Source organism: Ictidomys tridecemlineatus, chromosome X (genome assembly GCF_052094955.1).
Source record: "Ictidomys tridecemlineatus isolate mIctTri1 chromosome X, mIctTri1.hap1, whole genome shotgun sequence".
In the NCBI taxonomy this organism is placed as follows: domain Eukaryota; kingdom Metazoa; phylum Chordata; class Mammalia; order Rodentia; family Sciuridae; genus Ictidomys; species Ictidomys tridecemlineatus.
This window is the reverse complement of record NC_135493.1, coordinates 16,530,470-16,674,648: the sequence shown is the minus strand read 5'-3', so window position 1 is coordinate 16,674,648 and position 144,179 is coordinate 16,530,470. Positions and strand designations below refer to the sequence as shown.

Genomic DNA, 144,179 nt, shown 5'->3' with positions numbered 1-144,179 from the left:
GGATTAAAGATTTGTTCCCAGGATGTAGGCTCCCTATTTATCTCTCTTATTGTTTCTTTTGCTGAGAAAAAACTTTTTAGTTTGAGTAAGTCCCATTTGTTGATTCTAGTTGTTAACTCTTGCGCTATGGGTGTCCTATTGAGGAATTTGGGGCCCGATCCTACCGTATGTAGATCGTAGCCAACTTTTTCTTCTATCAGATGCCGTGTCTCTGATTTAATATCAAGCTCCTTGATCCATTTTGAGTTAACTTTTGTGCATGGCGAGAGATAGGGATTCAGATTCATTTTGATGCAAATGGATTTCCAGTTTTCCCAGCACCATTTGTTGAAGATGCTATCCTTCCTCCATTGCATACTTTTAGCCCCTTTATCAAATATAAGGTAGTTGTAGTTTTGTGGATTGGTTACTGTATCCTCTATTCTGTACCATTGGTCCACCCGCCTGTTTTGATACCAGTACCATGCTGTTTTTGTTACTATTGCTCTGTAGTATAATTTGAAGTCTGGTATCGCTATACCACCTGATTCACACTTCCTGCCTAGCATTGTTTTTGCTATTCTGGGTCTTTTATTATTCCATATGAATTTCATGATTCTTTTATCTATTTCTACAAGAAATGCCATTGGGATTTTGATTGGTATTGCATTGAACTTAAAGAGAACTTTTGGTAATATCGCCATTTTGATGATGTTAGTTCTGCCTATCCATGAGCAGGGTATATTTCTCCATCTTCTAAGGTCTTCTTCTATGTCTTTCTTTAGGGTTCTGTAATTTTCATTATATAAATCTTTCACCTCTCTTGTTAGGTTGATTCCAAAGTATTTTATTTTTTGGGGGGATATTGTGAATGGAGTAGTTGTCCTCATTTCCGTTTCAGAGGATTTGTCGCTGATATACAGGAACGCCTTTGATTTATGCGTATTGATCTTATATCCTGCCACTTTGCTGAATTCATTTATTAGCTCTAGTAGCTTCTTTGTAGACCCTTTTGGGTCTGCTAGGTATAGGATCATATCATCTGCAAATAGTGATAGTTTAAGTTCTTCTTTTCCTATTTTTATGCCTTTAATTTCTTTCGTCTGTCTAATTGCTCTGGCCAGTGTTTCAAGGACTATGTTGAACAGAAGTGGTGAGAGAGGGCATCCCTGTCTTGTACCAGATCTTAGAGGGAATGCCTTCAATTTTTCTCCATTCAGAATGATGCTGGCCTGTGGCTTATCATAGATTGCTTTTACAATGTTGAGGTATGTTCCGGTTATCCCTAATTTTTCTAGAGTTTTGAACATAAAGGGATGCTGAACTTTGTCGAATGCTTTTTCTGCATCCATCGAGATGATCATATGGTTCTTATTTTTAAGTCTATTGATGTGGTGAATAACATTTATTGATTTCCGTATATTGAACCAGCCTTGCATCCCAGGGATGAATCCTACTTGATCATGGTGTATAATTTTTTTGATATGTATTTGAATCCGATTCGCCAGAATTTTATTGAGGATTTTTGCGTCAAGGTTCATTAGAGATATTGGTCTGTAGTTTTCTTTCTTTGAAGTGTCTTTGTCTGGTTTCGGAATCAGGGTGATGTTGGCCTCGTAGAATGAATTTGGAAGTTCTCCCTCTTTTTCTATTTCCTGAAATAGCTTGAAAAGTATTGGTGTTAGTTCCTCTTTAAAGGTTTTGTAAAACTCTGCTGTATACCCATCCGGTCCTGGGCTTTTCTTAGTTGGTAATCTTTTGATGGTTTCTTCTATTTCCTCTATTGTTATTGGTCTGTTTAGGTTGTCTATATCCTCCTGACTCAATCTGGGCAGATCATAAGACTTAAGAAATTTATCTATGCCTTCACTATCTTCTATTTTATTGGAGTATAAGGATTCAAAATAATTTCTGATTATCTTCTGTATTTCTGAAGTATCTGTTGTGATATTGCCTTTTTCATCCCGTATGTTAGTAATTTGAGTTCTCTCTCTTCTTCTCTTCGTTAGCCTGGCTAAGGGCCTGTCGATTTTATTTATTTTTTCAAAGAACCAACTTTTGGTTTTGTCAATTTTTTCAATTGTTTCTTTTGTTTCAATTTCATTAATTTCAGCTCTGATTTTAATTATTTCTTGCCTTCTACTTCTTTTGCTGTTGTTTTGCTCTTCTTTTTCTAGGATTTTGAGATGAAGTAAGAGATCATTTACTTGTTGGTTTTTTCTTTTTTTGAGGAATGAATTCCAAGCGATAAATTTTCCTCTTAGAACTGCTTTCAATGTGTCCCATAGATTCCGATATGTTGTGTCTGTGTTTTCATTTAACTCTAGGAAGTTTTTAATTTCCTCCTTGATGTCTTCTTTTTTTTTTTTTTTTATTGGTTGTTCACAACATTACAAAGCTCTTGACATATCATACTTCGAACAATAGTTTCAAGTGAGATGTCTTCTGAAACCCATTGATCATTCAGCATCCTATTGTTCATTCTCCAAGTGATGCTTGATGATTCCTTCCTTGTTTTATCATTGATTTTCAGTTTCATTCCATTATGATCAGATAAGATGCATGGTATTATCTCTACCCCTTTATATTGTCTAAGAGTTGCCCTGTGACATAATATGTGGTCTATTTTTGAGAAGGTTCCATGTGCTGCTGAGAAAAAGTGTAACTACTTGATTTGGGGTGGTATAGTCTATATATGTCAATTAAGTCTAGGTTGTTAATTGTGTTATTGAGTTCTATAGTTTCTTTATTTAACTTTTGTTTGTAAGATCTGTCCAGTGGTGAGAGAGGTGTGTTGAAGTCTCCCATGATTATTGTATGGTGGTCTATTAGACTCTTGAACTTGAGAAGAGTTTGCTTGATGAACACAGCTGCACCATTATTTGGGGCATATATATTTATGATTGTTATGTCTTGTTGGTGTATGGTTCCCTTGAGCAGTATGAAGTGTCCTTCTTTATCCCTTTTAATTAACTTTGGCTTGAAATCTATTTTATTAGAAATGAGTATGGACACTCCTGCTTGTTTCCGCAGTCCATATGAGTGGTATGATTTTTCCCAACCTTTCACCTTCAGTCTATGAATATCTTTTTCTATCAGATGCGTCTCCTGTAGGCAGCATATTGTTGGGTCTTGTTTTGTGATCCATTCTACTAGCCTGTGTCTCTTAATTGGTGAGTTTAAGCCATTAACATTTAGGGTTATTATTGAGATCTGGTTTGTTCTTCTAGCCATATTTGTTTATTGATGTTACTAAACCTGATTTGTTATTCTCTTTGACTACTTTCCTCCCTTTACTGTCCTACCTCCCATTGTTGGTTTTCAATGTTATTGTCCATTTCCTCTTCCTGTAATGTTTTGCAAAGGATTTTTTGAAGAGATGGTTTTCTAGCTGCGAATTCTTTTAACTTTTGTTTATCGTGGAAGGTTTTAATTTCATCTTCTATCCTGAAGCTTAATTTCGCCGGATACACGATTCTTGGTTGGAACCCATTTTCTTTCAGTGTTTGAAATATGTTTTTCCAGGATCTTCTAGCTTTCAGAGTCTGTGTTGAGAGATCAGCTGTTATCCTGATTGGTTTGCCCCTAAATGTAATCTGCTTTATTTCTCTTGCAGCTTTTAAAATTCTCTCCTTATTCTGTATGTTGGACATCTTCATTATAATGTGTCTAGGTGTGGATCTCTTATGATTTTGCACATTCGGCGTCCTGTAGGCTTCTAGGATTTGGGATTCTGTCTCATTCTTCAAGTCTGGGAAGTTTTCTCGTATTATTTCACTGAATAGACTGTTTATTCCTTTGGTATGGAGCTCTGTGCCTTCTTGTATCCCAATGACTCTTAAATTTGGTCTTTTGATATTGTCCCATAATTCTTGGATGTTCTGCTCATGGTTTCTTAGCAGACTTGTTGAGCTGTCTATGTTCTTTTCCAGTTGAAATACTTTGTCTTCATTGTCTGATGTTCTCTCTTCTAAGTGATCCACTCTGCTGGTAGTATTCTCAATTGAGTTTTTAAGTTGGTTTATTGTTTCCTGCATTTCTAGGATTTCTATTTGTTTGTTTTTTATTACCTCTATCTCCCTGTGAAATTGATCTTTTACTTCCTGGATTTGTTTGTCAATGTGATCTTTCATTGTCTGATTTTGCTGTCTCATGTCTTCCTTGAGACTCCAGATCATCTGAAGCATATATATCCTGAACTCTTTATCTGACATTCCATCTGTTGCAGCTATTACCTCTTCGAAAGTTGAGTTGACCTGCATTGCTTGTGGTCCTTTCTTTCCTTGTCTTTTCATGCTGCTCACGTTTCTTTCTGCTTGGTGAAACTGTTGTGATTATGAGTTTTTCCCCCTAATTATTTATATTGCTCTTGTATAGTTGAAAAATCTCCCTTGCAGGGCGGGTAGTGGCTGTGCTCCTTCTCTAGTTGGGGTGATCTCAATACCGCGCTGGCAGGCCGCTAGGCCTGCTCTGCCGGTTGTTCGCAGGTCTGCCCACCCTGCGGGAGCGGGTGGCGGCTCTGCTCTGCCCCCCCCTCCAATTGTGGCGATATGACTATCACCCCCTCGGGTCGTTGGGCCTGATCCGGATGCGGGCGGCTGCTCTGCTCTGCCCCCCTACTCCAAATGGAGTGGCGTATCTACCATGCTGGCAGGCCTCTAGGCTTGTTACGTTGGTGGGTCTCAGGTCTGCCTGACTCTGGCAGTAAGGGGAGTTGGGTGTCGAGAGTCCTTTGGTCCTTGCGGTCACGCCCACAGAGAGATTTTGAAGTTTCCCGGTTGTTCGCCAGGTGTGCGGGGCTATTAGCAGAGCCCGGAGGGCATGGCCATGTACGGGGCCATGCGGGGACCCTTCTAGCTGAGTCGGGCCACCGGGAGCCACGTGAAGAGCGGGGTAGCTGTGTCTGCGTGGTTAAGATCCCAGCGGGTGGTTTGGCTGTTCGCCGAGCGAGAGCAGGGCCTCCCGGGAGAGCCGATATGGCGGAGGCGTCTGCCGGTTTGGGCTGCCACTCCGCTCCGGGCCGCCGCCGCTTTCAGAAGCTGCTTGTGTTTGCGGGATTGGACCTCTGCGCCCGCCGGAGGGGCCACCTGTAGAGCCGGGAAGCTGCAACCGCGTGGTAGGGACCGGGTGGGTGATGCGGCTGCTCCCAGAGCGAGCACTAGGCCTCCCAGGGGAGCCCGGATGGTGGAGGCCGAATTCCGGGTCGGGCGGGGCGGGCCAAGTGGCTCCGGGTGTCCGCCGCTTGCAAAAACGGCTGCTGTTTACAGAAGATGATTTCTGCACCCGCCGCGGGGCCACCTGTCTAGCCGGGTAGCTGTGGCCGCGTAGTTAGGGACCGGGTGTGTGATGCGGCTGCTCCCAGAGTGAGCCCTAGGCCTTCCAGGGGGAGCCCGGATGGCGGAGGCTGAATTCCGGTTCGGGCGGGGCGGGCCAAGCCGCTTCGGGTGACCGCCGCTTGCAAAAACGGCTGCTGTTTACAGAAGATGATTTCTGCACCCGCTGCGGGTCCACCTGTCTAGTTGGGTAGCTGTGGCCGCGTGGTTAGGAACCGGGCGGGTGATGCGGCTCCTCCCAGAGCGAGAGCTAAACCTCCCGGTGGGGCCGCTTGCGGGAGCGGCTGGTGTCTGTGGGACTAGATTTCTGTGCCCGCGTGGCCGTCCAAGATCCACTTCTCTGGGACAAACTGTCACTTCCAATAAACCTACCAGTTCACGGCAGCTCTCTTCTTCAGGGAATTATGCTAGAAGTTCCTCCGTAGGTAGGCTGCGGCTGTTCCGATGGGTCTTTCTTATCCGGTTAAAGTGGAGATGTTAGAATCGCTGCTTCCTCGCCGGCCGCCATGTTGGATCCCCCCTATCGATTGTTTTTTGTTGTTGTTGTTGTTGTTAAGCTTTTTCAGTTATTTATATATTCTGGAAACTAACGTCAAGGTCCTCTTCTAAACTCACTGATTGTTGACAGAATTCATTTCCTTGTGGTTTTAGGAGTGAAGTCCCTGTTTTCTTGCTAGCTGTCAACCAGGGTTCACTCTCAGTTCCTAGAGGCCACCCACAGTTTTTGGCCACATGTGTCCCATAGGTATTACAGCAGGGCTGTGTCCTTTCTTCTAGATTAGTGGGGGCAAGTCTCTCTGAGCTTCTCCTTCTCTTAATGATGACTCTGACTAGAATTAACTAGAGTGAGCAAGCATGGATCCTCTGTCTTCAGAAACATTCAATTATAAGCATCTATGGGTATATACACCTCTACACCACCACTTTAACATCCTCAGTAATCTCTTAAAGAAAATATTCAGAAAGACATTTGTTCTCTTTTTTAAAAAAAAATATTTTTAGTTGTAGATAGACAAAATACCTTTGTTTTATTTATTTTTATGTGGTACTGAGGATCAAACCCAGCACCTCACACATGCTATGCAAGCACTTTACCACTGAGCCACAACCCCAGCCCCAGAAAGACATTTGTTCTTTATAGGAGTGGAAAGCCCTGGGGTCTTCTTGTTATTGTGGCAGTCTACATGTATATAATATAAAATTTACCACTTTAACTATTTGGAGGAGGCGGGTTACTGGGGATTGAACTCAGGGGCACTTGACCACTGAGCCACATCTCCAGCCCTATTTTGTATTTTATTTAGAGACATGGTCTCACTAAGTTGCTTAGGGCTTCACTAAGTTGCTGAGGCTGGCTTTGAACTAGCAATCCTCCTGTCTTAGCCTCCCAAGGCACTGGGATTACAGGTGTGTGCTACTGTGCCCAGTCCATTTTAACTATTTTAAAGTGTCATGCAATGGCACAAAGTACATTCCCAATGTGGTACAAACATCACTAGTTCCAGAAATATTTTCTTCACTCTGTGTCCATTAAGCACTCATTTCACTTCCCCCTTTCTATCCCTGACAACCAATAATCTGTTTTTCTTCTCTATGAATTTGCCTGTTCTGGATATTTCATAAAAATGGAAGCATGAAATATGTAGTATTTCGTGTCTGGATTTTTTCACTTAGGATTATATTCTCAAGGATCATCCACATCATAACGTGTCAGTATTCCATTCCTTTTCATGACAGAATAATATTCCATTGAATGGATACAATGTTTATTTAGGTATCTGTTAATTTGTTTATAGACATTAGAATTGTTTCTACCTTTTGTCTGTGGTAAACAGTATTGCTATGTATTATGTATTTAAAAACGCACATATATCTGATGCCAATTTCTAATTCTTCTGGGTCTATGCTAATGAGTGGAAATGCTGGACCATATGGTAATTCTATACATGGCTGAAGAAATACCAGTTTTCCACAGCAGCTTCAAAATTTTATACTTCCACCCATGAGTGTTCTAATTTTTTCCAGATGTTCTACAATGCTTGTTATTTTCCTTTTTTTTTGTTAAACCCAGTGAATGTGATATCTCCTTTTCTTTTTGATTCACATTTCCTTAATAACTAATGACATTAATCATATTTTCATATGCTGTTGGCTATTTACATATTGTCTTCGGAGAAATGTCTATTCGAGTTGTTCACCCATCTTTTAATAAATTGTTTTTTAGTCCTTTACATATTCTGGATACTAGACCCTTCTCAAATATACATTTTACAAATATTTTGCCTTATTCTGTGAACCTGCTTATTCATACTAGCAGGTTTACAATTTCTTCAAATAGAGATATAATATTTTAAAAGATTTTTGTAGTAAAAAAAAGACATTTATCATCTTAATTGTACAAATCAGTAGTGTTAAGTATATTCACATTGTGAAACAGATCTCCAAAACTTTTTCATGTTGAAAATCTGAAACTTTATGCTCATTAAACAACTCTCCTTTTCCCCAAGCCCATGGTAACTACCTGTGTTATTGAGCTTTTTATCACTTTGAAGAAAATGCGTGACAAGAACAACTTGGAGAAAAAGTTCATTTTGATCTCTCAGTTTCAGAGGTCTCAATCACTGGTTGGCTGACTCCATTGCTCTGGGCCTAAGGTGAGGCAGAACATCATAGCAGAAGGGCATGGTGGAAGAAAGTTGCTCATCTCATGGCCACTAGGAAGAAGGTGGGGGGAGAGGGCGAGAACTGAGAGCCAGAGACAAAATACAATCCTAGGAGCACCCCCTAGTTACCTACTTCCTCCAGCCATGCCACATCTGCTTATAGTAATCACCCAGTACTCCATTCAAATTATTCATTCATCAACTGAATTAATCCACTGAAGAGGTTATAGCACTCATTATTGCCTTAAAGCCTTAAGTCTGAACCTTCCTGCATTAGAAGTCATGCTTTCAAACCATGAGCTTTTCAGGGACATTTCTAAATCCAAACAATAACTCTACCATTCTATTTTCTGTTTCTATGAATTTAACTAAACACCTCATGCAGATGGACTCATATAGCATTATCTTTTGAGAATGATTTATTTTACTTAGATTAGTGTCAGGAAGGTTTATGAATGTTGTAGCATATGACAATATTTCCTTCCTTTTTTTAATTTATTTTCCCTTCCCTTTTAAAGCTGTGTAGCATTCCATTGCATGTAGTCATGGACTGCATAATGACATTTTGGTCAATGATGAACTGTGTATACAATGGTGATTCCATAAGATTATAATGGGTCTGAAAAGTTCCTATTGCCTAGTGACATTATAGCTGTGTCATGACATAATAGCACATTACTCACATCTATGGTAATGCTGGTGTAAACACACCTACTGTGCATCCAGTCAGACAAAAGCATAGCACATGCAATTATGGACAATATATAATACTTGATAATGATAATAAATGTTACCATTTAATGTATTTACTATACTATGTTTTCATCATTACTTTAGAGTATACTCCTACTTATGAAGAAAGATTTATTGTAAAACATGCCATATTACACTGGCAGAAGCCTCATACCTCTCACATTTACTATGTATCTTGATTGCATCAAGAGGTCACATTAAGTGACTGATCTATATTATATAGGTTTGTGTAAGTAAACCGTATGATGTTCCCACAAGATCACCTAAAAATGTATTTATCAGAACATATCCACATTGTTAAGTGACACATGACTGTATATACCACATTTTGTTTATCCATTCATCTGTCCATGTAGATGTAGGTTCCTTTCATGTCTTGTGGAAGGACATGAGAGAATTTATTGTCATTTCAAGGCTGCATATTATTCCTTTGCATGTACAGTCATATGCTGCATGACTGAAACCTAGAGTAATATAATTATTTATCAAATATTATACACTGTACACAATTGTGTGCATTATTCTTTTATGTGTGACAATTGTGAATAGCGCTGCTATGAACATGGGACTACAAATATATATTGGAGGTCTTGTTCCATGGTAAAATGTATCCCCCCAAATTCATATGTTCAAACTTAATCACCAAAATGAGAATTTAAGAGATGGGACCTGTAAGATGTGATTAAATGATTAAGGTGGAACCCACATGGGCATACAGTCTTTATACAAAGGATTCAAGAGAGTGGGTTCCCCCCTTCCATACCTTCTGCCACCCAATGACTCAGCATTTGTTGACCTCAGGCTTTAATCAGACACCAAATATTGTCACATTGTTGATTTTGGAGTTCCCAACCTCAACAACTGTGAGAAATAAATTTCTATTTCTTATAAAATTACTCCATTTCGAGTATTTGATACAGCAGCCAAATGAACTGAGACATCCTGCTTTCAATTATTTTGGATATATATCCAGAAGTGGGATTGCTGGATCATATGATAATTCTATTTTTAAGTTTTTGAGGAACTTCCATAATGTTTTCCATAGTGCTTGCTCTATTTTTCAATCCCAGAAACAGTGCATAAATGTTCCAATATTTCCACATCCTTGCCAACACTGGTTATTTTCCATTTTTTAGTATCCGTCTTAGTATGAGTCTAGTAATTCATTTTTTAAGTTGTTTGCAAAACTATTTGTTCAGACTGGTTTGAAAAATTAAAAGCCTGACTTTTTACCACAGGTAGTTTGTGGAAGAGCATTGCTATTGAAGTCTGGTACTAAGGAATCTAGGAAGGGACACTGTTATTTTAGGCATGGAAGGACTTAAGCAAAAGCAGAACTCAGTCTTTGAATCCCAACACTTTAGTGTTCTTTTCCATCCTAGTAAATACTGTATTACCACTTTTTAATGGCTACATTTCTTGAAATGATGACTTTGGAATCCATTGTACATTCATGTGCTTCCCTAAGCCCAAACCTCAGGTTCTTGATCTTAACTGGATATCAGAATTGTTCAGGTTGTCATTCCACCATCTTTGAGGGTTTATGAATCCTTGTAACTCAATCACTGAGACTCCTCACCATGACTTTTCTATGCATGCCAACACTATCCTCTCCCTTTCTGTCCCAGACAGGAAATCCCAAGGAAATTTTAAAAGACAACAAGAACTTTCTAATCTAAAATACTTTTTACATTTGGACTTTTAAGTTTGAGATCATTAATAGAATTAGATAATGGTATTTGATTCTTCAGCTAATGGGACAGTGTTAGTGACCTCTGTAGTTGTGGGAGCCTGTGTCCTTTACACAATCTCTGGTATATTCTCAATACTGGGTGATGGTAGTAGTGAAACTGGAGTTTTGAGATAAAACTTGATTCTCTGCTTCTGTTTGCACGTGAGATCTGGGCAAGGCCTGCACCTTGCACAGACCTCTGCAGCTGACAAGTGTTCTAGCTCTAAATGGCAGGCTATGCTCTCCAGTGTTGAAGCAGACCCCAGCAGCTCATCTTCAATTTCTAGGTTTGTTTTTTTTTTTGGAGGAGGGGGGTACTGGGATTGAACCAAGAGGCACTCAACCACTGAGCTACATCCCCAGCCCTTTTTTGTATTTTATTTAGAGACAGGGTCTCACTGAGTTGCTTAGGGCCTCACTAAGTTGTTGAGGCTGACTTTGAACTCGCAATCCTCCTGCATCAACTTCCCAAGCCACTGGGATTATAGGTGTGTGCCATAGCACTTGGCATTCTTTCTAGGTTCTTTTTTCACAGATTCAAAGAATGAAATCCACAGATCAGAATGAATGAATAAAAGGGTAGGATTTATCGAGAAATAAAGACAGGAACAGAACTCTTGCAGCATAACAGGGGACTCAGCAGGTTTTCTCCATCTATGAGTGCTAGCCTAGGGGTTTATTTAGTACTTGGTTCAATGCTATTGTTCCAAACTTATGCTAATTAGGGTTTGAAAACTTACTAGCTCCTTTGCTCCACATTTATGCTAATTAGGGTGTACTTACTAGCTGTAGGTCAATTCTTGAGTCCCAACTCTCAGATCTACCCCATTTCCATTTTCTCTTAGAAGGTCAGGAAGTGGGAGGCTGTGGTCATGGGATGGGGCTGCAGGGCTTCTTGGAGCAGGCTTCTGCAGCAGATGTCCATACTTTGCCCAGGCTGAGCCACCAAAGGCTGACAGGCCAGCAGGCCTGGGCTCCCCTTAGTGCTGACTTGCCAAGCCTTAGACCAGCTGCACCTGTATGGTGGGCTCCACTCAGTCTTGGGCCATCCGTGTTTGCCACCAGGCATTCCAAACCACCCAGGCTGCCACTTGCCAGCTCTATCATTCCACTGTGGGGTGGACAGCTTGGCAGCTGGGGAGCCATGTCAGTAGCAGCAGTAGTTGTCAACACCAGGAGATATGGATGACCATAGGGAGTGGGAACTGAAGCTGAGGAGGAAAACTCTTCTTGAAAGCACACGTGAGAAGTCCTTGAGGTATACCAAAAGCACTTAGAGGGGCTAGGAATATGGCTCAGTGGTAGAGCACATGCCAGCATGTGTGAGGTCCCAAGTTCCATCCCCAGAACTGCAAAAAAAAAAAATAAAAGAGTACTTAGGGGGGCTCTGAGGAGGGGATCTAGGGCATCAAAGTGGGTGGCAGTTCAGATAGAAAATTACTTCATTGAGTTTATTATTACAATGACCCTATTTTTATCTCTATGCTGGTGTCCTGAGGAATGCAGGTTACAATTTAGGAGCCTAACTGGGTTGAAGTATTTTAAGAACATCGTGTTTCTTTCCATGCTTGCTCAACTGCTAAATTACCAGAATGGTGCCCTGAGAAACATATTTACATCTCACAAATTTGAAGGCATTTGAGGCATTATGAAGAAGAAAGTTTGAGATGACTTTGCTATTAATACTTAGCCCTTTGACTGGTGCCTTGTTTATGCACTGAATGTATATGAAAAGGAAATCAGGGCATGTGCTTGTTGCTCCTAGGAGAACATATCAAAAGTTCTGGGGGACACATTTTGGGGGGGAAAACACAGCCAAGAATGATATGCCAGGCAAAATAATACCTCCTTCAAAGATATCCATGTCCTCCTAGTCTCTGGAACCTGTGAATAATGTCATGTTCTGAGGAAAGAGGGAAATAAGATTAGAGGTGGAATTATGCTAATAAGCTTACCTTAAAATAGGGAGATCATTTTTGATAACCTGGGAAAGTCTAATGAAATCACAAGCTTCCTTAAAAGTGAATGAAAAAAGTAGAAAAATCAATGCCAGAGTTATGTAAGAAAAAATTTCACTGGTCATTGCTAACTTTGCTGATGGAAGTAAGCAATGAACCAAGGAATGCAAGAACCCTGTAGAAGCTGGGAAAGGAAAGAACATGAATTCTTCTCAACAGCCTTCAGAAAGGAACAAGGCACAGTCAACACATTGATTTCAGACTTGCATCAGACTATGTTACAGAACTGAAAGATAATAAATTTGTGGGTTTTTGAGCCACCAAGTTTGTGATAGTTTGTTACAAAACCCATAGAAAACTAATATAAAGGGCAATTCTCTTGACTTGGATTAGTGAATTGGTTTGTTTTTCCTAATACTTATTTTGTAATTTCAAATAGCACTAAATAAGTGCATGGAGTCTTTTGATTTTCAAAAATTTATATCTAGGTAGATAAACCAATTTCTATATAGGTATAGATACTTAAAGGACACTACCCAGTTTTGAATGATTTGCCTGAGGTGTGACTACATCATTTCTTGAGAAACATCAGGAAAGGAATTTTCAGGAGCCAGTCTGCAAGTTAGGACATAGAAATATTGAATTCTGAAGAAAAAAAATAGACCTTTCTTTGAGCTAGAATGGAAGTCCATAGAAGACTATATGGACCAATTAAGAACTTCTGCTTGGTCCCACAAACCTGGGACAAATCTCTGAGAAATTTGACTCATGTTATTTACAGTTGGCTTTCCAATGTGTCAGTTTGACTAGGCTACAGTTTCCAGATATTTAATCAAACACTAATTTAGGTGTTACTACAAAGGGAATTTGTAAATAAATTAATCAATTGACTCTAGGTAAGGGAGATTATCTTGGTTAATCTGGGTTGATCTGATTCATTCTGTTGAAGGTCTCAAAAGCAGGGCTGACACTTCTGAATCTGTACACAAAACGAATGAAATAAGCTACCAAAGAAATACCTGCATGCCCATGTTTATCACAACACTGTTCACAATAGTTGATACATAGAATCAGCCTAAGTGCCCATCAACAGATGAATATATAAAGGAAATGTGGTATATATATATACAAAGGAGTGTCTTTCAACCATAAAGAATGAAATCCTGTCACTTACAACACAATAGATGAAACTGGAGAACATTGTGTTAAATGAAATAAGCTAGAAACTAAAAGTGCCAGATGTTATCTCCCATATGTGTAAACTAAAAAATGTTGACCTGAATGTAGAATAGTGATTAATAAAGATTGAGAATGGTAGGAAGGGGGAGGCTGGGTAAAGGGGGGTTGGATTTGATCAGCACATATTATATGCATGTGTGAAAATATCACACAAAGACTCATTATTATGTATTATTAACCAGGCATGGTTTCATACATCCGTACTTCCAGCTACTCAGGAAACCAAGTTAGGAGGACACCACAAGTTGGATGCCAACCTCAGGAACCTAACAAGACTTTTCAAAATAAATTTAAAAGGACTGGGGATATAGCTTGCTGGCAGAGCACTTACCTCTCTCTTTTTTTTAACCATATGATTTTTTTTTTAGTCATACATGACAGCAGAATGTATTTTGACATATAATACATACATGGAATGTACATATATCAATCATATTGTCTATTCTATTCTGCTGCCCTTCCTATCCCCCCTACTCCTCCCCTCCTCTCCCATCCTTTCTCTCTATCCAATCTAATGTGACACACTTTTTTTTCTTTTTCTCATCACAACATCATATATGTATTCTGTATAACGATGAGGTTTTCCTTCCATCTTCTGTGCAACTCCCCTTCTCCCTCTTTTTCCCTCCACCTCTCTTCCCTATTTAGTGGTAGTCTTCTTCTCATGCTCTTTCTCCCTATCCCATTTTGAGTCACCCCCTTATATCAGAGAAGACATTCAGCATTTGTTTTTTAGAGATTGACTAACTTCACTTAGCATAATCTGCTCTAATGCCATCCATTTCCCTGCAAATGCCATGATCTTGTTATTTTTTAGTGCTGAGTAATATTCCATTGTATGTAAATGCCATATTTTTTAAATCCATTCATCTATTGAAGGGCATCTAGGTTGGTTCCATATTCTAGCTATTGTGAATTGTGCTGCTATAAACATTGATGTGGCTGTGTCCCTGTAGTATGCTCCTTTTAGATCTTTTGGGTATAGTCCGAGAAGGGGAATAGCTGGGTCAAATGGTGGTTCCATTCCCAGCTTTCCAAGGAATCTCCATACTGCTTTCCATATTGGCTGCACCAATTTGCAGTCCCACCAGCAATGTATGAGTGTACCTTCTCCGCCCCCCTGCATCCTCACCAGCACTTATTGTTGTTTGACTCCATAATGGCTGCTATTCTTATTGTAGTGAGATGGTATCTTATAGTTTTGATTTGCATTTCTGTGATTGCTAGAGATGGTGAGCATTTTTTCATGTATTTGTTGATTGATCGTATATCTTCTTCTGAGAAGTTTCAAGTCCTTGGCCCATTTGTTGATTGGGTTATTTGTTATCTTATTGTCTAATTTTTTGGGTTCTTTGTATACTCTAGAGATTAGAGCTCCATCTGATGTTTGAGGGGTAAAAATTTGTTCCCAGGATGTAGGCTCCCTATTCACCTCACATATTTCTCTTGCTGAGAAAAAACTTCTTAGTTTGAATTCGTCCCGTTTGTTGACTCTTGGTTTTAACTCTTGTACTATAGGTGTCTTATTAAGAAATTTGTGGCTTGCTCCCACGTGATGAAGATTAGGGCCAACTTTATCTTCTATTAGATGCAGAGTCTCTGGTATGATTCCTAGCTCCTTGATCCATTTTGAGTTGACTTTTGAGAGCACTTACCTCTCTTGTGTGAGGTCCTGGGTTCATTTCCCAGAACTGTCAAAAAATGCATAATTAATACATGTTAATAAAAATATTTTTAAAAATTTAAAATGCAGGGCTGATGTTTCTGTAAGAGAAGTAATTCCACCTATGACTTCGGCTTCAGTCCATGCCTATTAATTCTAGCATGCTATGATCCCGATTGCCAGCCATATGCACTTGAAACATATATACATGGGACTGGTAATTGGGAAACCAGGCTTCACGATTGCCAGTTCCATATAATAATTTATGAGTAGATAGATATATCTTGTTGATTCTGCTTCTCTGGAGAGTCCTAATTGATATACTCTGAAAGGCAATTGAACTAGGGAATTTTCTAGAAGAGATATGCTAGGTGTACAAGGGAGAATTAGGGATTGTGTCTAGGCAAACTACAAGTGGCAGCATCACCTTAGTTGTGGTTGACCACTTAAAGGAAATCAAATGTATGTTTGAGAAAATAGAAACTAGCAGCGATCTACTAGCTCTTAAAATTTTTTTTAGGGGTGTACCAGGGATTGAACTTAGGGCATTCAACCACTGAGCCACATCCCCAGCCCAATTTTATATTTTATTAGAGACAGGGTCTCACTGAGTTGCTTAGCGCCTTACCGTTACTGAGGCTGGCTTTGAACTCACGATCCTCCTCTCTCAGCCTCCTGAGTTACTGGGATTACAGGCGTGTTCCACTGTGCCCCATGCTTTTTGAATTGTTGAACCACTGGAAAGCAGAAGAAAAGAAAGCTTTATATAATATGATGTAGATGTCACAGGAGTAGGTTTTGGCAAATGGAATGGAGATAAGCACATCTGACTTGCTTAGGAACCTTCCAAAGCAGAATAGTTCTTTGGAAATGTAGACAATATCAGGATTCTGAAGTAACATAGAATATCACTGTATCAGAATTAGGTTGGGAGAAGGAAGAGATACAGGATGAGAGGCTTGCAGTAGTGGAGATGGCTAAGCTTTATCCCATGAGCAAAACATTTAGGGAAAACTCAGGAGCCAAGGGAGGTACTATTTTTTGCCAATTACTGAGGTAAGGAAGATAGACAAATGGGTCATAGGTAGTCACTGAGAAAACCACCTTTTAGCCCTTACAAAGCTACTATGAATAGAGGTATCAGAAAATGGCCACAGAAGGTTCTGTAAATGAGGAAGTTTGGCTGGAGAATGATGAACTCCACACAGGATGGGCTAACTGTATGTTTCACCATGGAAGTCAAGATAGAATAAAGTCTGATTTATGGTGTTGGACAGTGGGTAGTAATGACTATAAATGTCTAATATCTCCTGTGAATATCCCTTGGCCATATGATTAACTCATTGTGTATTTTCCCCATCAGTAAAGTGGGGATTATGCTACCTGTTTGCTAGGCAAGTTGTGATGATTTGACATGAGAGTGCATGCAAAATGCTTCAGCTAAACTACTTTCCTTTTACAGAGCATATAAGATGTTTCAGACTTCCAAGTTTCACTGGGTGTTCCTTCTACATAGTAGGAGGGACTTCCCACATCTGGCTTCAACCTACTCAGGCTCAAAAAGAAAACTATTCAGCATTTTTTAAATTGATTATGCATTGATATGGATTGAACCTGGGGCCTTGTGCATGTTAGGCAAGCACTCTACCAACTGAGCCACATCCTTACATCCTTAGCCCTCTTTAGCATGTTTTAAGACTGAACTAGGCTGTGGATATGTCTCAGGGGTTAAAAGCCCCTGGGTTCAATCCCTGGTACAAAAAAAAGTGAACTCAAGGGTCTTCTCTCCATGAGGCTGTCCTTGATGATCCCTGTTATTTTGTGACCTTCTATCAACATCTTGTGGGCATGGGGGAGAAGAATTCTTTGAAGAGCATAAAATGTTTGCATCAATCCAGGTTTGGGATTCTTCATTTCCTATCCTTGGTGCTCCAGTTCCCAACTGCTGCTATTCTTGAACCTAGAGTTAAATGGCTTATTTAAAGCCATACCCAGTTGCAGAATCAAATACATGTATCATTGACCTGTAGGTAAGAAAACCCCACATGACCCCTAAGGAATCAACTCAGAGGCTTGCTTCTGTTTTGCCTGTCTTGGAACATCTGCAGGGCTTCAGAAGTCTCCCGAGCAGCAATTGCTGAATGAATTTAAAGGCAAATATACTTTATTTGCCTGGGGCAAGGGGTACCAGCAAGCAAACAGTTGATGGACCCAAACCCTGGGAAGTCAGATGTTGCAGAAGGAGATGCATGGGGAATAAGGGCTTTGTAAAGCTCCTCAATATGTCAAAGACTCTAGAAAGCCATGTACCCAGGGATAGATGGATGCTCAGAGAAGACCTGAGGAAACACTAGGTTTTCATTTAGTTGATCTTTGTGCCCTACACAAGCAGACAGTACAGAGTAAAAAACATCATGGCCTGCCTGGAGATGCAGTCTGCAAGATGAGGGGAGCATTTTTATTTTTGTCTCCAAGCATGTAAGGAAATCTGTCCAGTTATTAGTGAGCCACCACCATGAAGCTAACAGTACAAAGATCCAGTGAATGGACACAGCCAAGAATATTGTCTTTACAAAACTAGTTTCCAAAAGCTAACAAAAAAATCTGAAACCTACAAAAAGCAGCAACAACCCTAGGGAATGGGAGAATCTGATTTCCAGTTATCACATTGTAATTTTAAATGTCCAGTTTTCAACAACAGCGAAGAAACAAGAAAGTATGGTCTATGTACAGAAAAAAATAGAAACTTTCCCCAATGAAGTCTAGACATTTTATTTCCTAGAGAAAGACATCAATCAACTGTGACTCACCTAGTGCTTCTAAGGACTTTGTATCCCCACTAGTTAGAATTGATTTGAGGCTTCTTTCCTTTAAGAATACTTTCTGCTTTCTATTCCTTATTGGAAGCTTCATCTGCCCTTTATAGGTCTCATTCAAAGTTGATTGGCAGTCTTGTTTGTAGATCAGTTTCTGGTAGGTTTGGCTCATGTCTTGGTTCTTAAAAATGTGTTCACAATTCTGAAAAGCTGAAGGCCAGGCATTAGACACGGCAAACAGGCATGTCCTGATCCTATACCTAATTGCTATGGCATCCCCAAATCCTTGGACTTAAAATGTTGCAAGTTGAGGCCAGGCATGGTGGTGCATGGTTGTAATCCCATTGACTCATGAGGCTGAGGCAGGAGGATCAAGAGTTCAAGGCCAGCCTTAGTAACTTAGTGAGGCCCTAGGTGACTTAACAAGATCCTATCTCAAAATAAATAAAAGAATTAAGGATGTACTTCCCTGGCTAAGTGCCCTAGGTTAAATCTCCAGTACCAAAAACAAACAAAATGTTGCAGGTTGAACTTGTCTTTTCTTTAAAAAAAATAATAATCAACTCCCTCTCCTTCCTTGATTTTCTCATTGTGAATGTTGTCCCCATAATCTACCTAGAAAGTAAGCAGGTATGCCTGAATCAGTCTTCCTGAACCACGTATCTAGTTAGTAAGACTCTACTTTCTATGGTTTCAGAAACCCACCCCTGCAAAGCAGTATAGAGATACCTCAGAAAACTTGGAATGGAACCACCGTTTGACCCAGCTATCCCTCTCCTTGGTATATACCCAAAGGACTTAAAAATCAGAATACAGTGATGCAACCACATCAATATTTATAGCAGCTCAACTCATAACAGCTAAACTACCTAGGTTCCCTTCAACAGATGAATGGATAAAGAAAATGTGGTATATATACACAATGGAATATTACCCAGTCATAGAGAAGAATGAAATTATGGCATTTGCTGGTAAAAGATGGAACTTGAAATTATCATGCTAAGTGAAATAAGCCAATCCCCCCAAACCAAAGGCCCAATGTTCTTTCTGATGTGCGGATACTAACACACAATGCAATATGGGAATAGAAGTTCATTGAATTAGACAAAGGGGAATGAAGGGAAGGGAGGGGGATGGGAATAGGAAAGACAGTGGAATGAATCAGATATAACTTTCCTGTGTTCATATATGAGTACACAACCAGTATAATTCCACATCATGGACAACCACAAGAATTGGAAGTTATATTCCATGTATGTATGATATGTCAAAATACATTCTACTGTCATGTATATCTAAAAAGGACAAAAAGAAGAAATCCATCCCTGATCTGTAACTCCAGTGACCTTGCCTCGGTTTAGATACAAATTATTTTTCCCTTAAGTCACTCCAAGGTTTCTTTTACTGTCTCTGTTTTCAGGTTTTCACCCTTACCCCCACCAATGCTAAATTCATTATCATCCCAGATAAGATGATCTATGGAGAACAAATATAACCACACCATTCCCTTTTTCCAACACTCTTCAGCAAAAATCCCTTTTTTATGATAAAGTTTGCATTCTGGGGCCCTTTGAAATCTATGTGTTGTCTTTGTCCCACTTCTCCCCCTCTTCCACCCAAGGATCTCACAAAGTGAGCAAGTCATTAATGCAAGTCAGTGGGGCAAGAAAAGAATATGGAGAACTGCAATCCACAGACTTCCCAGAACTGCAAAAAACAAACAAACAAACAAACAACAACAACAAAAAAAAAACGCTTCCATCTGCTATAAATCTGCTAACAGGTGCTAAAGTAATTAAACTACAATGAGAAGCAGAAAAGTTATCAGAACCACATAGCAAAAGAATGAGCCATGATGATCACATACATGACCATAAAAGCATAATACATTGAAGTCAATGATATAAAAATAATAATTAGTAGGAATTATTATATATTGCATTAGTATAAATAAGTACTAGTAATAGCATAAATAATCATGAGGAAGAACCTCAGTCGTCAAGAAAAAAAGTACACTGCTGGATGTAGTAGTGCACCCCTGTAATACCAGTGACTCAGGAGGCCAAGGCAGGAGGATCACAGGTTTGAAGCCAGCCTCAACAACTCGGTGAAGGTTTAAGCAACTTAGTGAGATCTTGTCTCAAAAAATAATAATAATAATAAAGAAATAAAAAGGGCTGGGGATGTGGCTTGATGATTAAGCACCCTTGGGTTCAATACATAGTACCATTTTTTAAAGAAAAAGTACATCAATTTCTGGGTACATAGTTTAAGAAGCAAAGGTTATATGTAATATTCTAAATTCCCATGAAAGTAGTATTACAGTTTTAGTCATAAAGCTGACACTGACATGTAAGGTGTACTGATGCATTAAAACTCAGTCCCCAAAGATGGTGGGCACAAACAACTAAGAGATAAAGTATTCAGTGAACATTTGCTATCTGCCAGGCCCTGTACCAGAAGCTTCCTTTCAATTGAAAGAAAAATGGCACAGAACTAATTAGACACTCATACCTGGGATAAGAAGTAGGTTTATTGTCAGGAGCCTGATAAGGCTACTCTGCACAAAGAGAGGGAGAGCAGCAGCAACTCCCCCTTGAATGTTACCTTTTATAGGCTAGAATCATGGCCATGTGCTAGGCGTGGGTTTAGTCTTGACTGATATAGTAAGCATCCCCTGATCTTGTGGAAGGAAAGTTTGTTTCTTAGGTACAGATACAGGCAGTTTTCCCATCTCTCAGAGGGGAAACAGGAAAACCAGTGTGTCCCTTTATCTTCAAGGAAAGAACAGGAAAACCAGTATGTCCCCATTTCAGGGACTGGTAAATTTTCTCCTATCTCTCAGTGAGAGAACAGGGAGAGATGGGCACGTTTCCAGACCAGTAGGTTTTATCTTGGGCTACTTTCTATTTCTTGAGAATAAGAACAGTATTCATAAAGTGGGAGTGGGGGAGAAGGAAGATGGCTGCAATTATGCTAACGTTCATGATATCCTTTGATCTTCACAAAGACAAGATGAGGTGATTATTATCACTACTATTTTAAAAATGAGAAAAGATTGTTTATCTGCCCATGATCACAACTTGAGTGAATGGTGAAGAAAAGGATTCACATCTAGGTCATTCTAACTCCAAAATTATGGCTCCCTCATGTCTTTTTCACAATCTCTCCCTTCTCTTGCACGGCAGACAGGCCATCAATTGGCAGAAGTCTATATAGAACATATTTTAAATTTATATATATATATATATATATATATATATATATATATATAGAGAGAGAGAGAGAGAGAGAGAGAGAGAGGCTGGGGATATAGCTCAGTTTGTAGAGTCCTTGCCTCACATGCACAACACCACCCTGAGTTCAATCCCCAGCACCACACACAAAAAAATAAGAAATATAAGAGGCTTGGATGGTGGTGGGCAGTATGGCATGGCAGGGTGAGATTTTTTATAAACCTTGTCCTCCTTAAAAGCAATGAAACTATTGGCACAAATTGTTAAAGTCAACTTTTAAAGAACTATGGAAATTAAAAGCAAAAGCTTTTAGCTAATTGAGAAGCTTTTATTTTTACAAACAGTTGCTGAAACTAAGGACTGTTGAGAGCCACAGCTGAAGGGGCCCCAGCAAACTTCCAGCTGCCAGCAAACTTCCAGCTGCCAGCTGATGATTGGCTCACAGCGGCCCCACCAAACTTCTAGCTGTCAACTGATTGGCTCCTCTGCGGTGATGCTCATTGGGCTGTTCCCCTGTCCTTTCAGACCACGGAGCTGCTCATTGGGGGACTTTTTTGGCTCCGCCAACGCCACCAAGCCAATTGTCCTCAAGAGCAGGAGGAGTGGGGGAGGGGGAGAGGCTTGTGGGAAGCCGGTGGTGGCAGTTGGGCTCTGAAGGTTTTTCCTGAGGAGCTGTGTGGTTTGGCGTGTGTGGTTCTAAAAATAAAGTTCGTTTCTTTTGACAAGTGCCTCCTGAATTGTGCCCAGCCAGACTGCAGCATTTGGTGACCCATACAGGGAACGAACCCATGACCTTGGCGTTATCAGCACCAATGATTCGCTTGCTCATAAGCCAGTTGTTTTAGTAATGGCATTGCTTGTTCTGTATTCCCAAAAACTCTGGTAGCCTTTTGAATAAGCCTATCTACAAATTCAGCATAAGGTTCATTAGCTCCTTGTATTACCTTAGATAATTGACCTTGTAAACCTCCATGTCCTTGTAAAGTCTTCCATGCCTTAACTGCATCTTAACGGGCCACCAAATGCCGCAGTCTGGCTGGGCACAATTCAGGAGCCACTTGTCAAAAGAAACAAACTTTATTTTTAGAACCACACATGCCAAAAACACAGCTCCTCAGGAAAAACCTTCAGAGCCCAACTGCCACCACCAGCTTCCCACAAACCTCTCCCCAACTCCTCCTGCTCTTGAGGCCGATTGGCTGGGTCGTGTGGGCAGAGCCAAAAAAGTCCCCCAATGAGCAGCTCCGTGGTCTGAAAGGGCAGGGAATCAGCCCAATGAGCATCACCGCAGAGGAGCCAATCAGTTGGCAGCTAGAAGTTGCTGGGGCCGCTGTGAGCCAATCATCAGCTGGCAGCTGGAAGTTTGCTGGCAGCTGGAAGTTTGCTGGGGCCCCTTCAGCTGTGGCTCTCAACAAAGGACAGCAGGGTTGATAGCTTTTTAAGTTGTAGTATTCCCCCTAGCTTTGTGGGAGCTTTATCGTTCAGCAACCTCAAAATCACAATAACTGTGAAAACCATTGTTCTGGAAAATGAAGCTCCCTTGACTTTGTATACAATCAGAGATATGAAAATTTGTGCTCTATATTTGTAATATGAATTGTAATGCATTCTACTGTCATATATTAAAAAAATTAAAAAGTCAAAAAGTAAAAGGCCCAGGGGCTGGGGTTGTGGCTCAGTGGTAGAGCACTTGCCTGGCAAGTGTGAAGTGCTGGGTTCAATCCTCAGCCACATGTAAATGAATGAATAAAATGAAGGTATCTACAAGTAAAAAAAAATATTTAAAAAGTGAAAGGCCGAAGTGTCCTTCCATTAATAGATTTGAAACTTGTGCTTTTTACTTTATATCACTTATATGCAATTAAGTTATGAGAGTGTTATTAATGGTTATTTTCAGTGCTGGGGATCAAACCCAGGGCCTCATGCATGCTAGGCAAGCACTCTACCACTGAGCATATCCCCACCCAATAGTATTTCTTTTAAGATAAATAACATCTTTATCAATAAAGATAAAACAGGAAGAAAGACTTCTTGAAAATGCTGTAATGACTAAGGGATGGCAGATGGATATTGTACAGAACTATTAAGGACCATTTCTTAAAAATATATAAAGTATTGGGCTGGAGCTGGAGCTCAGTGGCAGAGTGCTTGACTAGCATGTGCGAGGCACTGGATTTGATCTTTAGCACTGCATAAAAAAACTAAACAAATAAAGCCATGCTGTCCATCTACAAGTATAAAGAATATGAAGTATTGATGTTTCTCTTATTTGATGCGCAACCTTTAACGTTTCTTTTTGGTGAATGAAAAAAAAAACAGTTTCTAAGAGCTTTTATAGACTCATAGTTTGATCTTTGATTCCTGGTTCCACATTACCTGTAACATTCTAAGTTCATTTCTAAAATCAGCTTTGCATCACTGTGACCAAAATATGTGCCAAGAGGATATTAGAGATGGGAAAGTTTATTTTGGGCTCAAAGTTTAAGTGGCATCAGTCCATAGACAGCTCCGTTCATTGTTCTGGACTCAGAACAAGGCAGAGAATCATGACAGAAAGGCTCAGCAGAGAAGCGGCTACTCAGCTCATGATGGGGTCAGGAAGCAGAGAGAAACAGGGAAGTGTTACAGGGAAAACATCTCCTTCTAGGGCATATCCCCACTGACCTACCTCCTCCAGCCATACCCTACCTGCCTGCAGTTACTACCTAGTTTATCCATTCAAACCAGGATGTACTGATTAGGTTACAGCTCTCACAATCCAATCATTTAACCTCTGAATATCCCTGATTAATACAGGGTCTTTTGGGGGACAGCTTATGTTAAAATCAAAACATTGCACCCCTGGCCCCTAAAAGTTCATTTCCATCTCACAATGCATTATTCTTTTAGTCCATCTCCAAGAGTCCTCATAGTTTTAACAGTTTCAGCATTGCCCTAAAAGTCCAAGTCGTCCTGTGAGTCTCAAGTCAAACTCTTGATTGTAAGCCCCTATGAAAAAAATCAAAGCAAGTTGTATATATTCAATAAACAATGGCTCATTCCAAAACCAGAGTAAGAGAGGGATAGAAAGAAGCCAAAGGAAGAACTAAACCTAGAAGGGCAAACATTTTCTGTAGCTCCACCTCCAGAACCTGAGCAAACGGTGGTGAGATATGATTTCCAAAGGATTTGAACAGCCCCGCCCCTTTGGCCTTACCGGTTACAGCACACAAGGGCTCTCTTTTAGCCTGGGTCTCTCTGCAGCCAGCAGCCAGCCCATATTATTACTGGCTTCTTTCCCTAGAGGTTTCCACTGTAACTTTGGGGTCCTTCTTACAGCTTCGCTCCTTACCTTTTCAGGGCTACTTAGAGGGACTACAAACCTGCTACACTCTGCTTACGCTTTCTAGGCATTTCTTTCAAATATTAATAGAAGCCTCCATGATCTCCTAACTCCAGAATTCTGCATTACTGAAGAACCAGATGAATGTGGATGATGCCAAGGTCTGCTGCCAGTTCATGCAGTAGCTGCACTCTGGGAGCACAGTTGCAGCAGCCTCTGAATGTTTGGGTGGCCTCCCTGGGCAAGCGGAGTGCTCCTGTGATCTCTTCAAGCAAATATTCTCTTCTACACCATTGAGCCTGCAGTGGGTTTGGTCTTGCAAATTCCTGAGAAGCTCTAGGCAATCTTTTCTATGTTTTCCATGGGAAATACTTTGCATCTTTTTAGTGAATATAATCTCTTTTTTTAAAACCCATTAAACACTTTATTTCAAAGTTTTAAATATGAAAAATGTTGTAAACAAAGATTATTACATGTACTACCAAAATATTGGAAAATATTTATGCCAATGAGAAATGAGTTAATAATTTATGCTATATACAAACAAATATCACACTATTGTGGTAAGTAGTGAGGATCTATATATACACGAAAGCTATGGAAATTTTGTGAAACTTTACAGAAAAATCTCCAAAATGAGAAAATAGTTAAAAAGCAGTAAAAATGTGATATTATAGCTATTAAATATGGATATATGTAATCTAGACTTGTTGAGTTTGAATATAATCTCTTTAACAAGCACACCTTCCTGGGATCCAATTTTACATGTGCTTCTTCTCTGGCCAAAGTACAAGTTTTTAAACTACTTCAGTTCTGCTTTATGCTCCTAATTCTTATAGTAGACTAAAAGATGCCAGCTATCTCCATATCACTTCTTAAATGCTGTGCTGCCTTAAAATTTCCTTCACCAGATTAATTAGTCAATAACTTTTAAATTTAGTCTTGTACAAAAACTGAGAACATGAGCAAAATATTCTTTGTAGGGCTGGGGCTGTGGCTCAGTGGCAGAGCTCTTGCCTAGCACATAGGAGGCACTGGGTTTGATCCTCAGCACCATATAAAAATGAATAAAATAAAGGTATAAAAATATTCTTTGCCAGATAACATGAATGGCTTCCAGTCAAATTCCCCCAAAGAATCCTCATTTCCCTCTGAAACATCATGAACATAGTGTGCATTTTTATAGGGAGTCTGATCTTTTGAGCTCCCACCAGCATTGCCCATTAAGGTCTATTCATCTTTTAAAGTTTTTGCAGCTTTCTTGTGCAAACTTTTCCAAATTCATCTCACAAATCATTTCTACAGGCTTCCAAACTACATGATCAGGTTAATCATGGTAATGAGCACACTCTTGGTAGCAATCTGTTTTAGTTAGGCATTTTGATCATAGTGATATAAACCTAAGAAGACTTAAAGGAAAGAAGGTTTATTTTGGCTCACAGTTTCAGGAGCTGCGGTCCATGGATGTCTAAGTCCAGTGCTCTGGGCCCAAGGTGAGGTACAGTGTCATGGTTAAAGTGCATGGAGGAGGAAAACTTCTCACCCAAGAAGGGCAAAGGGGCCACAGGGAAGTATAACCCTTCTAGGGCATTTTGCTTTGCTCCTGGGGATTGAACCCAGGGGCATTTTACCACTGAGCTATATCCCTAGCCTTTTTATTTTTTATTTTGAGACAGAGTCCCACTAAGATGCTGAAGCTGGCCTTGAATTTGTAATCCTCCTGCCTCAGCCTCTTGAGTCACTGGGATTACAGGCATGTGCCATCATGCTCAGCTTGACTGAATTTAAATGCCTGTTCTCAAATAAATGTTCCCATTCCAAACAATATTCTAGGGCTTTTAGGCAGACGTTCTGTTTTAGTCAGCTTTTGTGTCACTGTGAACAAAATATCCAACAAGAACAACTTAGAGGAGGAAAAGTTTATTTGGGGCTCCCAGTTTCAGAGGTCTCTGTCCATAGTTGGCCAACTCCATTGCTCTGGGCTCAAGGGCCAAGTAGAGGAAAGTCACTTCCCTTATGGCAGCCATGAAGGAAAGGGAGGGCGAGGGAAAAGGACAAAGGCCACAGGGAAGATGAACACTTTTGGGATGTATCTCCAGTGACCCATTTCCTCCAGCCATGCCCCACCTTCCAGCAATTACCATCCAGTCAATCCATTCAAATTAGGCTTGACTCACTAGGTTATAACTCTCACAATCCAATCATTTTACCTCTGAACATCCCTTATATAAAACAGGAGCTTTGGGGGGATACTTCATATTCAAACAATAATATTCTTCAACCATAAATTCTCTTACCATGATGCTTTTCTGGGTCTCAACCATACTAAGTGGAGAGACTATAGAGTAGGGCTTTGTTTAGCAAGCTTGCCCTGCTACCCTTGGTAAAATAACTGCAAATTAATTCAGCTATACACTTAAAAGCTAACTACAAGCCATCATAAATAGTTTTTTTTCCCAAATAGCTAAATATGAAGCCTGAAACTAACTGTAAAAAATATGCCATGTGCCCATGAGTATATTAGCAGGAAGCTTTTAGGCACCTGCCTACTATAACATTCCCAGTTACTCAGAAAACCCAGAAATTATGAACAAACCTAGGAATAAACCTGCCATGGGAAAAAAAATCCCCCTTCTCCCACTCCAGATGTCACAAATTACCCATGGTTTGTTTGAGACAAGGAAGTAACCAGCATCAAATTGCCCCCCAAATTATTGGAAAGTATTTGTTTTAAAGCCAAGAAGTAACCACTGATCAAACTCCCCAAAATCATCAGTTGATCATGGCTAGGACTCAGTCTCTGGAGAACCTAAAACTGTAGGTTTAATTTTGTGGGAATGTGAATTTGGGAGTGTCCACTGCTTTCATCAGTTTAAGGTAGCCAAGGGTTGCCCAGATTGAGAACAGGAAGTAACAGAATGGTAAAAGACACTCCTTCACCTTAATCTCTGGATTCTCCAAGGCCTTGAATCTGGACTCATCCCTTGAACTGCAGTTTCTTTGTTCCTATACCCAGGCAGAGAATGAAAGTAGCAAGGGGCAGCTGGGGGAAGGAAGACAGGATAAAAAAGAAAGGGTGTTTCCAAGTTCCTGACCTGATTTAGGGAGGAGAAGGATCTGTCCTGGTTTTGAGAGTAACTGTTGTCAGGCCAGGCACATAGTGCCTGCTTGTAATTCCAGTGGCTCAGGAAGCTGAGGCAGGAGGATTCCAAGTTAAAAACCAGCCTCAACAATGTAGCAGGGCCCTAAGCAACTCATTAAGACCCTGTCTCATAATAAAAAAATATAAAGGACTGTGGATGTGGTTCCGTGGTTAAGTGCCCCTGGGTTCAACACCCAATACCAAAAAAAAAAAAAAAAAAAAAAAAAGAAAAGATCCACTTTAGTCTTAAGATATGGGGTATAAAGAAGGAAGCTGAATGAATGTTTCTGGATGTAAGGACCAGGTAATGAGCAACTGTCATGTTAGGAGCCACCATAAATCTGGTTTCTATTTAGATTCAGAGAAATTGTCACTGGAGCCCAGTCAAGTTAGACCAAGAGATAATCTACCCAGCCTAAAGTAGAATAGGCTTGAACAAAGCAGCCTCATAATATATAGGGAGAACTGAACAGCATCATGAGTCCCCAAGTCTTGGTTTTAGTCTCAGCTCTTGGCTAGCTATGTGTAACTTGTGGAAAATCCTTAACCTTTTAGGATCTCATTTCCTTCAGTGTAGACTGTGAGGTTCAGACTAATGAGAAGCATAAGGATATAGCATTTAGAGTTTCAGGTCTCAAGCTTATGTTTATGTTTCTAAAACTCCTGAATTAGGAGCTCATTTTAGACACATAAGGTGCCATTTATTTTATTTTAAAATAAAAATTGTATATATTTATGGTGTGTGCATGTTATGAAATATGTATACATGGTGGAATGACTAAGTTGAGCTAACATACTTTATGCATTACCACACAATCTTATTTGTGTGTGTGTGTGTGTGTGTGTGTGTGTGTGTGTGTGCGTGCATGTGTATACAGGACACTTAATGACTACTCTTAGCAATTTCTACGTATAAAACACAATGTTAATTGAGATTCTGAAATGCCTCACACTATAGCACAGTACATTTAAATGTCTTGGTTGTTATCTCAGGATGTTCAGATTTGAATGAAAAGCTAGGGCAAAAAGAGATGAAGTGAAATGATGTTCAGGGTTGTAGCCAGGAAAATGAGAACAAAATGTATTAATCCCTCTGGTGGAAGCAATAGAATTGATTAGCAGGAAACTGGGAGATGATCTACTTTGAGGTATAGCTTTATATCATGGATCAAAAAACTTTGGGGGGAGGGCTATAGTGTTGTAGAGCACTTTCCCAGAAAACACAAGGCCCAGGGTTCTATTATTAAGTCAATCTATATAGAAGATCACCACAGAGCGTCACCTATACCTTCAAATCTGAAAGATACATTGTGGAGCATTAAACTGCAGAAGTATTTAATAAAATATATAGGAATAATCTATATCAGTGGTAGGAATGTCAATAGCTCTAGCCCATTTGGGAAGCAGTTTTTAAATATTTATTAAGACTCATAAGCTGGGTACAGTGGTACATGCCTGTAATCCCAGTGACTCAGGAGGCTGAGGCAGGAGGATTGCAAGTTCAAAGCCAGCCTCAGCAATTTAGCAATGCCCTATGAAACTTAGCAAGACCCTGTCTCAAAACAAAAAAATTAAGGGTTGGGGATGTGGCTTAGTGGTAAAAATCTCCCTGGGTTCAATCCCTGTTACCCCCTGCACCCCCCAAAATGACTCATGAAATAGCTTGTACCATCTGACCCAGACATTCTCATTTTGGGGAGTGTGTTTCAGAGGAGTGACCTTTCTGCTGCCCATGGTCCATGGTTTCTGCCCTTGGGGAAGATCTGCCTTGTCAATTTTCTTCATGTCCACATCTGAGGAGAACACCAGAAAACAGAGCCCTTCTGGGTCTAGCAGCGCATTTCTTGGTAGTACGCAAAGTGCAAAGTTGGGGAAGAACTCACAGGTCTTCATTGCTAAGATCAGAAATTCCTCCAGGACAATTCCTTTATCAGCTTAGAGGACTGGAGATCATATTGCTCTGGTCAAATCTATAGACTGATAATTAAAGTAAAGAGTTACCAAAAATTAGATTTAAAATTAAGTAGGTCTGTCTTTTAGCATTAGTATTTGTTGCTAAGACCATTCTCCTAGCCCTGGGCTTAATGGCTTCCTTGGTTTTTGCTTTGGAATAATTCAAAATAATAGCCTGGGATGGAGAGATGCCATAGGGATAATTGGTATCTTTCTCTGGTGCTCAAGAGATATTGGGAGGTTCAGCCTCTGGCTTATCTTAGATCCAACTTCACTGGCCTTACTTTCATCTTGGGGCAGATACTTGGAATTTGTCACCCTTGCACAGTTGTCCGACTCAGCCATCTTGAAGTGTAGGTTGCAGTGCCTCTATTTATAGAGGCTATATTTTTATTTCCCCCTCTTTAAGATGTGTCAGCTTCACCAATACTTGTGTCTTACTTATAAAATCTTTCTGAATGCCACAAGGAACAATCAAAGCAACACCTCTATCTCAATTCTCTACAAAATTATGTAAGGCCCTAGACTTAATAGACACAGTTTATTTAAAAACACTTTACAAGCTATTTTGAAGCCATAACTAGATTTTACCATATTCCAACTCAATTGGATATCACTGATATCCACTCAACCTTGTCTTATGCTATTGTTTAGATTGGAAAGATGAGCTTTTAAAAATTGCTGATGAGCTGGACGAGGGCACATACCTGTAATTGCAGTGACTCCAGAGGCTGAGGCAGGAGGTTCGAAAGTTGATACTAACTTTAGCAACTTAGTGAGGCCCTAAGCAATTTAGCAAGACCCTGTCTCAAAATAAAAAGGACTGGGGATGTGATTCAGTGGTTAACCACCCCTGGGTCCAATTTCTGGTACTAAAACAAAACAAAACAAAAAAACCCAACAACAACAAAAAACGCTGATGAGAAACATTCAACATTAAGAGGTGAAGAGCAATTGAAAACAAAGGGAAAGGGGGTCTGGGGATGTAGCTCAGTTGGTAGAGTGCTTGCCTCACATGCATAAATCCCCGAGTTCAAACCCCAGAACAGTGAAATGCAGTGATAATCAAAACTCAATGAGTCCAGGTAGAAAAAACTAGCTCAGAAGAAGCAAATGTTCTTCCTCCATGACAGGAAGGAGGGAGGCATGGATGCCTGCAGATGTGGGTGGTATTTTAATGGCATGAAGGTCAAAAGATATGGGACTTCCTGCTGAAAAATGTCTATTTTCCCTACAGACTAGGAAGCAACTTTAAATTTTTATTTTACTATGACTGGGGGTTAAAACGACGGGAAAAGATTTTAAATAGGTCTTGTGGAGCCAAAGAGAATGTGATGGCTAATTTTATGTATCAGTTTCTTTCAGTTCTTCCCAGAGTCTTTAGCCTGAAGAATTTTAAGTTTCCAGCCCCCATAATCTCTTGAGCCAATTCCTTAAATTTTTCCCTCCCCCCCCCAACATTCTTTCTCTCCACACACCCTATTGATTCTGCTTCTCTGGAAGACCCTGGTCAACATCATAGAATGGGTTGAGGTCAGAGACCATGAATTCGTAATGTCTAACACCTATCCACATGGTGGCAGGATTTCATCTTGCAGTACTCAACAGTTATAGAGTAAGACAGTGCAGCTGGATTGACATGGGATTGGATTATTCTACAAAGTGGAATAAAAGTATAAATCTAAGGGGGATGGAGTTGTTGAATGCTGTGCCACAGGTCTAGTCCAGATTGGGAAGGAACTGAAGACAGAACAGGATTAAGTGACTAGGATAACATGGAAGGGTCAGGGAACTACAGCCTACTAAAATGTCAAAGCAAAACCAAAAACAGGTATGTTATAGATTGGATTGTACACATCCCCCCAAAAGTATATATTAAAGCCCTTACGCTTAGGATCTCAGAATGTGACATTACTTGGAAATAGTCTTTACAAAGGTAGTCCAATTAAAACGAGGTCATTAGTATGAGCTCTAATCCAATATGACTTTAAATGTCCTTTAAAAAAAAGAAAAGAAAAAGAAAAACCTGGGACACAGACACAAAAAAGGAAGACAATGTGAAGACACACAGGGAAAATGCCAAGTGAAGACAAGATTGCATTAAACACCAAAAGCTAGAAGAGAGACATGGATTCCCCTACAGGTGTTAGGGGAAGTACAACTCAGCTACACTTTAATTTCAGACTTCTAGTCTCCAGAATGGTGAGACAATAAATTTCTGCTGTTTTAAGACCCCCAGCTTGTGGTTCTTTGTTACAATAGCCCTAGGAAACGAATTCAAGTTATATGGAGAATAATAGAATCCCAAAGCCTGAAGGATAAGAGTTGATGAGAGTGTAGGCTCTAATTGACTCCAGACTCCTAACACAGATGGGAAATCTTGAGGGGTATACAGAATAAACACTTCCCTCAGAGTTCCTGAAGAATGTACATTTCTAGAGAGTGATGTAAGTAACTAGAGAATGATGTAAGTAAGAGGTTTCCTTGGAGATACTGGATCTCTTCTCCCCAAATCTTGCCATTGGTCCTAGGGCACCCCACAGCAAACCATAGGTTCAGAATATAGGATGTCTTCAAGGAAACTATTTTGAGATTAAATGAGCACTGTATTACTGTCACTAAACATTGCTACAAGGCCAATTTTGCGAACCTATAATGGCAAACAGATTTGTGGTTCACCATAGAGTGACTTCCTTTGGCTGTCACTAGGCAACAAATCAAGATGGATCCATCTGTAGCCAATTACATGCTCTCTAGAAAAAGACATTTTAGAAAGTGAACCTAGAAGTCCTTTTCAATACCATGTCCATGGCAGAAATTTTTTATATTGCTGAAAATCATTTTAACTTGGTAGGAGCCCTTAAAAACAAGGATCAAAACTTCATGCCACACATTGGGTTATAAATGTAGTTCAAACACTCATTGTGAGTGGTGTCTAGTTTTGTTTCATTATATTAGAGTGGCAGGTAACTCCTTTTGGTGACCTACTTTTAGACTAAATGGAAAGTATCAATTAAAACCCATTTCATGCCATTTTTTTCAAAAATCAACATATTAAATAAACTTGAAGCAATATTTTTCCTTAACAATATATTTTAATTAGACATTGACTACAAAGATAAATAAGACACAGTTCCTGCCTTAAGGAAATGTTGTACAATCTACTTAGGAAGATGGAAAAACATGTATGGAAAAACAATGCATTGTATCATAAGGATCATCTCATTTAATCCTCCTAACAGTTCTATAGGAAGTACTACCTTTTGGCCATTGACAGATGAGGAAACCAATAAATTGCCTTTGACTACAGCTACCAGACAGTATTCAAGTCCATGTAGTGTGGTTCCAGAGGGCATAATTTTTTTTGTGGGAGGGGGGCATGATTGAGTCCAGGGATGTTTAATCACTGAGCCACATCCCCAGCCCTTTTTTTAAAAAATTTGAGGCAGGTTCTCACTACATTGCTTAGGTCCTCACTAAGTTGCTGAGGTTGACCTTGAATTTGCAATCCTCCTACCTCAGCCTCCTGAGCTGCTGAGATTAAAGATGTGTGTTGCTATGCCCAGGTCCAGAGGGTATAATCTTAATACAATACAGTAAAAATGTATGACTCTGAACAGCAACTTCCCAAATGTTCTATGTCTTGAAGTATGGCTAGAAGAGGAACATTTTAGAGAGAAATGTTTGGACATAATTTCACATCAGGTCCATAGTAGCTATATAATATGGATAGCTTTTTCAAAGTATACTAGGTTATTATAGGTCAACCAGTACCAATCAATTTTTATAAAAATCCCTAGATCAGTTATGCATGATGAAAGTTCTCACTCATTGATACTTCAGGGGAGATTCTGTCTCTCTGGTTTTTGTCTTAATCATCTTCATCATCTTCTGACTCCTCTGTTGTGTTCTTCCTCCATCAGACCTAACTATGGCAGATGGAGTACAGGGAGCTATGGGAACCCAGAGGACAGGCACATCACCCAGACTTGGGAGACCAGGGAAGGATTATGACACCACTTCTTGAATCTAAGACATAAAGGATGAGTAAGAGTTAGCCAGGCAAAGAGTTGGAGAAGGGAAGTGACAAAGGCCTGGAGAGTGACCCTGACTGGTTCATAGACCTGTCAGTAGTCTGGCCTGACTGAAATATTGAAAGGGAAAGGATGGGTGAAATTTTTATGAGTGAACAAGAGGACACATTTAGTTTTTCTCATTAGAAGGACTATATCAAAGAAAGTAACAGACACAGTGAGAGTAGGGATGAGTTTCAGACATCTTTGCATTGTGTGTGCATCTAGCTCTCCCCGGGGCACATGACAATTGCTCAGGAATTGATTCTTAGTTTGTCATTCTGTCCCTTTACCTGCTAGGTCACTTAACAGATTCATTTTGGCCAAGGTGACAATCTGCCAAAAATCTGACTACAATAGAATTTCTTGTTCTCAAATATCTATTGTGGATCTAGTTGACACTTTGGAGTGGCTTTTTCCCATGTGATGACTCAATGATACCTGCTGCTTTGATTTCATGGCATCTGCATCTCCATAGGTATTTCTACAATCACTGTGACAGTGGGAAGAGACACCAGACATCTCACTCAAATGCTCTAAACTGTCAGTTCATTATACTATTCACTGGCCAAGACAGGTCACATGGCTTGTCCCAGCAGCAAAGTAGAATGGGAAATAGAATCGTCACATATGCTCTGGAAGAGAAGACAATCAGCTAACATCAGCCAGGTGGGTGTGAGATTTCACTTAAGCAGATTTACTTATGCTATGGACTAAATGTCTGTATCTTCCTGAAATTCATGTGTTGAAACCTGATCACCAAGGTGATGATATTAGAAGACCTTTGAGAGGTGATTAGGTCACAAGGGCTCCACCCTTATAAATGACATCACTGCCCTGATGAAAGGGGCCCAGAGATCTGTCTGCCCCTTCCACCCAGTGAATACATATAGAAGGCACCATATATGAGGAATAGACCATTACTAGACACCAAATATGCTGTTACCTATTATACCTCTCAACGTCCAGAACTGTAAGCAATACATTTGTCATTTATAAATTGCCCAGTCTAAACTACTTTGTTATGGCAGCTCAAATGAACTAAGACAATTTATGATTGTTGTGTTCTAAGTTGATCTGTTGGCGATTATATTCAGACAGGAAACTATTCAAATGTTTGGGCTTAGATGGATTTGTTACAGTTGCTGCTTTCTTGACTGGAAACTATGCTATCATCTGCTCTTGGGTTTGAGCCAAGAATAATAAATTATCAGGCAAGACGATTACATTACTTGAGCCACTGTATTAGCCATGCTGTTCTCACCATTTGGAAAATGTGGCCTGTATATGTGTGAATGAAATTAGACAAACAACCAAGTGGCAGACCCAGGATACATCCACTGTATTCTGGAAGATTGTCTGACAAATATTTTCTTTCTTTATGTCTTTTGATGGGTGATTCAGCTATTTCATTGAATCAGGTTAGATTGAAACTAAGTCATAATCATTATCCATTTCTATCTATATTTCCTATACACAAACTGCAAAGTTACACTCCAGATGTATTTCCTGGTGTGTGTTCCCAGAGTGGGTATGTAATATGCCTGGCCCTGAGAAACAACCCTAGAAAATTTGAAGGTATGTGCACAGTACATGAAAGAATAATAGGGGCTGCTTAACATTAGCATACTCCAAATATGGATGATTTATATTACTTATTGGAATAATATGATGCATTTTTTTGTCCATCATGATATAAAGAGTTCAAAAGTTTGACAATATTAAAAAGGGTGTGCACAAGCCAGAGCACTCTCATTTAAAGTATAAATGGATATAACTCTTTAACAGGCTATTTTGTAGTGTCTTTTTTTTTGAGAGAGAGAGAGAGAGAGAGAGAATTTTATTTTTTAGTTTTTCGGCAGACACAACATCTTTGTTTATATGTGGTGCTGAGGATCGAACCTGGGCCACATGCATGCCAGGTGAGCGTGCTACTGCTTGAGCCACATCCTCAGACCTGTAGTATCTATTAAAGATAACTTTTCAGACCCTTTGATCCAAAATTTTTAGTGTTCAAAATTTATCATATAGGAAAATTTCTAAAATATGCAACAATTTAAGTATGGGTGTATTTATGGGTGTATTTATTGTTTGTAACAGGAAAAAAATGAAAATGACCCAAATATTTATCCATAGAGGAACTGAGAAAATATACTATAGTATACTATTTTTTAAATTAGCATATCTGCATGTATTGTACAGAAAGATGACTCATGCTATACAGGTCAGAGAAGAAGGCAACATTTCAAAACAGCATGAATAATTTGTTAAAAATTGATTTATCTTGGGCCCTGGGTATAGCTCAGTGGTAGAGCACTTGTTTAGCATGTATGACCCTGGGTTCCATTCCTAGCACCACACAAAGAAAGAAAATTTTATCTTAATAAATGCTGTTATTTATTTCAGAGGAAACAAATATTTAGAATAGATGCATTTTATAAGCAGTTACATCTATAGAGCTGGAAATATGTGATACTTTCATTTTCTAAAATACATGTCTTAGTTTGTTCCTACTGCTATAACAAAATTCCTTAAATGGAATAATTTTCTAATAAGAAGTTTGGGAATTCCAAGATCGAGGAACTAGCGGATTCAGAGGCTCATTAAAGTGAGACTTCCCAACAATACCTAGCATATTGCTTGTACAAGTCAGGCTGTCAGTAAATATTTGAATAGAGTGAATAAGTGAATGAATAAATTTCCATTATAACAACTGCTTTGCCAATATATAGATGCTGCCAGTAAACGGGCAAAAGTCTTCTTTGACTCTTCTATCCAGTTCACTGCTCTTATAAGAGCCTAAATTTGGCAAGTAGAGCACTGTTAGTTCAAGGTAGTTTGACAAAGCAGAAAGTGCTGAAGTCAGAGTCAGGTAACCTGGGCTTTTAGCCCCAGGTCTACCATTAACTATTTATGTGTGATTTCTAAGCCAGTTCTTCATTTTCTGGAGAGAGAGAGAGAGAGAGAGAGAGAGAGAGAGAGAGAGAGAGAGAGAGAGAGAGAGAGAGAGAGAAGTGAAGGAGCAAGATTGGATGATTATCCAGAGTCTGACACTCTATGATCATTATCCTTGGAAAACTCAGGATATAGTGCTATGAGATCCAGGACTAGTTTCCACCATTGTTTCTCATTACTTTTATAATGTACTTAATCCTTTTTCCTCCAAACCTTCTTGCATTGTCTACATGTAAGCTTTTTTGGGGACACCTCACCTCCAAAACATAACATTCCGCCCCTGGTCCCAACAAGGGCACATTCACTTGCCAAGGCAAAATACATTTAGTTCATTCCCAAGAGTCCCCATTGTCTTAACAATTCTGAAATTGCTCAATTGTAGAGTCCAAATCTTCTCTGAGACTCAAGGCAATCTCATTGTGACCTCCTGTAAAATTAAAAGCAATTAACAACAACTATCCAATATACAATTGTACCCAGTAAATATTTCCATTCACCAAATTAGGGGCATAGAAAGAAGGGATAGAATCAAAGCAAGACAAAAAAATCAAAGCAAGACAATTAACTCCCAGAGCTCCAAGTCTGGCATCTGGGGCATGTGTGCACCATGAAGTTCTCTCCAAAGGGTTTGTGTGGCTCTGCCCCAGTGGTCTCCTATTGGCTTGCCTCTGCTCAAGTCCTGCAATTTTCCTAACACCACTGCCGTAGTCTGGCTGGGCACAATTCGCCAGCCACTTATCACCACCACAGCACCACACGAGCTCTTCAGGAATTCCCTCAGAGCCCAACTGCCACCACCAGCTTCCCACAAGCCTCTCAACCTCCCCCACTTCTCCTGCTCTTGAGGCCGATTGGCTGGGTGGCATGGGTGGAGCCAAAAGAGTCCTCCAATGAGCAGCTCCGTGGTCTGAAAGGGCGGGGAAACAGCCCAATGAGCATCACCACAGAGGAGCCAATCAGCTAGATGTTGCTGGGGCCGCTGTGAGCCAATCATCAGCTGGCAGCTGGAAGTTTGCTGGGGCTCTCAATACACAACGTCCCACGTTACTGGAATTTCTTAATCTCCTGGGTCTCCACTGCAGCTTTGGGTTCCCGCTCATGTCTCCACACCTTGCCTTCTCAGGGTGTGCCCACAGGCACTCTGACCCTGCTGCACTTTGCCTGGCCTCCAAGGCCTTCCTTTGAAATCTGGATGGAGGGCTCCATGAACTCCTGACTCCAGCATCCTGCATTCCTGCAGAATCAGCACCACCTGGTTGAACTCTGCTGTTTGCTGCCATCTCCAGCAGTACTCAAACCTCTAGAGACCCTGGCTGCAGCAGCCTCTGAGTGTCTGGGTGGCTGAGCACTTTGTACAAACTGCATAGGCCCCTTTGTGCAAGAACAGTACCCCACTGGTCTCTTCAGGAGAATTTTCATCTATTCCCTTGAGCCCGAGACGGATGTGGTCTTGCCAGCTCCAGAGATACCGTCAGGCCTTCCTTGGTGTCTGAGAAAAGTCCTTCCCTTTTTGTGTGTGTGTGTATGAGGAAAAAGTCCTTGACAACTGCAAGCTTCCTGAGCCCCAGCTTTGTTCCTACATTCATGTCTAAGTTTTCCAAATCTTTCTGCTCCTTCTCTTTCTCACATAAATTTGGCTAAATGCCACCAGCAATATCTCTACCACTTCCTAAATGCTATACTGCCTAGACATTTCTTCCACCATATTCACAAGCCCATTGCTTTTTAAATATATCTTATTTATTTATTTAGAGAGAGAAGTTTTGTATATTTATTTTTTAGTTTTCGGTGGACACAATCTTTATTTTTATGTGGTGCTGAGGTTCCAACCCAGTACCTCACCTCTGCGAGGCAAGTGGTCTACCGCTGAGCCCCATCCTCAGCCCCAAGCCCATTGCTTTTAAAAAATCAGTTGCATAGAAGTGCTTATGACACAGGCAAAGTGCAGAGTAGTCCTTGTCAAGAATATGACATCAGTGGCCTCTACTCCAAATTCTAGTAGGTCTCTCTTCTGAGACCTGTTGAGCCCTGTCTCCACTAGACAGAGTCCTATTGGGATTTTGATCGTGTGTGTGTGTGTGTGTGTGTGTGTGTGTGTGTGTGTGTGTGGTGCTGGGGATGGAACCTAGGGCCTTGGGCATGTAAGGCAAGCACTCTACCAACTGAGCTATGTCCCCAGTCTGGCATTCTGGTCTTCTGAGCTCCCGCCACAATTGGCCATTCATCCCCGAGTATAGCAATCTAAAACATTTCCAGTTTGCACTGCTAACCACCTCAAAATTCTACCAACCAGTTTGAAAATGTTCCGAAAACTTATGAACCACATGGTCAGGTCAATCACAGGAAAGACCTCAGTTCTTGGTCCCAATCTCTGTTTTAATCAGCCTTTTTTTTTTTTTTTTTTTGGTGCTGGTACTAAAAGACCCAACCAGAACAATCACAGACAAGGAAAAGGTTGAGGGCTCACAGTTTTAGAGGTCTTAGTGCATAGCAGGCCAGCTCCATTCCTCAGGTCTCAAGATGAGGCAGAACATCCTGGTGGAAGAGTGTGGTGGTAGAAGGCAGCTCATGATAAGAAAGCAGAACTAGAGACTCTGGGAGTGAGCGCTCCAGTCAGGAAATATATACCCCATGGCCATGCCCCCAATGACACTTCCCCAAGACACAGCCCACCTGTCTGCAGCTATCACCCAGTTAATCCCATCAGGAATTAATTCACTGATTAACTTAAGGCTATAACCCAATCATTTCTCCTCCAAACCTTCTTGCATTGTCTACATGTAAGCTTTTATGGGACACCTCACATGCAAACCATAATATCCAATTTACAAGGAGCAACTGATTTAACTTTAGCTTAACCAATGATATTAATACATCTAACTTGCACAAGGAGAGAATGAGAGAGGCCATGTGACTGATTTTTATCTATGCACATGCAGCACTAAGGGAAAGAAGGTGAATATCACAATATACTGCTATATTAATAAGCAAGTTTAAGTTTCTCTAAACTGTACAATCCATTCTCTTTCATTATAATGTATACATATAGAAAGATGTATGGAAAAAATATACAAAATATAGTCCCTGTTTATGATAGTTAAGGCAATAAACAATTTTTATTTTTTATATGTAATTCTGCCTTTTCCCAATTCTTTATGGAACTGGCAGAATTTTTATAATGTAAAAATTAAAATGAATATCAAGGCCTATTGTGTTACTAATGAAAACATACGGTTAAGTTTCTCTTGATCATTAAACCCCATTTTGTTGCCCAACCTCCGCCCATCTGACAAATTCCCAAGAGTAGGATATAATTACAAAGGTGCCCCAGAAAGCAGCCTACTGACTTTTTTTAGTTGTAAATTAAAAAGACACAATATCTTTTTATATATTTATTTTTATGTGGTGCTGAGGATCGAATAGCGGTGGCTCACATCTGTGAGGCAAGAACTCTACCACTGAGCTACAGCCCCAGCCCCCAGCCTACTTGTTATTGAATCACTAAGTACTTAGTATCCTGGTAAAGTGGCCTGAACTGTGTGTGGGATGGCCCATTCTTTTTCTCTTGGCTCATCTTGGTTCCTCTTAGGAAACGTCAAGGGACCCTGGGCTGTCTTGTCACAGTAGCCACATGAGATTAAGGAGCTCAAGGAGAACCTAGAGAAGTTGCCCCACACTGAAGAGATTAACCCCAGTCCTGTTCTGACTCAAATCTCTTGAATCTTCCCAGAGAATATTCTAACACCTAGTAGGGAAGAAGAAGGGAACAAGCCTGATATTCTCTTAAGGCAGGGGCTCTCCAACTTTGACAACTCCAGTAAACACACACCACATACTCTGGCACACATCTGAAACAAAAGTTCCACAAACAATACCCTATTATCAGGGCCTCTTTCCTAGGTTTGTGACCCATAGATAGCACAGGGCTCTGTGCTCAGAAGAGCCTATTCTTGATTTAAAGTTCTGTTCTTGCTGTATAGAAATTGTTAACGTTTTTTTTTTACTTTCCAATTAAGAAATGCCAAGTACCTTTTATTCCTAAAGATATTATGAAGAAATAAAATCATTTATTAAGTATTGAAGTATTCTGTTCTGATACTTGCAAATTAGATTCTCTATAGAGAAAACCAGTGCTTCTCAACCCTGGCTGTCAATTAGAACCACCTGATGTTAAAAACAATTTTGAACTCACATTTTTAAAGTGGAGTTAGAAGCAGTAGTTGAGCATGTACACTTGCATGCATGTGTGTATGTGTTAGTGTGTACTGCCTGTTCTTACTTTCATGTTTGCATGTGTTTGTGATGCCCCAGGAGTGCTGAGCTCCAGTGCCCCCATGCTTGTCAGTTCATCAACACTTGAAAGGAATATAAGCTACCACTGAGTATAAATAGAGGGGACAGGGGGCAGTAGTGAAAGTGACACACCAGAGACCACACTTCACTTTTGAACTTGAACTTGTTTCCAACACAGAAAGAATGCAATGCAGTTCTGAGAAACATGAAAACCAAACAATCAAACTAGTGTCCCTTTATCCATGGTTTCACTTACCATGGTTTCAGTTACCCACTATTAGCAGTAACCACAAAATATTAAGTAGAAATTTCCAGAAGTAAGCAATTCACATTTCAAATCATGTGGCATTCTGAGTAGTGTGATAAAATCCTTTATCATTCTGCTTGGTCCTCCTGGAATGTTAATCATCACTTTGTCCAGGTGCTCACCCATTAGTCACTTAGGAATCTTCTAGGATATCAGGTGGACTGTCATAGTATTGTAGTGCTTGTGTTCATTCGAGTCACCCTTATTTTACTTAATCATAACCCCAAAACACAAAAGCAATGATGCTGGCAACTTTACTATATGTAGTATGTTGTTATAATTGTTTTACTTTATTATTGTTAATCTCTTACTATGCCTAGTTTATAAATAAATTTTGTAATAGGTAAGTGTGAACAAGAAAACACACACACACACACACACACACTACACATGCACATACATATGGTTTGGTAGTATTCTGAGTTTCAGACTTCCACTGGGGTCTTGAAGCATATCCCCTGGGGATAAGGGGAGACTATAGTATGCTGGAAACAATGACATAGAAGGAAATGGAAAAGATACAGCAAGTCTTTTCCTTTTGTCCTTCCTTACTAGCAAACTGAAAGCAGAAAATATTTGTGGAATGTGTATCCATAGTGAAATTAAAAACAAATTAGTTTTGTGCATCATTCCATTGTTCTAGTAAGAGCTACAAAATACTAATTGTGTAATGGGCAATTCCACAGGTTAATTAAATGATTTTGCATTTGCCTTTAAACTACCCTTGCAAAACATATAAATGAATGGTAAGATTCATGTTAACAATTATAAATGTCAATACTTTTTTTAAATTAACATGAAAATAAATAGCAAATAAAAAATACCATGACAAATAGAGAGAAACTGCAGGAGGGGAAAAAAGGGAAAAGGTATTTGAGTACCTTTGGCAACACTCTTCCTGCTTTTTGGTCAAGTACTCTCACATTTCCATTTTGCACTGGACCTGCAAATTATGTAGCAAGTCCTGCTTATAATGTGTGAGATCCTTGATACTTTCTACTCTGGTCTTCTCTGTTTTTAAATGTTGTTCATGATCCACCAAATTGATTTCATGACCCCTAATGAGCTGTGACAAGCAGTTGGGAGAACAGTGCCCTAGAGGTTAGAATGCATGGTTAACATTCCCCCAAATGATTTTCTCCTCTATTAAACCAAAGGGCTTAACAGTGAGGCATGGGGTCAATCAAAGGTGGTATTGTTCCCCCTCCAGAAAGATAATCAGAGGTATCAGCCAAACCCTTCACAAGGCTGCTTGACTAATTATTGCCATGGCTTCTAGAACCAATGAGATGGATAATTTGGTCCTTCGAGGCCTATGCAAATATCTCTTTGATGTTGCCTCAGAAGTCTCTGTAATCCATCAAAGCAATACTTCAATTAAGTTTATCCCAAAATCTACCCAGGTAGTAGATCAAGAAGTCACCCCCCTATACTATTTCTCATATAAAATTATGCATAACTAAGTTATCCAAATAGGGTCACAAGACAGGATTATACAATGTGTTCCAGATATTAATATCCCATGGAGGAAACTGCATTTTGAACAACAATAAAACTGTGTTGGTTCAGAGCATGAGCTTGGGAGTCAATTAGATCAGATATTAATCCTAGCTCTGTTCCTCTCTTGGGCATGTCATTTGGCCTTTCTGAGTATTGTTTTTCTCATAAAAAATAGGATTATTAATACTTACCTCATAGTGTTGCTGTGAGGATTCATGCTTGCAAAATACTAACAACACTTAGCAAATGATAGCTTTTATTGTTGTACTTTCCAACACAGACATTTAATTAAAATTACCTACAATATATCTTCCTTATACAACTCTGTTCCTATACTATTCAGTCCACCCAGAAGGATCTTTTCTGATTGCCTGGTTCAGCCACTGTCAATTTGGAGCAACCTTGCTTATTAGGCAGTATTTGACTATGTCTGGAAACATTTTTGGTTGTCATTCCCAGGGGAAGAACACTACAAGCATCTGGTGGGTAGAGACCAAGGAACGATTCTACACACCCTACAATGTATAGTACACATACACATCAAAGAATCATATAGGCAGGGTGCAGTGACACATGCCTGTAATCTGAGTGTCTTGGGAGACTGAGGCAGGAGGATTGTGAGTTCAAAACCAGCCTCAGCAAAAGCGAAGCACTAAGCAACACAGTGAGATCCTGTCTCTAAATAAAATACAAAATAGGACTGGGGATGTGGCTCAGTGGCCGAGTACCCCCAAGTTCAATTCCTGGTACCACAAAACAACAACAATAACAACAAAAAGAATCATACAATTTGAAATATCAATAAAGTCAACACTAAGCACACCTGTCTTGGTTGAATCCTGGCTCAGAATTTCTTGGAAAGTATACAGCTCCTTTAACATCTCCCAAATTGGATTATCTAACCACACAGTTCTTATTTTCCAAAGTTCTCAGAGCTATAAGAATATATGACAAGGGCAAAGTAATTTTGATCCTTCATACTACAAAATACAATGCAGCCATAAAGGGAATGAAATGGACCATTAGCATAATAGCTAACATCTGTTCATCATTCTTGTGCTTTATATTGAGTATTACATTTGTTTCTTATAGCATTGTGAAGTAGTTCTTATTATGATCACCTGCCCCCCCCCCGTTTTATAGATAAGGAAAATGGAAGTCAAAGAAATCAGGTAGCATACAAGTACTCAAGATCTTGAAACTTTAGAGTTTATTTTTGCCAACCAAAGGAAAATAACTGTTATATGGTATAATTCAATTGGGAGAGACAGATTTGAATGGTTTAGTATAATTTCAAAGGGCTGTGTTTCTCTAGTTGTGATTTACTTGTTTTAAGATCTTATTTTGGGTAAAGAGAAACTCTTCTTGAATTTCTCATTATTTTTATATTTCTATATATTCACTTGAGAGGCATGAGTGCAGGCACCATGGAATGGAATTAGGATATTAAATCATTTGAATTAAACATTTGAATGCTTCATACTAAAATGCAGTGGTTCTCAAAGAGTGACCTGTGGACCCCTAAGATTCCCTGAGATGCTTTCAGGAAGTCCATAAAGTTAAAACTAATATGGTAATATCAAATATTATCTTCCTTTTTAATTATATTGAAGTTTGCACTAATAGCACAAAGCAATGGTAAGTAAAACCGCTGCCACGTAAAAATCAAGGCAGTGAAATCACTAGTATCCTTCATGCCACATGCTCAGAGCAAAAGAAAAAAGCAGTATCATTTAAGAATGCCTTTGGTCAGGAGAAGATGGCCACCCCAGCAGCATCCCAGCTCCCGATCCAGGTGCAATGCTTCAGTAGATCTGTGGTCAGACCGTTTACCAAGCTTGTGAGGTCATCTGTTCAGATATATGGCATTGAAGGTCGATATGCTCTTTATTCTGCTGCATCTAAACAGAATAAGCTGGAACAAGTAGAAAAGGAGTTGTTGATTGTAGCACAACTACTGAAGGAACCCAAGGTGGCTGCTTCTATTCTGAATCCCTAAAGTAAGCATACCATCAAAATGAAAAGCCTTGGGCTGGGCCTGGGGCTCAGTGGTAGAGCGCTTGCCTAGCATGTGTGAGGCCTTGGGTTCGATTCTCAGCACCACATAAAATAAATAAATAAAATAAAGATATTGTGTCCAAAAACAACTAAAAAATAAATATTAAAAAAATGAAAAGCCTAATCAGAGATATGAAAATTGTACTCTATATGTGTAATATGAATTGTAATGCATTCTGCTGTCATACACAAATTTTAAAAAATTAATTTAAAAAAATTTTTAAATAAATAAAACTTCATCCATATAAAACAAAATGAAAAGCATAAATGACATGACAGCAAAAGAGAGGTTTTCCCCCAAATCTAACTTGATCAACTTGCTTGCTGAAAACTGTTTCCTAGACAATGCCCTTAACATCATTTCTGCCTTTTCTACCATTATGAGTGTGAACCGTGGAGAAGTACCATGCACAGTGATCACCAGTTCTCCTTTACATGAAGCTTCCCCTTCTGAGTAAAGACAGTCCTAAAGAGCTTCCTAAGTCAAGGCCAAGTATTGAAATTAGATGTTAAGACTGATCCAGCAATCATGGGTGGAATGATTATCTGTATTGGAGAGAAATATGTTGATATGTCTGCAAAAACCAAGATTCAGAAGCTGAGCTGGGCTATGTGGGAGAGTATCTAAAAGTGTTGATTTTCTATCATCAGTGAAAATTCTTAAACATGGAGCAACAATAAAATGCTTCCTGAAAAGACAAAAAAAAAAAAAGGAATGGCTTTGGTAAAAGAGCAAAAATTGTTGGCTATATTAAATCCTAATCCTTTTTATATTCTGCATTGATAAAATGAAAAGTTTATAAAGTACTTACACTTCATACTGAAGTCTGAAGTTTGTTTCAATGGAAAGCTCTTGTCCAGTTGTTTGAGTTGAAATCTGAATATGAAAAAATTCATTGATAAGCTTTTGCATTTCACAATGCAACTTACCTTTAAGAAATTATCAAGTCATGGGGCTGGGTTGTAGCTCAGTAGTTGAGCACTTGCCTCACATGCGTGAGGCACTGGGTTCAATCCTCAGCACCACATAAAAAATAAATAAATAAATAATAAAGATATTGTGTCCATCTACAACTAAAAAAAGAAGTTAAAAAGAAATAAATTACCAAGTCAGGCTGGGGTTGTAGCTCAGTGGTAGAGTCCTTGCCTACCGTGTGTGAGGCACTGGGTTCGATCCTTACAACCATATAAAAATAAAATAAAGGTATTGTGTTCATGTACAACAACAACAAAAAATATTTTAAACAAAATAATCTACCAAGTCACATGACTTCACTGGTATATTCTGCCACTCAGTTAAAGATTAATAATACAGCTGGGCATGGCAGAGCATGCCTATAATCCCAGCAGCTGGGGAGGCTGAGGCAGGAGGAGTCCAAGTTTGAAGCCAGTTTCAGCAAATTAGTGAGAATAGCTAATATGAAAAGGACGGCCATTCCAAGTGTTGGTGAAGATGTAAGATAATTACAGTTGTCAAACACTGCTGGTGAGAATTTAAAATTTAAAAATAACTATTTTGGAGAACAGTTTTGTAGTTAAAAAGTTTAACACGGGGTAGAGGGAGAGGAAGAATAGAAGTTCATTGGATTAGACAAAGGAGAATAAAGGGAAGGGAGGGGGATGAGAATAGGAAAGACAGTGGAATGAATCAGATATAACTTTCCTGTGTTCACATATGAATACACAACAGAGTAACTCCACATCATGTACAACTACAAGAATGGGAAGTTATACTCCATGTATGCATGATATGTCAAAATACATTCTACTGTCATGTGTAATTAAAAAGAAGAAAAAATGGGCTGGGGTCGTGGCTCAGTGGTAGAGCACTCACCTGGCACATGGAAGGCCCTGGGTTTGAGCCTTAGCACCACATTAAAAAATAAATAAAATAAAGGTATTGTGTCCAACTACAACTAAAAAATGAGCATTTTTTTTAAAAAAAGAACAATAAAAAAAACTTCACCACACACCTACCATATGATTTAACCATTTCACTTTTAGGTATTTGCTTGAGAAGGATAGTCTATGTCCACACAAAAACTTGCAGATGCAGTTCTTTTTTGTAACTTTATTTGCAAGATACTCAAATAGAAAACCACACAATTATCTAGCAATAGGTGACAGAATAAGCAAAACATTGTTTATCTTCACAATTGACTACTACTCAGAATAAAAAGGAATTAACTTTTAAGACATGAAACCATAGATGAATCTCAAAAGAAATATGCTGAGTGGAAAAAGACAAAAGGAGTTCAGACATTATTTAATTTATAGAACATTCAATAAAATGCAAATGATTCTATAGTAACAGGATTTCAGTGGTTGCCTGGCCCAGGTGGGGAACTCGCAGGGGCAAGAGTTAGTGAATACAGAGGGGTATATGGAAACTTTGGTGTATGATAGACATATTCATTATCTTGATTGTGGAAACTATTTCATGGATATATAATCAGTACTTGCCTCCCATCCATGGGATCTGTATGGTAGATTCTATTATTCACAGATAGAATTTATTTAAAAATTGTATCTGTTTAAATACATATAGACTTTTTTTTAATGTGTGATGTTCGGGATTTGACCCAGGGGCTTATACACACTATGCAGCTGCTCTACCACTAAGCCACATCCCCAATCCAAGACTGTTTTTCTTGTCTTTATTCCCTAAAAAATATAGTGTAACATCTACTTACATGGCATTTACATTATATTAAGTATTATGAGTAATCTAGAGATGATTTAAAGTACATAGGAGGATTTGAATAATTTATATGCAAATACTACCCCATTTCATATAACAGACTTGAGTATCCTCTGTTTTTAAAAAAATATTAACTGATATATAAAACAAAAACCAAAACAAATAAATATAAGAATATAAAAAATATAAAAATAAAAATTGTACATATTAATAGGGCATCAGGTGATTTTTATTAATTTATTTTAATTAGGTATACATGACAGCAGAATGCATTTTGATTCATTGTACACAATTGCAGCACAACTTTTCATTTCTCTGTATATGATGTACTGTTGCACCATATGTGCAGTCATACATGTACCTAGGGTAATGATGTCCATCTCATTCCACCATCTTTCCTTCCCCCATATACCCTCTCCTCCCCTCCCTCCTCTTTACCCAATCAAAGTTCCTCCATTTTTCCCATGCCTCCCTCATCCCATTATGGATCAGCATCCACTTATCAGAGAGAACATTCAGCATTTGTTTTATGGGGATTGGAGTACTTTGCTTGGCATGATATTCTCCAACTCCACCCATTTACCTGCAAATGCCATGATTTTATTCTCTTTTAATGCTGAGTAATATTCCATTGTGTATATATACCACAGTTTCTTTATCCTCTCATCTACTGAAGGGCATCTAGGTTGCTTCCACAGTTTAGCTATTGTGAATTGTGTTATATGATGTGGCTGTGTCCCTGTACTATGCTGTTTTTAAGTCCTTTGGGTATAGACTGAAGAGTTGGATAACTGGGTCAAATTGGTGGTTCCATTCCCAGTTTTCCAAGGAATCTCCATACTGTTTTCCATATTGGTTGCACCAATTTGCATTCTCACCATCAATGTGTGAGTGTGCCTTTCCCCACATCCTCACCAACACTTATTGTTGTTTGTATTCTTAATAGCTGCCATTCTGACTGGAGTGAGATGAAATCTTAGAGTAGTTTTGATTTGCATTTCTCTAATTGCTAGAGATGTTGAACATTGTTTCATATATTTGTTGATTGAATATACATCTTCTTCTGAGAAATGTCTGTTTAGCTCCTTAGTCCATGTTGGGTTGTTTGTTTTTTTGTGTGTGTGTTAAGTTTTTTAAGTCCTTTATATATGCTAGAGATTAGTGCTCTATCTGATGTGCATGTGGCAAAAAATTGCTCCAAAATGTATGCTCTCCATTAACCTCATTGATTTTTTTTTTTTTTTGCTGGAGAAGAAGCTTTTTAGTTTGAGTCCATCCTATTTATTAATTCTTGATTTTATTTCGTGAGCTATAGGAGTCTTTGTTAAGGAAGTTGGGGCCTAATCCTACATGATGGAGATTTGGGCCTACTTTTTCCTTTATTAGGCATAGGGTCTCTGAACTAACTCCTAGGTCCTTGATCCACTTTGAGTTGAGTTTTGTGCATGTTGAGAGATAGGGGTTTATTTTCATTTTGCTACATAGGACCTGACTTCCTTAACAAGACGTTAATGGAGTGTGTTTTGGTCTATTTGGTTCTTGTATTTGAGAAGGGTTTGTTTGACATACATGCCCCATTGTTTAGGGTATAGGTATTTATGATTGTTATGTTTTGTTGATGTATGAATCCCTTAAGCAGTATGTAATGTCCATCTTTATCCTTTTTGATTAACTCTGACTTGAAGTCTACTTTAGTTGATATGAGGATGGAAACCATTGCTTATATCTGCAGTCCATGTGAGTGGTACGTTTTTTCTTACCCTTTCACCTTCACTCTGTGGATGTTTTTTCCTGTGAGATGAGTCTCTTGAAGGCAACATATTGTTCGGTCTCTTTTTTTACTCCAATCTGTCAGTCTGTGTCTTTTAAATGATGAATTTAGACCATTCACATTCAGAATTGTTATTGAAATATGATTTGTATTCCCGAACATTTTGGTTTATTCTTGCTTTTTAACTTAACTTGGATTCTCCTTTGATTGGCCTTTCCTTTAGTGTAGTTCCTCCCTTTTCATTGTTGTTTTTCATTTACTCCTCATGGACTATTTTGTTGAGGATGCTCTGTAGTGCAGGCTTCCTCACTGTAAATTCTTTTAACTTTTGTTTATCATGAAAGGTTTTTATTTTTTCATCAAATCTGAAACTTCATTTTGCTGGATGTAAGATTCTTGATTGGTGTCCACTTTCTTTCAGAGTTTGGTATATGTTGTTCCACAATCTCCTGGCTTTGAGGGTCTGGGTTAAAAAATCTGCTGAGATACAAATTAGTCTCCCCCTATATGTGATTTGATTCCTCTCTCCTGTGGCCTTTAAGATTCTGTCCTTATTCTGTATGCTAGGCATTTATGATTGTTATGTTTTGTTGATATATGAATCCCTTAAGCAGTACAAAATATCTTTATCCCTTTTGATTAACGCTGGCTTGAAGTCTACTTTATTTGATATGAGGATGGAAACCCTTGCTTATAACTGCAGTCTATGTGAGTGGTATATTATAATGTGCCTTGCTGTGGGTCTGTTGTGATTTTGTACATTTAGTGTCCTGTAAGCCTCTTTATTTGATTTTCCAGGTCATTATTTATGTTCAAAAAATTTTCCAATATTATTTCATTGAAGAGATTGTTCATTCCTTTGCTTTGAATCTCTGTGCCTTCCTCTATCAGAATAACTCTTAGATTTGGTTTTTTGATGCTGTCCCATAATTCTTAGAAATTCTGTTCATGGTTTCTTACCATCTTCATTGTGTGATCAACTTTATTTTCCAGATTGTATACTGTCTTTATTATGTGACGTTCTGTCTTCCAAGCGATCTAGTCTGTTGGTGATACTTTCTATTGAGTTTTTTAAATTTGATTTATTGTATCCATCATTTCAAGGATTTCTGATTGGTTTTCTTCAGAATCTCTCTTTCTTGAAGTAGTCTTTTGCTACCTGTATTTGCTCGCTTATTGCCTTGTTGGTGTGATAAATGTTTGCCTGTATTTGCTCCTGTATCTGTTTAATGTTGTAATCAATGGTTGCCTGTATTTGCTCTCTTATCGCTTTGTTGGAGTGATCAATTTTTGCCTGTATTTGCTCATTTAGGTCATTCTTTATTCCACAGATCATTTTAATTATGAACCTTCTGAACTCCTTCTCTGACATTTCATCAACTTCGCTGTCCATGGGTTATGTTATTATAGTGTCCTGGTTTGTTTGGGGCACTTTCCTCCCTTGTTTCTTCATGTTGCCTGTGTCTTCCTTTCTTGCAGTGTGGATCTGAGCTATTACAGTTTCTACCCTATAATCTTGTACTACCCGTGCAGATTATCTGTACCTCACCTTGGTGTTGGGCTTCCATACCCCACCCGTGTCCCACCACGGATGCTACTGAAACTAAAGGTGGTGGCAGCAATAGTGGAGGTAACTTGTGATAGCAGTGGAAGTGCCCCAAGATGGATGAAACCTCTTTCAGAGATGGGGTTGGAATGGTGGGCCTTACACTGGTTTTGGGATGCCTGTTTGAAGATGCAGGTGCTTTTAGGCCCTGTCTGTTGTTGCAAGGTGGAGGATATGGCATCGGGAGGGATATGATGATAGCCACATCTGGGCTCTGGTGTGGGTCTGTCTGTTGGTAAAGGCGGTCCTGGGCCTAAACTAGGCCTGGACTCCCACACAGGTGGCAGGGCCAGTCCAAGTGATGTTTTGATACATGTATACATTGTATAATCAGGTAATAATATCTTTCCTCATTTATCATTTTATGATGGAAACATTAAAAAATTCTTCTAGCTTTTTAAAATATACAGTAAATTATAGTTATCTATAATTACACTATGGTGCAATCACACACCAGAATTTCTTACTTCTATCTAACTGTAACATAGTACCCATGGATCAACTTCTTTCCCACCTGCTTCTCCCCTCTACTCTTCCTAGCCTTTGATAATCATCATTCTATTTTCAACTTCTATAATATCAATTTTTTAGACTCCACATGTAAGTGAGATCATTCCATACTTGTTTTTCTCTGCTGGCTTATTTTACTTAACATAAAGATCTCCAGTTCCATCACGGTTGCAGTAGTGCATGCCTGTAATCCTAGCAACTCAGGAGGCTGAGTCAGGAGAATCATGAGTTCAAAGCCAGCCTCAGCAATGGTGAGGCGCTTAGCAACTCAGTGACACCTGTCTCTAAATAAAATACAAAATAGGGGTTGTGGCTCAGTGATGAGTGCCCTGAGTTCAATACCTGTTATCAAAAAGAAAAAAAAAAAGACAAAAGATCTCCAGTTCTATCCATGTTGTTGCAAATGACAGAACTTTATTCTTTTTTATGGTTAAATAATGTTCTGTTATGTATATGTACCACATTTTATTTATCTATTTATCACTTGATAGACATTATTTCTTGGCTATTGAAAACAGAGCTGCAATAAACATAGGAGTATAGATGTCCCTTCAACATACTGATTTCATTTGTTTTGGATATATACCTAGTAGTGGAGTTGATGGATCATATGGTAGTTCTATTTTGTATTTTTGAGGAATCTCTATATGTTTTATATGATGACTGAGTTTGTTTATATTATCAAAATTTATGTCTATATAAATTTTTTAAATAGTCTCTTTACATGCAGTTTATCATACATCAGTTATATTTCAATAAATTATAAGGAATATATCTGCAAAAGTTATTAAAATACTCCTTTTTTCCAACTACAAATCTATGTGAGCCCTGATTGTCTTTCACAAACTCTAACCAGAATAACATATGGCAACTGATTGAACACAGAAGCAGATATGAGGATCCAGCTGTCTTTTATTATACCAGGCATTAAAGAGATTTGCAAAAATGCAGAACAATGCCACTTTTCTCATTAATTTATTTGCTTGGGAAACATAAGGTTTTAAAATTTTATTTTGCCAATTTGGGGAAATACCTGAAATCAATATGGAATTAAAATTCTAAATGGGACACAGCCCTCATCATCTATCTGGCTTTCTATCACACCTATGAATCACCATTCTGAAAGAAAATATACTTTAAGTAAGAATCTAGCTGACTTTTTTTCATCTTTTTTTTTCTAGAGATAAACACAACAAGAGTACAAATATGAGGACCCTGAAAAATGTATAAATGGATTTGTTTGGAATAAAAACAAAAGAGTTCCCATAGACAAGAATAAAACAATTTAAGGAATGAAATTGGTGGATAGAAGGGTAAATATGTAAGAATGGGTGGAAATTCGGAGTTGAAAATGCCATGAGATATGGTTAAAAAGTGAAAAGTAACTTGAAACTATATCTTAGTCTATTAATGAAATGAGTCAGACTGAAAGTTAACCAGTGGAAGGTTATTCAAATGTCCATTAACAGAAAGCTGGACAAACAAATTCTGGGGTATTTTTACTATGGAGTGCTATCCAATAATAGAAAGGAATGGATTGTTGATAATACACAGCTGTAGATGAATCTCGGCAACACTATGGGAAATGAAAAAAGTCAGACTCAAAAGAATATATATAATACGGTTCCACTGGGGCTGGGGATGTAACTCAGTGATACAGCACTTATTTAGCATGTACAAAGGCCTAGGTTCAATCCCCAGCACTGCCAAAAATTAAAGGAAAAAAAAGAGAAAGAAAAGAAAAAAAACTGATTCCATTTATACCAAGTTCAAACACAGACAAAAATAACCAATGGTGATGTAATTCAGAACAGAATTGGAGCCTATGAGGGTGTGGAAGGAGGCACAAGGAGACCTTTAACTCAATTAAATCATACCTCAAAAAAGTGAATGAACCAATGGATTAATTTTACTTTTAATCTACTTGTCATTGATTTAACCTAACATGCCTGTTTCCTTCCAACTGAAATCTCTGAAATGAGGCTTTCACTGCTGTCATAAAAAAGAGTCATTTCTTCAGCAAAAACATCCTGAATCCATACAATATTTCACACCTCCAGTACTTACTTTACTTATAACCTCCTATGTGGACACCCTGCTTCCAATCCTGCCCCACTGCAATCTTTTCTCTGTGCAGGAGTTATTTTAATCAGATCAGGATGCACTCCTGCTTAAGCCTTCTAATGCTTTCCCAGCACATTTAGAAAGAAATTGAAGATTTTTTTTTCTCTCTCCTACAAAGTCCTGCAAAGACATGTCCTGCCCTCCTAGCCTCCAGCCACTCTGCCACTTATTCCTGTTCTGTAGCTTCTCTGGCCTTCTTTCAGTTCAAAACACCAAACTCTTTCATGGCTCTGGACTCCAACTGCTTTTCTTCCCAGAGAACTCTTCCCTGCCCCTTTTTTACTGATAAACTCGCACACATTTTGTAAATATATTGGAATGCTATTTCTGTAAGAGTCCTTCCCAACTTCTTCAGTCTGTTAGAGTTTCCCACACATCATTCTTATGGTGCATCTTGTTATATCTTTCATGGAATATAGCACAATTTGTAGTCTTATATTAGTTGGTGATTTCATTTGTTTATTGCATGTGTTCCCTGCTAACATACAGCATCTCCAGTGTTTAGCACTTGTCAATAAATATTTGGCAAGTGAATGAATGAATTGCTTATCTTGCTAATTAGCTTGAAAAGGATTGCATAATGGAATATTTTGGAGGATGTTGTAGACTGGCCTGATGAAAAAGAAAAGGGAACATTAGTGGAACTGGACAGAGAATAAAGAAGAGCAATATTGCAAAAGTGAAGGGCATCTGCTGTTTGAGAATCCTAAGTGATTTCATGGTACATGGTTCCAAAATGGGACTCTTTTTTTGGTTCAAGCCACAAGTGCTTAATTAGTGCTGGATGCTAGCAGAGAGCAGGGAACAAGAGAGGGAGTTCCTTTCCTCAGAGAATTCATATTCTAGTGGAAGGCAAGAAAAAATAACCAAAAGTACTGTATCTAATAGTTTTAAATTTGTAATGATAATCTAAGGCTCGATCTGTAGAAGTGGCTCTACTTACTCTATGTCCATTTCCACATTTAAACACCCAGCAAGTACCAAGAAGTACCACCCTGACCTGCTCACTTTTCTTCTTTTTGCTTTTTCACTATTTTAGACGGAATTCTCACCCTACCATTTCTGTTTTCACTGTGGTTCCTGACCATGGCTGTACAGTGAAATTTCTCAGGGAACTTATAAGAACACCAGTACCATGCTAGGCCAGGTTCAATCCCTAATCCTGTCAAAAAAAAAATACTGATATTCAGGGCTTTCTCCTCCCCCAAGAGATTCTGATTTAATTGCTCTGGCATGTGGTCTAGGCATATGGATTTTTTTAAGCTTTCAAGGTGATTCTCATATGTAACCAAGGTTTAGATGCTGCATTACAAAGAATACTAAAAGACCCAATAAGGCTTTGGACATTTGTGATTTTGAACAAGACCTTATATTTAGCTGGAACACTTCACATCAAACCATAACATTCTGCCCCGGCCCCCAAAAGCTTACATTCATCTGATAATGCAAAATACATTTAGTTTTTTCCCAAAAGTCCCCATTGTCTCAACAGTTCTGAGATTGCCCAGAGTTAGAATCCAAGATTTCTCTGAGGCTGAAGGCAATCTCACATTGTGAGCTCCTGTAAAATTAAAAATAATTTACAAGTATCCAATATATAATTGTACACTTTTAATGCTGAGTAATATTCCATTGTGTGTGTGTGTGTATATGTATATATATATCACATTTTCTTTATCTATTCATCTGTTGCAGGGCACCTAGGTTGATCCCATAATTTAGCTATTGTGAATTGAGCTGCTATAAACATTGATGTGGCTGCATCACTGTAGTATACTGATTTTAAGTCCTTTGGGTATATAGTGAGGAGTGAGATAACTAGGTCAAATGATGGTTCCATTCCAAATTTTCTGAGGAATCTCCATACTGCTTTCCATATTGGCTGCACCAATTTGCAGTCCCACCAGCAGTGTATGTGTATACATTTTCCACCAAATTCTCGCCAACACTTATTATTGTTTGTATTCTTGATAATTCCCATTCTTACTAGAGTGTGATGAAATCTCAGTGTAGTTTTAATTTGCATTTCTCTTATTGCTAGAGATGTTGAACTTTTTTTCATATATTTGTTGATCAATTGTATTTCTTTTTCTGTCTGAAATGTTTCTTCAGTTCCTTTGCCCATTTATTGATTGGGTTATATTTTTTCTGGTGTTAGATGTTTTGAGTTCTTGATACATTCTGGAGATTAATGCTCTATCTGAGGTGCAGGTGGCAAAGATTTTGGTGAGCTTAATTTAAAAAGGGGGGGATGCCCAGGCATCCCTACTTCTGCTCTACAGATATTTTGATTCTATTGGTTTGGAACTAGACCTGGAAATTGAATAGTTTTGAAAGTTTCCCAAAGAAAAAGGTGCACTCATACATTCTTGGTGGGATTTTAAATTATTATTAAATTAGTACAATCACTATGGAAATCCATATGGAGGTTCCTCAAAAGACCAAGAATGGAACCACCATATGACCTATTTATACTACTTCTTGGTATTTATCCTAAAGAATTATAGCCATTATACTATAGCAATACATTCATTCCCAATTTATAGCAATGCAATTGACAGTATCCACATTATGGAACCAGCCTAGGTATTTTTCAACAGATGAATGACAAGAGAATATACAAAATATACTCATACAATAGAGTTTTATTTAGCAATAAAGAATGAAATTATGGAATTTTAAGGAAAATGAATGGGACTTGAGAGCATTATGTTAAGCAAAATAAGCTAAACTCAGAAAGTCAACAGTCATATGTTTCCTCTCCTATGTGGAAGCTAGAGAGAAAAAGGGGGATGAAAGGGGGGCATCTCATTAAAATAGAAGAGAGACTAGTAGAGGACAGGGACCAGAGGAAGAGAGAGGAGGAGGGAAAGGGGAAGTACTGAGGAATAAAATTGACCAAATTATGCAGTGTGCATGTATGGGTATGTACAAATGAAACCAACTATTATGTATAATTTGAATGCACCCATAAAAATAAGACAATAGGGTTGAAGAAAAAAAGTTTCCCAGATATGAATGTTCATAGCAGCATTATTCATAATAACCCCAAAGTGGAAGTAAACTAAATATATATAAATGAATACACGATCAAATTCATACAATCAAATATCAAATATACCATCAAACAAAATATAGAAATACAAATAAAATATCCATAAAATGTGATAATATTCATCCAATAAAAGAAGTGAAATATTGATACCAGCTACAATATGAATAAACCTTATAAATATTACATAAAATGAAAGAAGTCAATTACAAAAGGCCACATTATATGGTTGTACTCATTGAAATGTCTAGAAATGGAAAATCTATATAGTTAAAACTCAGTGGTTGTCAGAGTTGGTGAGATTGGAAGAAATCTAATTGCTGTAGAATTTTTTTTTGGAATGATGAAATGTTCTGGAATTAGATAGTTGTGAGGGTTGTATAACCTTCTGAATATACTAAACACCACTAAATTATATTCTTTAAAAGGGTGAATATTCTGGTATGGGAACTTTATAGCAATAAAAAATTCTTGCCAAATGACATCCAATATGTTCCAATAACTACAACAATATAACATAATACTTCACAAGAAGTCACAAGTGCTAACTAATATCCAGGTAAAGGGTCTGTTTCTATTTATGTAGGTCAGAATTTTCTAAACTTATCTGATTAAAAGAATAAACTGAGGGCTGGGGTTGTGACTCAGTGGTAGAGTGCTTGCCTAGCATGTGTGAGGCACTGGGTTCCATTCTCAGCATGACATATAAATAAATGAATAAAATAAAGGTCTATCAATATCTAAAAACATTTTAAAAGAAAAGAAGAATAAACTGAGATCTTGTTGAAAATACAGAGTCTTAAACTCCTTCAGTAATGTTTTAGATTTTTGGGTTATAATCAGATTTAGGTCTATAATGGTACTTGTAATTTGTTCTTTTAACATTTACCTGGAGTAATTTTGATTTTTCAAGCAAGTTTTAAAAAGCCCTTCAAAAGATGAATGGATAAAGAAAATATGGTGTGTATATATATATATATATATATATATATATATATATATATATACACACAATGGAATATTACTCAGCCTTAAAGAAGAATGAAATTATGGTATCTGAAGATAAATGGATGCAGCTGGAGAATATCATGCTATGTGACATAAGCCAAACCCAAAAAACCAAAGACCAAATGTTTTCTCTGATAAGCAGATGGTAATCCATAATGGGAGTGGGTGGGTGGGGAAGAATACAGGAGCATTGTATTGTGCAGAGGAGAGTGAGGGGAGAGGAGGGGTTGTCGGGATTAAAAGGACAGTTGTTGAGAGCCACAGTTTAGTCGGAATGACTGAATGACGTCTGGCATTTTGCTAGAGAGAATGGTTGAAAGGTGACCCTGCTCTGGGATTAGGGCGGATCTTGCTGGGATTAGGGCGGATCCTGGTGCCCACTACTTTGGAGTTCCAGCGGGAGTTCAGGGAGAATTGGCACGCAGAGCCCGGTGGAGGTAGTGTGTTCCCGGGAAGTGTGTGTAGAGTGCCGGTGAGAGATGGGGAATAAAGAGTTGCTGTTTGAACTTACAAGGCTTTGTGGTGGCTCGGTTATTTTGTGCCCAGCCAGACTGCAGCAGACAGTGGAATGAGATGGACATTATCACCCTATATACATGTATGATTATACTACTGGTGTGACTTTACACCATGTTCAGCCACAGGAATGAGAAGTTGTGCTCCATTTTCGTACACTGTGTCAAAATGCATTCTGCTGTAATGTATAACTAAAAAAATAGACTTAGGTAATGGGGAGCCATCAAAAGCTTTTTCTCTTGCAATTGAAGATTATATTAAGCCTGGTGCAGTGACTAGGGAATTGAGGCAGGAAGAAGGATCACAAGTTCCAGGTCAGCCTCAGCAACTTAGTGAGGCCCTAAGCAACTCAGTGAGACCCTGTCTCTAAATAAAACACAAAATAGGGCTGGGGATGTGGCTCAGTGGTAAAGCACCCCTGGGTTAGAACCCCAGTACCAAATAAAAGAAAAGAAAATTATGTTGTTTTCTAAAATGTCTCATTGTTTTGGTAGAAGTCACTTAATTTAATCAGAATTTTAATTTACCACGTTTGTCCAAGAGAAATTAAGTCTTCATAATTGAGCTGTTTTAAACAATGAGAAATGTTCTCTGTGTTTGTAAAGTTTATTTGATGTTAAGTCTAATTATGTCTCCATAGTTTGTTCCCACAGTTAACAGATGTTAAATTTGTGTCAACTGTAGATTTCTATATACTTTCTCATAGTTTGCCCTGTCTTGTTCCTTTTTCCTTCAACTCATATGTAGCACATTCTAAAAATTACATCATTTATACAATGTTTTTCAAAATGAAAAATTTCTTTCCTTTCTGACAGTACTTTTTAAAAATATTCAAGCAATAAAGTAAAAAGTTAAGGTTTCTGTATATGTGTCTACTTCCCAGAAATAACTTATGTTAACACTGTAGTATATTTACTTTCAGACATCTGATGTGTATATACAAAAGTGGAATTATAATATAACTTCTATTTTTTCACTTAATGTGGTGAAAACTTTTTATTTCAATATTTTAATTTTTTTTCTTATCCACCAACTAAAAAACAACAAATAAATAGAAGGAAGACCACTAGAGTAGGGGAAGGGGTACGGGGGAGGGAGGAGAGGAGGGACAATGGAAGTATTAGGTATTGAAATGTATCAAATTATATTCCACACATGTAAGAATAGGTCAAAATGAACCCTGCTATTATGTATAACTATAAAGCACTAAGAAAACTAAGAAAAACATTTTTAAAAGCTTATCTTTCTTAATAACAGTGTGCCATTTCATTACTTGTGGATATGTGTGTCTTGTATGTGTGTGTGTATAGTAACTTATGTCATCAGTATACTTAAAAACTATTGCAATCCATTTTGTTGCTACTGTGTTCTTTGACTTTGAAATAAAGATTTAAACATTTAAAAATAAAACAATAAATATACTAGGTGAAAAAGTACAATATACTTATCACCATGAATTAGGAAGAGCTTCTTAAACCATGGCAAAACCCCCCAGAAACTATAAAGAATATGCCAATCAACCCTGATGGCAGAATGCTTAAAAAATTTTAACTGATACATTTAACAAAGTTAAAACATGTATTAACAGATTGGATTAAATTGTCACAACACATGACAGAAGTCTCAGTGTTGCTGTGCAACAAGCTCAGCTCACAGAAAGTAGTAAGAAAAGTTCAAAATTAAGTAGGAACATGGGATAAGTGATATTAGTCAATTCATATTAAGTGAAATACAAGTGGCCCATAATCTTGTGAAATGCTGTTCAATTGCACTAATTAAATAAAAATTAAAACAACAATGCAATAGTACTTTTGCCTATTAGCTTTGAGTATGGGAAAGCAGAGCTTCCTTCACTGTTACGAGTGCGAAAATTGGCACAACCACATCAAAAGGACAATTTTGCATTCCATTTTAATATTTAAAATATCTATAACCTATGATACAATGGTTGCATTTCTAGGACTCTAACCTATAGAAATGAATGAGTGCATAAAGAAATATGAACAATTCCACATATTGCAGCAATATTTGAGAGCAAAATGTGGAACCAACCAGTAATTTTCCAATAGGGAAATGGTTAAATAAATGATGATGCAATACTCTGAAACTTTCTAATGAATGAAGTAAATATTCATGTATTATCATGAAAAAATATACAGGAAGTAATTTTAGGTAAAAAAAACCACCTAAATTGCACAATAATATCCATGCTATTATCCTATTTAAAAAAAGTTTCTTAACTGTATCTACAGTATATGTATTTTTATATGCATTTCTGTGTATTTGTGACACAAGCACATGCACATACACATGTATATACTTAGAATAGGCACATACTCACATAGAAAAATGTCTGGACCATAACACCACATGTTAATAGTAACTACCTCTGGTGATAAGACATTTCTATCTTTATTTTAACAAATATGATTTGTTACAATGAAAAATCCAAGTGTTATTTTTGTAAAGATATATATAAAAGATAATTATTTAGAATATACATTTAGGATAATATGTATATGTGTGTGTGTGTGTGTGTGTGTGTGTGTGTGTGTGAATTTCCATCTAGAAGTTGTTTCTGTGAAAATTGACAGTTTTAGAGCAGGAATAAATATGAACAATTACAGCTTGGCTTTAGTTTAATGGGCAGAAAGGCAAGTGCCAAAGGATAGATAGCAGAGCCACTGTGGAAAGGAAAATCTATATGACCTGACAATGAATTATATGTAAATGGAGAGATGGGGGTGAGTTAAGACACTGAAAGAAATTTGGAGATAGCATTAACCTGTGTGGTGAAGCTAGAGGAGCTGATTTTGAGGGGGAAATCACGACTTCAGAGTCTAGACATATGTATTAGTTTATTGCTACCAAATAAATTTCTCCTAAACTTAGTGGCTAAAAAACTTGTTTCTACCCATGATCTCTGTGCCTAAGTTGGAAGATCCAAAAACTGGGGGCTAGAATCTCTGATGATCCTTTTACTTGCACGTCTAATGATTGATGCAACTGGTGATTAGTGTCAGTTGGGAGCCTGGAAGGGACTATTGACCAATACACCAATAAGTGGCCTCTTCATGTGGCCTGGCTTCCATACAACATGGTGGCTGGGTTCTAATTCAGAGAGTATTCTGATGAGGGTAATACAGAGAGAGATCCAGGTGGCAATCATATTGCTTTTTAGGACCTTGCCTTGGCCATCACAACACACTGCTCTGCTGTATGCCACTGGCCACAGCAGTCACAAGCCCTCTTCTTCAGATTCGAGGGTGAGAAAACTAGACTCCACCTCCCAGATTGGAGAGTGTTATATTTTAAGAGCATGTGGGTTGAAATAAATGCATAGTTGTGTCCATCTTTGGAAAACAAATCTGTCATACTTCATCAGGCCTTAAGGTGAATTAGACTATTAATGGCTTCATGGATTATCACTTTGAGATAGATTTGCATTGATTTTAGTCAGTTTTTTCATTTCTGTGACCAAAATACCTAAAAAATCAACTTAGAGGGGAAAAAGTTCATTTGGGGTTCATGGTTTCAGAGGTCTTAATCCATAGATGGCTGACTCCATTTCTTTGGACCCAAGGTGAGGCAGCATATCATGGTCCAGTGGAGGAAAGACATCAAGGAAGCAGAAAGAGAAGGGGAAAGGGGCCACAGGGAAGATGCACCCTTCAAGGGCATGCCCTCAGTGACCTACTCCTCCAGCCATGACCACCTCCCTACAGTTACCACCTAGTCAGTTCATTCTAAGTAGGATGAACTGATTAGGTTACAGTTCTCATAACCTAATAATTTTACCTCTAAATAACACAAGCTTTTGGGAGACACTTCATATCCAAGCCATAACATGCATATAGCCTAAGGACCCCAATGACATTCAATGTCTTAATCTAAACAAATATGTCACCATAAAGTTGGGGAGGCAACATCATTAATAGTAGGAAGCATGATTGGAATATGGGAGTTTTAATCTTTGATTTAAAAGACTTAATATAAAAACTTTAAAAATACTTAAAAGTCTTTCACATGGCTGTATTAGCTTTCTGTTGCTATGGCAAAATACCTCAGAATAACATTTTATGAAGGAAATATTTATTTTGGTTCATAGTTTCAGAGGTTTCAGTCCATGGCCACTTGGCTCCTTGGTTTCTTGGCTGTGGTGAGGCAGAACATCATGGCAGAAGGAGATGGTGGAGCAAAGCTGCTCAACTTATGGTGGTTGGAAAGTAAAGAAAGAAAGGAAGGGGATTGGGCAAGATATATCCTTCAAAGACACACTCCCAATGATCCACCTCTTCCAACTAGGCCTCACCTCCTGAAGCTTACATCAACTCCTAATAGTGCCATTAGCTGGGGGCCAAACATATGAGCCTTTGAGAGACATTTAAGATCCAAATCATAATAATGACATTCAAAGTTCCCTGTGATCTGGCTCTTGCCTAATTCTTGTGAGTAATCTTCCATCTATTCCTTAATTTACATCTTAACTTCAATGCACGCCAAATGCCTAGAAGCTTATCAAATAAACTCTCTTAAGTCAGCTTCTATAAAAGCAGAGTGTGAGGCAGGGATTTGGGCCCTTGTAATTTACTGATGGAGACCACTCAGGAAGAAGGGAGTGATAGAAGCAGGATGGGGCAGGGGACAGAGCAAAGCAAGAATGTGGGCTGATTTACAGTCGAGCGTAGGTCGGGAGGGACACCACAAAGGTAATGCCATTCTGAGGCAAGTGTCAGGCAGTCATTGGCTGCAGGTTGGGGAAGGGGTCATGGCAGGCTGCTGATATGATAGGGCCTGCTCATCATCCAAGGTGGCTTCCACTCCTAAGGGCTGTATTCTGGAGAAATGGGAGTAGTCTTCAAATGAGGCAGCTGTAGGATTGGAACTCTGGCCAGTAAAGGGAACCTGGGAACTTGGGAACCTGGGAAGGCCACCTGTGGGGGCATCACACAAATGAACCAGTTTCAAGGCTTCAGCCTATGGTTCCTATTATTTCCTTATTCTGGGAGATAATTGCCTCTCTTATCACTAGCTCTTCTTCATCTCAGGTGAAGTTCAGGTGCACCTCTTCCAGGAGGCTTTCCATGGTAACTCTTCAGCTACATCCTCTTCATCTATATTCATGTAGAACCTTGTTTAACTCTGTGAGCATTTACTGCACCATATTAAAAACATCTGTCTCTATATCAGGCTTTTACAGTGGAGTAGCAGCTTACCAAGGCAGGAACCATGTCCTGTTTGTCTTTCGACCTCAGGCATGTAGCAAAAGGGCCAAGCAGAACCTAAGTAAATATCTGATGAACTGAACACCAAGTAAATGGCTTCTGTGGCCACGTAAGTCCAGCTGTGCTGCCAAGAACTCTTCCATGTGGGATGAGGGAAAATCAGAGACTAGCAATATTCTTAGGATGAATTGATTTATGATATAAAAACTAAGGGTTCTCACTATATGAAAATAAAAGTATGATTCTACTATCCCTTTTTTTTTCTTTGCAGTACTATGGATGGAACCCAGGGCTCCAGCATGATAGGTAAGCTCTCTACCAGGGAACTACACTCAGCCCTATGGATACATTTTAAAGGACACATTCTAACATTGATTCCATGTTGTCAATTTTTAAAAATAGCCTTGGAAGTGGGGAGAGAAGAACAAAGAAGCCTATACTTTAGTAGGAATCAAAATGTTTGTTTTTTTAATTAGTGGAAATGGTTTGTGTAAAAGCTGGTTTAGAATTCTTCACATCACAGATCCTCCTAAGAACTTAAGAGGAAAACTAAAATATATTGGCACTATGGGCTAAATAAGATGCAAAGGGCCTAAACCAAAAGAAAGGCAGCAGGGAGGGGGATTCAAGTGATATCCAAAAAGTAATAACTCCACAGTACTTGATGGCCTGGTGGATGTAATGGAAACAAGAGATGGAAAAAGATTCTAGGTTTCTAGAGACAGGAGAGGATAAGACTGGCTGTGACAGGCCTCCCTCGACACTGTGCTTAGAATCACTCTGTGTGTCATGTGCACCCCTGGGGCTTCACAAACAGAATAATGATTCTCTTGCCTGGTGAGTTCCTATCATTCCATACTACAGCAGAGTATGGGGTGGTGGCCTCAGGGAAGTAAAGTAGAAGGAGGAGGGCTCCACAGAACTTATGAAGAGGAAAGATGGAGATTCTGAGGCCTCAGTGAAGAGACTCATGCACCCTGACTTGTGGCAGGAAGTTACTCAAGTGGCATAACCCGCTGGGGATCTTTGTGGGGACTGCCCTGGGCCTAGTTTCTTCACCAGCTATTTTATTTTTAGCCTACATCACCTCTCAGAGCAACCAGGTCTATAAACATCCATACAGTTAGCTGTGCCTGGAACTTGGCAGAAGGGAACAGCTAATAAAAAAGAATTGTATTTGGCCTTCTGCTGGGCACTTGGCTGCCTTTGATTGACAGATGCCTGGATTTCACTTTGATTTTCTGGATGTCTCACTATCATCACCATCCCTCAGCACCTCTCCTCCCATTGGGTTTCAGAAAGAGGGTTCCCTGAGCACAAGGGTTTTTTTTTTTAAATATTTTATTAGTTATTCATGAATCTTTATTTATTTATTTGCTTATTTGTGGTGCTGAGACTCGAACCCACTGCCTCACACATGCTAGGCAAGTGCTCTACCACTGAGCCACAACCCCAGACCCCCCCCAGCACAAGTTGATCAGAAGTTATCAGTAGGTAGATCACAGCAAATTGAGGCTCCATACAGTCCCACAAGATGGATTACCCAAGGCCAGTCTCTTGGGGAATGCAGGAAGGCAGTCTCCAGACTGTGTTGCTGCTTGAAGCTGGTTGACTTCTGCCCTCCTCTCTGTGGCCCATCTGCATCCTGCTGTCCTGGCTCCCTGGGCTTCTCTGTTGGCAACCTGGTTCCATGCTGGATTGCTCTCATATATCTGGGCTCTCAGGCACCCAGCACACACTCTTTCATTGTGATATTATTTCTGCACAGTGGGGAAGGTGAGCTTGGACTTAGGGTCAGGCAACTGACCAGCAGAGGGACCTAGGTTTCCTCACCTTCTCTTGGAAGAATAGTCCCTATCTCACTGGACTATGGCCCCAAGATAAGGTGTGCAAAGTGCAAGGTCCTTGCCTTGCACATAGTAAAATGTAAGCAATGAAGCATTGAAAACTCTAGTATATTAAAAAAAAAGCTGCCTGTGCAGCTTCTCCTCCTTCTGAGGTTTATGTTTATACTTCACCACACCAGATTGCTCCCTGGTTATTTCTACTTGGGTGGCCCACAGGCAATTCAAACTCACCTTGTCCCCCTGCACACAGAATTACCTTTTGGCTGCAGCCAGCGCAGACAGTGTGAATGGTTTGGCTACGTGGGAAAATCCTAAGGGAGTTTAAATTAAAGACACAGCTCTCATATTTTCACCTCTGAACATTTTTGCATTCTCTCACACATGAATTTTTGAAGGACACTTCAGATCAAGATTATAATAGACAGTTACAAAGTCAGATCCTTCAGGAAACCTCTGTATGCATCCCTAAATTCTCTACTCCTTTTAGAATATGTCCTCATTCTTGTTGTTTCCATAACTTCCTGTATTTCCTGTCTGACAGCATTTAATATGTTATCGCATCTGCTCTTTTGCTTATTTTCCTTCTAGAATATAAACTTTATGAGGGTATGAACTATAACTTTTTTTGCAGTGATGGATATTAAACCCAGGACCTTGTGTATGCTAGGCAAGTGTTCTACCAGTGAGCTACAGCTTCAACTATTTTTAAATTTATTTTGAGATGAGGTCTTACTGAATTGCCCAGGCTAGCCTTGAATTTGTGATCCTCATGCCTCAGCCTCCCAAGTAGCTGGGATTATAGAAATGCACCACCATGCCCAGTATATTTTAAAAATATAAATTTTTAAAATTTTCTAGTTGTTGATGGACCTTTATTTTATTTATTTATAAGTGGTGCTGAGAATTGAACCCAGTGCCTCACACATGCTAGGCAAGCGCTCTACAACTGAGCCACAGCCTCAGTCCTGGACTATGTCTATTATTGCTTTTATTTAATACACATGAAAAGCTTACTCTCTACTAAGCACTTCTATAGGAGCTTTATAAGTATTAATTCATATAATCTTCAAAATGATCCTGAGATGCTATTATTATTACTGTTATTTAGATGATAAAGCTGGGACAGGGAGAGATTAAATAACTTGCCTAAGGTCACAATCTGGTAAATGGCACAGCTGGAATTCAACCCCCCCAAATCCAAGGACTTAATCACTAAAGTGTGCTGGTTCCCTTATTCCCCTATGTATTGCCATTGCCTGTCATCTGCAAGGCCTACCCAAGAAATATTTGGAAAAAAAAAAAAAAACAAAGAAAGGATGACTAAATGAACAGACTGTGGAAATAACACAGTCCTTTGTGAGGGCAGAGGGAAGAAATAAGTAGCTACAGAATGGGAAAGAGATTAAGCTAGGAATTAGCAAATGTTGTGGAAAAAAGTGCAAGGGGTCAAAAGACTCCAGGAGAAATGGCAGGTGATGAAAAGCAAGGTAGATGGGGGTGGAGGGAGCTCAGGAAGGCAAGTGACAAACAACTCTGCAATCAACAAAGGAAAATATAGAACAGACCATTGGACTTGGTCAGGGGCAGGCCACTGGGGACCTCTGAGCCGTTTCCATGGAGTGCTGGGGAGAGAAACCAGATTGTGCGTGGTTGAGGAGTGAGTGGGTGGTGGAGAATGCAGGCGGGAGGTTGAACTCCCCTCTGAGCCATGAAAGGCACGTTTGGGGAGGAGGTTAAGTAAGGTGTTTTTGTCAAGATGTGGTGATTAGGAGCTGCTTGAAGCCAAGAGAGAAGAAATCTTCGGAGGGAGAAGTCAAAGAGGCCTTCACCAAAGCAAAGTGTCGATCTCCTACATGGTGGTGGACCACATGGTGGCCAGCCATATGAAGGGTAAACAAGGGGAAGGTCTGCTAACATCTGTGTGAAGGGAATAGAAGCCAGGAGAGTAGTACTTTGTAGAAAATTCCTTCCCAAGAAGCAAAAGGGGCCTCAGACATGAGGTAGAGAGTTAGAAAAGCAAATTGATTTAGGGGCTCCTAGTGAATGAAAAGCAGATAAAGACTAGAGACATACAAAAGAAAGAGGAAACTATTTTCAAGAGCCCACAACTTCAAAAAACATGAGATGAATAGAAGGAAGACAGGATGGTTAGAGCTACAATGAAAAAAAAAAAAAAAAGAATCCATTTACTGGCCAGAGGACTGACAGTGAAAAATGAGCCTGAAGTTAGGTAACAGTTGGGAAGAAGATTTGACTGAGGGTGACAGTGAGCATGCCCCCGCTAAAGAGTCACTTTATAAAGTAGGATGATTGGAACATAATGGATGCTGCTAGAGTTGGGAGGGGAAGGATGTCAATTCAAGGTCTTATCTGAAGGGGCCTACTGGCGCCCCAAATTAAAAGGCTGTTGATCCCTAGGGACAAGGACTTGGTCCTACAAGCCAACTCTGATAGGGGCTGGCAGGCAGGAGCAACACAGCAGGGCTGAGTAGCCCCAGGAAAAGAGCCACAGGATAATACCCAAGTAGGAAAACACGGAAAGAATGAGAACCACAGCATAGTTGACAATTTCTTTCTGCAGCCATGTATTTTTGTTTTATTGTGTATTTATTTATTTTTGAAGTACTTGGAATTGAACCTGTGGCCTCAAACAAGCTAGATGAGGGCCCTACCACTAAGCTACAACTCCAGCCCAACAAACATTTATTAAACAAGTATTTTGTACCACACATTTGTTACAGGTACTGACTGAGTTCAAGGAGTTTACATTCTGGTGGGACAGATAAGTCAATTCAAGGCACAAATAACCTCAATACAAGGGGGTTGATATTCTGTAGCAAAAAATATGTCAAAAGAGCTCTGGAGGTCTATATACCCTCTACTATAATAGAGAGTTTATTTTCCTTCAGAAAAGAAAGAGTGGTTGCACACTGAGGGCTTGGGTTTTGGTTTAATGTGAATAAATAATACATTCAGTAAATTGTTATTTTTTGTATATTGTCACCATTTTTGTATTTTATGAGACGTGTTATTTTTCAGATTCTATGTTTTCATTATTTCAATTACATTTGAGCTCATGTCACAAAGAATAAATAACATGCCTTGTTAGAAAAAAAAAAACAACACACAAATATATTAAAAGGCATTTGCCTGCCTGGAAAGAATACCTTTTTTCAAAGGTCCACACTGTGGGAGCTGCATGTCCTCAGCCACTGCAGAATTGTGTAAATGAAACTATTTGTCCTTCACTAATGCTGGTAAATCATGTGTTGAGAGCCACAGTTTAGTCGGAATGACGCCTGACATTTTGCTAGATGGAATGGTTGAAAGGTGACCCTGCTCTGGGATTAGGGAGGCTCCCGGATTAGGGCGGATCCTGCTGGGATTAGGGCGGATCCTGCTGCCTTGGGCGACTGCTACTTTGGAGTTCCCAGTTGAGTTCTCCAAGGGTTCCGGGAAAATTGGCGCATGGAGCCCCGTGGAGGGAATGTGTTCCTGGGAAGTGTGTGTAGAGTGCCAGTGAAAGTTTGGGAATAAAGAGTTGCTGTTTGAACCTACAAGGCTTTGTGGTGGCTCTGTTATTTTGTGCCCAGCCAGACTGGGGCAATCATGTTTGAAAAGAGTTTCCATATTATTCACCTGGGAGGGACTTTTTCAAGTTCTTTGTACGTGATTTTTAGCATAGCCTCTTTTCTGATTATTTTTTTTTAAAGAGAGAGTGAGAGAGGAGAGAGAGAGAGAGAGAGAGAGAGAGAGAGAGAGAGAGAGAGAGAGAGAGAGAATTTTTAATATTTATTTTTTAGTTCTCGGCGGACACAACATCTTTGTTGGTATGTGGTGCTGAGGATAGAACCCGGGCCGCACGCATGCCAGGCGAGCGAGCTACCGCTTGAGCCACATCCCCAGCCCTCTTTCTGATTATTAAAGTAAGGCACGCTAGTTGGAAAAAAGTTGAGAGACAGTGTAGAGGAGTTTTTTTAAATGTCATCTTAAAATGCCACTTGTGAACTGGGGCATATCATGACTTAGCAGTCTTTTCATACATATATATATATGTGTGTGTGTGTGTATATATATACATATATGTATATAAATATATGTATATATGTATATGTATGTATATATGTATATACATACATATATATCCATCACAACAAAATATAAATTTATAATAAGAAATTCTATAATTCTTCAACAAAAAGATAGTCTAAGCAATCAACTAACCCAATGCATGTATTTTGGCAGGCTGAACATGTCATATTATTACTCAGAATTGACTTTAACAAAAACTGAGCTAGGTGTTTCCAGGTAATGATCTTCTCCCTACCTAATGATAGGCTGAATTCTTAGATGGTTCCCATGATCTACATCTACTGGTATTATTACATCCAATGTAATCTCCTGCAGGACCTGTGGCTTTCTTCTAGTGAATAGAACATGGCAAAGGTAATGATTATATTATATGAGGTTCCACATTAGCAGATCAGAGTGGGATATTTCCCTGACGTCCCTGAAGAAGAGGCCATGCCCTCATGGCTGGGAACTGCAATAGCAGGTGGGCCTGAGGGAGGCATCTAGCCTGCATACATACAGCCTCAAGGAAATGAGTTCTGCCAAGAGTCTGCATGAGCTCAGAAAATGATTCTTTTTCCAGTTGAGTTCCAGAAGAAAGTAGCCTGACCAGGCCTTCACTATAGCCTTGTGAGACTGAGTAGAGAATCAGCTAGGTAAACCCAGACCCCTGACTTCTTGAAACCATGAGATAGGTAATAGATGCATGTGCCATTTTAAGCTGCTGAATTTGTGCTAACTTGTTACAAAGAAATACAAAACTAATACACAGGCCCCCATCATTCCTATACTTTTAGTACCCTAGCCCATAAAGCTATTGTCCTCCATAATATTTGTATCAGCAGGATACAAATATTGTATCTTTTTCATCTTTATTTCTCCATCAGTTTCCTAACATTCCACCACACTGGCCTGAAATACACCATGCATAGTACAGTCTCTGACTGAATTTTCGTTCATACCATTCCTTCCAACCTAGAGTTCCTCCGTTCCCTCTTTGTGCCTTGACCTTGAAACTTTCTGAACTTCTAGAACACTGGACCATTGCTTCCATTGCACTTTTTATTTGCATCACTGTTTGTCCCTGATTCATACACTGCCACATGACTTCTTTTGAAATCTTATTTTCCTGAAAATCCTATTGAATATGTATATAGAATATATATAACACATAGAATAAATACATAGGATGTCTACATAGAACATTTAAAAGATTATACATGTGTGTGTGAGAGAGATCATCTCTACTCACCAAAAGTGCAAACTCATTGAGGCTCAGGATTCTACATCATGTGTGCATAGCATGTTGCTAGAAATACTCTGTATTTAAAAATTGTGTCACATGGTCACCACCACGTCTAGTTGACCACTTACTCACTGAGCCCTTCCACAGAGACAGACCTGACTGCATCCCCATTGTTACCCTAATCTCAGGAGCTGCAATTTCCTATTCTGAAAATTGAGTATGATGTCACCTGCCATAATTATTTCAAAGATTAAATAAGTCTACCATGGGTGCCTGGCACTTCATGGGTGCTCAATTGTGAATTGAAGCTGAATTTAGGTTGGCAAATCTCCCATGTATAAAGGCTGTGCAGACACACAGTGGTGGAATTATCACAGGCTTGCCAATGCTTCAAAGAGCTGAATAAAACTGAAGAAGTCTATGTATACAAAACGCCAGTTTCCGTATCTGTTAAAGATTTAGTTTCTAACTACATATATATGGACTACAAGGTCGGCAAATAATGCACAAATACCGATCAAGCCAGTGCTGAATCCAAAGGAATGCGAGTAATTCTGACCAGGAAACTTTGCCGCTTCTGAAATGTTTTGGTCTTAGGCACTGGCAGGATTGATGGATTGCAGTTAGTAAAGCATTTTCTGTGCGGCCCGTCCAAGCATCTGCTTCTGTACTTCTGTACAACTGTTGCCCAATTCACTATTCCTTTCGAATTACCATCTTTGAGGAGCAAGAGAAAATCTATCGAAGCCACCCGCACGAATCATCCTAAAGGCTTCCAAGTCCTTTAACAGAGAATCTGAGCCTACCAAGGGTCCTTTACATTTCCCTTTACCCCCTGCCTTGGTTCTAATTTCAACACCCTGGGTTCGCCCAAGTCCCTCCCCGTGAGCTGTCATCTGATGAATATGCAAATCCAGGATAATTGGCAGCCAATGGCGTGGATTGTGGTCACGTGGTACTGATGGTAGGTGAGCAGACAGAAGTTGTGTGTCGGTGAACAGAGAGAGCTCTCAGTCTGGGGCGAGCACTCTAGTCAGTGCAGACGGATGCTTAGGCAGTAGTCCTGGCAGCGGCAGCGGCGGCAGTTGTGGTGGCAGGAGGAGAGGGGAGGGGGGAGGTCCCCAAGGGCTACACACGCTCACACTTTCAAGTTCCCGTGCAGGTTAAGGAGGTGGGGCTGCTAAAAGAGGACTCCAGGAGCTGTCCCATCTGTCCCGTCCCGTCTCCCCCTCTTCCTCTTTCTCCCTGCCCCCTGGCTCTGCGAGAGTTCAGGGTTCGGGTGGCCATACGTGGCAGTGAGGGCAAGAGGGCCAGGAGAGTGGGAAGTAGAGACAGGGGTGCGGGGCAAGATGCCCATCCTGCTGTTCCTCATAGACACGTCCGCCTCCATGAACCAGCGCACTGACCTGGGCACCTCCTATTTGGACATTGCCAAAGGCGCTGTGGAGTTATTTCTGAAGGTAATGGGAGGGGAGGGGAGTGATGGGTCTCGTTCCTGAGGGATTGGGAGGTGGATTTAGGTGCTTCTGTAATGCTCGTGTCATTCCCGTCCTTTTCTATGCGATCTCCTCCGTCATCCCTCGTTCCGCAGCTGCGCGCCCGGGACCCGGCCAGCCGCGGAGACAGGTACATGCTGGTCACCTACGATGAGCCCCCGTACTGCATCAAGGTAAGCGGGCCATCCTGGGAGTGGTGGGTGAGAAGCAGCAGCAAGTCGGCTGGGGCTGCTGGCGCCTCGGCCCCCTCCCGCCACGGTCCTGCGTCCCCAGGCGGGCGTGCGGGCGTGGGTGGGGGACGCAGAGGGCGGGCGGAACGGTGCAGTCAGCCACTTCCGAGGAGCCAAGGCGCCCGGGATCCGAGATAGGGGAGTCTCCCCGCGCTCTCCCCCCCGAGAAACAGCGGGAGGGCAGAGGTCTTGGCGCGACGACGGCAGCCGCCTCGGAAGATGGCGGACATTTTGCTTTTGTATGAGGCAGAGAGAGAGAGTCTGAGGGCGCTGCGGAGATGGAAAGGAGGAGGGGAGGGAGGAGAAGAAGGAGGAAGGAGGGCCAAGCCCGGGAGGGAGGCTGTAAGGCGGGCCCGCCCCTTCGGAGAGCTCCGCGCGCGGCCCCGGCCCGGGCGGGCGGGCGGAGCCTGAAACTCCACCGGGAGGTGCTGCGGGCTGGGCGCGCGGGCTTTCCTGGAGCCCCAGCACCTCCTCAGGTTCCTTCTTCCTCCCCTCCGCCGGCCTGCCCAGTCTCCCCCCCGCCCCTCCTCAGACTTTTCGCTGCTTCTCCTTCTCCTCCTCTTCCTCTCGCTCCCCTCCCCTTCCTGCCAAATCTTGGCAGCGCCAGCCGCTGGCCTTCAAAGGCCACACACTGCTTTTGCACTCTGCAGCCTCAAACCTACCCCCGCCCAATCGGAAATCTGTCCGCCCAGCCAGCTCCCAACCCCCAGGCCCAGAGACTCAGTTTCTGCTGGGGACTAGATCAGGTTCAGCCCCATTCTGTTACCTTAGCTACTGTTAGTGTTTCATCTGAGATTCCAGCGAAGCAACGACGTGGGAGAGATGCCCATGCACAACCCGCAAGGGGCAGAACTTTTTAGGGACCTGGCCTACCTATTTGCATCAGAAATTAGGTTTCTGCCAGCCGCGTAGGGATTTGTCCAGGGACAAGCAAGAAAGGAAGGGAAGACTAAAATGTGAGCAGTTATACCCACCCAATTCGATGAGTAGATTCTCAGGGTTCTGATCCACCGGAGGAAAGTAGGGAGGACTTAGCCTATGTGGGATAGTTTATTTATGCTCTCATGGTGAGAAGATAAAGAACTTCGCCTGAAGTTGCCAGATAAAATAGAATGCAAACTGGTAAATCAACCTGTGTAAGAGACATGCTTGAATATATTGTCAATTTAAAGTTATTACCATAATCCTTGACGTCTTTCACTAGACTTTTTCCCCCTCGGAATTATCTCCATAGTGCTGCAGAGGTGTGGTCTGCATGTGTTGTAATCCGTTTCAGCAGAGTGAGGTGTTTTAATGACTGGAATCTACCAGACTGAATAGTTGGTCAAAGAGTTCCCTTCGGACATAAGAAAACCAAAGGGAAGCTAATTTGGTAACCTGTAGCTTCCGTTAACAATTTCATGAATAGGTCCCTCTTGACACTGTTCTGGTTTCATTGCTTTGTTTTCAGTTTTTTAATATATCTTTTTACAAAGTATATATCTTTCAAAATGCCATTAGCTTTTTGAAAAATGTCAGTTTTCTGACAATTTTTTTTTTACACCTACTAAAGCACATGTTTGTACATCCTGGGTTTAAATGGCCACACCTTTTTGACTACTAATACAGATGAGAACACATCATTTGTAGTGTGAAAGTTTGAAGGCATGCTCCTCAATGTAGAAAAGTAAAAAGGATAAACTACAAAGTAGTGTGCCTGTGTTTTTCCTTTAAAGGAACAACTTACTTACATTTAAAAAAATGCTAAGACTTACTTAGCAAATGAATATATATATATATATATAGAGAGAGAGAGAGATGTACACACACATATAAATATACACACATGCACACATATATATTATCTATAAAACTTGCATGGCAATGTTTATAGAATCATTTTCTTTGGAAAGGAAAAAGAAAGTTTTATCCTACTCTTTTAACTCCAGCTGCCACATAGTTTTCAATACTTAAATTTTTTTAGTGATTATATATCTTAACTGTGGTTTTAAAGAAGCTCCAGATGGAACAGAAGGGAAAAAAGATGGATTTTAGTTCAGTAGAAATTTTATCTGTTGGCTCTTTTATCCTGTTACATTATATACTATATTTATTTTTTCAAAAGCAAAAAACATTTGATTTTTTTCCTCATTAGGTCAAATATGGTAAGCTACTTTGTTTATGTGTTTTGTTATTGATCATTGATTATTATCTTAGTCTTTTTGCTTTTCCACAGTTTTTAAGGGCTTCAACTTTACTCTTAGGTGATAACTACATGTTCTAGAAAAAGGTTAATGGTCTCATGATGTTCTTTTCATTTTGTTTTTTGTACTACAAATTCAAAAAACATAGGTCATATTTTGGTAATATTTTCCTCTTCTGAGCCTCTTTTTGGTCATTCACTCCTAACCACCCCCTACCCCGTCATTCTGTTCTTTTGCTTTTAGGATCTAGTCTGCTTGGAAGGTTAGATATTTTAGAACATCTGGTGATTTTTTTTCCTTAAGATTTACTCTAGTCTTTTACTTGCTAACAGTTAGGAGTCATAGATCTGTTTTCCGTCATCTCACTGTTTATGAAACAGGCCTTTCTTTGATTATCAGCAGGTATCTTAGTTCCTACTTAAAAAGGTTCATTCTTCATTAGGAGTCTGAGGTCCTTTGAGCAAAGTGATGTTAGGGTTTTATTAGTAGATTATTCTTTGAAGAATAATCTCTGTGTGTTTTTTAAATTTCTCTAAGGTTAGAGAACCATTGTAACTGTTTTTCTCAGGTTTTGGTTATATCCAACTCTAAATACTGTAAAATGAATTTTATTTTCTACTAGAGGAGCCATTTCTATTGGTATTGTAACAGGCATGAGTTGTGCATTTGGTTGGAAGACTTTTCCCTAACAGGCATGCCACTATTCCCAGTATATCTACTTACAAGTTCTGATCATAAATCTTGTGAAAAGTTACTGTGACTGGAATTTTTCCTGATGTATACTGTTGAGTATGTAAATATAGTATTTCGCCAAAGACTTAGTAACTTTTTATTGCATACCTCTTGGCAAATAGCTGTGTGTTCTTTTAAAATTAGTCATACCTTTTATTTGCAGTTAGCTTTGCATGGATGGAATTAAGCTTGATTTGGGGATCATATAAAGAAGCATATGGAATGTAAGCATAGTGTGCCACATCTGTTTTAAGTGTTACTCTGTAAACAAGTTTTATAAACAGTATCACAATTGTTAACATTTATTTATACAATGCATCTTTAGTGTTCACAGCTAGGATGAAACCCTATTTAATACTTTGAAATTACCAATACATCCTTATAAGACTAATACAGAATGTGGCTTTAAAAAACGTGTGTGTGTGCGTAATAATCCTTAATCATCTTGGCTGAGGTTCTGCTGTCTTGTATGTTTTGTTATGAATTACAAGTTCCTTTTATTCAGTGATGAGGAGAGGAATGCTTGTTGAAAGAATGTAAGCCACCAGCCTGGGATTTATATTAGCATAAGTAATCAAAATACTTTTATATTTGAAGCTAGTTTCTTAAAATTATTTCTATTTTATTAAGGGATTTTTAAATTTTTTTAGTTGTAAATAGATACAGTATCTTTTATGTATTTATTTTTATGTGGTGCTGAGGATCAACCCAGTGCCTAGCATGTATGAGGCAAACACTCTACCACTGAGCTACAGCCCCAGCCTGAGGGAAATTATTTTTAACATAAAATGGAGAGTCATTTTTTCTAGAAATATTTGAAACACATGTATAAAAATAGTGTACAGAATTTTAAAAATATATATAAATAGAAAGAGATACTGTTTCAAAGATATATCCTAATCCAGCAATTTGAAAACCTGAAACATTTGAAAAGGGGGAAATTTTTCTTGAAGGTTGCTTTTTTTCACATTCTGTAGCTAGCTTGGCTTCCTGGTGTCTGCATGTATCATAAAAAGGCAGAATTTTGGCTTACAGATTAAGGAAGTTAACTTAAGCTTTTAAAATGGCATGTGTTATAGACATTTATTGGAATTTTAACTAAGACATACCTTTTACATATACCCATGAATATATTCCATGGCCCTTATTTGGAAAAGGGACGACTTTGAAGGGTGCTCTTCATTGTCTAGGAAGCCGAGGAAGTGCTTTGGGTGACATCTTAGAAAATGCAAGGTGATTTTAATACAAAATGCTGGAAGGCAGTGCAATGATTTTCATGATGGGTTGTTTCACTTGTGATTTTGCTTTCTTTTTCACCTTCCTCACTGGCCATTGGAGACATTTGGTAGTAGTTATTTTGAGATAAGAAAAGGGAACGGTTGGGGCTTGGGTTGGGGCTTAGGGGTAGAGTACTTACTAGCATGTTTTAAGACACTGGGTTTAATTTTAAGCACTGCATATAAATAAATGAATAAAATAAAGGTCCATAAAAAATTTAAAAAAAATCAAAAAAGGGAAGGGTTAATGTAGGAGACTAGATCTCTGGGCAAGAGAGTAAGTACAATTTTCAGACTAGGGTCCAAACTCTAAGATAACTAGGGGACATTGACAAAATTATGGATGCCTCTCTATTCTGTATCTTCAACCTCTCTTGTATCCATTCACTCTTATTTGCTCCAAGTTTTAACCTTCATCATTTCTTCCCTGGACCATTGTCACATCAGTCACTCAATTGATAGTCTTGCTTTTCAACAAATTTCCCCCTTCATTGCCAAAAGATTGCTCTTCTCCTTCTCCTTCTCCTTCTCTTCTCCTCCTTCATTCTTGTCCTCCTTTCTTCTTCTCTCCTCCTCCTCCTTCTCCTCCTCCTCCTTCTTCTACTGGGCATTGAACCCAGGAGTGCTCTACCACTGAGCCACATCCCTACCCATTTTTATGTTTATTTTTATTTATTTTGAGACAGGGTTTTGTGAAGTTGCTGAGGTTGGCTTCAACCTTGGCAGTCCTCCTGCCTCAGCCTCTCAAGTGACTAGGGTTACAGGCATGTACCACTGCCTGATAAACTTAATAAAACACAATGAAGTGCAATAAAATCATCATTCCTCTATGAAAAAAAAATCTTCCAGTGCCTCCTCATTACATTTCAGAATAAAGTCCAAATACCTTGGCCTGACTTCCAAGGCCCTTTGCGATCTGGCCCTGTGTTACCTTTCCAACAATTTCTTTCCACATTGTTCTCTTCTAATGGGCATCAGGATCCAATCACAAGGAGAAATTAAGCCCCCTTTTCCAAACTTACTGTACCTTTTGCTATTTCATACCTTGTTCTCTCTGTCTGGGACATACTAGTTAGCCTGACATCTCAACTCTTCATTCCACAATTATCAAAACTTACCTGGCTCCTCTTCCCCACCCCTACTCCAAACAGTATAACAATTCCTTCTGTTATCCCTTAACACTTTCCACATACCTTAACTATATATCCACATCTCTGTGTGTGTGTATCTGAACACATACACATACACATTTAGCATGTTATTTTATGTGTGTGATGCTGAGGTTCAAACCCATGTCCTCATGAATGCCATGCAAGCATTCTACCACCGAGCTACATCCCCAGTCCCTAGCATATGCATTAGATGGTGAATGTTAGAATTCATATTGGCCTAAAAATGCAATCTTTTTAAGGGCATATATTGGAACATTGCTATATTTGTACCTCTGATACCTATGGGAGTGCCTTGATTTTAGTAGATACTCAATAAGTGGAGAAAAAATTTGAGGCAATATGTATGAGTGAAAGCTACTTACCCCCCTTCCCCTCTCATTGCTACAACTATTCACCAGAAGGTGACCACTGTTAACAGTTTAATATGTTTAATGTTTATTACAGTTAACATTTTCATATGGGTTCAGTTTATGATATGATAGAATTATATTTTTATAAAATGAGTGTATACACCTCCTTTTTCTCTCTTTTGCTTATCAAAGTATATTTTGTATACAGTAAAATACAGGAATCCTAATGACTTGATGCATTTTTATATTTATACATTCATGCAACCACCTCCCCATGCCAAGATAGAGATTGTTTCCATCAACCCAGAAAATACCTCTTGCATCTTCTACAATGCCTCCCTCCCCCCTTGCAGGTAAATATGGGTCTGGCTTATATAAATATCGCAGTGGTATGATTAAAATTTTTTTTCCATGGATAGTTTGAATACCTTGGTCTGACTTCCAAGGTATAGTCTGAAAGTGGTTTGCTGCTACAGCAGTCTAGCTATTTATTTACCATATGATTATTGATCATCCTCTGTGCACCAGACTTTGTTATAAGGACCTAAAGTGACACCAAGAAACATGTGGCCTAAAGGGACCAGAATAGTAAAAGATATGGCTCTAGTCATCAGGGGTCTTGAGAACAGTTGTTGGGAAAAGGTGACTGGAGAAGGTAGGTGAGGGTATGGGTGTGTCAAGACTAGTGGACACTTTTTTTTTTAGAGAGAATTTTTTTATATTTATTTATTTATTTTAGTTTTCGGCGGACACAACATCTTTGTATGTGGTGCTGAGGATCGAACCCGGGCCGCACGCGTGCCAGGCAAGCGCGCTACCGCTTGAGCCACATCCCCAGCCCCAAGACTAGTGGACTCTTAACCAAAGAATTAGAGAGGAAGGATGGAGGGAGGATGCACAGGCCTCTTCGAGAATTCAGTTCATCTGGTCAAGATTGTAACTAGTTCAGGCTAGACAGCAAAAGGACTTGGAAGCCTACAGGCTAGAGTGTGCATTATTTATTTTGAGATGAAGAGCTATTCAGCAGATTTGAAGAAAAATGGGGCAAGGTTGTTATCTGTCTCTGTGCTTGTTTGATTATTATTATACGGCATTCCTTGAAGTGGGCTAATGAGAGGGGAAATTGAAAGGAGAGGGAAACCCAGAAGATGTAGTTGATGTTGCCTAGCTTTGCATTAATAAGATGGTTACTTGAAAGTGTTTGGCCTTGGCATCGGGATGGGAGTGGTAGCAGGCAGTGGGGAGCAGAAAAAGAGAGGGCAAATGTTTTCCTTTTCAGTTTGCCTTTGCGTCAGGAAGCTAATTTGAACTGCTTGGAACACAGGGTTCTCAGTTTCAACAGAGTGACCAAATCAGGCAGCTGCTTCATGTCTCATGGAGAAATTGCTTTCTGGGGAAAGGCTAGATTGAAGGACCCTCTGTTTGGCGTAGAGGATGTGAAGAAAGGAACCTGAAACTTTGTAAACATGGCCAGTTCCCTTGGACCAATAGAGTGTAAATGAGAGATCCAGGCAGATCCTTGGTACGTGTGTTGGGAGCTTAGAACACATTATCTCCTGAGTACAAGGTTGGAAATGATGATTAACTTCCCAGAACTTCCTCCTTAGGAAAGCCTTTTTAACCCTTGGTGGTCACTTAGCCATAGAACTATTGTGTTTATGGGTTGGGGGTACAGCTTACTGGTAGTGGGTGTACTCAGTGGTAGAGAACTGGCCTAGCATACTCAGAGGTCCTGGATTTGGTCCCCAGCACCTGCAAAAAGCAAAAAAAAAAAAAAAAAAAAAAAAAAAAAAAACCACAAGTATCGTGTGTATTTTTGTTTCTACTATTGATAAATGGGTTTGGGTTTCCTACTTGATTTGTTAAAAGCACATCCTCCCAGCTTCTTCCTCACAACTTCCATCAGAGACAGTGAGGGGCTGAAATGGCAGAAGAGGTTGGCATGGCTCTTCCAATGTGGCAGTTTTTCATATGTATAGATTGACTTTATCTACACTCTTCAGCAGAGTATCTATGAGCTATGTGTGGTTATTGAGCACTTGAAAAGTTGCTAGTCTGTAAGTAGATGCTGTATGGAATAATGGAAAATTTCATATTTTGAATATATGAAGCTAAATAAACTATGTCTTTTCTTTGTTTGTTTTAGTACCGAGGATTGTACCCAGGGGTGCTTAACCACTGAGCCCCATCCCCAGCCCCTTTTTATATTTTACTTAGAGACAGGGTCTCACTAAGTTGCTTAGGGCTTCACTAAGTTGCTGAGGCTGGCTTTGAACCCAAGATCCTCCTGCCTCAGCTGCCGGAGCCACTAGGATTATGGGCATATGCCACCACGCTTGGCAATAAATTATGTTATTAATATTGCTTGTTTCTTTTACGTTTTTTTTTTGTTGTTGTTGTTGTTCCAGGGTCTCCCTCTGTTGCCCAGACTGGCCATGGTCTCCTGAGCTCAAGCAAACCTCTTGCCTCAGTGTCTCAAGTAGCTGGGACTATAGACATGCTCCATCATGCCCACCTTTTACTGTTTTAATGTGATTGCTTGAAAATATAAAATTACATACATGACTTGCACTGTATTTCTGTTAGATAGCAGTGTTGGTCTGTATTCTTTCAGAAGGTATTTTCTGATATTCATGCCCTAAAATTTGTTTCTGAGGGAGGATCCTTTCAAAGTTCTATTTAAAATGAATAATGCCATAAAGGACTCATTTAAGCACTAAAGGTTATCATACAGTTCAGAGTTGATAGCTTGATAACCCTTTGCCCTAGGGCAGAATGTGAAAGCATCCTATTCTTATTTGTATTGAGAGCTGGTTTGTTGTTTAGACTTTTGGATCCAGTTGCTGATCCAACTGGTTGGGTTAGAAGTCGCCCCCCCCCCCCCCCCCCGCCCCTGCCTCTGGGTTAAATATGACAAGAGTATATATGTGAACTAATCTAACTGCTATAGTTAAGAATTCTGTTCATAAAACATGGTCATTGGTAGTAGTACATTTTTAAAGCTTTGGTATTATTACAAATATATATCATGTCCCTTTTTAGATTTACTTAGCTACCTTGCCTAAAATTTCTCCAGAACAACCCTTTTTCGGGAAAAGTAGGATAAAGAATAAATTCTCCACCTTGGCATAATGTTAAACCTAGGAAACAAAGAGGAGTTTGTATCGTTGTTCTTACTGAAGCCTTTTTTGATATTCCTAGCAGAGCCTCTTTGTCTTATCATAGGAAGTCATCAGTAGCATTAAAATGACAGGGGAGGTCCACTGGACAGGAAGGCTCCCAGGATTCTTACTGCTGGTGTTAGTCAACTTCCTAGTGGGATTTCCAAGAGTGTGTCTTTGTATTTTTATCACTATAATTGCTCCTATGTAAGGAATATTTAATTGTGAAGCTGAATGGAAATACAGATAGAGTAATGAGTAGCCACATATAAGAGGTGAGAGAGGAGGACATGGCTATAGCTCAGTGGGAGAGAGTTTGTCTAGCATTCCTAAGATGCTGGACTCAATTCCCATTGCCAAAGAGGTGGGACCATTTTATAGCCCTAGTTTTGGATCCCTCTAAGTCCTATCTTGCAGTCAAAGGTGTTATCTAGCTTTTATAGCATACCCTGTATTTCATCTATGAGATAACTTATATCTGCTTCCTTGTAATCATGAATGATCATATAATTGGTTTCTAATAATAGCAGCTGACATTTATTGAGTAATGCTTATGTACAGGGCAGTGTGCCAATGAACATAAATTATTATTTAGCTTATCTTCCCTGTCAGCTTATGTTGTCATAGGTACTATTATTATCACCATTTAATAGATAAGGAAGAGGTTTTATCTGGGGCCTGGAGAGGTTAAGAAACAAAATCGATTGCAAAGTAGGTCTAGACCTATTCCAAAGACTTAAGTAATTAACCACTTCACTTTTTCTATAAATTGTGATAGGAGTTTTGTTTTGATAACTTCTCATAGGTATTTTTTATTACCACATGTCCCAAAACCATCACTTTTCAGAGTCAGAATGCTATTATTTATATCTGCATTTAATATAACTGTGTTTGATAATATAGCAAACATTCAATGGATGAAAATTATTAGTACTAGCATTATTTTTATTATTTCTCAGGCTATTTCTGGGTGAATATCATTAGGCATTTGTTTGCATAAATTTGTTTGGGAGGATACTGAGAATTGAACCCAGAAGCACTCTACCACTGAGCTACAACCCCAACCCTTTTTACTTTGTATTCTAATACAGGGCCATGCAGAGTTGCTGAGGCTGCCTCAAACTTGCATTCCTCCTGCCTCAGCCTCTCGGGTAGCTGGGATTATAGCTGGTGCCACCATGTCCTGCTACACTTCTGCCTTTGATGTTCCACAGATATGCCCTTACAAGGAGTTGTTGAGATTCTGAGTTGATGGAGCTTCAAATTGAGTGTATATGTTGGTGAAAGTTGGAGTGATCTGGTGACTGGGCTGAGTGGGCCCTATAGGAAGGGTGGTAGGCTTCTAAAAGTAACTTGGTAGTCCTTGACTATCTAGTGGCACCAAAAATTGAAATGCCATTACTACTTTAGTAATCTCCTGATAAATGTTTTTTTCTGTATAGAAAAGAAAGACAGTCCACACTTTCTTTGGTAGCTAGTTGGCTTCTTTTAACTCACAGACTGTGGCTGAGGAAGACATTTATTTTTTAAGGCCTGGATGTACCATACTGCGTCTTAGAGTTTTATATGCCTCATTTTCTGGTGTGATCCTTATTTCACCCAGATCTCCCACTATTTTCTCCAGCAAAATCTGTCATACCTAGATGGCTTTCCACTCTACTGTTTAGTCAGATGGCCTACCAGAGGGGTGGATTCAGAAAAGAAACAGAGATGCTGTCAACTCAACCATTGGAGTCCTAACTAGGAAAACATTACATGAAGGCTTTTGGTGTGATGTGTAACATGTTTGTAGAAAAAGTAATGTACTGTATCTCAAGCCTTATTCACTTGATGATACTACTCATTAATGCCTGTTGCTGTTTTCATTGTGTAGATTTCCCCCTTTAGTTTGAATAGTTCAGTGAATTAAATACCAAGAGCCAAGCTCTGGATTTGAATGCTATAGAAACAAAGCCTCTGAACATTATTGTTTTTGTTTGTACAACTGAGGAACAGTCCTATTGAGAAAAGTAAATATGATTTATTAAGGTCTTAGGATTTACTATAGGGCTTCTTGGGCAAATTTACTGTTTCTTCTACTTATTCTTGACTGCATTTGAAAATAGCTACTCCTTCCTTCCAGAAACTTATAACCTCCTTTATTCTGTTTCCCTACCTCTCTCTTTTTATTCTTGTTTTATCTTCTAAATTATTTCCCCTGACAAGTGCACCCCACCTTACTAATAGTTTCAAATATTTCATCCACACTGATGCCTCAACATTTCCAACTTTTCACCCAGGTTTCTCAACTGACTCCAGGTCATCTCCCCTGGCTCTCTGTCCTACTATCAGCTCACAGTTAGACCTCCTATGTCTCTATAATCTTACCATCTCTTCTACATTCCTCATCTTTTAATCACTCAGGATTAAAAGCAAAGTCATTATTTAGCTGTGATTCTTTTCTTCCATCTTCTAAGGACCATCTCTCTTCCCTATGAAATGTCTCCTACATTCATTCAACTCAATTTCTACTGACATTACTTTAATCCTGGTCCTTATGTTTTAATGCTTTGACCACTCTATCAACCTTCTAACTGATCTCCCAAGTGTTTCCCAAATTCCTACTCCCCACTCACACCAACTGACAAAAAAGAAGCTTTTGAGCTGTATAATAGAAGCAGATTTACACCATTGCTGGGTACTTATAAAAAGTGGTTATAATAATCAACTGCTCACTTTCCACTAAAGCTGGTTCCATCATATCACCCTCCCAACAAACCTTCAAAGACTCCCCATGCCAATGGAGTTAAGTCTAAATTGCTCAGCTTGGCATTCAGAGCTTTGGAATCTGCTCCATGTGTTTGTATAAACTTATTCCCATCATTTATGGATATACACTTTAGACAGACCTGTCTTTTCTACCCATGAGTGTGCCTCTCCACTCCTGATGACAGCCCTTAGAACATCAGTCAACAAAAGAAAAAGAGATCCAGAGCCAGGAGTTGAAGGCCTGGGTGAGGAAAGGAAGTGAACTGACAGCATCCCATTAAGGGTGTGACTGGAGGGGAAAGCTGTGAGGGAAGATGCTTTAAAGTGCTATTATAATGATGAGAAGTTGCAGAAGGAATAGGGGAGGGAGCTGGAGTATGACCTTTAGTGGTTGATTAGCCTGAACTAGACCAAGATGGTTTGATTTAAATTGGCACTGCTATTTAATAAGAAACCCATTTCTCTTTGCATTTCTGTATCATAGGAAGAGGGCCCATAGAACTAGGCAGTGGACTAAAGGATTCTAGGGAATATCTAGCATTTAATACATATTTGGCACTGAAAAGTTAGGGCTCCTTCCTGTATTTGTTCATTTATTATTTTTTTCTTCCTCCTCCTCCTCCTCCTCCTCTTCTTCTTCCTCTTCCTTGCCCTCCATCTCTCCCTTCCCCGCTTCTCCTCCTCCTCTTTCTTCTTCCTTCTTTCTTTTATTTTCTACCAGGGATTGAATCCAGGGGCACTTAACCACTTAGCTGCATTCCCCTGTATTCTTTCTTGAATGAGAATGCTGGTGATATACAAAGCAAAATTTCCATTTCTCTTGAAATTTTACATAGATGCATAGACATCAAATACTCCATAGAGATGCTTTTGAGCTGTATATTAGAAGCAGATTTACACCATTGCTGGGTACTTATAAAAAGTGGTCATACTAATCCTTTCAGGTAGATCACACTATCCACTGCCATGTTATATGGCGAGCTGTGCTACTTTGGCATCTCTGTAAAGAGTACTAGACTGGAAGGCAATAGAATTATACACATGACCTCAGGCAAGTCATTTAACCTTTTATGGTGTCAGTTTCCCCATCTATTAAATGAACAGAGTAGACTAGATTGTTTCAAGGGGTCTTTCTGGAAAAAAGTACAGGAGATATTGTATAACTGAAAGGCAGGAAGTGGAATAATTGAGGATTGGAATTCAGGGTGATTTTAAAATTACTTTAAACTTTAGAAAACAGTTCCTAGATGTGCTTAATGTGCAATATCACACACTTAGCAGTTAAATCTGTAATTGTCACCCTGTCTTATTGATGTTGTTTCCCTCTGCCACTAATAAATAGTTAAATGTTCAGGACAGAGTCCTACTGATGGTTACTTTGAAATGATGCACAGAGTGACTAATTTTGTTTTTCTGTTGAGATTTTCAAAAATTAATTTGAGTTCCTTTTATCATGTAATAAATAGCTCATAAAATTATTTGAGGCTTTAAAAAATTAGTCTAGGGGAAAGAGATGCTATCTAATCTTTAGAAATTCATAAATGGCCATTCTGTTATTTATTTTCAACTCTTTTTGCAGTGTTTAGTTGGCTAAACACATTCCTGTCCATGTGTTTTTCCCCTAAAACTACCTTTGTTAATTTTTATCTTGTGTGTGTGTGTGTGTTCATAAAAAAAGTCTCATTTTAGAAGCCAAAACTTAAGCAAACATGCATGTAATCTGCACAGTACCATTTTTTCCCTGATAATAGCTACAATTGAAACGGTCTGAGCGTGGAAAAGGAACCCCCTCCCCTCTCCCTCCCTCTCTCTCTCTCTCTCTCTCTCTCTCTCTCTCTCACACACACACACACACACACACACACACACACACACACACACACAGTGATTTAACCCAGGATCTCAAGCATGCTGGGCAAGCACTCTATCCCCAGCCCCAGGGTAAAGGAAACTTAACAATTATATCCTACCAAGCTTTCTAAATTCTAAGACATTTCTGTTGCAACAGCACTGCAATTGACTCTTGCACAGAGGAGAAAAGTTTCTAAAACCTATTTGTTTCTATGTGTTAACATCCACTAGTGAAGATCGATTTTCTTTTCATCTTATATTTTCCAGTGCACTTTTTTTTTTTTTTGCAGGACTGGGGATGGAACCCAAGGCCTTGCATATATTAGACAAGTGCTCTACCACTGAGCTGCACCCCCAGTCCTCCATTAAACTCTGGAGAGATGTGGTGCTTCCTACTTTTATCCAAATTCCTAGGGTAGGAATTGGAAAACTTTACAAAAGTATTTTGAAAATTTGCTTTATTAATCTTTATGATCATTCAGCCACTAAAATAATTCATAGGTATTATATAGACAATGTGCGATGGTGAACTGTATCAATGGAATCAAAATGTGCATCATTTCTTTGCCAGGTTCACTTAAAATATGTAGTCCTCTGAGTCTTTAAAAAATAAATGCCTTTATTTTATTTGTTTATTTTTATGTGGTTCTGAGGATTGAATCCAGTGCCTTACACATGCTAGACAAGTGCTGTGCCACTGAGCTACAGCCCCAGCCCTCTAAGAATCTTTAACCATCTGCTGAAAAGCAATTCAGTGGTCCTAGACTGTCAAACAAGTTTCTGTTATATATTAGGTAACTTCTTAAGAATAGTTTTAAAGTAGAAGACTCAAATAAGGTAGACTTCTTTTATGTGATTTTGATTGGTAATATTTCCTGAAGGATGTGGATAGAAATTGGTAGATTGAACCCCATAATGATAGCATTTAGAACTCACTGGGAGAGAACTCATTTAATCAAGTAAAATGGACTTTGCACATACATTTTAGCAAGTTCAGGACACCAAGAAGGGACTTTGGGAGGTGATTTTGACAAAAGGGAATCCAAGAGAACTAGATAGTCTTAAAACAAGAATTTTATAAGAAATTAACAAAAGTAATTAAAAGTACATATAAATTAAAGAATAGTGAAATGCCTCCTTTGTGCCCAAAAGTGTATCAATTCCTTGAGATAATTGATTGGTACTTGACTAAGTGAGAAAACCACAAAAAATGGGAAATCAAATCAGGCCAAATTGCTAGAGTATTAAGGGGAAAAATGTGTCAGACAGGGTCAGAAAATAATGCAAAAAATGAGTCTGAAAAGGAGGTACAAGAAGAACGATAAGTCTATTCTTGTAATGGTAAAGCTTCTTCCTAACATGTCCTTCATGATTTTAACAACCTCCTTTAAAGGTGTAAACATATTTTGAAAGGATATTTTAATTTTTTTAAGGTGATTCAGCTGTCAGTGTTCTATTAAGAGGGCAGGTAAACCTTGTCGTGTATGTATCAGAATTGGAATCCATTTTAATTGCAAGAAGAAAATCCTTGCCATAGAAAAGTTTTAACTTGCATAAATGTTCAATATAAGGCTAAGAACAGAGACAAAGAGAAAAGCCATGTGTCTCCTTGGGAGACAGAGTTGATTGGAAAATCAGGACTTCTTATTTTTCACTTCATTCCATTTTACTAGTCAGTTTACCAACATAGGAACATTTTGTAATGACAAAGATGATAGAAAGTTAAATTGAAGAAGAAAGTTGGTTAAGAAACACTGTTGAAATTGATTTATTCTGGGGTTTTGCAGAGCAAGTTTCCCCTAAACTTACAGAGAGCAAATGGAAAAAGGAAAATAGTTTATCTTTCACCAAGAGAATTGATGGCCCAGCTAAATTTAGACTCTCCAGCTTTAACTTGGGACATCTGGGAAAACACTCCAGTCTGTTACTCATCTAGTTTGTAACCATCTAGAAAGAAGCCCAAAGTCCAGAATAGCTCTAAGATGGTCTTATAAAGGGCAAATAGTATTGGGCTGATTTTATTTCCTTTAATAAAAGATAAAATGTCTGTTGAGAAGGGAAAGCTACATGGATTACCTCTGCATGTCAGTGACACTTGTTATTTCTTTATTGCATAAGGCTTGTTGACAAGCTGGGAAGACTTGGGATGCACTGCACCATTCTTCAGGGGGACATCCAAATAGGCTTAGGGGAGAAGTGTGCCCCAAATCGTCTGTGTAGTGGCTCAGCACCAAGTTTGGGACACAGCAAGTGGTGCCTTCCAGGGAGTTCTCTCCCTGATGTGATATATGGGATTCTATTTTATTTATTTATTTTTTGGTAAAAATCCACTTCCAGTCCCTTTAAATAGCTACCACCTTAGAGAATCTTAGTTATTCAGTTATTTTTTTTATTTACATGTGCTCAATTTAAGTACATTTTGTAAGGAGGGTTTCTTGTGTGGAAAGTTAGGTGCAGCTGGCCGAAATTTCTTTTATAAATTAACTTGGAGGGGAAATTAATAGTATGTTTATGAAACCTTTGCATTATACTCAAGCAATGTCACCAGTATTTTGGAAAATGATTACAAATGACCTTTGGAGATAGAGTGACAGTTTTCAGAAAAGGCTCTAACACTGTTCCCACATCCTCTTATAGAACAGTTGATTTGTTTTTTTCTCTTTTACTTGTTTATAGTTCCTGGCAAGATTTTGATGAAGGAAAGAGTTCCTCATTTAAAAAAAATAAAAATCAATGAGAAATAGTCTGGCCAAAATGGGATGAAGTTCAGGAAGGATAAGGATTAGGAGGCTGAGGTTTGAGGAAGACACTAAGTAATACCCCCTCCTTTTCTTTTTCTATTTGAAATCAATGGAGTAATATGTCCCAAGAACCAGCCTGAGTTCTAAGCACCAAAGCGTCCAAATGGCTTGCATATTGGCAGACCTCCCTGTAGGTCTGTTGTAATATATGTATAACTAAGAACCACATGTCAGGGCTGGGATTGTGGTTCAGTGATAGAGCAGTTGCCAAGCATGTGTGTGAGGCACTGGGTTTCATTCTCAGTGGAAAGAAGGAAGGAAGGAAGGAAAGGAAGAAGAAAGGAAGGAAGGAAGGTCTATTGACAATATATGTATATATATATATATATATATACACACACACACACACACACACACACACACACACACACACACACATATACATGTCAGAGAATATACAGAAAATGAGAAAGAGCTTTAGCAACAGGCCTAGAGAGAACATCCTGGTTTCCTGATCCCAAACCCAGCAGTCAGGTTAGAAAATGGAAACAAGGCTGCAAGATGGTAGTAGGAAAGAATTTCTTTTGATTTTTGCCTTTCTGAGCAAAAAGTGCAAATTTTCTCTGTTCCATGGTGATATGGGTGAGGAATAAATAGCTAGTGGCTAGCCAGATAGAGCTGAGACCAGACCCGGGCCATCAATAGACTGAAAGGCCCATGCTTTTTTAGTATGGAAGGTCATTTTTAGTTGACTATGCAAATTTAAACCAGGTCTGCACTACTATTTTCTAAAGCAGGAGGTGTTTTATTTCTGATTTATTTAAAGGGCTATTATAAGGTGTAGAATAATAGGACACATAAGTCCAATTTATATAAAGGATTGCTTTGAGGTATCAAATTACAGGATATGAAAACTGGAAGAGAGTTTAGAATAGGGTGTTTTTTTTGTTTGTTTGTTTTTAGCCCTTTTGTTCTTTGAATGAGAAAACAGAAGCCCAGAGGGCTAAGTGAATTACTATGGACCACTCAACTTGTCAAGCTAGTGACAGCCCGGAATAGACCAGGGTCTTCTAATTCCAAACTTAATGTCTTCCCTACACCCAATTGTTCTGTATTTAGTCATCAGGGAAAGTAGGCTTAAATTAAATGAAATTTGGAAAATCCATTAAGCTTAAGAACTGTTAGGCAAATAGTTCTATATGAAATATGTGAGTGTGTAATATAGTGGTTTAAATAGGGGGAAGGTGGCTCAGAGTTTAGGCTACCTGGGATCAAATTCTGGCTGCACCAATTGTAGTTGTCTGACCTGTACAAGTTCCTTCACCTTGCTGAAACTCAATATCCTCATCTATAAAATGGATATCATAATAGCACCCACCTGGAGGGTGGTAAGGAGACTCAGATGAGAAGGGTTTATATAAGATACTGTGCTTGGGGCTGGGGATGTGGCTCAAGCGGTAGCACGCTCACCTGGCATGTGTGCGGCCCGGGTTCAATCCTCAGCACCACATACAAACAAAGATGTTGTGTCCGCCGAAACTAAAAAATAAATAAATTAATTAATTTTTAAAAAAGATACTGTGCTTGGCATAAGTGAGTTCCTAGCATGTAGGCACTTATAAATATAATCTGTCATCATTCATCACCATTTTCATTTACCTCTGAGAGACTTTTAAAACTTGATTTGCAAAGACAATAAATCCTTAACGTAGGATTCTACCCATGCCAAATCCTCCTTTGTCCTAAACCTCCCTTATTTATGTCTCTCAGGATAGAAACTTTATAATCATCTTTTTTTCCTCTCACCCCACATTATGGTACCTGCTCTGTCACTAAATCCTATCTTGTTGTTTCAAATGTTTCTCAATTAACTCCTTCTCTATTCTCATCCTAAGTCACACCCTGATTCCCACAGGCCTGGATTACTATTTAAATCTCCTCACTTCTTTTTCTGACTAGTTTCTTCTTCCTCAGTCTGTCTTCTACATTAGAACCAGACTGATCTCCCTGAGACCCTGCTTTTATTCTATTTGCCCTGCCTTGGAACCTGTAATGAATCCATTGTCTGCTGCCTCAATGCCAAGCTCTTCTGCCTGTCTTCAGTCCTTCTAAAAAACCAGTGTCCAATAGGAATATAATGGCAGCCATCAACACAAAGTATTCTAGTTGTCACATTAAAAAGTAAAAAGAAAACATGAAACTTCTTTCTATTAATATATGTAACTTAAAATATCCAAAGTAGTATCATTTTAACAGGCAATATAAAAAGGAATAATGAGATATTTTACATTTTGGGGATCTACATTCTCAAAATCCCATGTTTAGGTCTAGCAATATAGCTTGTGGTAGAATGCTTGCCTGGCCTGCATGAGACCCTAGGTTAAATCACCAGTAACACAAACATACACACACACACACACACACACACACACACACACACACTCACACACACACATGTATTCTATACCTACATCAAATCTTGATTTAGACTAGTCATATTTGAAGTGTTCCTTGGCTACTTGTGGCTGAGGGCTTCTGAATCAGATACTATAGTTCCAAAATGTGACTTGTCACCACTGTCACTCCCACAAATAAGATATACCTAAGTCTCCTTTCTTCCTCATTTTAAAAAATAGAGTTTGTAATGTGCTGTTGTATAGGTTGTCCTAAACCACTGTAAAGTGTGAAGGTGCTTTGTAAGCTACAATTTTGCAAGAATGTACAAATTTCACCATCCTGAGAGGAAGATATCTTTGAAATAAAGTAATTTGAAAGAAAGACCATATTAAGATGGCAAATTAGGGTCTGGGGAATATAGCTCATTCAGCATTTGCTTAGCTTGCGAGAGGCCTTGGGTTCAAATTCCAAGCATAAAACACAAACAAAAACATGGCAAATTAGCTGTCCTAAATTCATTTCTGAAAAACTTCACTTCAAGCAATGAATAGAGACTATAACACCACTTTCTCTTGCTATCTCTATATAATAGACTATTATAAAGAGATTTGTCACATTATTAAAGTTCTCTAAATATTTTAATCTGTGGTTCTTTTATTGTTTTTCCTTTGGCATTTTGAAAAATGGATATAGGAGCATTTCGTTTTTCTCTTGAAATGGGAGGGGGACTGTTAGCAAGAAATTCATTGTCTTTGGTAATGCAGTGTACACACTTTTTAGTAGTGAGGTAGGAGGATTACAATTTGCTCTTATTGTCCAGTTTATTGCAAAGGATCAGAATTGACCTAAAAACAGAATGTCAGAGTTTCAGATGGCAGAAAATGTAAAAATGCTTTAAAATCATAGTACAAAAGAATATTTAAATAGTAATTACTCTGACAGATTGAATAAGAAGAATTAGGACATTTTAAAAGAAAATATTGATGAGTTATAAAGTGACACCCAAATCTTATCCTAGGGCTTTGTCAAGCCAAATAGTCCAGTCATTTTTCTTTAGACATACCCTGAACTGTCACATGGTCCTTTAGGAATTCAACGCTTAATATAGATATTGCCATAAGATTACAGTGTGGAAGGAAGATTGCTAAATGAAGTAACATCTCAAATAGTTAACTTTATAAGGCAGCTTCTTGGTAAAGAACTCTACCATTCCTAAGTTTGCCCAAGCCAGAAACACTAACCTAATGTATAACCCTTTCTCCCTCACCTATCCCTGTAATTAGCTGCCTAATCCTTACAACTCCACCTCTTGAAATCCTTCTTTAATCTGCAACCTCTTCTCTGTCCTCACTGCCCTAGACAGGCTTTCATTACTCTTTTCATACCCTATTGCAACAGTCTCTAAACCAGTTTCCCAGCCCTAAGCTTCAGCCTCCTCTCCACCCCGCAATTTAGCCTCCAACTCGCAACAGAATTATCTGGCTAGAATGCAGATCTGATCATGCCACTCCCCTAATTAAAAACACCAAGCTCTTCCCAGGGCTGACACAGAAAATCTAAACTATTAAACATGGTATAAAAATCACTGTAAGTCAGAGCCCAAATTATTGGATCTGTTGTGCCTCCTGCCATGTACCCAGAAAAATGATAATCAGGTTACTCCTGGTTCTCCAGTAAGTCCTACCCTTTTGTGAACTCTCTTCTCTTCCCTTGGGTAGTCCCCTCCACCCCTTGAGTCTCATGATTTTCAGGCTTATTCTCTCACTCTCATCATCTTTTCTTTCAGCCTTCATATTGCCTCCATACTTCCTAGTGCTATGAGAGACCATGAAATTGGAAAAGAGTACTGTAGTTATATGAATAATGGACAATTGAATATGAAATCCAAATAATTTAATTCATCTCAGTATTATTTGCTCTTGCTTTCTACCTCCAGCTATACTGGCCTGCTTGGCATAATTGTAGCATTCAGGATATCACCCTGCTATCTTTAGGACTACCATGCTCAGGTCCACCATGTTGCCAAGATGTGCTATTGGCTGTCATCCTTGCTGCTCCACTCCTGGGACTTACTCATAGTTGCATCTGTTTCTATTGGTCTATTTCTTTTGGCTTCTTGACATTTTGTACCGATTTGTTTTTATATCCATCCCTGACCAGTCAGCACCATCCTTTCCTTCCTTTTGTTCTACGAACCAGTCAATGAAATCCTGTTGACTGTTTACCTGAGGTCATTGGTTCTTTGCTACTGTTCATGGGGTGCCTAGAGAATGCTGTTCCTTTGCCAAAACTTTTTGTTTCTTTTCTTTTTCCCCTTATTCTAGAGTTGGTGATTTCTGAATGCTTGAGAGACTAGAAGGGTTATCTCCCAAGAAGTGTTGGCTCTATTATAATTCCCTTTACTCTGATTGAAAAGTCAAAGTAATTTGCTTGGGAGGAAGAATCCTGACTAGCAAAATTCATGAAGATCAGACACTTAGTAGCTAACCATTTGTCTCTATTGAGAATTTAACTGCTCTGTGTTCTTCAGTGTCAAGATAAGATAACAGAAGTGTCTTGGTCAGTTTGGTTGAGCCTAAATACAAAAACAGACTTCTTGAGTCAAAGCTCTCCTGCCCTAGTAACTGAATATATTTGCTTGAGATTTTTGCTGTTGATCATTAAAGTTAGCAGATCTTTCTCAAACTGCTTACTTTAGTTCAACTCAAGCAGGCAAAATATAAAATAGAATTAGGTTAAGGAGTGATTAATTTCCCAGACAGAGGCTGGATACTTGCTGTTTAGTTCTTGTTCATACTTTTTATATTGTTCATTGTATAATCAGGAATTTCTTTGTAAATGTTTGGTTTTCAGGCTGGTTGGAAGGAAAATCACGCAACATTCATGAGCGAACTAAAAAATCTTCAGGCTTCTGGACTGACTACTCTTGGTCAGGCTCTAAGATCCTCATTTGATTTGTTAAATCTCAATAGATTAATATCTGGAATAGACAATTATGGACAGGTAAAAAAAATTTGAGTGAGTACAGCTAATTTATTTTGATGACTTGGGGTAAGAATTCAAACTTGGGCATGGTTACCAAGATTTCTGTTACTTTTCACATCCTCCAAAAAAGAGGTTCACATGCCTTTTAAGAATGTACTTTGCAAAAAGAAATCCTCTTGTTTGGCTCTTGTATATTGTTTGATGACAAAATAGTTAAAATCACCTACCATCAGATCATCAGAGAATGGAATGAATAAATTGCTGAGAAATATTGGAACAAGACAGTTGGAGAGAAACTCTGTCCTTAATCCGCCTTGCTCCTCCCAGTCTGATGAAAAAGCTCTAGAATAAGAGGAAGGCTGAAAAGCATTTGTTGCTTCTACCATTGTCCTTTTCTACTCTAAAAAATGCCCATAGTCTCCAGAGTCACTCTTAAGGTTGCAGAGTGAATCTGTACCAAGATTTTGACTCAGGTGAATTGATTAATGAATATAGATGATACTGCCATTATGATCCCTTTAATATCATTATTTTGTGATTACTTGAAAAGAAGTGAGAGAAAAAAAGTATTTTGAATGTTAGGGATTAGGGAGTTTCTGAATTGTAAGAATTTCTCAGTTTATACAAGTATTACCTCTCCACAGGAGGTATTGTTATTTTGATTCTCACATATTTTGGTCTCTAATCTTTTCTTCTTATTTATCCAAGCAGATTTTATCATTTATTTGAGAGGTCATTGGCAGGGCAAATGTAAAACTTGAAATACAATTTTATTACTTTATATAGCTCTAATGCTTTTTAACTGTATTTTAGGGAAGAAATCCATTTTTTTTAGAACCATCTATTTTAATTACCATCACAGATGGAAACAAGTTAACAAGTACTGCTAGCGTTCAAGATGAGGTGAGATTTAATTTTTTTTTTTACATTTCACTTACATGGCAGAGAACATGCAGCTATTTGTGTGGGAGGCATGTATTTCCAGTTAAGAATCAAGTTTGGACAAACCTCCTGTCTTGGTAATCCTTGAGAGATTGCTTAATTTTATTGAGTCCCATGAAAGAAAAGTGAACCTTTTAACTCTTTCCTTATTTTTATATGGGTTGTTATGATGAACCTTTTCAAATTTTGCCTTATAGCTTCATCTTCCTTTAAATTCTCCTCTGCCTGGAAGTGAACTAACCAAAGAACCTTTTCGTTGGGATCAAAGGTTATTTGCCCTGGTGTTACGTTTGCCTGGAGTGGCTTCTACTGAACCAGAGCAACTAGGGAGTGTACCCACAGATGAATCAGCCATCACACAGATGTGTGAAGTCACAGGAGGTATTGGCAATATTTTCTATTTCTGAAGGAAGAAATTAGGGCAGCAGAGTATAGTTTTATTAAGTGCCATATATAGACTTGGCTTGTTTTCCTTCAAAACCTTTTAACTCTACTACTTAAGCTCATTGTATTATATTTGCAGTCAATGTAGTTATGATCATTCCAAGCTTTATTTTAGGATTTCAAATGTTTGTATTATGAAGTAGTATTTTAAAAAAATATTTTTTTAGTTGTCGATGGACCTTTATTTTTTATTTGTTTATATGTGGCACTGAGGATCAAACCCAGTGCCTCACACATGCTAGGAAGTATTCCACCACTGAGCCACAACCCCAGCCCATGAAATAGTATTTTGTTTTATCAAACTTGTGTACTTTGTTTTTCTCTCTGATATAGGTCGCTCCTACTGTGTTAGGACACAAAGAATGTTGAATCAGTGTTTAGAATCTCTAGTTCAAAAAGTTCAGAGTGGTGTAGTTATTAATTTTGAAAAGACGGGACCAGATCCACTTCCTGTTGGAGAAGGTAAGGTAAATCAACTTATTTTTAACCCTTAAGTGTTTCATAGGAGAATGACTTGAGATTCAGAAGATATTAAGCAATTGGTAATAGAGATAGCTTTTATTATCCATATACATTTGAATAGTTACAATATCCTTCAAATAATTGCCTATGTATGCATATCAGGTAGCCAAATTCTAATAACCTTAATTTTTCACATGAATGTTTCTAAGAAAATTCCTCCTTTTCCTGACCTCTTTTATATTCCCTGGTCCCACTGTGGAGATGACACTAATTCATTTACCTCTCTATTCCCAAAATATCTGGATATTCACTATGGTATGGTACTTCAGTAGCAGTCTGTTTGGGGGATTGTGAGCACTATATTTAAAGGTGCCTGTCTTTATGAAATTTGTTAGTTAACCTCACTGAAACAAGAGATTGTGAATATTTATCTAGGAACTTATAATATTCCATAAGGTCCTATGCTGGTATTTTCCTTATCACTTTTTAACTGCAGAACCTTTTCAAATGAGATTTTATAAAAAGTTTTGACATCTAGAAATAGATAAAAGTAAAGCTACTTTTGCATGGGGGAAGTTGGCCAAAGTCATTCTTTAGATGCTTTGTGAATGGATGTTTGTAACTATTGAATATGTGTGGATTTCAAAGGGACCAGGGAACTAAACCATACTATAGTAATTGTAGGACTTCCTCAGACTTCTGATCTAGGTTATTATTTTTCCTCATGTGTCAGTTCAAACACATATATACATATGCATATATAGGTTCCATTGTTAACCATGGTGCTTATCTGATCTGATCCATACATTTTAATTGCCTTGGCCAAGGCTAAAGGGATAGAACAGGAAGTTACACCTTTCTATCTGAAGTAGTCCATTCTGTGGTTCTTGACTTTTTTTTCTCTTTAGTTCTTGGATCCTTTTGAGAAGATGTTGGAAAATATGGAATCTTTTCCCTACAAAAAAATGACAGCTCATAAACAAGGGACCCCAGAAAATCAGAAAATCTGATCTGAAGTAATTACTTGTTAAAGTAATGCTGAAATAAGAAAATCAAATGGATGTAATTTAAGAAAAATGAGACTTAAATCATTAAAAATATTTTTTAAAAATATAATTTAGACTAATGAATCATAGGATAAAAGGTTATGTCACTCCACCTACTGGGTGGGGGCAAATGAAATAGGCTAGTTTAAATAATTAAAATTCATCCAGGACATGCATGTTACTCAGTGTCATACAATGCTCAGTTTCCATGGAATTTTAATGGTGAGTGGGAAAACAATAGTGAATTAACCCAAAATAACTTTGATACATTTACTTTTTGTTTATCACTCCTAATGACACACATAGATGGTATCTTCAGCATGTCTTCTACCTTCAAGTGAATTTGGATAGATTTTATTTTGCTATGTGGACATTAGCTCTAACTTTTCCGTAAAGAATACTTTTTTCATCTAATTAGCATAGAAAGAGTATATAAATGGAATTTATGATCTATTTTATCACATTCCAAAAATATAAAAACTCTGCTGGGAAACAAATGATTTCATTTGCTTAATTTAGTAATTGACTTCTTGAAAAACAACTGTACTGTTTTGGTATGTTTAATTTATGTGTCCAAGTCTCATAAAATTTAAAACTGATTTTATAATATTTTTTCCACACATCTATATATTCTCATAATGGTTGAAGGATAGTGGGAGGTGTTGAACTAGAGGGGATGGATTAGAGGAAGAGTTGCTAGAGAGGACATTTGGAAATCTTAGTAATATTGCCTTTTCTTCCATTTTTCATGAATTGCTTTTTGTTTTGCTTTGTTCATTGCTTTTAGCTGGAAAATTTGTACAAGACGATCAGTAACTATGAAAATAAATTCATGCCTCCATCTATCTTTTGTTTAATTTTTAGATGGACTTATGGATTCATTTAGGCCAAGCAATTCATTTGCTGCTCAACCATGGCATAGTTGTCATAAACTCATTTATGTACGACCTAACTCTAAAACCGGTGTTCCTGTTGGACATTGGCCAATTCCAGAATCTTTTTGGCCAGATCAGAATTTACCTTCACTAGTAAGTATCATAAACAAAAAGGTAAACATCATTCTGGATTTTTCACTTTGCTGATTACAGTGAACTTTTAAAAAATAACTTTGAGGCTTTTTAGATGTACCACAAGCAAATCGATCTATTTTTTAATATCTTTATTTTTTAATTTATTTTTATGTGGTGCTGAGGATTGAACCCAGTGCCTCACATGTGCAAGGCAATCACTCTGCCACTGAACCACAACCCTAGCCCCCAAATGGACCTTTTCTCCTTTGCCTTCTGTCTCTTCCTGAATGTGTAACTTGTGCCTAAAAGCAAGAGAGAAGGGCTTCCTTTATTTTCTGGCACTTTTCATTCTTTCATTTGCCTTTGCTGCTTAAACTGCCCTCTTTGGATGTTAAAGCATTATTGTTTTTAATATTGTCAAAATCTGTGACTTGGTTTTCATTTTAGAGGGGCTGACTTGATTTACATGTAATTACAATGTCTAAACAATACTGGTGTTGATTTGCACACATAGCCTCAGGAAATTTGAACCTAGTTTACACCTTATATAGGTTCTAGAAGCATGTTCAAAGTATCTTCAAAGTTCTACTAAAGGAGTCCTTAATCCCTACTTTCATCTTTTTTTATTTTTTCAGTGCCAGAATCTTTTTAAATCAATGATCTTCTGTTCTGTAGCAGTGCACTTTTTTTTAAATTTTTTTTTAATATTTAGTTTTCAGTTCTCGGCGGACACAACATCTTTGTTGGTATGTGGTGCTGAGGATCGAACCCGGGTCGCACGCATGCCAGGCAAGCGCGCTACCACTTGAGCCACATCCCCAACCCCAGCAGTGCACTTTTAAGTGATGAATAATTAATATTTTTAAATGATGTTTAAGACTTGTCTTTTTGATCACTTCAATTGGTATAATAGGGCTTGATACTATTATTATTCCTAGTACCAAGTGGATGGTCTATAATGAGGAAGACTGTGAAGCATACTCTCTCCCCAGCCCCCAGTGTAAGAAAGCCTGAGTAATAACTCTTGTTTGGGCTGAGGAGTGGATGGGGGGACACAAATATACTGTTACTCTAGTTTAACACCTTCCTTGTTCAGCTTATCTGTATTATAAATTCTAGAAATTCCCAGAAAACTGCATTTTCTCCTAGATTACTATTTTGAAGCCCCTGCATTTCTTTGCAAGAGTATCCATGGAAGGTTTGCTTGTAAAACTAAAGAGCTCTTTGGTCCTTGCTCTGAGTGAGAGTAAGTGTCTCCCTCCTCACCCTGGTGCTCCAAGGAGGCACATGTGTTAAATCTCAGCTACTTCAAACACCCAAGTGAATCTTTTAGTGGCAAATTTACTCATAGTTGCTAATGATAGGGCTTCACTCATATCTTTATTGCCCTTTTACAAATCTAGGAACTCAAATGTTTCATAAGATGAATTGAAACTGAACTCAGGAAAATCTAGAATAAAAGAACTTCCAAATAATCTGCAGTTAAATTGTGTTTCCATTCTTCTATCTTTAAAAGCTCATTGGAGCTGGGAGTGGTGACTCACTTCCTTAATATAAGTGACTTGTGAGGGAGGATGAAGAAAGAAGATAACAAGTTTGAAGCCAGCCTCAGCAACTTAGTGAGACCCTGTTTCAACAAATAAAAAGGATTATGGATATAGCCCAGTTATAGAGCACCACTGGGTTCAATTCCCACTACCAAAATCATTAAATTTAATTTAAAACTCATTTGAGGGCTATTTTTCTTAACCCTCAAACATCTTGTAGGTTTGTAAATGACAGGAGCAAATGAATGTATTTTTCCTTTTTATAAAGGGCATTAGTATTTTATTGTATTTATGTTAACCTTCCAGATCTCTCTGCCCTTGCTGTCCCCTTTTCTCTCTCTGGTGCTTTCTAGTCATACAAGTTAAACCAAAATATCATGACTTCTCCATTAAACCTGCTGGGCTACCCCAGTCACACAGGCCTTTGCAACCCTGCCAAAATCATACACAGCTCTAGCTATTTGAGGCAAGTATGTGGACATGAGCAGTACTACAGAACTCCACCTGGACCCTCTAGTTGCAACTGGCTCCTTTTTGGTCGTTATCTTGCTCTTTCTCGTATCTTTGCTGTTTTGCATTTTGCTTATAATTGGCTGTAGCTTTGCTCTTAATTACCTCATTAGAAAGTTTCATAGATTTTTTTCTTCCCTGGTGGTATCTGGATTATCTAACCTCATGACACAAAGAAATGAAGAAGAGCAAGCAATGCTTAGAGGTTGTAAATGTAATTAAGGGTTTATCCTATGGATCATAATGGCTTAAACATATTTAAAGCTGGGTTTTTACTTCACTAAAATTCTAGTTATGAGTGTTGTAATATACCTTTCTTCTTCCCAGTGCTAAGTAGGTGGTAGAGATAAAGAATCTGAGTCCCCTCCCGCTGTAGAAGCCTCTGATGATTCCTACAGATCTTGTAGCTTTTTGCTCATGTCCACATGTAGTGTTTTCTCAAAACACTAGTCTATATTTCAGTGATGGGTAATAGAATATAAAAGGGCTTGAAGAATTGTCAGAAATGTAAGCTTGCTTGATATCTGATCATGTTTTCTTCTTATTTTTAAATTTTTTAAGCCTCCACGAACATCTCATCCTGTTGTGAGGTTCTCCTGTATAGACTGTGAGCCAATGGTAATAGACAAACTGCCCTTCGACAAATATGAACTTGAACCCTCTCCCTTGACTCAGTACATCTTGGAACGAAAATCTCCCCATACCTGCTGGCAGGTATTTATCCTTGTCAATTAGCCTAATGTCTTTAACCACTTTGAGATATGGGAATTGTCTTAAGAAGTTTCAAAGGTTAATCTGGAAATATTAGACTAAGTTTTTTTTTCTCTGAAAGGCTAACAAATAGGCAATAGAACCAACCCAATAATTTTAGACTGATATGAATCATTAGCCTTATGTACATTGCCATTTAAGGCCATATAATCTGATGAAATCTATATATTTGAAAACTTCAGGGGGCCCTAAAGTTTATCCATGAACCCCAGGTTAAAAACCCCTAATTTAAAGGTTGTAATTCTATTATGGTATGGCCTCTGCAGTTGAAATGGGGTTTTCAGCTCTTGGTTTGAACTTGAAAGATTAGAAGTGCAGGATTTTTGGGGCAGAAAACCATAAGATCTGAAACTAACTTCTATATTAGTATAATATAATAGACTCTTCTTATAATACAAACCACACTCTGTATGTTTTGGGATTTTGTGTGGATGAGACAGATATCATACTCTGGCTCTTCTGAGTATTATGGTTCAGTTGGAAAGACTTGCTGATTGGTTAATAGTCACCTGTGGAGTTTGATTTGTAAAAATCTGGACATAGTAGTCACATAGTCTTTTTATTTGTATTCAACAAAAATTCTGCACCGTAAAGATGTTTGTTCTATTTCTAAACTACAGAGCCATTTATAATCACTGATTTTTAAGTTCTGTTGGTGCAAGAGCATTTTCAGATTTCCATCTGTTTCATCCTAAAATATGACATTATTGTTACTAGTTCTCTGTCTGTAAGCTTATTGAATTCACCAAGATGCTTAAAACAGCAAAAAAGGGAACAGGGTCGAAGCAAAGATTTAAGAGTTCAAGAAACAGAACAATATCAGAAACATAATATTGAGCAAAAGAAGCCAGACAAAAATTATTACATATTATTATATAATTCCACTTAATATTCAAAAGGGTTAAAGTTGCCTTACTCTGTTATAAGTCAGGATAGTGGTTCTTGTTGGGGCAGCAGGGTAGTAACTGGAAAAGGACAGGAGGATGTTTCTAGTTGTGTTCTGTTTCTTTATTTTTTTTTAAGAGAGAGAGGAGACAGAGTGAGAGAGAGAGAGAATTCTTAATATTTATTTATTAGTTCTCGGCGGACACAACATCTTTGTTGGTTTGTGGTGCTGAGGATCGAACCTGGGCCGCACGCATGCCAGGCGAGCGCGCTACCGCTTGAGCCACATCCCCAGGCCCTGTGTTCTGTTTCTTTACCTGGGTGCTGTTTGCATATATACATCCACTTTGTAAACATTCATTTAATCATACACTTATAATTTATCCCCCAAAATGTTAGAAAGGTAGAGATATGGATAATAGATTGCTTAAAATAAATATGAGAAGCTTGAATTCAAAGGTTGTAAAGCATTTTTACAACAAATGCAAATAAAGTTACAAATGACACTTTTCCCTTAAAATAAAACATTTTTTCTATATAGTACATTCCTTGTACACCTTCTCCCATGAAACTTAAGAAATCCAGTATTCATTACTGCACAGACCCTCAAATATACCATAGTCCTTTATCCTGATGTTATGTTACTTTGTTTTAGAGTATTTTTAATGTGATGAATTATTAGGAGTGAAAAAGAATAAAATAAATCAGGAGCCAGAAGGTTTGGCAAAACCATCGTGAGAGTGGATTCTAACCCTAGCTCTGCCACCAACTATGTGGCCTTGTACTGGGCACTTACTTTCTCTGAACTAGATAGCCTCTAAAGACCCTGTTTTCTTCTAGCAATCTAAATTTGTGAGTGATAATAAATTTAGAAAAAGTTAAGGGTTTTATACAAAGCAGAGAAAGGGATGGAGAAAGTAAGGGTAGAAGAGAAATAAAACCCAAAACAGTGCTTTTCCTTTCATGGTAATCACTGGTCTGGCCCCTGACTGCTATATGTATATAAATTTTTTTTTATCTTTCATGATGAATTTTCCCCTTCTTCTAATGTACACACACAGGGAATAAAATCTAGCATGGTTAATTACAGTTGTACATTTATATTGAAGTTCAAAACATAACACAAAATCTTGAATTGTGATTTAGCACAGCTCATGCTTTGTGGAGCTTTAAGTCACATGGAAAAAGATATGTTCTTCGTAATTACTAAATAAAACAAGAATTTAGTGAATTCTTAGGTAGGTGATATTGCTGGTACCAAGAGCTAGCAAGATAAATAGATGTTACTAACATCAGGTTTTGACTTTGTCTTAAGTGATCCTGCCAAAAGACTTTGGGGAAAAAAACGTGGTATCTCTACAAGTATATACTGGTGTCCTGATTTGGACCAAAGAATATGAACACGGAACACAGAAAGCATAGTAGCTAGAGGACTCTGGCACAGCACAATGAAGTGTACAGGGGATGATAATATATATCCCAAAGATATCAATAAGGAATAAGAAGATAGTCATGTGGGATAAGATTAATGTTTTAATCTTTATTGAATGTTTGCTCTAGCAGTGTACCTTAGAGGAGAAAAATGCCTTCCAGATTGAATCAAAGCATCTCCTTGCTGCCTTATAATTATCTGCAACAGTGCCTGCCTTATAATAGGTTACTAAAAAAATGTTTATCAAGTGAAAAATGAATACCTGGGTAGTGGAATGGGACAGTGAAGAGAAATAGAGCAAGTTAATAGTAGTATATATGAGGACTGTTCACACATCTTTTAAATGGGCTTTGTTTTTGTAATTGCTGCTTTAGGCATGGAACCATGTTCCATTTTCCTAGAAGTCTACCCTAATCACTACTTGTTCTTTTGAGCAGTTAATTTGTTTTAATGTCTGTTATCATTTAATGGTATTTCAGCCTTATTTTTCCATTGTACTAATCAAGTAAATATTTGTACATTGTTGATGTGGCCTGTGGTCTCTGAATGGTTATTGCATAGTTTTGTTTCATTTTTTTCTTTTTATTTTTTAAAAATTTTTTTTAGTTGTAGATGGACATGATATTTTTATTTTTATTTATTTTTTTATGTGGTCCTAAGGATTGAACCTAGGGCCTCACACATGCAAAGCGAGCACTCTACTGCTGAGCTACAACCCCTGCCCATTGTTTAATTTCTTAATGTAATATATGGAAAAATTATAATCTCAACATTCATATTTAGTGTCATATATTATGACTTAACCATAGGCTAAAAGCACTATACTATTTTTAAGCTTGAATTAAACTGTGCCACAGATGTTGCTATGAAATGTTCCTATGAGTTTGGCTTTACATAAAATTATTATTGTATTAACTGTACATTAATTCATGTTCTTTTCAGGTATTTGTTACTAGTAGTGGAAAATACAATGAACTTGGATATCCATTTGGTTATTTAAAAGCTAGTACAACTTTAACTTGTGTGAACCTCTTTGTGATGCCTTACAACTACCCAGTTTTACTTCCTCTTTTAGGTAAGTAAAATATGTCATTTAATCATCTTTAAAATACAGCAAAAAGTAGATATGAATTAAGTATTTCAAATTAACCAAATAATACTTGATATCAGAATAAATAAAAGTATAAAAATTGATTTGAAAGGATAGAATTTGCATATTTTCTGGATTTTTTTTCTTTTTATTGATTGTACATCAAATAGAATAGATACCTGACCTCTGCTGTGTGATTATTATGCTGTTCTTGAGGTAGCAAGCCCCAATGAAATCCTCCTCTTCATTTTTAAAATGTACCTGGCCTTTTTTGTAAACTGGCTTGGGCCAAAAAATAATTGTGATTGACCTTCTAAGAATTTTCTTCAGAAAATAGGGTTTTCAATTCCTGAGTAAGAAAATGGTGCTGGATGCATCATAATACCTGATCTCAAATTATACTACAGAGCTATAGTAATAAAAACAGCATGGTCTGGCATCAAAACCGAAATAAAGGCCAATGTAATACAATAGAAGACACAGGACAAATCCACATAGATAGTCATTTGATACTCAAAAAGAAAGGTACCAACAGCATATGTTGGAGAAAACATAGCTTTTTTAACAATAGTGCTAGATATTTTTAACAATAGTGCTGGAAAACTGGATATTCACATGTACAAGAATGAAACTAGATCCCTATCTCTCACTCTTCACAAAAGCCAACTCAAAGTGGATTGAAGACAAAGGAATTAGAACAGAAACACTACAATTGCCAGAAGAAAACATAGGGTCAACCCTCTGTCAGATTGGCCCAGGCACTGACTTCCTTAGTAAGAGTCCTAAAGCTCAAGAAAAAAAAATAAAACAAAACCATATTCACTATGTAGGATAGCATCAAATTAAAAGCTTCCACACAGTAAAGGAAAAGATTAAGAGGGTCAAGAGAGAGCCTACAGATTGGGAGAAAGTGTTTGCCAGATACTATTCCTCCAGGGGATCAATATCTAGAATATATAAAGAATTAAGAAAACCTTAACAATGGAAATCAAATAACCCAATAAATAAATGGGCAAGTGACCTAAACAGACATTTCGGAGAAGAACTACAAATGGCCAACAAATATATGAGAAAATGTTCAACATCTTTAGCAATCAAGGAAGTACAAATGGAAACTACCCTGAAATTTCTTCTCACTCTAGTCAGAATAGCAATCATCATGAATACAAAATAGTAATTGCTGGCAAGGATGTGGGGTAGGGTTGCAAATTAGTACAACCACTCTGGAAATCGGTAAGGAGGTTACTCAGAAGACTAGGAGTTGAGCCACCAAATGACACAGTTATCCCACTCCTCGGTATATATCCACAAGATCTAACATCAGCATACTGTAGGGATACATCCACAACAATATTTATAGCAGCACAATTCTCAATAGCCAGAAATGGAAAAGTGCCTCTCAACAGATGAATGCATTGAGAAAAAGTGGCATATATATGTGGTATGTATACACAATGGAGTTTTACTGAGCCATAAAGAACTAACTTATGTTAATTGCTGGCAAGTGGATGAAACTGGAAAACATCAAGCTGGTTGAAATAAAGCCAGACTCAGAAAGTTAAGGGTCAAATGTTTTTCTCATATGTGGAAGCTAGGTGTGGGAGGGGTAGAGATGAGAGGAAGAAAGAAAGAAAAGGAGTAAAAAGAATGATCTACTGAAAATAGAGGGGAGACCAGGAGAGTTGAGGAAGGGAATCAATAGGGAGGGAGAAAGGGAGGGAATGGGAAGTACTGGGAATGAAATTGAACAAATTATACTTTGTGCATGTACAAATATATTACAATGAATGAAGTTTTATACATAATTACAATATGCCAATTAAAATAATAATAATAATAATAATAGAAATAGAAGGGGAATTCATACAGTAGAGCTAGTGGATGAGGTGAAGGGAACAGAAAAGAAAAGTACACGGGAATGAAATTTATCAAATTATGTTATGTGCATGTACAAATAATGGCCATAATGATTCATATTATTATGTATAATTCAAATCCATCAGTAAAATATGTATTTGATAGTAAATTAATAAATGAAAAAAAATTGGACTTCCTTTAGGGTATTGGCTTACACTCTTTTTTCCTCAGAATATTAAGTGCTCTTGAGGTCTCTGTTTTAGGCAAGGCAGGAAGTTAGATAACAAGAGTGAATTCTGCAGTCACTGTGGTTATAGAGCTATGGTTTCCATGGAAAAATGCTGACATTTTTCAAGCACTTGTTACTCAGAGACTAATGAAAATGTGTGGAGATTTTTTTCTCATTTGAAGAGCTATATCTATTTAGAGTTATAGACACTTCATGGTGTCTGTTTAGTCATAAAGTTGTAAGAAATTTTGTTTGGTGGGATTTTTCAATTTTGTGAAAAGGATCAATCGTTATAAAGTTTTTATACAAAGGGTCAAATCTTTACTAAGTTTGATCATTACAAGTATAAGACTTTACATACTATAAATAGTACACATTGAGTACTGAAAAAGTAGTACTTTAAAATGTTAAGAAGTTTAAGAACGGGTCTTCATAAATACAGTAGCATGATTGTTTTGCACAGTCTAGTGACATTATTTCTTAGTCCAATCTGAAAAAAAAAACACAAAAACTTCTTTCCAAGAGTTGTTGTCAGTAATACAAAATGTAGGTTATGTCTTGGAGATGCATAAAACTGCCAATAAGATAATCTATCTTTTATATTTATTTTTCCTTTTTCTAAGTTTCCATTATTAGAGAGATTAGACCAGTTAATCTTCACTTAACACTGTTAATTGTATTTTTTTTCTATTTTTAAGCGTACTTTTTTGATCCATGCTATTGATTGTTGATTGACATACAAAAGCTGTGCATATTTAAAGTATACAACTTGATGAGTTTGGAGATAGGTGTACAACCATGAAACCATACCACAGTTTATGATGTAAACCTATCCATCACTTCCAAAAGTTTCCTCTAAAAACTCTCTATATCAAAGGACACAATCAATACTTTGAAAAGGTAGCCTGTGGAATGGGGAAATATTTGCAAATCATATATCTCATAAGGGTTTAATATCCAAACTATATAAAGAACTCCTACAGTTCAACAATAAGAACAACAAATATCCCAATGAAAAATAGGCATTTCTACAAAGATGTATACAAATGGCCAACAAGCATATGAAAAAGCACTCAACATCACTAATCATTGGAGAAATACAAATAAAAGCTACCATAAGCTATTACTTCATTAAAATTACTATGATTAAAAAAAGTGCTGGTGAGGATGTGGAGAAATTAGAATCCTTGTGCACTGTCCCTAGGAATATAAAATGACATAACTATTATGGACAACAGTAGGTAGATTCCTCAGACTATTAAAAATAGAATTATCATATGATGTAGCATTCCTATTTCTGGGTATATATCCAAAAATATTTAATCCAGGATTTTGAAGATACAATTATTCATCTGCATTCATTGCATCATTATTCACAATAGCCAGGAAATGAAAACAACCCAAGTGTCTGTTGATGGATGAATGGATAAAGGAAATGTGGTGTAGCTTAGAGGTATAGCACAAACAGAGGCTGTGCCTTTGATCCCCAGCACAGAAAGAAAGAAAATTTGATGTATACATACAATGGCCTATTATTCGAATTTGAAAAAGGAAAAATAAATCACATGCTACAAAATAGATGAACCTGGATGAACTTATGCAAAATGACATTCACAAAAAGGCATACTGTGTGATTCCACTTATATGAGGTATCACATTCTTAAAAACAGGCTGGGGAGGGAGGAATGAGGAGTTGTTTCAGTTTTGTAAGATATAAAAACTCTACAGATCTGTTGCACAACAATGTGAAAATAGTTAACCCTATTGAATTGTACACTTAAAATGGTTAAGATAGTAAATATTTCATGGTTTTAAACAATTTTAAAAATAAATTATATAAAGACCCTCATATATTCTTTACCCATATTTTCCAATTAGATTATTTGCAAAACTATAGTACATTATCACAACCATGATACTGCATTGATAGTCAAGATGCAGAACATTTTCATCACCACAAGGCGCCCTCATGTGGCCCTTTTGTAGTTCTACCCTTCATCTTGTCCCCACCCCTCCTTAACTACTGGCAACCACTAATATATTCTACATTGCTATAATTTTATCATATCAAGAATGGTATATAAATAGAATCAGTTAGTATGTGATCTTATAGGACTGGATTTTTTTCACTCAACATTATTTTCTAGAGATTAATCCAGGTTATTGTATGAATCAATAGTTTGTTTCTTTTTAATGCTGAATAATAAATCTTGTCATGGGTATATCACATTTTGTATAGTAGCCATTGAAGGGCCTCTTAGCTTATAGTAGCCATTGAAGGGCATCTTAGCTGTCTATACTTTTGAATGAAGTGTTGTGGTGAATGAAGCTACTATAAACATTTATGCACAGTTTTTCTGTGAACTTGAGCATCTTTATTTCTACCGCATAAATATGCAGAACTACAATCTAGTGGTAGTTGTATGTTTAGTTACTTAAGAAACTGCCTAAGTGTTTTCAAAGCACCTCTACCAGATTATATTTCCATGATCAGTGTATGAATGATCCAGTTTCTCTGCATCCTCACCAAACTTTGTTGGTGGTAATTTATTTACTTATTTCTTGTTGTTTTAAGCCATTCCAATAGGTGTATGTTGATACAGATTGTGGTTTTAATTTGCATTTTTCTAATGGTGAATTATATTGATCATCTCTCCAATATGTTTATATACCATCTGTATATCCTATTTGGTGAACTGACTTTTGCTTATATTTACTTGGGTAGTTTGCTTTCATTAGTGCAGAGTTTGTAGAGATCTCCATATGATGGAGATATCAGTCTGTGGTCAGATATGTGGCTTGCAAAGATTGATGTGGATCTTCTTTGGGCAGTGTTTGTCATTCAAGTACCGTGCATATTCTGTTAGATTTCCATCAAAGTATTTCAGTTTTTTTTTGTATTTCATTTGTAATACAATTACAAATGGTATTGTATTTTGAATGTTGGCATCCACATGTTCATTGGTGGTATATAGAAATGCAATTGACTTTTTAATGTGTATATTGTATCCTGGAACCTCCCTTAACTCACTTTCAAGTTGTAGGAGCATTTTGTAGATCCCTGGGAGTTTTCTATGGAGACATTCATGTCATCTGCAAATGGAGACAATTTTACCTTGTCCCATCTGATCTATTTACCATTTATTTCCTTTTCTTGCTGTATTGAACTCTGGAATAGTAATGGTAAGAACAGGCAGCCATGCCTTGTTCCCAGTCTTATGGGATAAAGCATTCATTTTGTTCATTGTGAAATATGTTTTTATAAATGCTCTTAATCAGGTTGTAGATGTTAACCTCCAGTCTTATTTTTTGAGTTTTAAAAATCATGAATAAGGGGGCTGGGGTTGTGGCTTAGCAGTGGAGTGCTTGCCTAGCATGCATGAAGCCCTGGGATCAATCCTCAGCACCACATAAGAATAAATAAATAGGGCTGGGATTGTGGCTCAGCAGTAGAGTGCTCGCCTAGCACGGGCGGGACCCGGGTTCAATTCTCAGTACCACATAAAAATAAAGGCATTGTGTTGTGTCCATCTACAATAAAGATTTTCTCTCTCTCTCTCTCTCTCTCTCTCTCTCTCTCTCTCTCTCTCTCTCTCTCAAAAAAGAATAAATAAATAAAGGTACTGTGTCCAAAAACAACTAAAAAATAAATATTTTTTTAAAATCATGAATAAGTGCTGAAGTTCTTTCAAATGTCTTTTATCAATTAACATGACCACGTGATTATACTGATTGGTTTTGGAATATTGAACCAGATTTGTATTCCTGAAATAAACCCCATTGGTCATGGCATATCGTTCTTTTAAATCTTATTGAGTTCTATTTGGTTACTTTTTTTTAAAGTATTTTTGTACTTACATTCATGAGAGATACTAGTCTATAGTTTTCTTTATTATTTTGTATTGTTTTGGTTTAGGTATTGAATAATACAAGCATCTTTCACTATCCCCCACCCCCCCAACACACACACAAATACTAAAATCTATAGCTACTCAAGTCCCTGGTGTATTGTAGTAAAGTACATGTAACCTACCCATATCATCCCATGCACTTTATTTTGTTTTTATAGTCTACTTATGACTGGTAAATAAAAACAAAAATAATACATAATTTTGGGCATTATGTGATGTTTCCATGCATGTATGCATTGTATATTGTATAAATCAGGGCAAACATGTCCTCAGACATTTATTATTTCTTTTTGCTAAAAAACATTCAAAATCCTTTCTTCTAACTTTTTGAAATAAGTAGTACATTATAGTTATCTGTATTCACCCTACTGTGCAATAGCACAGCACAGCTTCTTACTCTTATCTCACTATAACTTGGTACCTGTTGATCAATTTCTCCCCAGCTCTCTATTCCCCCCACCCTTGCTTTCCCAAGGGTCTTGAAACTACCATTCTACTCTCAACTTCTATGAAGTCAACATTTAGATTCCACATGAGGGAGATTATATCAAACTTGGCATTCTGTGTTTGGTTTATTTCATTTAGCATAACAGGATTTCATTCTTTTTCACAAATGAATAATATTCCATTGTGTTGAAGTACCACATATTTTTTTCTTTTTAGTTACCCATGGCAGTAGAATCTATTTTGATATATTCATACGAACATGTAATATATCTTATTCTAATTAGTATCCCAGTCTTGTCAATGTACACAATGTTGAGATTCACTTTGATGTATTCATAAATGTACATAGGAAAGCTGTGTCAGATTCCTTCCTCTGTCTTTCCTATTCCTATCACCCTTCCCTTCCCTTAATTCCCCTTTGTCTAATCCAGTGAACTTCTATTTTTACCCCCTTGTTGTGGGTGAGCTTCTACATACCAGAGTTCTCATTTAACCTTGTTAACTTTATCATTGATTTCTAATTTTTCCATTACAATCTGATAGAATGCAAGGTATTATCCCTATTTTTTGTATTTGCTAAGAGTTGCTTTGTGGCCTAAGATGTGGTCTATTTTAGAAAATGATCCAGGCAATCCTAAGAAGAAAGTGTATTCAGTCATTCAACTCTAAATCATTAATTATATTTTGGTTGTATAGCTTCTTTATTTAGTTTTTGTTTCAAAGATCCATCCAGGGATGAGAGAGGGGTGGTAAAGTCACCCAGTATTATTGTGTTGTGGTCTCTTAGATTCTTGATATTCACAAGGGTTTGTTTGATGTATGTAGGGGCATAAATATTTATGACTGATCTTGTTGATGTATAAATTCCCTTAAGCAGTATGAAATGACCTTCTTTGTCCCTTCTGATTAACTTTGGCTTGAAGTCCACTTTATCTGATATGTGGATAGAAACCCATTCTAGGATCCTGGTCCCATGAGTCCCCACTAGGTTCCATTTGTGTGGCAGAGTAGGTAATCTTTCACCCCCTCTGCCACCTGTGGATGCCGTCCTTCCTGGTCTCCTGGGTCCGGTCCCCAAGCATACCTACCTGCTTGATCGAATTCTCAGCCCATTCCAGCTAGCCACCAAACCCAAAGGGTGGAAAGGACCTGGGATCTCTCAAGTCTCAATGACCTGTATTTTCCTGGGTAAAACACTTTCCAGGCCTGAATTTATCCTGGTCAACTATGAACACTCCGAATCATGTGGTAGGCATCTGCCCAGTCTGATTCTTGGACCCAGCTTGGATGACACAGGCCTGGGCTCCTGAACTTGTTCCCATAACCACCAGCCACCATAGCATGGTGGGAAAAATGACATCTGCCTCATCTCCATGGACAGCCAGTAGATAAGGAGCATCTTTCCTGCACCAGCATATGGTTTAGCTCACTCTCTGGATCAGTCAGACAGTGTCCTTGATCTCTTTTTCTGTATCAAGACATGCCACCATGTCACCTGAAATGTAGGTTCTCTTAGTCTTCTTCCCTGCTTTACCTGTGGTGGATCAGCTCTGGTGGCCACTGCTGCCAGTGGTGGGTTTTCTTCTTCTATTTTATTATATCTAACCTTCTAAGTCCCTAAGCTGTTCTGGGAGTCTACTGTCTAAATCCCAGTATAATCCCTCTCACTCACCTCACTGAGAATCTGTTTACCTGTTTTCCTGGTCTCATGCCATGGAGCAGCTTGGAAAGCAACCTCCTTTACTTTGCCATCTTCAGGAATTCCAGATTCATTTTTTTTATCTATTCATCAGTTGATGGACATGTAAGTAACTTTGATTTCTTGACAACTGTGAATACTGCTGCAGTAAACATGGGAGTGCAGGTATCTCTTCAATATATTGATTTCATTTCCTTTAGATACATATCCAGTAGTAAGATTGCTGGATCATATGGTAGTTCTATTTTAATTTAAAAGAAAATTTTTCAAGGAACTTCTGTACTGTTTTTCAAAATGACTATAGCAATTTACATTCTCCCCCTACAATTTGCAAAGGCTCCCTTTTCTCCACATCCTCATCAGCACTTGTATTGCTTGTCTTTTTGACATGAGTCATTCTTACTGCAATGAGGTGTTATCTCAATGTGGTTTTGCTTTGCATTTCTCTGATGATTAGTGCTGTTGGGAATTTTCTCAAATACTTGTTGGTCATCTATATCTCTTGCAAGTGTTTATCAAGTCTGTTGCCCATTTTTAATTGGGCTGTTTGTTTGTAGTTTTGGAGTTCCTTATATTTCTGGATATCAACCTCTTGTCAGATATACAATTTGCAAATATTTGCCCCCTCCCATTCTGCAGGTTGTGTCTTCATTGTGTTGATTGTCATTTTGACTGTGCAAAAACATTTTAGTTTAATGTATTTGTCCATTTATTTGTCTAGTTTTTTGCTTTTGGTTCTTGTGCTTTGGGGTCTTGTCCAAAAAATCCTTGCCCATACCAATGTCCTGTAGCGTTTTCCATATATCCTCTACTAGTAGTTTCATAGTTTCAGATCTCATATTTAAGTCATTAATTAGATTTTGGTTTGATGAAAGGAATCTAGTTGCATTCTTCTGCATGTGGATATCCAAATTTCCCAGCACCATTTATTGAACAGATTGTCTTTTCTCTGCTGTGTGAATGTTCTAGCACCCTTATGGAAAATCAATTGGCTGTAGATGTGTGAGTTTATGTGCAGGTCTCTATTCAGATTCCTTTGGTTTGTTTTTATGCCAATACCATGCTCATTTGATTACTATAGCTTTGTTGTATATTTTGAAGTCAGATAGCATAATGCCTCATTCATTCTTTGCTCTTTTTGCTTAAGATTCATTTTGCTATTCAGAAATTTAAGGGATTACGTACAAATTTTTAAAATTATTTTTCTCTAATTCTGTGAAGAATGTCATTGGTGTGTTGATAAGGATTGCAGTGAATCTGTAGATTATTTGAGTAGTGTAGGCACTTTGACAATATTAATTCTTCAAATTCATGAACACAGGATGTCTTTCAATTTTTTTGGGGGGGGAAGTGTCCCTTTAAATTTTTTCATCAATGTTGAATAGGTGTCATTTAGAGATTTTTTTCAGTTCTTTGGCTAAATTAATTGGAGAGATTTCTTTTTTTCTAGCTATTTCAGATGGACCTTTATTTTATTTATTATTTTTATATGGTGCTGAGAATTGAGCCCAGTGCCTCACACACACTAGGAAAGCATTCTACCTCTCAGCCACAACCTCACCCCTCTAGTTATTGTAAATGGGATTGCTTTCTTGTTTTCCAGTTCAGATAATTGGCTATTGGATATGACAGTGTTACAATTTTTCTGTGTTTATTTTGTATGCTGCAGCTTCACTTGATTTGTTTACTAGTTCCAATAGGTTTTTTTTTTTTGGTGGACTCTTTAGGGTTTTCCATATATCATGTCTTCTACAAACAGTGACAATTTCATTTCCTTTTTTTCCAATTTGTTGCCCTTAATTTTTCTTGCCTGATTTATCTGGCTGGTACTTCTAGTTTTATGTTGAATAAAAGTGGTAAAAGTGGGCTTCCCCATCTTGTTCCAGAGCTTAGAAAGAAAACATTCAGCTTTACTCCACTTGGTATGTAATCTGTCAGCTTATCACATATGACCTTTATTATGTTGAAGTATATTCTTTTCATATATAATTTGTTCCACATTTTTATCATGAATGGGATGTTGAATTTATCAGATGCTTTTTCTGCATCTAATTAGATGATCATATGGATTTTGTCCTTAATTTTGTTGATGTGTTAGATTGCATTTATTTATTTAGGTATGTTAAGCCACCCTTGTATTCCTCCTGCTTGATCATGATAAATACTCTTTTTAATGTGCTGTTGGATTTAATTTGCTAGTGTTTGTTAAGGATTTTTATGTTTCTGTTCACCAAGGATATTGGTCTGTAACTTTCTTTTTTTATTGTATCCTTGTCTGCATTTGATATCTGGGTAATTTTGGCCTTGTAGAATGTATTTGGAAGAATTCCCTGCTCCTCAAAATTTATTTGAAATAATTTTAAAATAATTGGTATTAATTCTTTAAATGTTTGGTAGATCTCAGAAGTGAAACATCTGGTCCTGGGCTTTTCCTTGATAGGAGACTTTTTCTTACTGATTCAATCCCATTACTTGTTCTTGGTCTATTCAAGTTTTCTATTTCTTCATGGTTCAGTCTTGGTAAGGTGTATGTGTCTAGGAATTTGTTAATTTCTTCTAGATTATCAAATTTGTTGGCATGTAGTTATTCATAATAATCTCTAATGATTGTATTTCTGTGATGTCAGTTGTAATGCCTCTCTTCCATATATATTTAAAATCATGTCTAGGTTACTTATAATGCCTAATTCAATGTAAGTGCTATGTAAATAGTTGCTATGCTGTATTGTTTAGGGAATAATGACAAGAACATAGAATATATGGGTTAAGTACAGATGCAATCCCTACCCCTATCCTTGTTTGAATCTTTTGTGTGGAACCCACAGATATATGGAGGACTAATTGTTAATTTCATAAAAGGAAGTGAGACTTGTTCTTCCTATTCGGTTTTCTAGAAGAAATTGTGTTTAATTCATATTTTATTATTATTATTTAAACATTTGATAGAATATTTCAATGAAACTGCCAGGTACAATACCATGCATATGTAATCCCAGCTACTTAGGAAGCTGAGGTGGGAAACTCACAAGTTTGAGGCCCACCTTAGCAATTTAATGAGATGCCATCTCAAAAAATAAAAAAGAAGTAAAACATTCCTTGGTCCAATCTCCAGTACCACCACAAAAAGAATTTCTCAGTGAAACTATTTAGGCCTAGATATTCCGTTGGCAGGGGTTAAATGATTAATTGAATTACTTTCAGAGTCATGAGGTTCTTCAGATTATTTCATTGGGTGAATAATGGTTAGTTGTGTTTCTGTGGAATTTGACCATTTCATCTAAATTGTCACATTTAAGTATGGAGGGTAGTTCTTAGTAATCCTTTACTATTCTTTTGGTATGTGGTTCTATGAGGATATCACTGATTTCATTCATGGTATTGACAATAGAGTCTCATGTCTTTTTTGTCAGTCTCATCAGAGGATTGTCCCTTTAATTGATCTTATCAAAGAAACAGCTATTTTGTGTCTTAATTTTATCATTTTTCTTTTGTTCAGTTTCATTGGTGTCTTTTTTGTTGTTGCTATTTCCTTTCTTTGGGTTTGTTATACTTTTTTATTCTCTGGATAGAATCTTAGATTATTGGTTTGAATCTTCATTTTTAAAATTTCTCTCTCAGCACTGATGTAATCTTAACATGAAAATTGTCAAATTTTAATATGCTATATTTCATTTTCATTCACTTCAATATCTTTTGATATCTCTTGACACTCTTTGACTCATATATTATTTAGAAGTGTATTGTTGGATTTCCAAGTATTTTGAAATTTTCCTGTTACTTTTCTATTAGCAGTTTCTAGCTTGATACCATCGTGATCAGAACACACACTGCGTGACATCCATTCTTCTAAATATGTTGACATTTGTTTTATGGCAAATGCTATTGTCTGTCTTGGTATACATTCCATGGATGCTTGAGAATAATGTGTGGTACACTGTTGCTGGATGGAGTATTTTATAGCTGTTAAATTGTTCCTGTTGGTTAGTGTTCTGCTATGTTTTCATTCTTTTTCTACTTGCTCTTGCATTTGTTGAGACAGAAATCTTAAAGTCCCCAACTATAATTATGGATTTGTCAGTTTCTTTTTCACTTCCGTCAAGTTTTGCTTCAAATACTTTGCAACTCTGCTTGTTATTTGGTGCCTTCACATTTGGAAGTGCTGTGTATTCTTCCTGTAATGAATCTCTTCTAATTTTCTTTGCTTCTAAGTGCACTTTATCAGATATTAATATAGCCAATCCTGCTATTCTTTAATGTTTGTAGGATTTCCTTTTCCATTATTTCATCTATCTATCTATCTATTTATCTATCTATCTATCTATCTATCTATCTATCTATCTATCTATCTATCTGTCTATCTATAGGTAGTGGGGATTGAACCCAGTGGCATTTAACTACTGAGCCACATCCCCAGTCCTCTTTTGACTTTCATCTAGAGAGGCAGGGTCTCACTGAGTTGCTAGTTTCTGAGGCTAGCTTTATCCTCCTGCCTCAGCCTTCTGAGCTGCTGGGATTATAGGCATGTACCACCAGATCTGGCCCAACATTTTATTTTTAACATGACTATGACCACTAAGTTTTAATGAATTTCTTATAAACATGTTTGAATTCATGTTTTTTCATCCATTCTGCAAATCTTAGCCTTTTCATTGTTATGTTTACACATCTAATATAATATTATATATAATATATAATTTAATATAATTATTGTTATATGTTAGGGCTTAAGTCTGCATTTTGATATTTTTATTCATTGTTTTCTCTGGTTTTCATTTCTCTATTTTCATCTTCCTGACTCGTTTTGGGTTATTTGGACATTTTTAAAGATTCCATCTTCATTTTTCTGTAGTGTTTTTGAGTATATCTGTTTGAATAGATCTGTAAGGGACTTTTCTAGATGTTATATATACATAACTTAGGCAGTATACCAGTGTCATTATTGTATAAATTCGAGGGAAATATAGAATCTTTACATTACTTTATCCTTTTCCATTTATGATAAAATTAGCCTAGCTATTCCCTAAATATTTAGAAACATGTGAGGCACAACTTTTGTTTCAACTGTCAAACAGAAAACACAAGAGGAAAAAGAAAGCCTATTGTATTGACTCTTATTTTTGCTTATCATGTTATTTCTTCCTTCCTTATGCTCTAAGGTTCATTTTTTTATTGTAAGAACTTCTATAGCTGGTTTGTTTTTTTTTTGTTGTTGTTGTTGTTTTTTTGCTGGGGGGGTGGTGGCGTGGGGAGTCTGCTATTGACAAATTCTCTTAGTTTCCTTTTATCCAAGAATGTCCTAATCTTATCCAGGCCTGGTGGTGCATACCTGCAATCACCATGACTCAAGAGGCGAGGCAGGAAGGTAACCAAGTTCAAGGCCAGCCTCAGCAACTTAGTAAGACCCTGTCTCAAAGATAAAAAGTACTCAAGATGGAGCTCAGTGGTAGAATGCTACTGGGTTTGAACCCCAGTACTTGGGGAAAAACAAACGAAAGAATGTTTTTGTGAACGATGTTTTTGTTAGATATAGGACTCTGGGTTGACAGCATTTGTATTTCAACACCTGAAATTTCTGTGCTACTTCCTTCTACTCTTTGGTTTATAGAAACAAATCCACTTTTATTCTGATTGTTTTACCACTATAGATGAGGTGTTGATTTTCTCTGCTTTTAAGACATATTTCTGTCTTTAGTTTTTAAAAGTATAATTAGGATGTGTCTTGGCATGCATTTCTTTGAGTTTGTTCTGTTTGGAATTCATTTAGCTTCAAGAATCTATTTATGTGTCTTTCCAAATTTGTACATTTTCAGTTATTATTATCTTGAATACTTTCAAACCACCTTCTTTCTCCTCTCCTTTCATAACCCCTATAATCTCATGGATTTCTGAGGCTCTGTTCATTTTTTTCCATTCTACTTTCTCTGTTTTTCAGATTAGATTATTTCTATAATTCTGTTTTCCAGTTCACTGATTACTTCTTCTGTCCCCTTCATTCCGCTGTTGAGACTATTCACTGAGCTTTTTAAATTTTGGTTATTGTACCTTTCAGTCCTAAAATGTCCATTTGCTGCTTCTTTATATCTTCTACTTATTTTTCATCTGCTTGCTGAGGCTGTCCATGTTTTAACAAGCCTATTCATCATTATTTATTGAAACAAATTTTATAATGGCTTCTTTAAAATTTTTATAAATATTTCTAATATTGATACCTTGTTGTTGGCCTCTTTTGGTTTTTTAAAATATTTTTAGTTGTTGATGGACCTTTATTTTTATTTATTTATACATGGTGCTGAGAATCAAACCGAGTGCCTCACGCCTGCTAGGCAAGTGCGCTACCATTGAGCCACAACCCCAGCCCCATCTTTTGTGTTTTAAAATTTATTTTGATGTCTTTCTGGCTTCTGGTATGTGAGTGATTTTTTTCCCAGTTGAAATCTATACATTTTCAATATTATGGGTCTCTGGATTTTTATTTTTTATTTTTTGGCAGTACTGGGAATGGAACCTGGGGCTTCATACATGCTATGCAAGTGCTCCACCAATAAGCTGCATCCCAAGCCCCTTTTATTTTTTTTTTTATCTTGAGCCTGGGTCTTCCTAAGTTGCTCAGGTTGGCCTCCAACTTATAATCCTCCTGTCAGCCTCCTGAGTCACTGGAATTACAGGTGAGTGACACTATGCCTGGCTTGTAGGTTTCTTTTTTTTTTCCTTTTTTAAATTGAAGTCTGGGGACTTATGTAAAAAATAAAATTCTGTTTTATATTAAGATCAGTTATGTGAGGTGGGGCTGTAGCTCAGTGGTAGAGCACTTGCCTAGCCTGCACTAGGCAGTGAGTTCAATCCCCAGCACCTCAAAAAGAAAAGAATACTTCAGTTATGATCAGGAAGAAGAAAGGAAGATGTGTCAGAAAAAAAGACTAAAGAAGAATAATTTGTATAAGTTTCTATATATCTCATGCTTGACAGTTTACATTCCATACTAATTCAGTTCCTTAGAATATTATTGTGGTAAGGCAGTTATCACTTACACCATTTTATAGCTGAAATGAGTGCTCAAAAAGGTGAATTGACTTATGCAGACTCACTTAGCTAGGGAAGTGACTGAGCTTGCACTCCAAAACAGGTCTACTCTCTGTAGGAGAGTAGAGGAGAAAGAAAGAAACTGGAAGAGAAAATATCAGTAGCTTTTGAGGTATTGCCTGTATTATTTTACTTTATTCTACACTTTTATCTCCTATTCTTTAAAATATGAATCAGCTAATTGTTGATGAAGTCTTTACTGTACCATCCTAGAGACCCCATGCAAATGGACATCTAATAGCATAGAAACCATTTTCTGAGCCACAGTATCCCTACTATTATTCTAGACTATGGAACATTTTCTTCCTTCCCCTGACCCTCATTTAAAAAATTGGAGAAGAAATATTTAGACTAAGCCAACTTCTGGGCAGAATCATTGCACTTGGCCTTGTTAGAAATACTAAGTGTATTCCTGACTCTGGTTATCTAATCTATTTGTATCTAAAAGTCTCTTCAGTGTTTTTATTTGTCAGTTTTCAAAAATCTGCCTAATTCCAAACAGATTCCATGTAAAGACACAGTATGATGGGATATTTCCATGGTGTCTCATGGTGTCAAGATATAAATGAAGATCTGAATGGTCTGTAAAGGACTGGCATGCTGCAATGAACCAGAAATCTCTTCAGATCTTTTTTGTTTTTGTTTTTAACCCTATACCAAAGAATGAAAGACCTACATTTTATGACTCTGTAAATTCATTTCAGCAGGAGTGAATAATTTGTTATAGTACTAAAAGGAAGAAAATGTGTAGTTGCTTTTTATTTATTTATTTAGGTACTGAGGATTGAACCCAGGGGTACTTAACCACTGAGCCACATCCCCAGCCCTTTATTTTATTTTATTTATTTATTTTTATTTTGAGACAGGGCCTTGCTAAGTTGCTTGGGACCTTCTTAAATTGCCAAGGCTGGCTTTGAACTAACAATCCTCCTGCCTCAGCCTCTCAAATTGCTGAGATTTCAGGTGTGCACCACCACACCCAGCTTATAGTTGCCTTTTTAAAAAATATATTTTTAGTTGTACTTGGATACAGTGTCTTTATTTATTTTTATGTGGTGCTGAGGATCGAACCCAGTGCCTCACACATGCAAGGTAAGCGCTCTACCACTGAGCTACAGCCCCAGCCCTATAGTTGCTTTTCTTAACTAAAGTAATTCAGAATTTCAAAGAAAAGCCTATTTGTAGAGAAATTAAGCATGGTTTTATTTCTGGAAGTAAATATTTGCTTTTTTAAAAGTAAAAATTAAAACCTGAAGAAACAGAGTAGAGAATGAATTCATGGTATATTTTGTATTTGTAGTATGTGTGTCAGATTCATTTTGATGTCTGGAGATGCCAATTTTGAATTATTATATATGCTTCTTACCCTTGAAAGGAAATAATAAAGTTTGAAGGAAATAATGATATGTTTTGGAAATTGTCTTACAGTATATAAAATATATTTAGATTATCAAAATAATTAAAGTGTGAAAGGGTAGGAAATGTCTGCACATTTAAGTTAAATATCTTCAGTTACATTGATATACATGGTACTTAAGAAACATTCAGGGCTGGGTTGTGGCTCAGCGGTAGAGCACTTACCTAGCTCATGTGAGGCCTGGGGTTTGATCATCAGCACCACATAAAAATAAGTAATAAAATAAACATTATATATATGAAACATGTTCATCTGTACCGAATTTCAACTTTATCCTAATATCTCTATGTGCTTTTACTATCACCCAATAACTAAAATTTAAGTGACACAAAGTTTGGCTCAAAATGTTTGAACACAGAAAACGAAGCAATGAAGAGGAAGGGAAATATGGATGAACAAATAGGAGCCAATTAAGGAGAACCCAAAATATAACTCCGAGCTTGCCCTTCACTGCCTTGAAACTATAGACTGAGCTTTTCTTCTCAGATGTTTTGTACAATTTCTCTCTTTTAAAAAATATTATTTTTTTAGTTGTAGTTGGACACAATACCTTTATTCCATTCATTTATTTTTATGTGGTGCTGAGGATCAAACACAGAGCCCCGCGCATGCTAGGCGAGTGCTCTACCACTGAGCCACAACCCCAGCTGCTGTAAAATATCTTTACCTTAACCTTTCAGCAAAACCAATAACATATTCTATGTTTAAATGAAAGAAATATTATTCCATCCACCACTGACTATGGAGCCATCCTCTGATGAAAATTACTACAGTGAAATCATCATATGTAATAGATCAGGAAAAATATTTCAAGTGAATCAGAGTCAACATGTAGCTTTGTAGATGGAAGAGGAGTGTTTCTCAATAATTTGTTTCATTTTCTAGAAAAATTCTACAATACAGATGCTTTCCAACTTGTGATGGAGTCAAGTCAGATAAACCAGCTTTAGGTGGTAAATGCCCTAATCTACTAACCACCCCACCATAGCTTAGCAACACAGTACACTGTAGAGTGTCAGTTGTTTCCCCTGGTGATTGCATGGTTGACTGGGAGCTGCAGCCCACAGTTGCTACCTGGCATTGTGAGAGAGAGTTGATTGTGCTGCATATTTCTAGACTGGGAAAAGATCAAAATTTGAAGCTTGGTTTCTACCAAATGCATATTGTTTTCACATTGTTTTAAAGTTGAAAAATCATGAGTTGAACTGTTGTGAGCTTGGGTCATCTCTATATAATTTTGAAAAATACAACCACCAAAAAAAGACAATAATATAAATGATGGAATATTCATCTCAGTAATTAAAATCTGACATTTATGGATGCAAGTTACTAACTGCTTGATTTAGATGTTGGAATTCAGATGTTGGGATTTATTATATTAAAATAATGTAATATTTCACTTGTTTTTCTGTTACAGATGACTTGTTCAAAGTTCACAAGCTTAAGCCAAATCTGAAGTGGCGACAGGCTTTTGACAGCTACTTAAAAACTCTGCCTCCATACTACTTATTAGTATGTATTGATGTGTATATGTATTAACTGTGTCAATGATGATTCTTGTCATAAGAAATGTCAATGAATCAAAAGCTTTACCTTGCTATAAGATAGTTATCTTTTTATTTATTTTATGAACATTTGTGTCATCACTGTCTTTCTCAAACCATGTAAGAGTTTAGAGATGTCATGATAGTATAAAAGAACACTGTTTTCTCTATTTTGTTTCTTTTAACTGCCATGGTTATTTTTATGAAACACATCTATGTTTCTCTTATTAAAACTGATCTTATGAAATTATAATTTTGGAATGAAGAATAAATAGGTATTGATTCATGTGTTATACCAACTTCCCTTTTTAACTCTAGAAATTCTCAATCTTGGGGACTCCCTCTGAAAACAAAATGCTGAAGACATTGTAGTTGTTTATGTTCTAGGCACAGCAAGAAGTAGAGGCACTGTAAACATTACTTGGCCTCATTTTGGGTATTATAGTTGGAGACAAACATTCACAATGACTTTGAACTTGTAATGTAATCTAAATCCAGATTCTCAAACCTATTTCAGAGGTTGATGTGGTAACTTAAAACCAATTTTCTAGAGGTGAAAAGGCAGAATCTTCATTGGTGTCACTGGGAGGAGAAATTGGGGTGTGTTGGTATTGACCATGGCAGGAATGGGGTCCACAATAAAATGCAATGTGAAATGATTTTATGACTTTGGAATTAAGACTGAAAGCAATTTACTTATTTGAATTTGCTGTTACTTGCTCTTCTTATCCCACTCTCTTCTGATTTTTTTTTTTTACTTTCTGCTCCTTACCTCTCTGCTATTTTCATTGCCACTTTTTAATGTTCCATGTTTGGTTTTATGTGCAGCGCCTTGACTTCTAAAAAATTAATCATGTCCCTTTGCCCCTTATAACTGAACTTTGAGTATTTTAAGATTTATTCTATTCTTACTGTTGTGTATTTTGTTTCCTTATAGCCATTAAAGAAAGCACTAAGGATGATGGGAGCTCCAAATCTGATATCAGATAATTTAGATTGTGGACTTAGTTACAGTGTTATCTCTTACCTTAAAAAACTCAGCCAACAGGTAGTATTGGTAAAAACAAACAAACAAAAATCCTTTGCCCTCAGAAGTGCATTTCCTTATTCTTTAGTATAATTGTAATTTTTCCAATTAAATGTATATATATATCTCTACACTTTATTGGCTAGTAATAATGTGATTTTCTATGGCTTCTAGCTTCACCATTTAAACTGCAGTTAAGGGTCTGTCAGTATCGTTTGATGCTGTGCCATTTTTCCTTCTGCCTGCTGGTTTGTCTTATTCACAACTGGCTGATATTTTGTGGCCTAAGAGGGACAGAGGCTTAAAAGAATTCTCTCCTGGGTCACATTTTGTCTATCCTCAACCTAGTTTCTCCTTGAATCGCTTTGGGCTAGAGCATCCCCCTTTTGTAGGTCAGCACACTGAGGCCTGGTATGGTGAAATGACTTGCTTGAAATTCATTTTTAGGCAGCATGTAAAGGACTTACACTCTCACATGCTACTAGCCCTTGGATAAACAGCTATCTGCTTTACCCTGGAGAAGGGGAAGATGAGACCAGTGTTCCTCAACCTGAAGAGTGGGATTCAGCCTCCTCTCTTCTTGCCCTCGACCTCCATCTGTTCCTTTAGACCCCACCTCATGTGCCATTATTCACTTTGTCCCTTGGATGCCCCTCTCTATTAGTACCTCATCCTCCACTCACCCCTCCTTACCATACTTCTCACCTCTACCTAGCCCATTCTTTAGGATGGAAATGTTTAGGAACTATTGAGTTAGCACTCTACTACCATACAATTGTTCTATATTATGTGACAAATTCAGGCAGCAGTTTTACTGTCTTGTGCAAATTGTATGCCCAGATACTGAACAGTAGTAGCATTTGCAGTGGCTACAATGCTTCAAAACAAATAGATTTGGATGTTTGGCCTTTGCAAAAACCAAGAATAGTAAGCAAAGTGTCATTTTACTAAAGGACCAAAAGGAGTCCACAACTGGCATGCTGACACATCTCGCTAGGAACTGGCAAAAACTTCAATACTGTTAAGAGTTTACTGGTTCCTACCGGTCCAGTGTGCCCCAAAATGAAAAAAAGAAAGTAAAGGCAAACCCAGAGATCTTATCTGCCAAGTGTCCCCCCAATCCCTTTTCCTCTCTGCTAAGTTTTTTTTTTGTTTTTGTTGTAAATGTTTTGATTTGGTTATTTATTTATCTATCTATTGGTCCATTTATTATTTTTTTTAACTTGATGTTTACCTTAGGCCTTTAAGGCTGTGTCAGCAGAGTATGGCCACAAGGAAGAATAATGAACAGATTTCAAACTAATGCAAGTTCTTGGACCTTCTGGGGGCACATTGATTATATATAGTTTTATAAATGAGCTTTCAAGAAAATTTAATGAAGTAGACCACTCTTTTGCTCTTAAGTCATATTTAAGAATTTTTTAGAGCTAATAAACATAGACTCAGTTCCAATTATTAGGGAAGATCAATAAATATCCATGACCAAACCAAAATAAATCCAAAGTTTTTGGGGGACTTAATGGACATTGGTGGAAATTTACCTTTTAGAGAGAAAGATATCATAAATAATTTATAATATTTCTAATTACTAACTTAATTACTACTTGAATAACTATGTCACTAGTGCTCCTTAAACCATCTCAGATGTATATAGAACACAAAATATGTTAAATATCTTGCTACAATGCATTCTCAAGCAAAATTAATCAAGATAGTATAAAAATGTCTATTAAAAGGATTTTTCATCATAAATTAGTGAAAAACTTATTGAGTACACATTACAAATTATTGGTTTGGTAACATTTGTTAAATTAAGTATTACAATATAAGGCTTTTTTATGTAGTCCAATGTTAAAAATAAACAGTTTTTTATATATAATGCCAGTCTATATAATCTGAATTTTAGCACTAATTTACATGTGTAAATGAGTCTAAACCTTTATGTCTGTTTCTGAAACAAATATGTTGATGTAGACTAGATGCTTTAAAATGACTATGAATGAAATTCTTCCCCATGGTTTCCATTCTTTCCACAGTTCAGCCATAGTTTTGACAATAGACAAGAGACAAAATATATTATTTGCCTTTCCAGCCCCCCTCTTTGTTTGCTGTGATAGTACAGAGAAGCACAGGAAAATGTTTAATTATCTGTTTTTCTGTAATTTGCAATTGAAGTTGTTCTTTGAGGTTCTTAAAGTATTATCTTTCTTAAGTAGTAAAAATGGATAGCAGTAAGGTAGATGTTTTCATAACATACTATGTACTTTCATTTTAGACCAAACTAGAATCAGAACGAATACTAGCATCAGTGGGGAAGAAACCTCCCCAGGAAATTGGTATCAAAGTGAAAAATCATTCTGGAGGTGGTGTGTCCTTGGTTCACAATAAGAATTTTAGAAAACTATTGAAAGAGATTACAGGGGAAACTGCACTGAGACTGACAGAATTGAATACCAAAGAATTTGCTGGCTTCCAAGTAGGGATCTTAAACAAGGTAAATGGTGACATAAAGAGATTGTATACGTTTGAACTTGTCTGATACATATATATTATTCATATGGCTTTAGTTTTGAGATAATGACAGTCCTATTTTGGAGTTAGTAGTTATTAATGGAACAGTTTAGGAATTCTCCTGCTACTGATGCCAAGATGGAATTAAATGTACAAGGAATGTTTGGGAAACAGCACCTGTGAAAGGTAATGGAGAGAGCCTCCAGGCTGCCATGCTTATCTAGCACCCGTGAGAAAGCAGGCAGGAAGGAGGATTGAGAATGAAGAGACTCAGATGTTGGTGCAGCTTGGAAAAAGTATGGGCCAGTGCAGTGGGGACATCTAGTATGAGCTTTTCCCATGGAGAAGGTCCACTGGCAGAACTGGCCAGGCTCTACCATTTTCTCCATTCTTAGAAGGAGCAGGACCTCAGCTCAATTCTGTAGCAGTTGCCTAAGGCCCTACAGCTGGGCTCAGCTCACTGTACTCCCTTTGGAGTCAACCATTGCTGTCCTTCGGAGAGTTTCCAGCAGCCCACCTCTATAGCTGCCAAAAGACTATATCTAGATTACAAGCAGTGGTCATGCAAGGTGACCACAGGAATAAATCTCAGGATTTTGAATTTAAAATTATATACTTGAAAAGGGATATTCCGGGACTGGGATTGTGGCTCAGCGGTAGAGCGCTCGCCTACCATGCATGAGGCACTGGGTTCGATCCTCAGCACCACATAAATGTAAAATTAAGATATTGTGTCCACCTAAAACTAAAAATTAAATATTATTTTAAAAATTTAAAAAAAGAAAAAGAAAAGGGATATTCCTAGTGACTTTAATAGTGTTGTGGGTGTCTTAGAATAATCAGAACAACAAATGGAAATTTTTCACTGTGAAAATTCTACCATAGTTAATTAAGGTAAATATAGCTCTTTTCAAAGAGTTTAAGAGGTCAGGTATTACATTTCTAGATTAGAAGCCTCATGAGTAATTGAAATTATTTCATTTCAAACAGGATTTGAAACCTCAGACATACAGAAATGCTTATGATATTCCACGCAGAGGTCTTTTGGACCAGTTGACCAGAATGAGATCCAATCTGCTGAAAACCCACAAGTTTATTGTTGGACAAGATGAAGGTAAATTGAACAGGGGAGTAATTTTCACTAGGAAAATGTCAGGCATGACTTTCATGAAATTTTCTATCATTATGAGTAGTTTATGTTGTAATAGTTTAATGTTTCCAAGTGCCTGTTTTCATGGAATCCCTACATCTGCTCAGACATAATTTGTTTTTCTCAAGTTTAAAGGCAAGTGTGCATTCATCAACACATACACCACACTCACCATACTTTGCCTCAAACAACCCCATTAGACAGATAGTGTGTTTATGCTCATAAAATAGGCATTAAAATTGACAATGAGCATTTTTGTAGTTTTCCCAGGTGTAGCCCAAAGTAACAGAACTTAGGTCTGTCAGATTCTCCAATCTGCACACCCAGAAATCTACTACCCACTCTACCACCCAGCTTACTGTGATAAAGAGAATACCTCATTTCTTGGATAGTAATGAACTGGAGAATCATGATTGTTTGCAATTTCCCCTTACTCAATTTTGTTTGTTTTAAATGGGTTCATCCATCTAGCAAAATCAGCAAATCTTAAATTGGACAATCCTCAGAAACCCCTCACAAAATTTTGTGTAAGGGGACTTAGCTAGAAAGATAGCATACACATTTAATTCAATCCTCACAGGTTATGGCCCACTAACCAATATTCTCTGTATAATAAGAGAATGCCATGGAATCTCAGCTCTTTCAAATGTAGCAGATTCATAGTGTTTTGGGTTGAGATGAAAGGTATGAAGCAGGTCATCCATTCTTTTTTTTTATTAATTTGTTCTTTTTAGGAATACATGACAGTAGAGTGTATTTTTACATATCGTACCTACATGGAGTAGAACTTATTCTAATTAGGATGCCATTCTTGTGGCTGTACATGATGTGGAGTTTCACTGGTGTATTCATATACAAATATAGGAAAGTTATGTCCAATTCATTCTACCATCTTTCCCATCCCCATCCTCTCTCCCTTCTCTTCATTCCCCTTTGTCTAATCCACTGGAAGAATAGAAGGTCAGCCCATTCTTAAACCTGGCTTGAAGGTAAGGGAGTTGTTCTCATCCTAGGGATATGAGCCTGAAGGCAGTAGTAATGGTAGACTAAATAATGATTTGGATGAAGAGAGATATGATTCAAGATTCCAGAATGCCAGATTCAAGATTTTCAACTTTATTGGATGCCAAGATGCACATTGTTAAACCCAATGATGATCATGTCATCTCAAAAGGGACATGTACTCCAATTGTAGAGCATCAATTTAATTGCTGGTGATTTTTACAGATTCCCTTCATAGTGTTCCAGTTGCACAAATGGGTAACTATCAGGAATATCTAAAGACAGTGGCCTCCCCATTACGAGAGATTGATCCAGACCAACCAAAACGACTGCATACTTTTGGCAATCCATTTAAACAAGATAAGAAGGTAGGATGCCTATTTCTATTTCTGTCTAAATTGTGATACCCCTTTGATTCTCTTCTTTTTTGGTAAGAGGAATACAAATGAGAAACAAAATGTGATCCCAGGGCTCTTTGTGGATGGAAATGGGAGCCTCCTGATGCAAGAATGTGTTGAATGAGTAAAATAATACCTGCCATTTTTTAAGTACCTGGTAGGAGCTGGTGACTTTAATGATTACATTTTAATGCTTACAACTGTTTTGCAAGGCTTATATTGAGCAAGTTTCAAAGTTCTGTGACATAACTGATAAGAACCAGGATTTGAACCCACATCTTTCTGGCTCCAGAGTCTATATTCAGTCCTACCACCACACATTAATTTCACCAATTATTTTATTTCATCTATTTCCATGAATCAGGTAGGAGGCTCTAGCTAGATGGTGATGAGTGTGTCCCTTGAAATATGGAATACTAGGTGATGTGAACTTTTTTTTTTTTGGTGATGTCAATTTTTTGGAATTATCACACTAGAGCTCTTAATGTGGTACATATGTGATATATCAACTTGACCATTTTAGCATGAAAACAAATGAGATTATATATGTACTCATGGAGGAGACCATTGCTATTAAGGCACAGACCAGGCAGTAGTCTCTTTTATAATCTCTTTTATATCTCTGAACTTAGAAGTATTTCACCTCATCACAAAGGTTAACTAATTAAAGTATGTTTTATCTTCCTGTACCTTAGTATCCTTACAAAACATTGGGGATAATAATTGCACCTAACAGGCAGAGGTCTGTGGAATATTAAGCAAGTTAGTACATGCACACTGTTTAGAACATTACTGGGCATGTAATAAATGCTCTGTGAAAATGTTTTCCCCTTCCAGTATAGTATATGGGGGGGGGGGTCCTCTAGAAAAGCCATTTTTCATGATTTTGTTCAAATTATAGGGTACATACTCTTAGGTTATTCTTCTATATTTCTGGCTCTCATCCTTCATCTACCCTCAAGAGCAAAAAGTCTCCTTGCTACTTTGCTAGCACCAAAGTGAACGTATTTGAATTCATATTGGAAATTCCGGTTGGAAAAATCACTTTTTCCATCTATCTGCCTTTCCTAATCTAACTGTAGCATAATCTAACTGTACAATGATGATCAGTGTTTCTTAATGATTAGTTTTAAGCACAAAAGCACCAAAAGGAGAACTTACTGGGTAGGGGTGGGCAGGTATGCAAAGTGGTTTATACTTCTCCAAAAAGGTAACTATGAGTTTATCCCATTTTGGTTGGTCAGAACTACTCATTCCTGAAGCTTTCTGATTATTATTGTAGCATGTTTAGCCTTGGACAATACCTTGTATGTTAGTTTCCTCTTCGTTCCACTTAGACTGGATTAAAATTGAGTGTCATTTTCTGAGAATAGACTTGATAAATATTTGGCCTGTGTTTATACTTATGTAAAGTAATGTAATGTGTAATTGATTGATTGTATATGTATAAGACAAGTGTTTGCAGTTTTTTGATAGTGGAATCTTTGTTTTCAATAGAATATGTTTGTTAATGTCTTTTAGGGAATGATGATTGATGAAGCAGATGAGTTTGTAGCAGGGCCACAGAACAAAGTGAAACGTCCTGGAGAACTCAACAGTCCTATGTCATCTAAGAGAAGGCGGAGTATGTCCCTGCAGTTGAGGAAACCACAAACACCGCCTACTGTAACTAACCATGTGGGCGGAAAGGGACCACTCTCAGCCTCGTGGTTCCCATCTTATCCAAACCTCATAAAACCCACCCTTGTACATCCAGGTATAGAGTAGTGGTTGTGATTTCCTTATGGCTCCTAGAGGACTAAGACGCTAAACAGTTTTATTTTATTTTGTATTCCTTTTTTTTTGTATGCTTAGTTGTTGTTTATTAAGTAAGTCATTTAGTAAACCATCTATGTGGTAGGTGCAAAAGACCCCATGGGGAGCATACAACCTGTTTCAAGGATCTTAGTATATATGAGAAGAGATTCATAACAACAGCAATTAACACATGGCATGGACATAGTAATTACTAATTAATTCATAACTTAGTAAATAAATAACAGTAATTAATAGAGAGATGGAGAGTTATGGGCATGTTCATTGTAGCCATTTGGAGCAGCTTCAAGAGTTGGGACAAAGTAGGTTTCCAAGGCAGTTGGAGTGAATTGGCTAGATAGAGCGTGAATCTACACTTGCTCCCTGTGCTGTCACTTCCTGTTCATGCTGTAGCCAAGTACAGCATGGTGTCTGCCACCTTGACCCCACTAAAACCATTTCTCAGGCTCACCAGTGTCTGCTACACCTTGCCATTACCTCTCAACAGCATTTGGACACCATTGTCCATTCCCTTCTCCGTGAAGACCTTCATGAGTTCCCAGATACCTCATTTTCTTTTCCCTTTAAAAATGGCTCTTTCCATCCTTTGTCTGTGTTTTTCCCCCTTTCCTTCCTTCCTCTAGAAATTGGAGGGCCTCAAAGCTTAATTCTAGGGCATCTTCTCTTCACTGTGTTTTCTCCCTGAGTGATCCCATGCAGTCTGGTGGCTATTAAATTGATTTAGATTTCAACAACTTCAATATTTATACCTCTAGATGAGAGCTTGCTCCTTAGCTCCAGATTCTTATTTTACCATGGACATGGGTTCTCCACTTAGGTATCTAATAGACATATAAAACTCAATAGGTTGCATGTGTTTCAACTAGGCTCCCAACCTTGCCCCTCTTCAAAATAACTCTGCTGACATCCTTATGCATAGCAATTAATGACTTCATCCAGTGACATGCTGGTAAAGCTACAGCACCTGTGGGGACTGAGATGACAGAGAAACTCTATAGACTATAGCATTTTCAGATTTCTCTAGAGTAAATAATGCTAGTAGTATTAAAGCCAGAATAGCAATCTGAGACTATTGAATTAGAGTCAGGAAAAATTGGGCACAATTCCCTCTCAAGAGCAGTAGAATACTGGCTCATTCATACCCCTGGCATTGTTATTTACTCAGTAGTTAAGGTGACAAACTTTAGACTCACTCTGATTATTATTTTATTCTTCTCTTACTTCCATCAATTTATCAAATCCAGGAACTTGACATTTAATATAATCCCTGAACTCTACCATTTTTTCTATTCCATGACTCTACACTACCATGATCTCTCACCATGCTACCATGATAGCTTCTTTTCTGATCTCCCTGATTCCTGTTCTTTTATTTTTTATTGTTTGTGCTTTTGGTAGTATGGTCATTTTGATAATATTAATTCTGCCTATCCAAGAGCAAGGTAGATCTTTCCTTCTTCTAAGGTTTTCTTTGATTTCTTTCTTTAGGGTTCTGTAGTTTTCATTGTATAGATCTTTCATCTCTTTTGTTAAGTTGATTCCCAAATATTTTATTTTTTTTAGGCTATTGTAAATAGGGTAGTTTTCCTCATTTCCCTGTCAGAGGATATGTCATTGATATATAGAAATGCCTTTGATTTATGGGTGTTGATTTTATATCCTGCTACTTTGCTGAATTCATTTACTAGTTCTAGAAGTTTTCTGGTGGAGCTTTTTGGGTCTTCTAGGTATAGAATCATATCATCAGCAAATAGTGCTAAATTAAGTTCTTATTTTCCTATACATATCCCTTTAATTTTTTTTCATCTAATTGTTCTGGCCAGTGTTTCAAGAACTATCTTAAATAGAAGTGGTGAGAGAGGGCATCCCTGTTTGTACTTGGGATGGAACCCAGGGATGCTTAACCACTGAGCCACATCCTCAACCCTTTTTTGTATTTTATTTAGAGACAGGATCTTGCTACCTTGCTTAGGGCCTCACAAAGTTGCTGAGGCTGACTTTGAACTCGTGATATTTCTGACTCAGTCTCCTGAGTCGCTGGGATTATAGGTGTGTACACAGTGGCACTAGGTTCTGATTCACATTCTTGTTCCTAACTCACTCCTGGCCCTGAAGCCAGAGTGATAGTAAGGTAAATTAGCAGGTAAATGGGTCCATGCCATGCCTATTCTGGAAGTGCATCCTCCACTTTCCCAAGTACTTAGAACACACCCTGAACTCCTGACTGTGGGTCACAGGCTCTGCACAGCTTCGCCTGGAGGCAGGCAGCCTCTTCCTCCACTCCATGGTCCTCAGCAGGTCCCCCTCTGACCCTCACCCTTACTGCAGCCTGAACTGTCCCTCTAAATCTGCACAAGCCTGCTCTGTCTCCTCCTCAGGCTCTGCTCAGAGGACACCACCCAGAAGGCCCTGCCACCACCCTCAGCCCTGGAGGCCCCTCTGCTGCTCCCTCCCACTCCTTTGCTCCCTCCCACTCCCCTGCCCACATCTCCCCCAACAGGAGTCCAGCTGGGATGGCCTGTTGCTCTCCATGCACTTCCTCTCTGACTTCCCATTTTGGTGTAGGTTCCATCGGGGCAGATGCAGTTTCTGTTTTCTTCAGTGATGATCCATCTCTTGGGATAGCAAAAGATGAGTAAAAGATATGTCAGACTTGGAGTAAAAAGAAACCCACTTTGACACAGAAGGGGGGAAGGATGAGGACAATCAGATAGATAGATAGATAGATAGATAGATAGATAGATAGATAGATAGATAGATAGAGATAGATAGATAGATTGATTGATTTGGGGTGATGGAGTAGAGAGCATATTCAGCCCCAGTGTATTTTCTCAGAATATTTTAGATAGAAGTGAGACAGAATTGTCTATTCATGTTACCTGGCTTAAAGCTCAGGTAACTGCTAGCTCAGGCAATGCATGGTAGTTTATATGTGACTTTGAGAAATCATGTCATCAAGTGAGACTTGGTACTTTTTGCTTTGTAAAGAGTAATAGGATGACACTAAATCATGAGTACCAGGGACTTCCCAATGTTTGTTGTGCTATCTCAGTTTCTACGTGTTTTCATAGTAGCAAGAGGGAAAAAGGTGATCATGTAGTATTATTTTCCTGAGCTCAGTGTGAGGGGTTTCAGATTTCCACCTGGTACATATTTCTGCTCTGTAAAGTAAATAACTTCCTTGAAACTTAGAAGCACAGGGATGTACCTGTGGGACTGACATAATGCAACTACCTCATAGCTCAACTTCTTAAATTGCTTTCCAGATGCCACTGTCATTCATGATGTGCATGAAGAGAAGATGGAAAATGGGCAAACCCCACCTGATGGCTTCTTGTCAAAATCTACTCCAGCAGAGTTTATGAACACAACAGGAGATGGTGTCCCACCCAACCAATTGGATTCTCTGTCTGATGACTTCACTAGTCTCAAGAGAGATGGACCATTTCACAAACTTGGTAATAACATACTTAGAGGAGGAGCCCCAAATTGCAATCTCTCTGTGGATGACCAAAAAATTGCAGTAGTATCTACTTTGGGAACTGCACCAAATGCATTGCAGATCACTCCTGCAATGGCACAAGGAATCAATGCTGATATCAAACATCAATTAATGAAAGAAGTTCGAAAGTTTGGACGAAGTAAGTAGGACTATCTATCAATAATGTAACAGTAAAACAGGCAGTACCTCTAATTCTATGATTCTGAAAAGATCCAAACTACCTCTTGATGTGCATTTTTGGGCAATATTGGGTTCTCACATAATTTAATGCGGTTCCTTCTGGCTTTAACTAAAAAGATATAATCACCTTTCTCCTTGCTTCTTGTAATAGTTCCCTTTTTGCTGCTATAACAAATTATTGTATTTATTACACACATCATGTATCATTGAGTTATTTAAAACAACATAAATTTATTATCTGATAGTTTAAGAAGTTAGAATTCTGAAGATACTTTCACTAGGCTAATATGAAGGTATTGGCAGGCCAGTGTTCTGAGGGCTCTGGCAAGAATCTTTTCCAACTTCCAAAGGCTGTCTGTATTCCTTGGTTCTTAGCCCTTTTCCTCATCTTTGAGTCAACAGAATTATCACTTCTTCTTCTCTCTAACCACTACTTCTGTCCTTCCATCTTTCTTCTCTCCAGCATTTACTGTCCCATCTTATAAGGATATTTGTGTGATTACATTGGACCCGCACATAAAAACCTGGATGATCTCCCCATTTCAACATCCTTGACTTAACTTTATCTGCAAATAACGTTTATTAGGTAACATTAAAAGTAACACTTTCACAGGCTCCAGGGATTAGGGCAATTTGAGGCAGCCATTTTTCAGCCTTCCACATTTGGTAGTGTTTGCAAGAGTTTCCTTAGTAGATACAAGCAAATATTTTCATTTGTGTGTTTAAAATACCCATGAAGAATGATTACTGAGGATGAATCACGATTCAATACTATATCTTATTCATATTTTTAAAAATACTAAAGTTTTTAAAATCTCTTCAGAGTATGAAAGAATCTTCATTTTGCTTGAAAAAGTGCAAGGACCTCTGGAGATAAAGAAGCAGTTTGTTGAATTTACCATCAAGGAAGCTGCAAGGTGAGTATAAACAAGCTCTTCAGAGTATGTTTTCTTTTGTTTTAGCAGCATGGCCCAATGCAAGACAGAGAAGAATAGGCTCTGCCTTGATTTTTGCAAACTCTGGTCCTAAGTCATATTTAAGGCTGTCTCTAGAGGTATTTAGATTGATGTTATCTGCATCTAACTCATTCATTACTCTAGACTAATGTGAGCTTGGGCCTTCAGCTGGCACTCATTGTATTTGATAAATCATATCTTCCTGTAAGGATAAATTGTATATCCCCCTGTAGGTTGAAAGTTCTGCTTTGTATCCCATTTGGTACCTTGCATCCCATAAGTGATCTAAGTATCATTTAGTTAAAAAAATTTTTCTTTCTTTTTTTTCAGGTTTAAAAGACGAGTCTTAATTCAGCAACTTGAGAAGGTGCTAGAAAAAATAGATTCTCATCACCTTCTCAACAATGTGAATCACATCAACAGCAGATCATCAAGTTAATGCAGAAACAAGTGAAAAAAAAGATAAGATTTCTGAGCTGTAGGACTGGTCAGGATATTGTTGAAGCCTCAAAGAGTCTAAGTGGTAGAGCTTTAAATTTTATGATTATCTGGCAGTAAAAGTTGGACTTTTGCCTTAAAAATTTTTGTGAAAAGCATCATTTTTAAAAAATTTTCTTGTTTATTTTCCCAATTAAAGGAAAGTGGTGGTGTTAATTCAGTAGGCTAACTTCATAAAACCCTGCTGTCCCTACCACAGGCAATAAGGGAATCACTCATTTAAACTGCCATTTCAGGCATTTTCAAAGTAATGAGGGGCTACCTGCAAGTGGAACACCACTTGATGTTCTTACAATGTCTTTTAGAAAGAATAAGCTTACAGAATCCAAGTATTAGTCATGTGTGTGCTAAACAGAAATTTCAACAATTCCTAGTTGTGCCTTTTAAACCATGCAATATTTTGGAAAGTTTGAATCAAAGAGTAAGAAGCTGCTATTTGGGTAACTTATTTCTCTGTGGGAAAGGGCAGGGAGAGTCACCAAACAGTCTACCTCCAACTCTCTTGTATTTTGTCTAAAGACATTACAAAGTGCACCTGAGGCTGCCCTATGCTCTGGCTTTTGTTCTTGCATGTGATAACAGAACATCTTCAGGTGGACTTAAGTGCTTTGGAAGCACTAAAAGAAAAAAAATGTGTATGTGTCCTTTAATGTTTATATAAAAGTTTATATGGAACAGTATTGTTATGTTTGTATTATTTGTAAAAATTTAAGTATTCAAAGAGATTTTTGACTTTGCATATAAAAAATAAATCATTTTATTGATTTTTCACAGTTTATTGATGAGAAGTTTCTAGTGGTGTGTTTCTTGTGATGTGTCATTTTCAGAAAAAGTGCTTACTATTCAATAATTAAGATATTAACATAGGCTTTAAGCTTCTAAATATCACTCACAGGACTGAGTGATGTTAGTCAAAGTACTGGGGAGGCCAGTCTCTCCTAAGAAACACTGAAGAGGAAAAACTGTCAGAATCAAGTTTATTGAATTTCTAGAATATAAGTCAAAAGTTTATAGCAACCAAGCAAATACTATATCATGAGAAAAACCATTGAGTATGATAAGAGCTTTGATGCATTTCGTTTTACCCTTGTCCATGCCCCCCACACCATGACATGGCAGTGATTTTGAAGATGGCAGCCTGCATTCCAAGTATGGGCTCCCGTTTCTGGAGGGTGTGTATGTTTGCACCTGTCTGGAGGACTCCCTGAACTGACGAAAGGGGATTAATTACCTTTGTTTTACGGAACTCCAAAGTCTCTCGGCATCTATGTGGAGGATATTTCTCAAAAATATTTCAAGGCAGACGAATAAGCTGCAACAAACAATATGGCAAAAGGCTGGGAGGAAATTGGGGGGGTATATGACACTTTAGAGAATTAGGGCTTTAAAATTCTCCCACGTATACCTGGAAATCTAGGAAACCATATACATACCCAAAGTTAGAACTCCTGTCTATAAAAGACCTGAAAGCACAGATTTCACCTCTGTCTGATCTTTAGACCCAGTTCAAGCAGGAAGTGAAGGCTAAAATAAGGCAAAGTTGTAAACAACCTGTTTAAGTGTTGAAGAAGCATCCCAATAGATAGCTAATATACTATCACTTGGAGAATATTTTTTTCTTTTTATTCCAGGTTCATGAGAAAATCTTTTGAACTACTAGATGACCTCCAAGTTATAGGAACAAAGACTTCAGAGACTATACATGACAAAGAATACAGTCCTTAAAAAGAGTTTAGAGAAATTGATAAATAATTGACAAAATAGGGATGGGGCTGTGGCTCATTGGTAGCGCACCTGCCTTGCACATGTGAGGCACTGGGTTCGATCCTCAGCACCACATAAAAAATAAAGATATTGTGTCCAACTACAACTAAAAAAATATTTTAAAAAATAAAGACAAAATAACCCACAAGTAAACAATAAACCCTGGGAGAAGTCAGAATTTCGAGAGTCATTATATCATAATATTCAAAATGTCCAGTTTTTAATAAAAAAAAATGTGAGGTTTGCAGAGAAAAAAGTATGGACCAATAATGAGGGAGATGAGGGTCTGGGATTGTGGCTCAGTGGTACCATGCTTGCCTAGTATCTGTGAGGCACTGGGTTCGATTCTTAGCACCACATACAAATAAATAAAATAAAGGTCCATCAACAACTAAAAATATTTTTAAAAAATAATGGGGGAGAGGAAGAAATTAACACAAAGTATGCCTCAGAAGGCATGGGAATAGAACTCAATAAATACTTTACTTTAAACAAATGTCCTTACTGTCTTCAATATGATGGAAGAGCTAAGGGAAACCCTGCATAAACACCAAACAACCAGGAGAATGATGAACAAAGCAAAATGAATAAAGGGAACCAAATAAAAATTATGGACCTGGAATATACAATAATTGAGATGGAAAATTCTCTCAGAGGGTTCTATGGCAGATATGAGCAGACAGAAGAAAGACTCAGAAATTATCCAGCATTAGGAGCAAAAAAGAAAACAGAAATTCAACAATAGAACCTAAGAAACTTAGCCCAAATAACATCATCAAGCATAACACCACGACATAGGATCCCTGGAATGAAAGATGGGGGAAAATAATTTTAAGTAAATGTTGGCCTCAAATTCCCAGGTTTGATAATATACATGAATCCATATACCCAAGGAGCTCAAAGAACTGCATTGGAGACAAACTGAGAGATATTATAATCAAAATGCTCAAAGACAAAGAGACTCCTGAAGGCAGCCAGAGAGAAAACACCTGTCATAACAAGAGATCAACACCAAGATTAGCAGCTAATTTCTTATCAGAAGCATGGGAGGTCAGAAGGTGCCAATGTCTCAGCTGGGCACTGAATCACGAGCCACTCACAGCTTTGTAGATTCAAACAGCAATTCTTTATTCCCGAACTCACACCGCCCTCCACACGTTCAGGGGAAATCTAAAATCTGCCCGTACAATTCACGTCCCAAATACTTTCTGAATTCCGAGAGAACTCAACGGGAACTCAGGCAGCAGGAACGCCCTATTCCCAGCAGCAATAATCTTAAACCTGGAACTTCCCTCTAAACCCAGATTGTCTTAAACGGGGAACGCCTTAAACCCAAATTATCTTAAATCCGGATACTTCCTAAAACCTGCAGGATACACCCTAATCCTGGATCCACCCTGGTCCTTGAGCAGGGTCACCTTTCTCAAAGACACATGCGATGTCCAAGGCAAGTTCATTTAACATGGGGTATGCTGGCAAGGAAATTTTGATGCGTCATTCCTACTTGGCAATGGCCCTCAGCATCTCCCCCCTTCTGATTAATTAAACAACAAGCAATGTGGCTTAAGGACCGTGCCTGGTAGGTTGTCCAATTCAACATATGGTTCTTACCTGTCATGGGAAAAACTGACCTCTAGGCGTCAGCCTCCTGTCTTAGGTTGATACCACTGCAATCAGATCAACCCCCATCACTGACTACCGGTCCAGCATTCAGCCATGCTTGTGGATAGGCCTATGCACCAGTGGGGGGGGTGAGGTTCTTGCCTCACCTCTGTTGGCCCAAAAATTTAGCCTTGGTGCCAGTGGGGGGTGAGGTTCTTTGCCTCACCTCTGTTGGCCCCCAAATTTTAGACCATCACTAGTAGAAGGGAGGAGGATACAGAAATGCCACGACACCAAGCCAATTGACAGCTCCTTTGGAAAAATTGCATCACTGGTGACACAATCAGCAAAGACATGCCAGCACTACCACAATTAACATGGGGTGCACTGGCAAGGAAATTGCATCACTGGTGACACCATCAGCAAAGATATGCCAGCAGTACCACAATTCGGTGCACCAGACGATAGTTCACAATGCATACAACTGATGTATAGTCCAGGCAAGTTCTGCAGGCAGTTCAAATCGGAGGAGTCTATCAATATGTCCATTTCTTCCCAAAGTAAATCGAGTCCTTGATTGAGCATTACTTGTTGAGTTATATTCATTGATGCATCAGTTTATACAGTTTACTGTGATAGCTATCATAGAAGCTATAGTTTGGTTTTATCTTAGTCTTCACCGGCACTGGGATGGAGATGGGAATTCTGGCAATGATGCTAAAGAGACATTATCCTGAACAGAATTATTAAATATAATGAAAAGGAAAGGTGAAAGTAAACAAACAGATCTGTTAACCACCTTTAAAAACAATCCTTAACAGCTGTTTACCTAATTTAAATTAGTAAGCAAACAGATCTGTTAATCACCTTTAAAAACAATACTTAAAAGCTGTTTACCTAATTTAAATTAGTAAGCAAACAGATCTGTTAATCACCTTTAAAAACAATCCCTAACAGCTGTTTACCTAATTTAATTAAACCATTTAAATCACGTGAATAAAAAAAAAATTTGGATCCATTTTTTCATGAGCACTCCTCATATATGAAATATGGACATACACACATACAGACATACAACACAAAACACAAATGTGCACACATAACATACAACACATAAGACAATAAAGGCCTTGTAGCTTTACCTAGGTGAAATCTCCATTGCAATGTTTAAAAACTCCACAGTCAAAAAATAAACACAGTCAAAAAACAAAACTGATCAGAAAAACATTAACCTAGGTCTGTGTGAGCTCAAAAAATAAAATAGAACTTTATGATGTGAGAAAAATGCAATAATAAAATAGATATTGAAAAAAGCACCCTGGTTAATCACTGTTGCAGATGTAAGAATAGCCAAGCTGGAGCTCTGGATATCAGCTGTTATGGATTTGAGTCAAATCATCTTCTTTTTCTGTAGAAATTGCTTTAGTTAATCTCTCTGGAATCCAAATCGGCTGCTGTTCTCCCTGTGGAAAAACAGACAGAGCCCTGACTCCAGACTATTACTGGGTCAGGACCTTTCCATTGTCCTGTTAGAATATCTTTCCAAAGTACTTTAGGCTTATGTACATTTTTCAGATACATGTCTTTCCGCAGCACTAAGTCCTGATGAATCCAAATTTAGAAAGTTTAGAGTAAAAAGGGTTATTTTAAGTTTATCTTTGGGGGATATATACCCCTAAAAGATCCTTTTAAATTTAAGTCTTTCAAAAGCATTCTGCCTTAGTTTTTAGAATTACTTTAGTCCTTTTAATTTTTTTGATGTGGTTTTAAACCAATTTCCTTCTAGTTTAAATTTTAACACCCTCATCTGAGACTTCTAATTTCTGCACCACCAGAAATTAAAGTTGATGGGCTTTTTGAAAAAAATTACTAATAATCTCCTTGTTCTTCTATTTTATCCAATATTTGACTTTAAACTTCTCTTTTTACCTTTTTTTTATCTTGAATGTCTGTATCTAATAGTTGTCTAGCCTTTTGCATTTTCTATCTGAAATACCTTTATTTGACATTTTCAACCATTTTCTATCTTATTTCTATCTTCTAGTTTTCTTCTAAGGTTTATATATTTACCCTTAGTTGCTTTTTTCTCTCCTAGTTTTCTTTCATTTCCTATTTTGTGGTTTTAAAATTCTTGTCTTTCTACATCTTTTTTATCTTCTTATATCTTTTTTTATCTTTCTACATCTTATCTTTTTTTACCTTTCTGTACTTCTGTTTTTAAAGTTTTTCACTTCAAGTTTTTAATCTTCTTTATCTAAATATCTTTTATCTTATTATCTTCCCATTTTCATGGTTATTTTTTCTCCATCATGAAGGCATCTTAACCACCTTCAATTTAACATTTTAAAGCCTTTTGCAACTTATTTAGACATTTTACAACTTTTTACTTTACCACACAAAGATTATCTCATCTCCCTCTTTTTGGTTTAATAAGTACATTTTAATAGTTTGATGAGTAAAGCAATCTTTTTTCCGCCATGAAGGTATCTCGACCACCTTCAATTTAACCTTTTAAAGCCTTCAATTATCATCTATACTGTACTTTTAAATGTACTTTTTCACCACCTACAGCTTTACTCTTTTAAACGAGGCTTAAATTCTGTTTAAATCACATAAATGTTAGTTTACATGGCTGCCCTTCAACCAAAGGCCTTTTTTTTTTAACTCCATTAAGAAGCTTTGTCTCAATCTGCCATGTACAAATACCTTTTTCTTCTTTCTTCCTTTTTCAAGCCTTTAAAGTAAGTCTAGTTTCCTCAAAATCTTTTAAAATGGCATTTTACAACTTTTTACTTTACCACACAGAGATTATCTCATCTAGAAACATTTCTTTTTCCTTTAACCTTTTATATTAAAATATATTTCCACATCTTCAATCTTTTAATATCTCTTTTCTAGCCATTAATCTTTTTTATAAATTCACATTCTGAAACAACCCTTATAAAATTTCTGAATATAGACAAATTACTCCACTTTAATAAGATGAAATACTTTCATGTTTTTTAAGGTACTATTATACTGTAATTGAAACCCAACTGAAACTTCTTATACTCTTTGTGTATAAACTACACATGATAGAATCTTAACTCTTAGTAAACCTTGTTTCAGCAAAGACACAGACCAAAGCAATATTAAACCTTTTTTCCATTTACCAATTTATGAAAACACACATAATGTTTAAATATATTACCTTATGGAACTTAATAAGTAAAGAGTACTTGATTTTATATTTAGTGGTTGATATTTTAACACTTTAGCTTTGTAAATTAATCATATGTCTGAAAAAAACAAGATCTTAGACAAGTATAGTAAACAGAACTAGCCATCTCTTTCTTGTTGAAGAAAAATCTTTCTACAGGATACCATGATGGCCCCATTGATATACTTAATAACTTGTCTTTAAAAAGCCATGGGCTACATCTTTGTATTGTATCAACATACGCTCTAGCTGTTCTTGGTCTTACTGGGGTGCCTTCTTCCTCTAACAATTTCTCTTCCTCGGAGGTGAACAACTTCAAACCTTGAGTCAACCATTTTCCCCAGTTTGCCTGAGAAAGTTCTAGGAACAGGCAACTTGAAATAAAAACAAAATAAATCAAAACAAGAACACATTGTTTTTTGAAATGGTCACCCACTTTTTTGCTCTCCTTCAGGAGCGAGCAAATTCACTTACCCCCAAGCTTCAGACATCCCCGTACGGGCCACCAAATGCCAATGTCTCGGCTGGGCACTGAATCACGAGCCACTCACAGCTTTGTAGATTCAAACAGCAATTCTTTATTCCCGAACTCACACCGCCCTCCACACGTTCAGGGGAAATCTAAAATCTGCCCACACAATTCATGTCCCAAATACTTTCTGAATTCTGAGAGAACTCAATGGGAACTCAGGCAGCAGGAACGCCCTATTCCCAGCAGCAATAATCTTAAACCTGGAACTTCCCTCTAAACCCAGATTGTCTTAAACCGGGAATGCCTTAAACCCAAATTATCTTAAACCTGGATACTTCCTAAAACCTGCAGGATACACCCTAATCCTGGATCCACCCTGGTCCTTGAGCTGGGTCACCTTTCTCAAAGACACATGCGATGTCCAAGGCAAGTCCATTTAACATGGGATACGCTGGCAAGGAAATTTTGATGCGTCATTCCTACTTGGCAATGGCCCTCAGCAAGAAGGCAATATAATGACCTTTAAAATTCTAAAAATGGGGCTGAGGGTGTAGCACAGTGGTAGAGCACTTGCCTAGCAAGAATGAGACACAGGATTGATTCCTAGCACTGAAAATAAAACAAAACAAAACATTTTTTAAAAAACCACACACACACACACAAAAAGCCAAAAAAAAAAAAAAACCTCAACCAAGTTGTCTGTCCTGAGCCAAAGGAAACTTCAAAGAGGAAGGAGAAATTAAGACATTATCAGAAAAACAAAGGTAGTTCATTACTAGTAGATTTTGATTAGAGCTGTGGGGAGGAGATAATGTAGAGTTGTTGCTGATGGTTACATAGTTTCTGCTTGAGTGATGAAAATGTTTTGGAAATAGGCATTGGTGATGTTTTAAAATTTTAAAATATACCATTGTGAATGTAATCAAAGGCACTGAATTGTATGCTTAAAATTGGTTAAAATAGCAAATTTTAGATTATATATTTCAACCAATTTTTTAAAACATTAACTAGGTAATCTCCCAAAAGGTATTGAATCATATATTTTAAATGGATGAATTATTGGATGTGAATCATGTCTCAAAAAAGTTGTTTGCTAAAGATAAGTAAAATGTTTAAAAAGGATATGATTCAACTACATGCTATATAAAAGAGGCTCACTGTAGATTTGAAGCCTCAAGTAGAGAGAAACTGAAAGGATTAAAAAAATATTCCACACAAATAACTGAAAATGAGATGGGTGGCTATACTAATATCAGAAAAAAAACTTGACGAAAAAAATCGCTACAAGAGACAAAAAGGGATGTTATATATTGATAAATAGGTTAATCCATCAAGAACATGTAAAAATTATAAACATCTACTCAAAAGAGAGTGTCAGAATAAATGAAGCAAAAATTGACAGATTGAAGAGAGAAATACACTGTTCTATAATATTGTTGGGACTTCAAGAATAGATAGAACAACTAGTGAAAAGCCGAATAAAGAAATAGAAGACTTGAACAATAGTATAAACAATTATATCTAACAGATACCTGTCAAACAATCCACCCAACAACAATCAATTACTCATTTTTCTATACGCATGGAGTATTCTCTAGGATTGATCATATATTAGGCCACAAAACAAGTAAAAACAAATTTTAAAATATTGAAAAATTACCTTATTTGATTAAAAGATAGTCAAACTAAAAATCAAGAGCAGTTGGACACTTACCTCATCATACAAAAAAAATAACTCAAAATGGATCAATACCGATACCTAACCATTAGAACTAAAACCATAAAATTCTTAGGATGAAAACTTT

General features: G+C 37.9%; 1 protein-coding gene and 1 pseudogene across 12 annotated transcripts; both read left to right on the top strand.

Annotated features, from left to right (window-relative positions):
* The first annotated feature begins 44,676 nt into the window (after nt 1-44,676).
* Nucleotides 44,677-45,687, top strand: LOC101956659 (ATP synthase peripheral stalk subunit OSCP, mitochondrial-like; annotated as a pseudogene).
* A 25,931-nt stretch (nt 45,688-71,618) lies between these two features.
* On the top strand, nt 71,619-136,115 carry Ints6l (integrator complex subunit 6 like). Of its 12 annotated transcripts, none has more exons than XM_021726291.3 (18): nt 71,619-72,112; nt 72,244-72,321; nt 93,844-93,993; nt 94,789-94,878; nt 95,115-95,298; nt 95,695-95,823; nt 97,734-97,897; nt 100,498-100,650; nt 103,967-104,099; nt 122,172-122,266; nt 123,236-123,346; nt 125,601-125,819; nt 126,827-126,950; nt 128,214-128,356; nt 129,908-130,010; nt 133,468-133,842; nt 134,707-134,800; nt 135,170-136,115. In XM_021726291.3, the coding sequence occupies exons 1-18, from the start codon at nt 72,002-72,004 to the stop codon at nt 135,276-135,278; spliced, it is 2,565 nt and encodes an 854-aa protein (XP_021581966.2). In that variant the 5' UTR covers nt 71,619-72,001; the 3' UTR covers nt 135,279-136,115. The 12 variants fall into 12 exon arrangements, 10 of the variants coding, with proteins under 10 accessions (XP_021581966.2, XP_013214016.2, XP_021581965.2 ...); XM_013358562.4 differs by having other exon boundaries at nt 129,908-130,142; XM_021726290.3 differs by lacking the exon at nt 94,789-94,878 and having other exon boundaries at nt 129,908-130,142.
* The last annotated feature ends 8,064 nt before the right edge of the window (nt 136,116-144,179 follow it).

What these genes read in the sequence shown, in the direction of transcription:
- Ints6l (XM_013358562.4), top strand. Translation starts at nt 72,002, where the DNA reads ATGCCCATCCTGCTGTTCCTCATAGACACGTCCGCCTCCATGAACCAG. An exon ending in AAGTAGGGATCTTAAACAAG is followed by an intron (nt 125,820 to 126,826) that starts GTAAATGGTGAC and finishes CATTTCAAACAG; the next exon opens with GATTTGAAACCTCAGACATA. An exon ending in ACCATCAAGGAAGCTGCAAG is followed by an intron (nt 134,801 to 135,169) that starts GTGAGTATAAAC and finishes CTTTTTTTTCAG; the next exon opens with GTTTAAAAGACGAGTCTTAA.